The sequence below is a fragment of the Ornithodoros turicata genome, chromosome 4 (assembly GCF_037126465.1).
Source record: "Ornithodoros turicata isolate Travis chromosome 4, ASM3712646v1, whole genome shotgun sequence".
Lineage (NCBI taxonomy): Eukaryota > Metazoa > Arthropoda > Arachnida > Ixodida > Argasidae > Ornithodoros > Ornithodoros turicata.
The window spans coordinates 38,503,557-38,647,735 of NC_088204.1; the positions used below are offsets into that span (position 1 = coordinate 38,503,557).

At 45.9% G+C, this 144,179-nt stretch overlaps 2 protein-coding genes and 1 long non-coding RNA gene across 3 annotated transcripts; 1 reads left to right on the forward strand and 2 right to left on the reverse strand.

The window, feature by feature from the left end:
• Positions 1 to 11,862: 11,862 nt before the first annotated feature.
• Positions 11,863 to 15,528, reverse strand: LOC135392351 (uncharacterized). The gene has a single exon (XM_064623067.1). The coding sequence runs from the start codon at positions 15,526 to 15,528 to the stop codon at positions 11,863 to 11,865; it is 3,666 nt and encodes a 1,221-aa protein (XP_064479137.1).
• Positions 15,529 to 33,514: 17,986 nt separating this feature from the next.
• LOC135391448 (uncharacterized) lies at positions 33,515 to 48,341 on the forward strand. The gene is made up of 4 exons (XR_010421951.1): positions 33,515 to 33,542; positions 47,579 to 47,726; positions 47,912 to 48,025; positions 48,267 to 48,341. It is a non-coding gene; the product is annotated as an uncharacterized LOC135391448 (long non-coding RNA).
• LOC135391447 (ubiquitin carboxyl-terminal hydrolase 22-like) lies at positions 33,891 to 83,104 on the reverse strand. The gene is given in 14 exon segments (XM_064621702.1): positions 33,891 to 34,128; positions 45,737 to 45,886; positions 49,934 to 50,218; positions 60,706 to 60,757; positions 61,110 to 61,195; positions 66,949 to 67,051; positions 77,673 to 77,723; positions 77,726 to 77,819; positions 78,533 to 78,705; positions 79,202 to 79,303; positions 79,363 to 79,476; positions 81,947 to 82,079; positions 82,683 to 82,726; positions 82,729 to 83,104. Coding segments are annotated over 14 exon segments (1,503 nt in total). The 5' UTR covers positions 82,802 to 83,104; the 3' UTR covers positions 33,891 to 34,085.
• Between the last annotated feature and the right edge of the window lie 61,075 nt (positions 83,105 to 144,179).

A 144,179-nucleotide genomic window follows, 5' to 3' on the forward strand; every position in this document is an offset into this window, starting at 1 on the left:
TGTTTTGAGCATCTAGACGAGCGAGAGGTTGTCTACACATTGAGCACGCGACCATTAGGATATCCCGCGAAACGTTCGTCCTGAGTGACTGCTTGGAGGGGACCTTGCCCCAGCATGATAAAGTTCCGAGGGGCAGTGGGGCAGACACTCAAGCCCCCACGTAGTTGTGTTAGTGTATATCACACAAACAAATATCGTTGACTAACAACGCAGTGTGGGGTTGGTATGACATTTCAGACGGAGCTACGGCAGACGAGGACAATACGGAAAAGGGCGGTGTGGTGCCTTTCTGTCCTTTCCGTACTGTCCTCGTCTGCTATAGCTCCGTCGTGTCTAAATACCGTTGATCACACATTTTCCGCGGCACCCTTTTTTTTTTCTTGTCTTGATGGGAAAGTTATGCATCAACTTGTACAACTTCAGGAAGGTGAATTGCATTGTTGCATTTTTGGTGATACGATATGCCATGTAAAACAGTTGACATGGTTACAGAAATACCATGTTTTTATTTTTATTTTACTAAGTTATTTAACTGACTAACTACTAACTACCACGTTTTTGTGGCTTCATAAAAAGAGCTATTAGCTGGGAAGCCACATATGTAAGGACGCGTACATGTTCACTTGCAAGAGTCAAGGACGTCGGCAGATGGAAGGAACGTTATGCGGAAGGTTTTCGAGATCGTGCAATGCGAAAGACAAGAATACATAACACAGAAGTAGTCCCACAGCATATGCCTAATGTAATTTTATGAATCCCCCCCCCCCCCCAAAAAAAGGTAAATTTTATCACGATTTGCTGTTTCTTGTTCTATCTCTTTCTTCTGTTTCTCTTTTTGCCATAAAAACAGGATTTGACCGACAAAATCCCCTTGCCTACATAACGAATGTTTATCATGGTGCAGACGGTACCTGAATTCTGTCATACGCGTTACATTACAACACACACGTGCGTGATTCGGGGACGGTTTTTTCTTTTGTGTGTTTGCGTGTGTGACTGGACACGTTTCCTTGTCGACAGACAGTGCTGTGCGTAGCGGTGCTACTAACAGAGCAGCTCTTTTCGCTACTTTTTCAGTAGCGGAAGAGCGCTCGCGCTAAATTTCGAACTAATAGCGGAAAAATAATTCCCGCTACAAATGTTTGTAACGTGTCCGATGCTGCTACCGCTACTTTAGTGGGCAAGACAAAGAAGTAACTCGTATTCCACGCCATTTCACTTCGACAAGGCAGTATCCGTGTCACAATCCGGCATGAACAAAGTGATATTTTCTAATTTCTGTACGCTCTTATTCTGCCTAGAATAAAGTTCATAGCTGGTATAGACATTTTTCGTGCTTATTGTTCCTGCATAAAACAGTATTTTATTGCCTAAGCGTTGTGTGGGCCCCACTCATCATTGTTACATGTTCGTCATAAAAAAATATCTTACGAGGCAGCTTGGCAGTAGCGCCGGTACATATTTCCTTCCGGTAGCGGTACCGCGCTACGTTTCGGAGCGGCGTTTCAGAGGAGTAGCGAATAGCGGTACTCCGCTACCTAACCAGACTTGTGCCCGTTACCGAAAAAAAGGAACTAAATACCGTTACCCGTTACTTCAGAAAAAAGTAACTAAATACGTTACTCGTTACCAACTTACAAAAGTAACGAGTTCTCGTTACTCACAGGTAACGAGTTACTTTTACGTTACCGCAGCATAGTTAAAGGAGCCAACAAACATGCCGTCACTTGCCTTCAACTCTTTAGTAATGAGGAATTGCACTTCAGAAGACGTTGATACTTGTCGTCCGTCCTTCGTGTTCCGTGTCTCTCGGTCCGTTACCATGAATCTATATCAGTTTGCCTAGACCTTCTCCCTTATTTCCAAAGTGGGGGGGGGGGGGATCGGAGATTACGAAAACACAAGAAAAAACACTGGTTTTCGGCCACCGATCACCAACGGTTCCCAAAAACAGACGAGGGGCTGCGTCATAATTTAGAGCGCTCTGAAGCTTAGCAAAGACCAGAAAAGGCTAGAAGTCGTTTTTTCTAGCCATAGCACAATTGGGAAGGAGTGATGGTCGGAGATTACGGAAATAAGAGAAAGGACAACAACACATCCAGTGAGGGACTGCAATAATACTTTGACTCACACGTCACGCAGGTCAAATCTGCACGCATTGCGCCACACGGAGTGCCGAAATGTGCTCCCCCGCGCTCAAGAAAAGGAACGAGTAACGTCAGTAGCCAGTTACCAATTTTTGTAACTGATTCCGTTACTATTACCAGTTTTTAAAAAGTAACTGAATCGTTACTTCGTTACCAAAAAAAGTAACCGTTACCAAGTAACGAGTTACTTGTAACGAGTTAGGCACAACTCTGTACCTAACTGCCGACCGAAGGGACAGGACGCAGGCAAGCTGGTGCATAACCCGGTTCCTTCCGTTCGACTAGAAACAATGAAGCAAAAAATAAAAAAATAAATAAAGGAACAACACGAAGAAGCGTGTGAGAGACGGAAGAGAATTAGCTTGTAGCCTTTTCTGTGTTCACATTCATTGCCTAGCAGTGACAATTCTTTTGTAGGAGCCGGCTTGTTGCCCCTAACAGCTTTATCTAACACGCAGGATGTCAGTGACACTTGCAGTAACTGAATATGATTCAGCATGCGCGGCGAGGTGTGCAACTGTTCAAACATATTGCGATAATTAGGTTCATTACGATAATTATGTTGGTGATACCGATTACAGTTTTATATTCCCTTGACACCATGGCTGCTTGCGCACCGAAGATAGTGCTGCACGAAATGCTACAGTCGTTCATTGTACCTTTAGATTTGGTCCACAGGCACACTACACACACGTATTGCTCTCTACGCGCAAACATAGGGTTCTATGATTTTTAGTTCGTTCACAACAACGATTATGAGACAAGGCCAATATGTTAGGCCGAGGACACATTGCGAGAATGCGAGAAAGACAAACAAGGAAGCACACAAGAGACACGTTTCGAATAACAGCCTTATGCGTTCCCCCACGATTTTCTTTTACAATTAGACAGGTGGTACAACAACCGAAGGAATGTGAACGGGCGCGCTTTCCCATTATTTGTCTCGGTCATCTGTCATCCTCCGCTTCCGGTCAAGAGATCCAACGAGTCAAGAGATCCATCAAGTCAGGAGATCCAATCGGTCACGTGACAGGCGAGTCAAGAGATCCAAACAGTCATAGCGTCATACTGGTCAGGATTCCCGACAAAAAGGAAAGTCTATCCCTTACCATGTTCATTGTCGAAGTAGTATTAGTAGTAGGAAGTAATATGCCCGGTAACAGTGAAGACTTTTCGGTGTTTTCTCTCTTCTTACCACACACGCACAAAAAGAAAAAGTAAGCGAGAAAATCCTGAGGCTGTGGTGTAGGTTACGGCGGCGAGTCCCACTTTTGCCTTTGCACTTTTATGTTCATTGCCCCTAGCGCCGTAACACGCTATGCCAGAACGGATGCTTGTTACCAAGAATATTGAGCTCAACTTACAAGGCATCGTAGGCCGCAGGGCTTAAAACTTATCCTTGTCGCGTTCTTTTCATTGGCCCCCACCCTTATCACGTTATTCTATTCTTTTACTGATCTTTCGGGAAAATACTGTCTGACTGTGCGTTCCAATCAACATTGACCTGTCACGTTCATTGACCTCAACACCAAAATGCAGGTTATACTGCTGGACGCAGAGTTGTCTTCGTACGTTTGTGTCCATTGGCGCAGTCGTCCCCACGTTATGCCAGAACTGAAGTTTGTTACCAATAATAATGGGCCCAGCCGCAAAGTGCTCTGTCTTTGTCCTTTTGTGGACGGCGGGGAAAACTTGATACAGAAAAACGCACACACACACACACAAAAAGAGAAACAGATGTTCGGGCAATAGAAGCTGCCTTTCTTTGAGTCCATGATCTGACGGATCAGACGGTTCCGCCATGTAGAACGTCTGTCCAGAACAGCAACTTGGCTCTTCGACTACGAGCCTGCTGTGATACGAGAAGTGTTTGAGTAATGAACGGGCTTGAAGCAGTGGCTGGCCCACCCAACTTGAGTGTACGTAGCCCACGCTAACTCTAGAAATAATCTCTAACACGAAGCGCTGTCAAAAAAAAAAAAAAAAAGAGACAACACTTCCATAAATCTTGTGTTACAAACATGTTGATCTTACAATGCAGACACCTGTTTTTAACAGAAATTACATAAGAGAACTGTCGGCTTTTCTTGGACTGCGGTATGTGTTACAAAGTAACTAAGCCAATAAAAATAACATGTTGATTTGCCACCTGCATTTGTATTATATTTATACCGCACGTAAAACGATCCCCTCGTATTCCGATACGAGTAATTTCTGCTTAGCGATGTTAGAGTTAACGACGTAACACAAAGGGGTCAAAAGATCCAAGCCCGGCGAACCTTCAGACGAGTCAAGAGATCCAACCGGGTCAAGAGATCCAACAGGTCAAGAGATCCATCGGTGGATCTCTTGACTCGATTGATCTCTTGACCCGTTGGATCTCTTGACGTGGAATCGTCCTCCTCTGGCCGTGTGCCATGCTAACCCGATTGCAGCAGGTCAGTGGTCGGAAATCTCGCGCAAGTTGGTCTATTACCTGCTCTTGCATGACGTACTCAAACTGTTAGAAGACTTTTGTGGGAGAAGAATCTATACGATAACTTTTCACGAGACCGCAGGACGTTGGAGAAGGGGAAAAAAAGAAGACGAGAACATATGGTGAGACTAAAGGAACGTACGGGTCAAATTTCAGGTATGTTAGTACGGGCATTGTGATATTGCTATGAACATGCCCATGCTGAGTTCATCGTACTGCGGAAGCGGCCATTCGCTTGGCGAGGGTAAAACAACGGGATGAGGCAGTGAGGCAACTGTAGCAAACATAGAAAAAGAGGAGATGGAACACAGCCATTAGAAATTGGTAAATGCATATATTGTTTATGATAACATCCGGGTCGACCTGAACCGCATCACATCGTACGCTCTTGGATAGCCGCAAGTGAAAGTTGGCACCGCTATGGTAATCTGAAAAAGTCAAAATGCACAAAAACTTGGCAATGCTCTCATGGGCAGAAATGAAATATCGAAGTGAGATACACAACAGAAGACAGTTCCAAACCTGGAGAACGCTGTCCATCCTCACCCTTTTACTTCTGTGCTGTACCTCAGACTATCAAAAAAAAATCATTGGGGGGGGGGGGGAGAGTCGTAATACAGGTGCTTCTCAGTCCTGCCCCCAGAGTCAAGGCAATGACACTAGACTAAGACCACTGATGCCTAAGACCATACAAGGGGGGCAAAGGCCACAGTTTGGATTGCCTACGGGGAATAACAAATAAATAAGAGCAAGCGCACTGCACCAGCACAAAGTTACAATCACTCCGGTTACAACTTACCGTTTCTCTCTCGCAGGCCGCCGACGCAGCTTGCGGACTGATTTCCGACCGCAACTCCGCGGTTTCCGAGGATTCTTGCACAGCCGTGTAATTGCCGCGCGTTTCCAGTTTGTGCGAAGCGGCAGCAGCAACGATGCTATGAACGTGCAGCCTACCTCAGTATCAACGGTTCAAATTAGAACACGACAGTCAGCACCTGTCAACACGGCGTGAATGAATGCGTCCCGCAGCACAGCGGCGGCACAGCCAGAGCAGTACGCAACCAACGTGACGTAACGAACACTATTGACGCATGCGCCACCTTTCGCAGAATACTGGAGTTGATCACACGATGTGGCCACCGAAAATCCTGTATAGTTTCGGTTTAGTCGGAATGTTTTGGAATGGCTTGGGAACGTAATAACCTGCGCTGTGCTCTTCCAATCATGCTGAAATTTTCAGCAATTGTTTTGCGCACAATTGCCCATCCACTGCCACTTCTAGGCTGGTGTGGTGTCATTAGAACACCTCGAAACAGGAAGCCAAAGAAAGGCATTTTTTCATGTTTTTCTGAAGGCGCTTCCGGATTATCGGCGTCATATATGAATAAGAGCGAGACCGTCCACCCTCCACGTATTACAGAACAACACAACGCAACAAATTGTGCGCCGCTATCTGCTTTCCCTTGTGCGCCAGTTTCGTACAAAGACCACCCATAATCGGAGATATTGGCATGTTCCAGGCCTTATGGCGCCGCAACCGCATGCCTGGCCGAAAATCGGAAGACGGTCCCCCCAAGTCAAGAATCATAGCTTCCGAATGGCACCAGTTTCACCCCCAACAGACGAAAATGAGAGCTACAGGTCTGGTACAAAGTTGCCTCTTTTTAAGAGGGGAGTGAGACCATAGCCTTAAAAGTGGACGCAAAATCCATTATGTTGCTAGGTCGTCAGGGAATATCCTATTCAATCTAATCCAATCCAGCTTCCCGAAAATGTCGGCACCCAGTTAATACATATAATATAAAGCTTGGATAGCCTGGGGTTAATAGCGAACTGTATTTTGGCTCGTGATTAGCCAGAGAGCTCAAAAAGTGGGTGGAGCTGAAGGTATAGGCAGGTGCCATTAATGGCCAGACCCCCTTTGGCATACACGGCACTGTGTGAACCTAGGGACGCGCGTTCCTTGGGACCGCGAAAATGGTCAGCGATAAGTACTGAGTCATGATCCCATTTCTGTCTCTCTCTCTTTTTTTTTTTCTTTTTCTGTTTTCGTGGAATGAATTGACGGATTTTGACGGCTTCTGTGTTCGCTTGTTTTTGCTTTTAATAAACGTTTCATGATCGGCGTCCTTGAGCGATGACCACGTTTGTTTGTTTGTTTGTTTTTGCTTTTAATGAACGTTTTATGATGGCTTGATTCAGTGCCTGTTAGGCGCGGACTCCGAATGGCGCGTTGGGCGATGACCGCGTTTGTTTGTTTTATTAAATATATGGAACACGCGTTGTTAGAGTGATCTTGATAAGACGTCCGCGGAGTCGTTGCGCCCGTGTTTGGGTGATAGTAGGGCGTTCTTTGGCGTGTGTGTGTGTGCCTTCCCTTTTATTGAGCATTTCATGCGATTCGTGTGCGATGCGCTGTGGACCGGGACACGGGCGGTGAGAGGTATACCCCGTTTTTCTTTCTTTGTCGTTTCGCGGACAATGCGTCATTATGGACTGTTTCCCTCTGCGTTTCCTTTTTTTTCTCTGTTTGATACCCCCTTTTTGTCTTCACTGCGTCATGCGACACGTGTTGTTACGAAAGGAATTTGATGAGATGCCATGCCTGTGCCGTTTTTGTGCGTATGTTTAGATAATGCCGACAGAAAGGATTTGGTTCTTTTCCTCCTTTTACTGAACATGATGCCACACATGTTGTTACAGAAGGACTTTGACGAGACTCCCAGGCCGTTTTTGTGCGTACGTTTCGTAACGCTGGCTAATGACGAAAGAATACTACTTTTTTGGTGGCACCGTACCGCTGTCAATCGACTGGGCGCACATCATCTTTCTATGTGAAACCAGGAGACGCATGCAACTGACCACAGCAGGCTGCGAAATTAATGCAGATGACATTTGTTGCAAGGAACTGCATGGACAGGCTTTTGTTGGCGATGACAACAGTGGGTGGCAATCATAAGGCGGAATTATCAGAAGGCCGAAAATCAAAACACCGAACAATCACAAGGCCGAAAACCAGAAGACCAAAAAATCAAAACACCGAACAATCGAAGGCCGAAAAGTCAGAAAACCGAATTATCGAAAGGCCGAAATATAAGGAACCCAGGATACGAAAACTTTTATTCCAACTGCGATAAAAGATTAGAACCACCGAAAGCGGGATACTTCAAAGGACACGCGTCCAGTTTTAACAGGGAGAGGAGGAAGGGTGAGCGGTTCCCAAGTATGCGGGAATCCGATGGACATCTCAAGGCAGAGTTAACTGGAACGCCACTTCGACTGGCGGAGCTAAACTCGGGGAGAGAGCAACCCTAGCGGCTCTTACGAGAAATAAAGGCAAATAGTGTTCCGACTGTCCCACTGTGGCTGTGTTGCTGTGGAGGTGTTGGAGGTGAGGAGGTTTGTTAGTGTTTGCGGCGATTGTGTGAAGGTATGCCGGCTGATATCGCACGGATACGATGCCTTTATCTCATTGATACACGCGAAGGTGGTCGCGTTCGCTCAGTGGGGCATTTTCAGAGTTGTGATAAAACAAATGAGGATGCACGAGGTCTAGTGGAAAATTTATTGGAGTTGCTGTCCACCTTTGCGCGTATCAATGAGATCACAGCATCGTATCCGCGTGATATCGGTCAGCATACACCTTTACATAATCGTCTCAAACCCAAACAAACATCGTGATGATAACCACCGTTGAGAGTAATGTTATGGTGAGCTAGAATGACTGGTGTGCTTACCGGCCTATCCAATGCGTGGGAGCGCTTGGTCGCGGCCCTGGCACCCGACCACGTGCGATTGTTTACATGGATGCGCTGAAGCTCGCTGCGCGCCTTGCGGAAGGATTTTTGTGGGGATCCGAGGTACTCTTCTGTTTCGTATCACATGCCCTTTCCGTGAAATGCAAAGGTTCGCACCGCGCCGGCCGAGAAACGGAACAGTGTCGATGGGTGGTTTATCAAGGGCATCACGAGCTCAGTGCAAGCTCGTTGCTTGCTGAGGTTATCTGTCACTCTCTTGCAATTGTTAATTTGTTGCTTACAACAATGATCAGAAGCGATGCAACAGTGGTCGGTCTGTGCATATCGCCGTATTCTCACTCAGACTTGATCTTTGCGCTTCGGGGAACCCTTCCGGTAGCATTGGCAATGCGTTGGGCGTTCCCTCGCTGCGCGTGCACAATCTATAAGCAACTTGTACAACTTATACCCAGCCGAAAAGCTGGTAGCCTCCTCAGCCGGAATCGAATCGACGCCAAACAATTGAGGGTTTTAGCAAGGGGGCCTCCATAAATCACTGATTGTAAAGTACGCGTAGACTTAGTTAGACGATGTGCAATGGCTATTCCTTGCGATTTAACTGTGCTTGTTTTCTCGCATTCGAAATCGGCTATCGCGTAAGGACCGCGTCCAGGCACAAGTATGCCAGGATTGTGTATCGAAGACAAGGAAAGGGCCACTACAGGACCTCACAGTATGACCCGAGACAGCATGGTTTCGATAGAGAAATCAGCAGCAACAAATCGTTGGATGTTATATTTTCTAATTTCACACAGTTTTCAGAAACCGTTTCTCTCAGTGATTCACAGGTTAGAGCACAGCGTCGGACTCGTGCGCACTGCAAGAATTATCGAACCTGGGGCTTAATCGCTTCATCGTCGTTACGGTCGTTACAAGCTAACGAGTGGCGGGAAATTCAAAAAGGTGGGCACGTGACACATTGCGCGTGACGTGTACCACGGCCTTCACGTATCGCGCGAAGAGCGGCGTGCACGTGTTTTATCACGTGCCCACCTTTTTAAATTTCTCGCCCGCCTTTTTGAATTTCCCGCCACTCGTTAGCTTGTAACGACCGTAACGACGATGAAGCCATTAAATCAGAGTTTGTGATGCGTATTGTTTCGCGTTTTATTAGGCCGGTAAGTGGCCGGGATAAGTAGGGAAGCGCACCAAGAGTGCGGATAAACAGTTTTCGACAGTTTAATCAGGGGTCAGATAAACCCTCGTCGCTTCGGACACTGACCGGGCGACAAACGTAGGACCGCGCAGTGCTTTACAGACGATTGCCTAATCAAATACCGCGATCATATGTACTGCCGCATTGTATTTGATGCGATATAAATTACATCTAAGCATGCGACATTGTCTTCACTTGTTATCCCTTAACGATAAGCCACCCGACGTTTCGTTTGCTTTTCTCTTCATCCTGTTCTGAACCCCTTAGCTGGTGTACGTACAAGTGGAAAGAACTTCGGCGATAATGTGTCTGCTGTTCACAGTCACATCATAACTACTGCTTGTTGCTCGCTATTTTCAAGAAATGAGACTCTATGTAAGAGCTGAAGGAAGTGTGTTTGGGGAACCCACTCATTGTTTTAGCCCGTACAGCCTGTATGTGTACATCTCGCGCTTTTTTTTTTATTGTACACACCATCAAACAAGGCCAATAAAATTTCTTTATATATAACTAGTTTGTTGAATGCCAGTATTCAAAAGCAAGCAATGGACGAGCGTCGCTAAAGTTGGAAGTAAGAACGACAAGATAAAAATTGTAATAAAATAAACACTACAGCGTCCTTGTTCCCCGAATATTCACCAGCTGAACGCGTGAAAGTGCGGGTAGTCAGACAACAATACTGGTGGTCGAATTTCTGAAGAAAAAGACTAGCAGCTTCGTTTGCGGCGGACACACAAAACTTTTCCTTAAGAACGAAGAAGAAAATAGCAGCGGCGCTCGACATCTATCATGATACCTGATAACAGCGAGACGATGTGTTTCTAGAAATGAGAAAGGTTAGTGAGATTACGGGGGGTAACCCTGAATGCTGTATCAAAATAGGACGGTATGCACAGTCTGCGTAGCATAAAAGGTGGTGGATCCTTCCGAGCGATCTGCCTGCTTCTCTGGCGGCACATGCTGCTCGAGCGGGGCGAGGGGAGTTCTGGACAGACTTCATAGGCAACTGTGCTGACATTTGTCTTAAAGTGTACGAGCAAAGCAAAGCCTCAGACAACACAGCTTCCTCCGAGATTCGAACCCGGGTTCTCGGCATGCCATGTCAGCATACAAGGGCACCTCACATTCTAACACATAGTGACCCCCAGCACTAGGAGGGCCGCCGCAGATTTGTTGGCAGAGTGGCCCGGACTTGACCCCGTTTGGGATTGCTGGTTCTGCTGCAGGTATCTTCCAAAATTTGGGCGACAGAACAGCTGGACTAGAAAGCATGGTATGCTCTCTAGTCCAGCTGATTCATTCTGATTATATATCAACTGTGAAATAGAAAGATTGTTGCATCGCGGAAAGCCGGGAAAAGGGGAGAGCAGTGACATAGTGTATAAACCCTGTTCTGAAATCGTACCATTGCCTCTACGAAGAAGGTATAAAAGAGACAGAGTGTTCCTACACGATGTGACTTTCTGTCGAAACAAGATCTCACCGCCCACTACGTCTAGTACGATGTTCGCGACAAATACATAGCACACCCCAACTTTTGCTTGTCAAACGACACGATTACATGTTATGAGGTAAATAAGGAGATGTTCTTCAGCTTGCATAATTTGATGTCAAGAATTGGCTGGCTTAGGTATCTGACTGATTTTCCCAATACTCTGCATCTATTAGTACATGACGCTGTTTTCGGAAATGGTGTCTTAAACAAAAGTTCAGCGTGAGTATGGAAAGATTTGTGTAACTTTCAGAGCGTGTATCACGATGGTCAGTCTGTATAGCGCCCAAAAACTTTATACATTCTGCACCCGTGTATCATTGCATTATACGACAAGCGCATCATGTTGGGTTGTACAACGATGGTGTGTAAAAAAATCCTGGAGTCAAAATTTTAGCAGCCTTCCACCATGTCTGAAAACGGAAGATGAGCTGAGTGACTTTTCTTTGAATGTTTCAAGTGGGTCAGGGCATATACAGACAAGCAGCAAGCAGCAAACGAGTATGTACTCTGCTGTGAATGCAAACTACCTCAAGTATACCTTTATGACTATCAAAGGCACTTCCAAATACATTCATCTATACATAACGTATCTGCCCAAGGAGACTGGAATACATAACGTACATACACGTACCCAAGACATAACGTACCCAAGGAGACTGGTATGGAATGCCTTTGTGCTATCTCACAAAACATGCGAGAGCTTCAGACAGAATTGTACATAACAAAAATATCCTACTCAAGTTATTTTACCTTAAGTGTTTTGGGAGTAACTTGGTATCTTACAAATACTTTTAAAAGGTACCTGCCTCTAACTTGTGTAGCAGTTGAATTGGTCTACAGATAATTTTGCCCCCCGATGTCCTGACCTGGCAAGATCGGATGCGGCCATCGGCGCTCTCTCTTGTACTTTCAACGCGGCCAAGGGGCCAAGACACCCGAGGCGCATTCTCCTTGGCTATGAGAACGATGTCCCCTGTCTTGACGCTGCACGATGAAAGTGGCTTGCGTATGTTCGCAGATCTCAGGTACAGGATATACTCCTTGGTCCATCTAGTCCAAAACGACTCCATCAAGCGCTCGCGGTACTTCCATCGTCGCCTCAGCTGGTTTGACGTCGAACGTACCTCGGCTACAGGCTCGTAGGGAAGGGCTGAAATACGTTTACCAACCAGGAAGTGACCAGGCGTGAGCACGGAGAGATCGTCTGGATCCTCGGAAACATAAGTCAGGGGCCGTGAGTTCAGAACGGCTTCCACCTCCGTGACAACAGTGGCAAGCTCGCTGTACGTTAGGGTGCTTTTTCCCAGTATCTTCCGTAGACACACCTTGGCGCTTTTTATTAGGCGTTCCCAAAAGCCTCCCCACCAGGCAGCGCGCTCAACGATAAACTTCCAGTTGATCCGATGTACCGTAAGGAACCCGTTCACATCTGGATCCTGCGACAGCTGGCCAACGGAACGTTCACGGGACACACTCTTGAAGGTGCGAAAATTATCAGAGTACACTGTTCCTGGCACACCTCTCCTCGATACAAATCTCTTGAAGGCCTTCAAAAAGTCTTCGGCAGTCATAGATTCTGTGAGCTCTAAATGAACTGCCCTAGTTACGGCGCAAGTGAAGATGAGGATGTAACATTTTCTTGAAACATTGCTCTCTTCATAGGCTGGCCTGTAAACGAGTGGCTCAGCATAATCGGTTCCTGTCACATCAAATGGCGCTGCAGCTGATATTCGGTCCCGAGGTAGGGGACCAGCAATCTCAGTACACGCGCGGGCTTTCGCTCGCCTGCAAACGCGACAGCCGTGCACCACCCTCTTTACCACTTGCCGTCCTCGAATGACCCAGTAGGCCTCTCGTAGGTCAGTCAGTGTTCCTTGGACGCCAGCGTGCAACAACCGTAAGTGAGTCTGCCTGATAATCATGGCTGTGATAGGGTGGTTCGAGGGCAAGACTATAGGATGCTTGACTGCATCAGGAAAGACACCGTACTGGAGACGTCCTTGCATGCGGAGGATCCCTTCGTCGTCGTGAAACAAGGAGGCGTTCCGAAGAGAAGTGTGGGTGGTAGGCTGCAACCCAAAAGCCTCACGTTGAGCATTTCTAATCCAATAGTGCTCTGCCGCATTAATCTCTTCTGAACTTGGCATACCCCTGTCCTTGAGAGAAGGGCTCCTGCTGTTGTGGATAAACTGTAGCACCCATGACGTAACCCGGAGCAGTCTGGAGAACGAGCTGTACTTTCGTACTTGCAGGATGGGCTCGTTGATCACTGTCATCACTGCGAGAACGTCGGGGGTCTTAGCCTCGGAGTAGACATCTCCTGGAGCATTGGCTGTAGAGCGCCAACCTGGCGGCCAGGATTCAGGACTGCACAGCCAACTCGGGCCATTCCACCAACACGTAGTGTCCAGAAGGCGTCGGCATGACACACCCCTCGTCAAAAGGTCGGCAGGATTGTCGGGACCAGGGCAGTGTCTCCATTGGCGGGTTTGCGTAGAAGATTGAATCTCCGCAACGCGGTTCCGTACAAAAGGTTTCCACGCCGAGGGAGATCCGTGGATCCAATGCAAAGCAACCTCCGAGTCTGTCCACAAGATGGCTTCCACATCTAAAAGGAATAACGTCTGCCGGACAAACTTAAGCAGTCGTGAGGCTAGAACGGCGCCCATCAACTCGAGGCGTGGGAGGGACATTGCTTTCACCGGGGCGACTCTGGTTTTGGCCAGCAAAAGACATGCTTCCAATCGGCCTTCGCCACGTTGAGAAACCAAGTAAACAGCTGCTCCGTATGCCTTGGTGCTGGCATCGCCGAAAACATGCAGGCTCCTCGCAACCTCCGTCAACGGAGCTGTGGCACCTGTTAGCTTCCGAGGTAGCCGGAAACGAGCCAGCGTAGGCACCTCTTGACACCAATTACTCCATACAGACCTTATGTTGTCAGGAAGGAGATCGTCCCACTGAAGCTTAGCAAGCCAGATGCCTTGCAGTAAGATCTTGGCCGTAACGACGAACGGCGCCACGTAGCCCAGAGGATCAAAAATCCGAGAAACAGCCTGAAGCACGTAACGCTTAGTGGCACCCGGACGTTCCAGAAAATCGGATAATGATTTCATGGAGAGCTGTATCTCATCAGAGTCGATATCCCAATTGAGTCCGAGCACCTTTTTAAGGGAAGTGGTGGATGATGAAGCAGTGCCTTCCGCTTGAAATAACTTCCACAGGGTGCTGTCGTTGCTGGTCCATTTGACGAGCTTCATCCCAGCTTCAATAAGGATGTCACGCGATTCACGGTAGAGCGTATTTCCTTCGTCAACGGAATCCACGCCGACAACCAGGTCATCCACATAAAAGTGACTTGATAGAAGAGAAGCCGTTCGAGGATATCGTGAAACCACAGATTGCAAATGATGTCGGATAGTGGCGGCCAACAAAAACGGGCTGGACTTTGCGCCGAACGGTACCCGCATCATTCTCCAAGTCTCAATAGGAGGCAAAGCCTCGTCTGCCTTCGGCGCAGTGGCGTACCAAAGAAAGCGCAAAGAATCGCGATCCTGTGGATCGAGTACGATCTGTAAAAATGCTTTTTCGACGTCAGCTGTAAGAGCTATTTGATATGCCCTGAACTGAAGGAGCAAGTCTAGAACATCCGGGTTCAAGTTGGGTCCAGCGTGAAGAGCTTCATTTAAAGAGACTGCACCAGATGACTTTGACGAAGCGTCGAATACAATGCGTACTTTAGTCGTCTCCCGATCTCTTCGTATGACAGCATGATGAGGCATGTAATATATAGGCCCTCCACCGGTGTTCTCCGTCTCAAGTACGCGCTCCGCATGTCCATTTAGCAGATATTGACGAATCGTAGAGTCGTACTCTTCCATTAGACTGGGATCCGGTAGCAGCTTCTTGGTGGTGTAACTCAACCGTCGGAACGCGAGCACCTTGTTATCGCCCAGCATGTGACGCTTCTCCAGGTTCCAGGGGAGACGGACCATATATCGCCCGTTCTGTAGGCATGCTGAAGTGCTAAACTCTTGAAGAATGGGGTCAGTGTAGGAACTGGACGTTGAACACTGGTCCGTGATTCCTAGATGCTCGAGGTCCCAAAATGCCTGTAGTTGCGAATATATCCTGTCGGTATCAACCTCGACATCCGTTTCCACGCCAATCTTCATAACTTGAATATCGTGTCGTCCCTTCATGCCATCGGACGAACAGACTCCTTGGATGGTCCACCCGAAAATGGTTTCAGCTACAACAAGATGTTTCGAAAGTCGAACAGTTTGTCCAGTGACGACCTGCCAGTAATAATCTGAACCAATCAGGAGAGAAATCTCGACAGGCGCCGAAAACGGTTCATCAGCTAGCTGAAGGCCCATATCTTTCAGTTGTTTGGACATGTCGAAGGGTAAAGACGGGAGGCTGTCAGTGCAAATCTGGTCGTACTCGATTGCATCCATCACAAGTGTGTGAGAAGCGTCCTGGCTTCGCAATAAAAGTTGTACACAACGGTGTTGTGTTCGAGCGGATGTGACATTCCCAAGGGTGTGGATTCGTAGATCTTCTGACCGTACGTCTTTACATTCCATGCGTTTTGATATGTCGGCGCGAATGAAACTTCTTTGACTTCCCCCGTCAAACAAGACCCTGATGAGCTGTTTTCGTCCACGTGGTCCCACAAGCCAAACTTTAGCTGTTTGCAGAAGGACTTCTGAGCACTTTGGAGTCTTCGAAACTTCTGATGAAGAAAATGAGGTAACTACGTCCTCAACAACCGTTGTAACCGAAGTTTGATTCTGAGCAGGCACTGAAGGACCTGGACATAACTGCGTAAGGTGTCGTCTGTTACACTTTCCACAATGAAGCCTCCAGCAGACCCGGCAATCCTTGGACAAGTGGGACCTCTTTCCACAAAGAAAGCATCTGCCTTCTCGACGAAGGATGATTCTTTTTTCCTCAGGAGTGAGTATGGCCGTACAACTTTCAAGCGCATGATCTTTTGACTTGCACCGGAACACAGCTCTGCTGCGTAACAGTTGCCGCTAAAGATGACGCGGAAAACGAGAGCGATGATTTTCGTTGAACACCACTTCCTCCTTCTGTTTCGGTCGCGATCCAACGTTGTCTAATGCTGCGTCTCTGCGAAGGCGTTCACGGCATTCGATTTCTTTGTTCAAAAAATCCATAAGATCTGACAAGCTTTCAGGAGCGAGGGTCGCGTCTCTTCCGTGCATACGATAGTACTCGAGCTCAAGCTCATGAGGAATCTTGCGCACAATTGCTCGACGAACAGCGACGTCATATTGACTCGTCGGAATGCCTAAAGCTTGCAGATTTCGAACCCGAGCAGTTACAGTCCATGTAAGTCTCGTAACCCTCGGACATCCTGAAAGTCCGTAACGGGCTTAAAGGAGCATGGAAATGATCGGAATAAAATATGACGGGAGAAGTAGAAATTATGATTCTGAGCCCTGTGATACTATTCGCACAAAAGTTTGAGCGTAGCGCGCAATCCTGGAGCGCGAGGGAGCTTTGAATCTCGCGGCAGAAATGCCCCCTCACTCGGCTGTCAGCCGCTGACGTCATGTGACCGCGCCGTCTTTTTCTTTATTTTTGCGATTTCACCGGCGCGCGCTGGCAAGCCGACCGGGAAGGAAGCGTTGTTGCTCATCGGACGCCGTGCGAAGGACAGGTGATGATTGAACACTCTTTAGGCGACACGTCTGCTCTCTTCTCGACGAAACGTTTTATGGAGTTGGAGGCTAAGTTCCTCGAGCTTCGATTTCGCCACACGAATGTACCGGAGGCTGGTAAGTGATGCTGCTAAGTGTGAACGAACATTCGGATTGAAATATAGTGCTTCTTCTTATTTACAAATGCATAGTCATGAAGACGCGGCGCAGTGACCAGTGTTTTCACTTGGAGATGTTGCCGACCATCATGACTTCTCCGTGTTGTGGTCAACACTATGGCTCTGAACCGCAGGGACACTGGCTCTCTGAGGCGAAAGAGCGGACCGATGAACGCATAGCTGTGTAACATTGCGCTTACCATATCTTGTGATACCAGGAGCGTAACGTCTCCACAAACACTACAACATGAATACCAAAATAAAGTTAGTAAAGTTCATCTGCTAGCGATCTGTGGAAACCCCAAAATACATGGTCAAATAATCATTTTCTTTTTTGAATGGTCATACGCAGAATACAACACTGGCACATGGAATAAATCTCCACTGACAGAACGTATTTAGTCGTATCACATATATAGATATGCTGCACACACAGGCACAATACTGTTCACTAATGAACGACACCTCAGCACAATCGGAACAGAAATCACAACCGCGTACGATCCACCTCAACCCGGGCCGTCACTGCAACACAGAGGCCTGGCTACACCTTTTACACTGCCCGCAGTCTTGTTTTATGCAAAACTTACGAGACAAATCATGTAAGAACGCAAGTGAATGTCAAACGCAAATAAATAGCAACAGCGTCTCAGTCGGTAAGTTGCCATGATTCCTGAGCTAGCAGACGATTCTGGCGGGAAGCGGACGCTTCCGGCAGCCAATGAAGTCCTCGGACGCCTGACGTCACCACACGCCAGACTCGGCTTGGGGGAGACTGTCGCCGCAGAGCGCATTCTTCCAAACTAATTTTCTCAGAAATTCGCGCTTTTCGAAGGAAATATTTCCGTAACAGTTTATGAAGGTAGTATGTTCATATCAAGCGGTGAAAAAATATATGTTCCAAATGATTTCCATCTCCTTTAAGATCGAATAATGAGTCCAGATGATCGTGATAAGAAGCTCGTCCTTGCCGAAGCGTGCCTTTAGGATGTCAACAGCAGTGACATAATTTTGATCAGTGATGGTCAAACCTTCGATGGCCGTAGCAGCAGATCCAGACACAAGCGACACGAGATATTTAAGCTTGTTGACTTGCGAAAGCCGTGAGTTGTCGTGTATGCTTGCTCTGAACTGGTCCCAAAACCCTTGCCATTTTGAAAGCTCACCATTGAAAGTGTCGATATGAAGCTTGGTCAAACTGACTCCATCACTAGCACCGTGCCCATGTTGCGGTGAAGCCTGATGACCGTCGCGGTGGTTGTTTGAAACTGGACCTGCAGTTGTCGACAACGCCCTGCGGACCTGTACCGTGATAGTCGTGATAGATTCAAGATATCGATCGCAGGCTGTGCATTCGTCTTCTAAAAGGTTTTCCTCGATGATACCCTGTATTCGGCCATCCAGCTGTGCCAAGGTCGCTGCTTTAGATTCTAGGAATGTCAGCTTTGATGTGAGCTGATCGTGAGGCAAAGGAGTCGTAGCCAAAAGAGCTGTGAGGTCCGAAATGGTGCGTGTCACAGTTCCCCGACAAGCAGTGCGTAGCTTCTTCAACCTCTCCAAGTCCTCCATAACGATTCCGACGATGACGCTCTGCTCCGCCCTATAGTCCAGTCAGTACTTCCTGATCAGGTAAGACCCGCTTCCCGGGTTTCGGCACCAAATTGTAACAAGAAGAGAGGACGTCTGTTCAAGGGTACTGCAAAACGTTTAATGAATATGAAGATGGCGGAAGAATGTCAAGTCACGAGATCCGTGCCATGGTTTTACGCGATATGATGTCATCTTTCTTTACAGCAGTATTCAGTATCTTGACTTGAATAGTTTTTTAGTATCTTGTACAAGCTTGGATCCATGATATATTGCAGCAGAGAAAGTCCACTCCATTCCACCCTTTTATTTATTCCTTGCTTTTTTTTCTTCGAGTTATATGTGGCTAGGCGAACATTCCCTCGAAGAAAGTATGTAACTACAAGGTCACTAATTACCTAAAATTCATTAATTGTCCTCTTTAATTAGGGAATTTCGCGCAGAAGCAATGTAGCAGAACGAGAGGTATTCCTTATGTCCCGAAGAAAATTATCTTCCGATTATACCAAGAAGGAATCGAAAGGCATTGAAACACTGCCTTTACCACAACATTCCAAAACGCGAACTCGTCCGTCCGTCGTAATCATATCTCCGAAGCGTGACGTATCAGCACGCCCACATTTTTTTTCTTTCTCCCCTTGTACTATCTGCTTCAATTTCGGCCATCGCGCTCCCCCTGTGCTCTTTGCGCATGGGTCACATGGCCTTGAGGGCGCAAGAAGCGGCAGCGGGTCGAGCCCTTGGTAGCCACCTATTGGCAGGCCCGTCGTCACGACCCGGTTTCAGTCGCACACCATTCATTCTAGCTCACCATAGTAATGCCGAGTCAACAACTCATGCCAAGGCGGACACCCTCGCAGCATCATGGCGAGTGGTGATCATTTGGTGGCAACTTTTCTTTTTTTTCTCTCTTTTTCTTTTTTTGCCAGATCCCGAGCAGTCAAGCAATCTTGCATGTTCGCGTGGCACTTTCCGTGCGCCCGGAATTTCCCAGCTATTACTTCCGGTCCGGTCTCGAAACGATCGAGCAACGGGTTGCCCAACTATATCCGGTGTCGTCAAGTCCGCACTGCAACGGTGGCGAGTGCTCTGATTGGACCGCACGTCGAAGTTCACGTGATTTAGCAGACGACGGAACCCGAAGACAGGCGACCACGATGGCCCTAGCGTGATCCAAGTGTACGAACTCTGCCCTGATTCAGAAGGGATGAGGCGAGCCTGATCCTGATCCTAAAACCGCCAGATCCCTGGCACTCATTTTCGGGTGGCAGCTGTCACATGATCCAGCTCCGGAGCCGACCTAGCAATTTCCGAGCGCCAGGCAGTGTTGTAATTAAATGACCGCCACAATTCGCCATAAGTAGTGAAAACATTATTTCCCTTTATTTCTCCTAAGTGCCGCTAGGGTGATTCTCTTCCCGATTCAGCGGTCGAAGTGGCGTTCCAGTTAACTCTGCTTCGAGCTGTACTTCCTTCAACTCGCCAGAGAGGGTCACGTGGGTTCCTGACTGCTGCTCATCCGGTGCTCGAAATGTTCTGTAGCACGGGGTATGCGGTCCGTTGATTTGCACAGCTTCCTTTGTTCCCCTGCTTACTAATAATTCTCCTTAGAGATGTAACATATAGGACTAATATAAATATGAGAGCTGATGCACGAGATCTATATTAAAGAAGCTTGATCGTAGTTGGATAGAAATGACACGACACTCGGTGTGTACAAATGAGATCGCGTTCAAGAAGTGATCTGAACGGAGAGGTATCCCGAAAATGAATTTTATTGGTATGCACGTTGCTGACGGGAGAAGCACTATCTTCGGAAGGTCATTGAAGTCCGCATCATGATTCACGGAAAAGGATTGATTGATTGATTGATTATGTGTTTAATGGCACAAAGGCAACAAAGGCCATAGAGCGCCAAAACTATGCTGAGTGTGTCGGAGACGATTATGGGAAAGATGATGTGAGAGAGAGTGTGGTAGTTAAAACCTATCTACAGGTATGAGCGATGATTGATTGACCAGGATAGGAGAGAGGATAGCAAGCGAGCATGGCAGTTAAAAGCTATCTACAAGTGTGACAAGATATTTACATGAGGAGTTCGGTGATAATGGATAAAAGCGGAGCAATGCTTATCATCTACATCTGACTAAGAAACCCACACGTGGTCAAAAATTTGATTACGTTATCAAACGGCACAAGAGGGGTGTCACCCAGTAGAAGGGCTGGGTGGAGTGGGACATGGTATCTGTAGAATGCGGTGAAATACTGTTGGCGTTGGTGTTCGAAGTGAGGGCAGGATGCCAGTACGTGCAAGACAGTCAAGCTGTCACCGCAGTGCGCACAAGCTGGCGGATCCTGACCTCTGAGTAGGTGGTGATGCGTGAGCCATGTGTGTCCAATCCTCAATCTCGCGTAAAGAACTTCGGATGGTCTGTTGATGTGTTCAGTCCGATGCGGGGGAGAAACGTGTGGCTGTGTGAGGTGTAGCTTGTTATTTTCTTCCATGTCCCACTCCTGCTGCCACTGTGTGCAGACAGCTCTCTTTAACACTGGCAGGATGTCTTGGTAGGGTAGTCCTAGAGCTGACTCCTCTTGTGCCAACGCTCGCCGAGCCTCACGGTCGGCTCGTTCATTCCCCGGGATCCCAGTGTGGCTGGGGACCCAGCAGAGACAGATTGAAAAGCCTCGGGAACAAAGTTGGGTCGCAAGCGCTCGTACTCGCTTGACGAGGTGATTCTTGCTGTCATAGCATGGTGGTGGTGGTGGTGGTGGTCATAGCATGAAAGCAGCGCACGCACAGAGCTTAGCGAATCGGAATAAATCACTGAATTTTGAAGGTCGTTTTGTTGAATGTGCCGCAGAGCCAGGAGAATCGCGTAAAGCTCTGCGGTGAAAACTGTGGCGTTCGTGTTCAGGCGTGCCGTCATAATAGAATCACCTTCAAGGGCAACGGCCGCCACACCATTGCTTACTTTAGTCCCATCAGTGTAGATTGCATGGTGGTTCCCGAAGTTATGGTGAAGTTACGGAAAAGGAGCATGGTGGGAGTGGTATGTTCTGTGGCTGGAACATTTAGCGGTGAAAGATTAAAGTCACTGGAAAGAGCCTGTTCTTTCACATTTAGCGGGACGGCGGAAAACAAACAAACCTCAAGCGCCTTCAGAGGACATCGACAGTTCAGACGATATGTTGGTTTCATGCATTCATACTGTTTGCAAGCTTTTTCTAGGGGTTGTTCAGCCGGTCAGCGTGTTTTCTGAACGTCTGAACTGTATTAACAGAACGCATAAAAGAAAAGTAAAGGAGGAGGTCCTTTTTGTAACCTTCTTCGAGACCTGAGAAGTGGGCGCTTTGTTACTATATTTGCTTTCCACTATGATGACCTACACAATGCCTGGAGCCCTGTCACTCACATGGAAAATATCTCTATGTTCGGATCGGATCACTTCTTGAACGCGATCGACATCAATAATACCTTTCCTTGCAAACTTCACTTCTGACTCAGTTGCAGGATTGGATTCCCGCACACCCAAAAACCGCTCAGCCTTCCTCCTCTCCGTGACAAACAGAGGAATCGTGTCCTTTCAAGTATCCCGCTTTCGGTGGTTCTGGGCGCTCGGATGAAAAGAGCTTTTGGGGGATATGGGTCACTGCCACCCGCGTGCCCAGATCAACCGAAAGCTTAGAACTTCCGAACATTTTTTCGGATGAAATGAGCTTTTGGTTGATTTGGGACGTCGGTGGAAATAGGCATTTGGAGGATATGAGACCTAACCTGCGGGATGACATTTCCCATTCTCATCCCATTTTCAACAACGGCTTCAACCTTGGTCATTCCTAAAACCACTTCCCTATCATCAGCTCTGACTCAAAACGGCACCTACTGTAATTTCACGCGTATTAGCCGCACCGCAGATAAGCCGCAGGACGCGTTTTTTGGGACGTTTTCAAAATTTTCTGGCAGATAAGCCGCCCCGCAGATAAGCCGCGGGCAATACAAGACGACTGATTTGTGCGACAAAGGAGACCATAGAGAAGGCCATAAACCCTGTGGTCCATACTCCGGAATCGGCATAGTGTACAACAGAGGAGGTCAGTTCTGGAGTTCTACCAAGATCGGATTGTGCCCTTGCCAGGTGTTTTTCGTGGACTGATGGGTCAGTGATCTTCCAGAAGACGTGAATCACTGTCACCACTTTCCTTAAAGCTGCTTGGGGGAATGCACCAGGAAGATCAATCTACTCGAATGTGGACCCGTCCCTGTTACGCACTGTTCGTCCATAGGCAGGGCAGTGCTGTTCCGGAGACACTGTCGGCCCTATCGTTAAAATCGGCGTATGGGGAAAATACCAGGAAAAAATAGTCATCAGATAAGCCGCACTGGTGGATAAGCCGCAGGGCGCCCGTGAGAAAAAAAAAATCGCGCATAAGCCGCGGCTAATACGCGTGAAAATACGGTAATTGTTCGGCCTTTCGATAAGTAGGGTGAGTAGCCGAGTGAATGACCTGGGACAACTGATGACTATTTTGGAAGAAATCATATACTGTGCTCCTGTGTCAGTGAACAAGCGTGGTCATTATACAGTTCTTGAAATAGAACGGTACAGAAAGTTGCAGGTGAAGCAAAAAGAAAGAAAAGAAAATCCTACAGATCTTGTCATCGATATCCTATGTAGGGGTAAATTCATTTGTCATTAACTGGGTTTAAGTTATTTCTGTATAGCAAACGATTCAGACGGTTGCTTGTTCAAATCACGTTCGGGTCACCAAATGTAGAGAAACACCATCTCCTCTGCAATTCATTCAGTGGGTGGTACAAGTCATTCACTAGTATTCGCCCACGGGGCACTTTCTTTTTTGGTAGTAAACATTCTGTAGATTTTTTTTTTCTCTAGCCAGTCTATTTCTGAGCACCAAATGCTACGCATTCCAATTATTCGATTTCTGATACAAGAGTCAGGAAACTTTTTTTATAATCTTATGAAAAAAAAAAAAAGCCCCATTCAGGGTCTTCTGTCTCTTTGGCCTTTCCATTTTCGGCCTTTTGACTTTCGGCCTTTTGACTTTCGGCCTTATGACAGTACGGCGTGATGATGTTTCGGCCTTTTGGCTTTCGGCCTTATGATAGTTCAACGTTACGATTTTTCGGCCTTTTGGCATTCGGCCTTCTGATAGTTCGGCGTTATGATTTTCGGTCTTCTGATAGGCTTCCCACAACAGTACATGTGGTCGAGGGTGGTCCTCTGAAACCCGTGCCGTAATGCCTCGGTAGTGGAGTACACTGTTGTTTTTATATGCTGTAGCATATCATGGACATTTGGTCGAAAGCCATTTGATCGAACGCCGTTTGATCGAAACGGCAGCGGTCGTTTGATCGATTTTTTTATTGGTTCGCTTGTAGCGTTGATGTAACAAAAAACAAGAAGAAAAACAAAAGAAGCGTCAGTCCTAGATGCTGTTATCCTAGGGAACATTTAACTCTGTGTGATACGCTTGCCCATAAACACATTCATCATCCTAACCCACTTCTTCGCATCCAGAAAGCGGTCCAAGGGCCTGGGTTGTTCACCCTCTCCCGTTAGGTTTTTCCTCTCTGACAGATAGTGACAGACTGCATGCCTTTCACCCCTAGTCCCCCAACACTTTGTCAAATAATAATTGACGTCAATTGTCAAATAACAAACAACTTTGACAAATAAATAAATAAATGCCATTCTTGAATGGTTTATTCGCGTCGAACGTGGACAAAATTTAACAATGTATTATTAATGTTTGTAGTCAATAACTGACATTGTATAGGAGAAAAAACAGTTTTAGTTTATTTACTTTGCGCCTATGTGCAAGTGAATCTAAATTTGGTTCTTGCAACATACATGGAACCGAAGAGGACCCTCGAAACCCAGACAATATAAGCCGGGGAGCTGATCTTTGTACTTTGTCTACTTTTTCCTTCTTCTGCTTCTTCATTTTTTTTTTTTTTTTGCGTGCATGTGTAGGGATTCCAGACTGCAGATGCATACTCTAACCAAGGTTGAACTAAGGTTTTATATGGCTGTTAATTTAATATCATTATTTTGTACCATGACCAAACTTCCTTCAAGTGGCTTTCACGCACATATGGCTATCCCATTTCAGATGGCTCCCTTTAAATTTGTCGCCAGCAATGAAAAGGGTGCCCAGAAGAGGTGGGATTCCGTGCCACTATATCCAACGTGCCATTACATCCAACGCGCCGTTACATCCAAAAACGAGCCGTTACGTCCAACTTGCTGTTACATCCATCGTGCCGTTACATCCAACGAGACGTTACATCCACCGTGCCGTTACATCCAACGAGACGTTACATCCATTTTTGCCCACTACATCCACGGGCCAGTGCATCCGACGAGCCAGTACATCCAACGAGTCATCACATCCATCGTGCCGGTACGTCCAACGAGTCATTACATCCACGGACACGAAACACTCGGTAAATGTTCTTGTGGGCGTTCTGTGCTTGTTACGCAGCGCCTTCCATTGACCATCTCAAACGCGGTTCATTCCAACATCGCTGTTCTGTACTTTTTTGTCGCACCTACGTCAGTGGCCAGCAAGTGCTGAGGTCTTTTCAAACTTAGGAGGAGAGCCTATAGATGAGTGGTCCTTAGGCGAATGTCGCTGTTCTGAGCTTTATTGCCAATGATCTCCTTCACCTATGAGATAGCGTCCTGGGGGCGCGGACAATTGCTCACTGGACAATTGCTCACCGGACAGTTGCTCACCGGACAATTGCTCACCAAAAAAACTGCTGAGGCCGGACAATTGCTCACCCCAGAACCGTTGAATCCGGACAATTACTCGTCGCCTCTTTCACCACACTTATATTGTGATTGTATTTCGCGTTTATGGCGCTTGATTTTTTTTTTATGTTAGCTGAGCTTCTGTTTTAGCTGTCTAAGTTGTTTCAAATAGATCTAGGAAATCCACCAGCGAAGAGGCTGAGGCGAGAGGTCGTCCACTTGCAGGCACGCCTGAAGCGTCTTTGTCAGAACCTGCGTCCATGGGGGTGGACAGCAAAGTGCTTCCAGGGGGCAAAGCATGCATCCATCTCACCTCCTTCCCTGGGGCGGACGCTGGGGACTGTGCGGGTGTTCACAGGTTCATATTATTAGAAAAAAATCATGACCAAAGGGTGCAAAATTTTCACAAGTGACCTTGCTCCCCTCTCGGTACGCCCATGTCTGCGTCACCAGGATCTTCCAAGACACAAGCTGGGGGAGATCTAAGAACATTTGCTGCACCGCTTGTATTGTACAAATTGCGTCTGTTCTTTCTGTTTATTTTGCGGAGTACAGACAACGCGACAAGATCATGAAGCAGTTCTGCAATGTCTGCTACCTTCTCCTAAAAGTGAAATAAATAAATAAAAAGGAAGAGCCGTCTTTCTGCAGAACGAAACTTCAAATCTCAGTTCTTTCTTCTTCTCACTGATCAGGCCATATCTTCTGTTTTGTCGACCAACTCGTGGAGTGGTAAAAGTTGTTTGGATTTCTGTAAAACGCTAACAACTTGGGGCAGCGTCAATGGGAACTTGAACTGGAGAACCGCAGCAAAAATTTCGAAGTAAAAATGGTAGACATCGATGCCAGCGAACTTATAATGGAATATCCTTTTGTGTCATTGAGAAAAAGAGAGGACGCCAAACAAAGAGACGCCAAACAATTTTTGACGTACACATACAAGAAAGCCTCCAGGAGATATATCTGAATCCTTGCATTTGGGTCAGCACTGTATTTTCTGACCACACCAGCTACTGTCGCTGATGCTGAAAGAAGTCTCAGCACAATGAAACTGACCGATCAAGAATATCCTGCGCTCAATTAACCATAAGAGATGTCAGGCTTTCTGAGCTCGTAGTCAACCGAAAACATGATTATCATATCTCTGGACTATGATGCATTGATTAATCAACTTGCGAAGAACAAGGCTCGAAAGAAGGGTTTTGCGCAAATGTTCACTGCAGGCCTATGTATGCATAATACATATATAAATATCGTATTCCAGCTTCTGCACTGTAAGTGAACCCGGACATATGTTCGGAGCGGACCACGCTCTTTGTTGCTAGAGCCCTGGGAGCCGAGTGCCTTTCGAGCTAGAATCAAGTCTTTTGTCCTAGGCTGCCTCCATGTCTATGAAAATAAAGCTCAAATTGAAATCCATAAACGAGAAGGCGCTATTCGTTCTGGCTACATACAAGCAGGACCAAGCTGTTACATAAACTTCAAACTGACACATTAAGCGGTCTTGGTAATCTCCATTCATTCCACCTTTCTCACCCTATGACCTTGTTCCAAATGCGGGAGAGGAAGACCCGGCCTTTGTGGTCGCCCGCCTTTCGGTGCATATGAGCATTCGGATGTTCTGGACGTTTGGTGCTTATGAGTAGCTTCTCCCCTCATGCTCATTTCCACCGAACGCTCAAAACCACCGAACGCTCATATGCACCGAAAAAAAGTTGGTGGTTTTGAGCGTTTGGTGCAAATGAGCAGGAGGGGAGAACCTGCTCATAAGCACCAAACGTCCAGAACCTCCAAACGCTCAAAACCTCCGAACGCTCATATGCACCGAAAAAAAGTTGGTGGTTTTGAGCATTTGGTGCAAATGAGCAGGAGGGGAGAACCTGCTCATAAGCACCAAACGTCCAGAACATCCGAATGCTCGATTGTATCTCATTACGGCCGAAGTCTCATTACGGCCGATGTCTCAATACGGCCGAAAGTCTCAATACGGCCGATAATCCTTTAATCCCCAAGTGTCTCATTACGGCCAAAGTCTCAATACGGCCGAAGGCAGTCTCATTACGGCCGAAGATGTCTCATAACGGCCAAATGTCAAAATGTGTGTTGTAACCTGCATTGATATGCAATGTCGAAGCCAGGTATGGATATAAAGACCCAGCCTTTGTGGTCGCCCGCCTTTCGGTGCATATGAGCATTCGGGTGTTCTGGACGTTTGGTGCTTATGAGCAGGTTCTCCCCTCCTGCTCATTTGCACCAAACGCTCAAAACCACTTTTTTTCGGTGCATATGAGCGTTTGGAGGTTTTGAGCGTTTGGAGGTTATGAGCATTTGGTGCATATGAGGCACAACCGTTAGTTTAGGCTTGTTTTTGACAGTTCACCGTCCACAGTCCATCGCATCTTCCTCATCACATTATAACTGGATATTCTGAAATAGTAAGCTGTTTGGAGATGAGCAGCTTCTCATTTCCACCAAACGCTCAAAACAACCAAATTTTTTTCGGAGCATATGGGAGGAGGAGGGAGGAGGAGGAGTGTCGTTGGGAGGAACCCGAGAGGTCTGCCTGCCTGATTAGGCGGCATGTTTCTCGGGAGGGGAAAGCTGGTGGAGAGGAGGAGAGGAAAGGGTGAAGTGGAAGACCGAGCGGAATCCGCTCGGGGGGAGGATAGCTGCGTCCATGGGCCGACTTCAGGGGAACCGTGCCGGCATACGCCTATTACACATCTGAGGGAAACCCAGGAAAAACCCCAGACGGCACAGCCGGCCCGCGGATTCGAACCGCCGACCTCCCAGTCTCCAAGCGCACGCGTTACCGCTGCGCCACCGGAGCTGGTAGCATATGGGCGTTTGGAGGTTATGAGCATTTGGTGCTTATGAGCTACTGAGCTTATGGTTATGGTTATTTGGTGCTTATGAGCTACCAATTTTTCCTGTCCCACAAGCATTCCAACACGAACAAGGCCTTTATTATTCCCATGACCCAATTATCCCAATGGCAGTGACCTCATGGCCAGAGGTTGCTGGGGGTTTCCCTGCATTCCTTCCAGTTTAGCGTCCATAAGGATGAGTAATGCCATTGCAAGGCCTTTGTCGTATGAAAGAGTACATCCAGTCCAGTCACTTCTGTACATGATTGCACTATGGATAGTCACATGCTTTTGGACGACCCACATTTTATAGTCCACAGTGAACGAAATCAAGACTCTGACACCCTGAGAGGGTTACATCCCATTTCGCCTATTCCCATTTTGCCTAACCCGGATTATCGGATTAAAGAGGCGGGAGGGGTAACAGCCGTTAGGCGAAATGGGACTGCCGTGCAATCTCATTAGGCAAAACCGGACTGTCGGCAAGTGGGCGTTACTTACACGCTCCGACCCGATGATGACGTGTGCAAGAAATGAATGTGCTCGTCGAACAACTACCTTACGTCGTCCGAAACAAAGACCCCTTACATTTGCAAATATAAGGTGTAAATATAATGTACAAATACAACAAAAACATTTTACAAACATTTTACATAGTGACTCCTGATGGACAGCATGACGAATGAAACAAGGCTTCGAGCCATGTTCAGTGTCACCTGAGCGATGTTAAATATGGAAACTGGTGTCACTATAGTCGTGTTTAATTTAACTCTTTTTTTTTTTCTTTCGTGTTAGCGCCGCGAAGCTATGAGCGACGGCGAGGTGGCTATGAGCGAGATGTGGCTATGTGGAGATGAGATGTGGCTATGAGCGACGTACAGATGAGAACAGATGGAGAGAGGACAGCAGGAAGGAATGGGGGGATAGGGGGTTAATATGCGTCTTGGGCAGACTTCAGGGGGAACTGTGCCGGTATTCGTCTCGAAAGTCTTCGGAAAACCCAGGGGAAACCTCAGACAGCACAACCGGTGGTAGGATTCGAACCCACCGCCTCCCAGCTAGCACGACACCACCGAGCGAGACGCCTTAACCCACGTTCAACCTAACTACCGTATTTTCCGGTGTATAAAGCGCGCGTTTTTCGGTAAAAAGGTGCTCTGAAGAGGGCCTGCCCATTATCTAACGGTGGGAGTTATACACGGAAATATTTCCGACAGGAATTCCTTTTCTGGTCAGTGTCGTACAAATTCTAGTCTCCTCCAGGGTGTGCTGTGAATTTCTCCCAAATCACTTAGGGTCAGTTTAAAAAGCCGGCGTAGGGCGTTGGAATTAATAAAAAGTTGTGATGCTACTTAAGAATGTCATTGAGCAGTCAATAATTCAGAATGGCGAACGGGACATGATGTCGTATATCGATGCCTTGGGACATCTAATGCATATTGAGTAGAGCTGCAAATTTGGAAGAATTTTGAAGCGCAGAAAACAAAGCTGCCCTTTTAATTTAAAAAAATGTACATAAAAACTATGTTTTCACTCTTGCACAGTCTATATTTGTGAACCAACAGATGAGGGAAGAAACCCTAGTGTAATATGAATTATAAATACAGACCTCATGCTTCAGTGAAACCAACAAGGTTGCATGTAAAGTTATATGAAGATCCGAAATTGACTTTTGGCAGAGGACCGCCTTCTTTCTTATGTAACACGGATTAGTAGGCGAAGTGGGACTGTCTGCAGCATACATTAGGCCAAATGGGACCCCCTGCAGTTCGAGGTCAGTGAATCTGCTAAGGGATGGCGAGATAATCCGCTAAGAAGCATTAGGCAAAATGGGAATAGGCGAAATGGGAAGACACGCCTGAGAGCAAGCTGTTCACTGTGGTCAAGTTGATCAGCGCTATCTCATCAAATTCGTAAACGCTGTGCACTATAGAGGACTACCCCTTGACAAGTTATGTATCAATGTATTACTAGTATATTACTCGTGTATCACACACGTACTAGTATTGTGTATTATAATACCTAAGAATCAATGTGTTATGTATTTGTATTACGAGTATAATAAAAAAATATGAATATATGTATTACTGCCCATCCCTGGTTCCTTTAACGGTTTTATGATGTACACACTTTGGTGACTATCAATCCCACTTTTTGTCAAAACCTAATACACATACGTTTTCCATCATGTCGTTTGCTTGCCCTGCACTGCAAGAAATAAATGCGAAAGTGCAACTTGAGAGAGCTGGGTTGAGAACCGTGGCTAGCTGGTGGAGATCCATAGCATACACTGAAAAGATATATACGTATATGTACAATATATACAGGGTGTTTGCTCTAACGTGTCCAGAAATTATATTTAAAGCGAGCGATAAAAGAAAAGCAAGTAGCTGAAAAGTAGCGCTCGTTTCTCTTTTATCGCTCACTTTAAATAAAATTTCTGGACACGTTAGAGCAAACACCCTGTATAGGGCCACAATGCAGAATGTAGAACGTACAGTGTAGAATGTGCCTCGTTAATATGGACACTTTTGTCCCCGACCAAAATCGTCTACAAAGCAAATCGTCCAGTTGTCGAATACCAGGAAAATAACAAAAACAATGATGAAGGTTTATTGGAAAAAATTCCCAAAATAGTGCCTGCCTGCAAATATACTTGGCTGCAAATCGATATAAGCTTAGCAAACCATCGGCAACATGTAGAGGCTGCTAAACTCCTCACCATTGTCCTCAAAGGATCAAAGAGCCATTTGTATAGTCCCGTTTGAGCCACGGCAGATGAACCGCTGGCTTAACATTGCTCACATCATCGGCGACGAAGCCTGACAACTTACCTTGACAATTGTATCGCCTCTGTTCTCGTAAGCTGCAGAGCGACTGCACTATGTTGAACTAAAAGCACAGGTCCTTGCACGCGGGTCAGTCCCACGTGAATGGGCGTGTTTGGAACAGTCATGATGTCATACGGGATTTTCCAGGCCATTCATGTCCACAAAACCCCCCTTTCCCTGTGGACAGCTGTGAAGGAGAGGGCATAGCTCCCTATGCAACGGAATGTCCTACTTTCAAAAGTTCTCCTGTAGAATGTAGGGAGAGGGTTGCCCTCCATACCGACACCGTACATAATAACCAGACAAAAATACGTGGACTACATGTGGTTTGTACCTTGCTGGACCGTCCATTGTACGAAAAGCGAGTTTCCATGTTAATGAGACGAAAATGCATTGAAAAACGCCAGGAGAAGTACTGCAGCGCCACCATGCGCCATCAGACCCATCAGAAGGGGAGTGCACTTTCTTGCAGTGTAGTGTCATGCGGCCATCCTAACAGCCAATACGAAAGCAGAGCATGATGGATTACCTTATTCAGGGAGGGTGCAGGGAAGGAGCGTGACCTCTCTTGTCTCGTGACATCCAGTCATTCAGCCATCCTATCTGCATAATGTTTTGAGAGCTGACGGACTAGATTTCTTTTCCTTCTTCAGTTAAACATGACATAGTTCAAATTTATATCTGTGGGAGAAATAGGGCGGTTCCTTTGTCGAAGCGCATAGCAGGTGTGGGGAGGGGCGAAATAATTTGGGTATCCGCGATCTGTTGTTAGTGTAGTTGTTACATTTCTGTAGTATCATTTGTCTTTAAAGGGATTGTGGGTCAATCACACGATGCACACCTTGTACTGCATACTAGAGCATTGAGGAAAAATAATTGTATTTCTACGCAACGTACTTGGTGGGATATAAACTGTAATGTGCCCAGAAATTCCCTTCTGGGGGGTGATGTCATCAGAACAGAATCATGAATATGCAATCCATTTACTTATTAATTGGAATGCAGTCTTTTTCGTGTGGGTGTGGATGAAAACATGGCACGTGCACTGTCCTGACCTCCTATGCACTGGTTTTCCATGAAGGGATTCCGTTTTGAATCATATCCATTTCCAAACACACCTCAACTTTATTACCGCTATGCAAAGTTATTTATCCCTAAATGAATGAAACTGAATTACTATAAAACATCTCACTGGGCCTGCTATAGTGTGCTTTAAAGTGTAATACGCTTGGTTAAAACGTTTTTCAGGTAAATGTAAATGGCTACCTATGTCATTATCTCGGTTGAAAGGGGCGATGAAGTGCTTAACCATTTTCAGGGCAGAAGGGCAAATCTTTCTCATTTTCGATTCCACAGTCCTGAAACTCAAGTTTACGGTCAAAAACAGTTTAAGTTCCTACATCTTTTGTTCATCGACAAGGGTGCGCATCACTGTTAAAAAAACCTGTTCTTCTATTTACATCAGGAAGAGAGCGGCCGATATTTCAAACAGAGGGTGTTGTTCTTTTGGGCACTGTCCTCAGCATTCGCATGGTACTTAAAGGGTTAGAGATGACATGTTAAAGGGTTCATGGGTATTGTAGGTCAGGAGCTCAGTGGAAAGGAAATATCCTGTCCTTTACGACAGAGGTGAACAAACTGCACCCGTGAGGTGCTTTGTTGGGGTGTATGTGGCGTACATCTCTACAACCAGAGCTGATTAGAAAGACTCAAAGTTCGTAATAAAGAGCATGGACAACGGGACAAAACGGAATGACAAGCAGACATGGTCAAACATTTCAAACGATAAGAAGGTTAGCGGTTACGTGGGTGACCTCTGCATGAATGGATTTTCCCGATCCACCGAGCTGTCGATCCACAATACCCTTTAGCACGTCATCTCTAAGCCTTTAAATGCCAGGGCCAATGACGGGGACGGTACCCAGAAGAAGAACAGTCTATGTTTAAAATATTGGCGCCTCTCATCTTGAGCCTCTTTGGTTAACATTTGAACACCGATTCGCTGGGCCTTTCAATGTTCATCCGATCAGTTATTCTCAGTCAAAATTTTTAAAAAGAACCCCACAAAATCTGCATTGAAGGTAGCCTTGTCGGGGATTTGCATGCATGAGATGAATATCAGTTTTCGGTTGCAAGTGTCGAAATTTTGTGAATCAGGTTACCCAGATCAAGTGGTGTGCAGTGTTAGCTTGGCTCTCTTTAGGAAGCTTGGAAGCAGCGTTTGCCCTGCGGCACAATATAAAGGGGCAGTTACTATTCCATATTTGCACAGAGTAAAGACAGTGGCAATTTTGTTTGATGTGCCAGTGGTTTCTGAGGGAAGCGAAAGCTAAAACCCTCGATCCCGGTAACTAAACCTCATGTTGCAGAGTATCCTGCCAGATCAAGTATAAAGTGACTTTAGCGGAGTGTAAAACAGTGTGCATTCTGTTATCACGTGGAAGTTCTCATATCCAACAGACCTCAAGATGTGTCGACCCTTGATAACGAGAGCACTTGTACATCATAGAGGCAAGGCAGCGGACACTTTCCGAACGCATTTTGGCTTATGGCTGCAAGGTAAGTGTTGAACATGCTAAGATGATGGGCAGATACAGGGAGAGGAGGGCAGGGGAAATTTTTCAGTCTTTTTCGATAGGTGAGGAACAGGAAAAGTGAGTTAGCATTGCATTATATAAAAGCACTTATGTGAGTTGACTTAATCTTTGTTGACAGTGTGTGCTGTGTGTGCAGGACTGAAACGATAGTGGATGAGGCAGAAAAACATAGGACAAATGCAACACAGGCCTCACGATGGCCAGTTGCATACTTCAATTGCCATAATTCAATTGAAGTATGTGTTGCTTTTGTGTTGCTGTGCCTTCCTAGCACTTTTTGATATTCAGAAAGTAAATTAAACAAACCAAGTACACCACATTCCATTTTTATTGCATTGTGTTCCTTGAAGCAACAAATAGTCTGCACACATTCATACACAAACACAAAGAGCACGGCACAACCAAGCTTGTTCTTTCACTGTCCCATCCACACAACAATAGCATATAGGGGTCCACAAAATAATTTACTGAGCAATATTCACTGGTGCCACGTCGGTGCAACCTATCACTCATACTCCAAGATTTGCTTGTGATAAAACAGGAGGTAGCTGAAACGGAACGAAAGGAGAAAAAGTGAGAGCAATGTATTTGGAGGACACAACAGCTTTTTGTATTCATATTTTTGATCAAGGATTCAAGTAAAAATGCAGTGCAGTTCTAAATTTGTGCCTGAGATTACACAAAACGGCTGCATACAAAAACCTTTTTCAGGCAGATTTGCTATGGCCTTTGACATGGGCCACTCTTTTAAAAATACACAATATATCCCTGTCCTATTAGGATTTCACGCAGGTTACGGTTTGTTTAGCTGTTTCGTGTAAAAAATTAACTACACATGGCGAGGGTACCATGACTACACGTAAGGTTCAGTTCAGGTTATGTGGTGAAGTGCCAGTGTTTGCTGCATACAGGGAAATACCTTTCTTGCTGAGATGTTGGGATCACAAATAGACGTATTGCTGCCTGAGCAAGAATTGTGGAAGAAAATCAGTAAACTTGCAAAAATGGCAGGTCCAAATACATGCATATCATAAGTAAACAAAACTCAATATTGAAATCCATACTGGCATACGACTCAATGATTCATAACTGTCCTTAGCCTGCTATGTTTAATTAAATCTATACCTAGATGTCACCAAGGACACTTACAGAATGGCATAAATGCAGGCTAGCTGGTGGATAAATTCCATGATAGGCAAGCCTGAGCGATGGGCAAGACACGTAAACAAACACGTTTCTGGTACGTTTCCAGTCTCACGCTGGCATTGCAATAAGTCATCTTTTGGAATTGCTGAATTTGTATTTCGATTCTAATGTAACTTGCATAGATGGCATTTTATACACCCAAAAGGATGGTTTCATAGGTTTGTCTGTTGCACCGTTCTTATCTGAAATCTATTTAGGTTGCCTCGATTCTCATTTAAGTGCTTTTGTAAATTCGTGTTTGCCTGACACTGTTTTGGTGGCTAGATACGTCGATGATCTGATATTTATGTCTCGTTCCCGCTCCTGCTTGGTAGAACTGCAACGTGTGGCTCGTGAATCGGCCCCTGAATTAACATTTACGGAAGAGCATCCTACAGACGGGAAGTTCAAGTTTTGAAGCGTGCACACTGTGCTCTCGACCTTCGAAGCAAGATCGAAGTTATTAACAATTTTGAGAGTGGTTGCTACACAAAAATGGCGCTTGCTATGAAATTAGGGATGCCAAAAAGCATACTAACAAGAACTCTCAGCGAAAAGGAGAAGCTGTGTGATGCCTTTAGTGCTTCATGATTTGGACCGCAAAGAAAAAGACTTGCACTCGTTGACTACAAAGAGCTTGAAAAATGTGTTCTACTGTGGATAGAGCATGCCCAAAATTAGAATATCCCAATGAATGGGCCGATTGTTAGTGTGAAGGTAGAACATCTCAATGAGTAGTAGAATAAAGTTGAAAATTGTGTGCGTATTCCTTGTCTTTGATGCAGTAATGTGCATGAAAGCTGCTTACAGCTTCTGCCACTCATGGAAATTTCACCATTTAAGACCTCACACACAACTCAGTAAACGGAACACCTCATAAACGGAACAGATTTTCCTGTTCCCTTGAGGTTTTGTGTAAAGAGATTCCAATGTACAAGCAAATAGTTCAATATGGTGAGAACTTGAAGGGACAAGACAACAACACAGACAAAGTCGTTCCTTTCGTCTTGCCCCAGTTGTGGACCCGTTTTCGACCATGTCGTTGTTCTAGTTAAACACCCTTCCCTGCTTGGATGGGAGATTGTTGAGACTCCGTTCATCGCATGTTCTCCTGTCATCATACAAGCCCCATCTGAACTCGCTTTTGTATCCAGGGACTCCCCAGACTAGCATTGTGCCTTTCAAAGAAACTCAGTTGCTGGGTGAAAGCTCTCTGTGTCTGTTATCTCATCACTTCGCATTCTCGCCATGTTGAGTTGTAACCAACATCTTCTAATCTCCAAACAAAATAGTGCTACGTAGAGAGCTATTCCACAATATATAGTTTGTAACGCCGTATTTGCATGAGCAAATAACATAACTACTGTCATATTCCAACTGCCAATGAATTCCTCGCTTTCGACGTTTGACTTACTCTATACATAGTATACTCCAATCCCATTACGGACTTGTACAAATATCGATGAACATAGCAGGAGCAGGCAAGCTAGCTGGTGTTGAATTGATATTAACATTGCCTTGAGTTTGAGGGGAAAAACACAGGACGAGATAAACAGATAGACTCACGAGTCTATCTGTTCATCTCGTCCTGTGTTTTTCCCCTCAAACTCAAGGCAATGTTAATACCAATTGTACAAATACTTTGGTGTCTATCTTTCTGCTAACCTAAACTGGAATAACTACACGGAGTATATCATTATAAATGCCAACAAATGACTTGGGTATATCAGACATAACTTAAAGGTGGCCCCATTGCATTTAAAACTGCTAACAAATATTTCTCTGGTACGCCCTAAGTCATTCAAAATCGAGCAGTTCATTTGGTAACTAACAATTCTCATATGCCACATCAGTTACAGCTCTAAAGGTACGCTGTAATCTTGCACTCTTACAACATCGTCGCTACACTGGCAAGTTACCACTTCACCATCGCTTGTTCCACACACTATCGGCTAATCAGTCCCCATCTCTCGTTCAGAAGTCATGCTCCCCCATATCGATCACCCTAACAAGGTCAAGCGGCTTAACTGAAGTACAAATAGAAGTAAACAGTACGCTAGAAAGATTCAAAATATGGACTCAGTACAATTCAGTAAGTATCAATGTAAGAAAAATAAAGGCAATGTTTTTTGACAAAATGGTATAAATGCAGGCTAGCTGGTGGATTAACTCCATAATGTTTTTGCAATAATGGCAATGTTTAATGACAATGTTTATTGGCAATGTTTTTTAGACCCAAGGACAAGGTATTGAAGGAAGGTGCCAATATTCTCTATGCTGGTAGACAAATTAAAAAGGTATCCTCGTTTAAAACATTAGGAGGAACATTTACTGAAAACTTAACTTGAAATATGTATGCAAACTATATTCTTAGGAAACTTGCAGCAGTAATGGGACATTGAGCAAGTATTGACAATTATTTTATGGAAAAAGTGTGGTTACAGATATACAGTCGAACCTCGTTGCAACGAAACGCGATACAACGAAATTCGCGCTAGAACGAAAAAAATTTCGTTCCCCTTCAGACCTTCATAGAAACCAATGTATTTCAAACCTCCTTGCAACGAAACAATTTCTAACCGGCGTCTCGGTACAACGAAAAAAAATTCCTGGAAAACTCGCATTCCAAGCCAATGTACCCACTTTTAGGGGAGACGGAGAAAATGAAAAACCAGTTCGTCGCCAGTGCGACCAAGGGAACGACATGCGTGGATGTAGGTCACAGATGGGTCTGTTTTCTCTGAACAGCATCTCCCCAGCATTTCTACTATGGGGCCCCTAAAAGGGAGAAAAACGGGTTACTGGCTGCAAAAGGCAACGGGGTTTTCCACTCGCGAACCAATCAGAGTGTGTGCCTGTATCGCCGTCTCCAACCTAACGGGAAGCGCAGCGACAAACACGCTGACGCTGTGCACCGCATTCATTAGAGCTGTTCTCGTCGGTCACTTGTTTCCACCCCTGCCGTCATGGACAGAGGACAACAAAAAAGAAAGGTGATCTCACTCAACGAGAAGGTGGACATGATTGAAGCAGTATCGTCGGGAAGGAAGAAGCTTGACGTGGCAAGGGATTTCGGCGTTTCACCGAGCACGCTCTCTACGATCCTAAAGAACAAGGAGAACATCTTGAAGGCGAAGAACTCCGGACCCAGTTCTCAGCGAAAAAGGCTGAAGTGTTCGCCTTATGAAGAAGTAGAGAAGGCTCTCTACATGTGGTTCCTGGACATACGAGCAAGAAACATCCCGGTGAGTGGCGCTACGTTGCAACAGAAAGCAAAAGAATATGCTTCCATCCTCGGATGTGACGATTTTAAAGGCAGTTCCGGATGGCTGCAGAGGTTCAAGAATCGTCATGACGTCGTTGGAAAAACTCTCAGCGGAGAGAGTAGGTCGGTAGACCAAGGCGATGCCAGTGAGTGGATATCGACCCATGCCTCTGACATCTTGGCAAGGTTTGATGTAAAAGACATCTACAATGCGGATGAAACCGGTTTGTTCTATCAGATGCTCCCTAACAAAACTCTGGATGTCAAAGGAGATCGCTGCCATGGCGGCAAACAGAGCAAACAGCGGCTCACCGTCCTGCTGTGTGCAAACATGGATGGGACGGACAAGCGGGTACCGTTGGTCATTGGCAAAAGCGCAAAACCGCGATGCTTCAAAGGACACTCGATTCTTCCTATGAAGTATGCTTCGAACACCAAAGCGTGGATGACGAGGGCCATTTTCAGTGACTGGCTGAAAGAGTTCAATGAGGAAATGCGCAGGAAAGGACGGAAGATCTGCCTCCTCCTTGACAATTGCACAGCACATCACATCGTCGGATTGAACCTGACACATATCGAGCTCAGGTTTTTCCCTGCAAACTCTACTTCTCTGCTGCAGCCCCTTGACCAGGGAGTGATACGCAGTGTGAAGTGTGCGTACCGGGAGCGGCTCATACAAAGGCTGCTGCTGAACCTGCGTCTCCAGGTCGAGACAAAAGTGGACATCTACGTAGCCATGGAGATGCTCTCTGCAGCGTGGACAGCAACTCAACCAAGCACCGTTGCCAACTGCTTTCGTCATGCAGGGTTCAAGCAATGCGAAAGCAGCGAGGCCGCTCAAGAGTGTGACACGCTGAGCAGTGTTGCTGATGCATGGCAGGCCCTGCGCGAGCGGGGCGGTGTGCGGGACGATATTGAACTCGAAGACTTCATTGACATGGATCAGGATGTCGTCGCCACCGAAGAATTAGCGGAACGTGACATCGTCGACAGCGTTCGTGAGGAAGGTGCAGTCGAGTGTTGTGATGACGACGATCACGACGTGGAGCTTTCTGTACCAACACAGCGTGAAGTGCTCGACGCCATTGATGTTCTCAGGCGGTTCGCAGGCGCCCAAGACAACTTGGAAAAGGCCATGGAGGCTGTGTCAGTATACGAAAGGCATGTGATGCCCTGTCTAGTACGCGCAACCCAAAGCAAAATAACAGATTTTTTTGTGTCCAAATAAACTGTTCAGAATATTGTGCCTTGTTATTCTGCTGCATATATTCGCACAAACGGAGCAAGGAATCTGCATGTGCGCCCTAACCAGTAACTTTGCAATGATTCACGCGTGAGGTAGCCAGATTACTATAGTTTTTTTTTTGTCATTTTCGATGCTACGAAATGTTCGATATAACGAAAAAAATGTCGTTCCCCTTCAGTTTCGTTATATCGAGGTTCGACTGTATATTGCATTATTTTACTCGTGGTACAATTACAGTGGAATCTCACTAAACGGAAATCTCTTAAACGGAATTACTGCTTTAACGGAACAACAGCCGCAAGGTTGTTTGTATTCTTATTTATGCAGTGCAAAAATTTTCCAGTTAAATGGAACGAACATTTTTACACCACTGGTTAAACGGGACAGAAAATGCAACTGCCTTAACATTTCAAAGCATCGTTGCTACATCGCAGCTTGCGCTCTCCACTTCCAGTACGGCCATGATTAGGATTATTACGTTAACAGTAGTAAATGCCATTTCCAATGGCATCGCAGAAGGGTGCACATCATGCACATCGAAGTGAACAATTTTGAGAGCGGTTGTTACACAAAAACATCGCTTGCGATGAAGTAAGGGATGCCGAAAAGTATGCTAGTAAGAACTCTTAGCGAAAAGGATAAGCTACGTGATGCCTTTAGTGCTTCCTGATTTGGACTGCAAAGAAAAAAAGCCTTCGACTCGGTGACTACGACGAGCTTCAAAAATGCTTGCTACTGTGGATAACGCGTGCCCAAAGTCAGAATATCCAATGAATGGGCCAACTGTTCGTGTAAAGGTGGAACATCTTAATGAGGACTAGAAGAAAGTTGAAGATTGTGCGTGTATTCCTTGTCTTTGATGCCGTAATGTGCATAAAGACTGCTTCTGCACTCCTGGAAATTACACCATTTAACATCTCACACACAACTCAGTAAATGGAACTCCTGATAAACGGAATAGATATTCCAGGTCCCTTGAGGTTCCATTTAAAGAGATTTCACTGTATTGTTTTTTAGTTTGGGGCACTGTCACAGTTGCAAGTATCAACCAGCAGTGTGTAATGCAAAAAAAAGAAAAGAAGAAAAGAAACACTTCGTGTGGGTGCTGATGTAGATGATCTTTCACATACAAACTTATTTGACAGATACAGAATTATTCCAATTTTGAAGTTTTATGACTACAAATTAGCCTTAAGGGGGTGCAACACCCTCCTGCCCCAATGGCATCCCTCATGCATTTTTAAAACTGCATAACTCTGCAACGAATTGCTCAATAGGCGATTTCAGATATTGCCCTTGTGCTCCGCACGGGGGCCCTCCGTCGCCCAAGTCACGCGCATCGTGCAATGCGTCGTGGGAAATGGTTTACATTCGTGCTCGTCTGCCTGTTGCTCGAAGGTGTGAGAGGTGAAGGAGAGAGAAAACCGAAACCGTTTGCGCTCTTCTTCTTCTCTCTGACTCATGAAAACTAAATCCCAAGGTGCAGCGGGGCTTTCGCAACGCGGCGCTCTCTGGTGGGCCATCCATGCAATTTCTGAAATCGTCTATTTGCATAAATAAGTCTTGAATGGAAGATCTCAATGAGTTCTAGTACTTAATTGTGCAAGAAATTCATCTTTTATTTTGGAAATTTTTCCGCAGACATCAGAAAGTGCATTTCCTGCTTCCTTCAATTTTGTTGGCCGGTCACAAAATAAATGGACCTGAGGTGAGAATTTTAATCCCCTTAATTACTAGAAAAATGTGTCTAAAATCGATGTTTCCAAAAGATTTTGTTTATGTCGAAGCATAGAGTTGCTACACGGATTCTTGTGAGCAGTGGTTAGCCGATGCTGACCCGCTGGGATTTTGGCTGTGCACAGTGGTGCCATCTGTCCGCATGCCAGATATGATGACAGAATACAGTCACAGTGAGAAAAACCGGATATGTTGTCACAATCTGTCTTTTGGAATGTGATAATGAATGGAGCGTAGACACGCAGCTGTTTGCTCATTATCTCAGAATCCTTCGTTCCGTGCTTTTGCTCCTAATCGACAGTCACGGTTTTTCGCAGTGGGTAGCAGGAAACCTGCCGTCTGCGGTGGGTGTTCGCTGTCTGTGGAAAACGGAAGAGACGCAAAGAACAAGCCCTGAACTTCTACAGGAGAAGACAGCTGGATAATATTTCGGTAGTACCAGACTCTTGCGAATCAAACAATCTCTCATCGAGAGCTAGCTCAAGCGTCAGTATGCAAGATGTGTCTCCAGGAACGTCCATAAACGAACCCTGTGTTGTTGAAGGGTGAAGAATTATGGACTATGTGCACTTGTTCAACAGATTTCAAGCACTGGGAATCCGGAGTCTGCTCAGCTGCACACTTGCGGACATGGAGGTAGCGTCAGAGAACAGAAATGGATTGGGGAGCGAAATTACGCTGCAATGCAAAATGTGCTCCCTGAAGGTCGTTGTAGATATTGAGGGCCCACCAGATAGCATGTCAGATCGTATGGAAGTGAACACAGCAGCTGTTTTTTGGGGTGCTATCCATTGGGGTTGGGTATACCTTGAATGGTTCTATAATGACTAGCTCCTTCCAGAGCTCGTTGACCCCCACATACCCCGCAGTATGCCAGTCAGGGGACCCTGACTACAAGAAGAAATACAAAATGCATGAGAAGTCTTTGTAGTGCAACACTTTCGTCAAACTATGTATTAAATACTACAGTGGTACATGTACTACAATTCCCTTTTTTGTGACACAGCTCTCTTTTGCTGTGTTTGCAGTTGACCCCAATGCCCCATTGGGGCATCATCTAATCATCATCTAATCCAAGTTGTCGGACTCTGTGGCAGAAGCCTCTGCTCTGCCTGTGGTGTCATATGAGGAGGAATATGAGCACATTGCCGTGGAGCGTGTACTGCGTCACACACAAGGACACAGTACGCTAGCTGGCTTATCACAAGAAGCCTGATTCCTGTATGTTTGTGTGTCCATGGCGCACCTGGTGTCCACTGGGCACTGGTTATTGCGGAAGCTTATCTCTTGTATTCACCTTTTAGACTTCCAGAACCACCAGAACCCTTGTGCGAACAGACTCAGCTCAGCCACAGCTGTGACACTCTGATTCTCATAATCAGCTGTTTGTTTTTTATACACATATTTGAGCTCTTCTTAGTCGGTATGCCGCTTAACCTAAATATGTGCATCCTGCACGACGCTGTAGTTGGTCAGCTTATTGCCCAATCCCATTTGTGTGCAGCAGTTGTATCCTGTTATAGACAGCCCTTAAACGTTATATTGTCTTGAACTGTCCTGGTAGATTAGGACATGCTGTATGAGGGATGTGTGAGTTTCGGTGAAACAACACAGCGTTCGCATGCCCGCTATGTTTTCTTTTCATGGGATAAAATTCTGCAGGGAACAGTGACATTAATGTGCCACAGTTGACAGTTCTAAAATTTCGATGTTGTTCTGCGTTCTGTGTACTAAAACATCTGGCAGCGAACAGTTGGGCTGACAGTTAAAATATTGGTGTAGAAGATGGCGTAGAACTTGGCATAGAACTTTGCTTACATCAAGTCGCCCTTCTCCAGGTGAGGAAACAAAGGGACTTGTTCCAAGGATGATGGCCGGTGGTCAGCGTCCGTGTCTCATTGGTCACAATTTGTGCACTGAGCTCGTGTGAGAAAATCCAGTGCACAACTGTTGATGCATGGCACCTCGTTGCAAGAGCATGTGGCTATCAAGTTCTCCGGTTTTTACAGCCTGCCTTTGCTGCTCACCGATGGCAACCAGCAACCTCGTGCCCAACGCCCCCGCGCGCTGTACAATCCATCTCAAGCACTGTACCACTGGTACTGTGCTCGTGAAGATAACTGCCGCCGCTGTCATATGCAACTTCATTCCCGTCTTTTTAGACTTTATGTACAAATATGAGTACCGGACTGTGGCGTCGGTGTAAATGAGTTGACAACACCACTGTCAACTATACGGAGACACCCATCACTGTTCAGGTCATCAGATGCCGTCAAGGCATGCCATGAAAGATCGCACTGCCGACTATACAACTTGGCTCATCTTTACCAATCACACTGAACTCAAAATACAGCTTTAGATGTGCCAGTGACAAAGCACCATGATGTCGTAGAACAGACCACAATAATTTTCAGGACAGTGCACTGATGATCTGGGGCTGACGATGGTGCAGTAATTTTCCTGTTCACGAAATGATTCCGACGATTCCGAATACACAGAAGCACATGTGCGCTTGCCACGAATTTGTTCATGAATTCATTGGGACATCCCCAAGCCATACCACTCCATTGCTTTCTCAATAGGCCAGTGACTGTGTTTCAAATTCATGTAGAAGGCAATTAAAAACCCCCAGTGCTGGATAGGAAAAGAACCAACACTGATTTTGATTCTCCGTCCTTGTCCTACCCAGCACTGGGGGCTTTTACCCCCAGTGCTGGGCAGTGCTTTTAAATGAAGAATGATTCTAAGCACGGGGATTCCGTGCACGATAATAAGGTGCGCGACTCCTCCATCATCGTCCTTAACCCCCCCGCATACGTCATGGCTGTGCTTCAAGACGATGTGGAAGCTGGATGGGTCGTTTGATGAACGTGCTTGGAAGATGTCCTAAGTGTACACTAAGTGTACAAAGGAGCTGTGGTATTTACATTGGTGTAGGATGAATTACAGTAGTCAAGTTTTAAAATATATAGTGCCATCTATATTTAACCAATTTATCAATGTCTACTTTGATCCCATTTTACGTAACCAAAACAGAACTCTTCATTTTTCATGCGATAAACAGCTGGACGGGTCCACGCAAAACAATCCAACAGCCCTGCTCGGCCCTCTCAAAACCATCACAAGCTTTTGCTATCTTTTTCTTTTTTGCAGTTCGTAATAGTATGATACGACATACCACAAAACATTTCTTCACAGACCTCAATGTGTGGGTGCCAGACATGTACAAAGGTCTCAGTAGTGGGAAAAACCATGCCCTGCGTGAACGGCAGCTGTGGCCCATAGAAAGCACCCAGAAATGTGCTGTTTTCTTTCATGTACAGAGGAAACCATGCTCTACATAGTGTCACAAATCACAATTGTAAAGCTGTAATCGGTTCTGGTGTACATAGGACGGAAGTGTGCATAGGCAGGAAGTATGCACAGGCTGGAAGGTGTACACCTCCTATTTCAGGATTTTTTGTGGAAAATCAAACCATTACATTTTAACGAATATTTTTTTGCTAAAAGATCTCATGGAATACTTCAACAGGAAAAATTGCAAGACACATAACTTTCGTAGTCATTGCAGGAAAAACGGGGGAAGTATGCGATTTTTCCAAAATTTGCTACAATCAAGCGTAAAACACGCAATGAAAAGGTCGGAAGAGACGTCTGAAACCAATGCACTTTTACACAACGCATTTTCCTGTACAACATATAAAAAAAATCTTGAGGGTGTTTTTCCGTATAGGACAAAAAATATTGTTTTGGTAGCAGGAGTTATTACGGCCACAGTGACTTTCGTTGCATATATTAGGTGGGGTATTCTATCTTTGTTTCCTTGGATACTGGTTTAATTCTTTTTATTTCCAATTTTTTCTGGTCTGGTTGAGTTTCAATGTGCAAGCAGTATCCTGTGGCACAGACTTCTGAAAGGACATGTCGCTACAATGCAGCACTCAGACGGGACGTAGGACGGTTAAAACAAGGAGACAAACGTATCTGCAGATTCTCAACTGACAGGAATTTATCTGCGCTGTTTTAACCACCCTTCGTCCCGTCTGAGTGCTGCATTGTAGCGACATGAACTATCACCAACTCCCCCTCTTCCTCCCTTCGTTCTGAAAGGACCACAGTGCTCTTTTTCTTTTCTTTTTGTAGCATATCGCGCATATTGCAATCCTGTAGGAAGGGAGTTGCCTCAGGCAACCTCCTGAGGCAACTCCCTTCCTACATCTCTACTGGTTCGCTGGATTTCAACCCATCTATATTGCAATCCTGGGTGGTTAAGTTTATGGCCTTGTTTCCGGTGTGCAGGGTGCTGGCGAAGGAGATTGGGGATTAGCGCTGATGGCCAGGTCTAAGTAATACTTGTTGTCGTGTGAGTTAAAGCCCTCTGCTAATGAGCTTTCTGACATCCGCATCCAACACGCATCCACATACAACGCATCCGCATCCGATTTGCATCCGCTATGGTGACTAACTTCTACACCACGCCCGAATTAAGAAAAAACTGCACCCGAATCGAAGAAAGAGTAAACTCTTTCTTTGATGCACTTTTGCCGTTTGCAGTGGGAGCATTAGGAGCGTGGTCTTGGTATGATGAACAATCAACGTGACACTGACGATAGTAACGAAACTGATCTGCAAGTTTAGCAAGTAGTTCAAAACCAGAGTTTCCCTTTACATCCGCTCCTATGAAGACATTGTAAAGAAGATAATTCTAGTGCCCATGACTTACCCTTCAGAATCTAGAACATCCTGCACAGTTGCTCTTGTGATAAGGTGGTCATCACACTTGAACCACCGGTCACGGTGTTGACGAACGTACGCTGTGTAGTGTCCTGTTTCTATTGTACCACTGTGGTTGACTACAGCAAAGAGGCAGTACCTGAAAGCGACATCAGAAACACTAATAAAAAATGCTTATTTTGTAGGGAACAAAATGAAATAAACTGGTATCCTGGGAGGTCACACAACACAAATGAGGAAGACAATGGAAGTACACATCAGCTCAACCATTGCAAGAAGGAATTTACTAACCCACTGCACATTGTCTGGAAAATTGGAAGCAAGCATTCTTTTTTGCCATATCAAAGAAAGCAAACTTTAGAATCCGCAGTGTATGGTGAACACATATATAAATCCCGAAAAGTGGCAGACTGGTGGAAAAAGCATCATACTAGATATCACGTGCCTGCCCTGTATAATGTGACAAGGTCCATACGTATTAAATGGGAATCTCACTGAATGAAACATTACAACATAAATGAAGCATGGCTGTCAAGAATAACAGTAGCTTGTGTCAGCACACTGCATGCTCATGCAACATTTAAATGGGCCAGATGGTAGTGACCGCGCACATGGATGGCACGAAGCACACAGGATAAGAGAGTGATTCTCTGCTGTGTATGTACTTCTCTCATATGCTGCATGCTCCAAATGTGCTTGTAATTTTGCCCTTCGACTGAACTACAGTGATCCAGGCCCAATTGGCACATCCCTGGACCACAATCAGGGTAGTCAGGTTTTCTGCGTCTACCATTTTAATACAGTAATGCTCGCCCTTGACATTTCTACGTATTCTATGGACTGTTAAGTGGTACCTCTCTGCATGGATACTCACTCATGACTGACGTGTTAATTTTCTTACTGCAATGTTTTCTTTGATGCACAACATACAGGGTGCTTCACCTAGCATGTTATTAATTCCTCTAAAAACTGAGAAAGGGGTGGGCAACGGTATTTATCGTCAGTGAACTTTTGCCACAACTTGCATTGGTTTTAATTATCTTTTTTTTTTTTGTGTGCAAAATTCAATTTTCAGCATTAAACTCGAAATTTTGCTAAGTTAAGGCAACCTTCTTTTGCCATAAATACACAGCCCATGTAAGAAATGCCAACCCAAACGCACAACGTGCTGGCCGCCCTCATTTCGCAGTCATGAATTGCGCTGAGAGGAACCGCCCCTCTCAGGATCACACCTCACCCAAAATGCAAGAAGCATGTTTTATTTATTTATTTTCCACCCAAAAATATGCTTTGGCACCCAACATTGCTCAACTTGATGGTATTTCGCAGCTCCTGAAACAAAACCAATTTTGTCCTTCCATTTTCAAAAAACATATGACCTAAAAACACGAGGGTCTAGGTATTATGCTCACAATTATCAGTCGATAGTCAAATATATGGTGAACCTTTATGCAACTTCCACAATGCTTATTATATTGTAATACGGCTTTCGCGATCCTCGTATACCTCGGATATATCTTGCTTCTCGAAAGAATTGCTACCATTAGAGTAAAAAAGCTTGAGGAGTGGCCTCAGTGCAGAGCAGCTGTGTGGAATATTCTTTGAATGCACTCAGTGTATAGATAGCAGCACCCATTAACTAGTCAGACACAGCAAGTGGTTGACTCACGATAGTTCAATGCAAGTACAATAGACTTGTGTGTAAGGTGGCCAAGTGCTAGCAGCAAAGCGCGTCATGTTGCAGCGGGAGCAGTGAATGAACATAAAGTTTTGGCAGATGATTAAACGGGTGTACGGTAATGAAGCTATGACTCGTCTGTGCATCTTCTAGTGGTGCTTCCAATCATCTGAGGAAGTCTTCATCACATCGACACAGTTCCTCTGCATGCTTCCAGCAAACACCTTCCAGGAGCATTTGCAGCGGTTGTTGTGATGCTGGCATAAGTACACATCATGCACGAGGGACATTGATGGACAAGGTACTTTGAGAATAGATGCATAAAATTCCACAAATAATAAGATGCATGCATTGACAATCAGTTTTGTCCTTGAACTTTTGGACCGCAGTAGTATATTGCATGTGTAATGTAAAAATAATCCCTGTCCATAGGTAAACACAGGGTATCTACTAAACTGTAGCCTTCAAATTCCCTGACTTTTCCAGGTTTTCGCCGACTATCTCAAGTGAATTCCCTGACCAAAACAAAAGAGAACTTGCTGCTTACTGCTACATTCTGATGCTGATCCTTCATAAAGGAAACCAGTTATCGAAAAATTAGTAAGACTGCCCCACTTTTCAGCCTCTGAGCTTGTTGTGTTGGCGTACTGCTACTCGCAGCAACGTTGCTGCATCGTGGCTGCTCACAGCCACTCATCAACACTTGCGCGATTCACTCTGCATCATGACGGCACTTGTCTGCAATATTCCCTGACTTCATGTGCCTCCTTGGCAAATTCTCTGACAACCTCCTGACCTTTTCAGTCACATCAAAATTCCTTGATAATTCCCTGTTTTTCAGGTTGGCACCCAGTGCACCAGTTCAAAATCTTGTTCAAAGTCTTACAGTTAAGAAACTGCAGCCTTTGACCCGAAGGTAAGAGATGCTTACTTTCATCCTTTGGTTTATACGAGGAATGTTCAATAATTTATCTACCTCAGTATAACAGAAAATAACGAGCAGTTTCAAGTCTGTGCATGCTGGGACATGCCTTTGGACGTTACATCGACGTCCCCAGGACAGGAAAATTGAGTCTATCACAGAGTTCCTGAGTCCAGAATGGAGTCCATGCAGTGGATACACAAGGTTCCCCCAACCCTAAAAAATTTCAAAGTTGAAAAATATGCTGCTCACAGTAACTGCTTGTTGTGACAATAAAGGACTTTTGCTGTTAGAATTCGCACTAGAGAAGAGACTGCCATAACAGGAGAAGCTTATGCTCATACAGGGTGTCTATGAAGTAGCAGCCTTCAAATTCCCTCACTTTTCCAAGTATTCACTGAATATTTCCAGTGCATTCCCTGCCCAAAACAAAAGGTAACTTGGTGCCTGCTGCTACATTTTGATGCAGATCCTTAATAGAACAGATCATTCATCGAGTATTAGTGAGGCTGCCCTACTATTCTGCCTCTGAGCTTGTCGTACTGGCAGAGTGCTACTTCCAGCAATGTTGCTGCGATGTGGCCGCTCAACAACTGATCGGCACTGAAGATTTGCTGTGCATCGAAATGCCTCTTGTCTGCGATTTTCCCTGACTTGAGCTGCTTTTTGGCAAATTCCCTGACAATCACCTGACTTTTCCAAATGAATCAACATTTCTTCAAAATTCCTGGTTTTCCAGGTTGGTTGGTTGGTTGGTTCCTTGTCATACAATTGCTCCTTTGTGAGGGGTCATCAAAGATAAAAAGTGAGGAAGCCTATCAAAAGGTGTGCTGCTCCTGCATGACAAAGTGCCAGCACACATCTGCCAATGGTCACACTCTCATTCAACAATGTGGGTTCCAACAACTACACCAACCACCCTCTGGTCCAGACCTAGCTCCCTCTGATCATATTTTACTCAAATATTTACGAGCGTTCCCAAGTGGGAGGTGTTTGTGTCCAAGCGGAGGAACAATGAAAAAGTGAAGAAAGTTGCAAGGGCCTGGTTTGGCGCAGCAACCAGAGTATCTTTTTCTGTAATGTTTAGGTGGATAAGAGAAAAGTGGGAGAAGTTGTAGGAAAATAATTATTTGGATAGGTCATTTCTTTTCTATTTAGGTAGATAAATTATGAAGTAAACATTCTTTGTAGAAGCGTGTAACAGGATCAATAAATCCTCTCTGGCACTTGTCAAGCAAAGTCTGTGTCGTTCTGCGTCGTCCCACACGTCCGCTTCCTGTTTCCTATATTACCTGAGGCATAACTACCCATTCATTTCAGCAAGGTGTGCTTTTATATAGAATAGCTTGCAAACAATTTACTGGCATTATGTCTGGATGCCATCACTCTCATGTTCCCCCTCCACAGTCATCGTTAGGACAGTCACGTCATCACACCGAACCATGTTATCACAGATGATCACTAGGAAGAAACGTGAAAATTATTCGAAATTGTGCACATTATGTACACAGCCATTATTTCACTTAAGTTTGAGACCTTGAAGGATTCGCATACCCTCACTGAAAATGATTATAACCATAACACACTTATTGTCGTGGCATGGAGAAGGAGAGTGCGAGAGCAACGTCCCTGGCGCGCTTGATGCACCCCGACCGGCAGACATGAAAGGGCTCATGTCCAGGTATTGTGGGAAGGAGACAAGGGAAGAGATCTTCTTGTGGAAGCGTGTTGAATGCTCAAAACGTTTCAGGTGGAAGCTGCACACCACTGGTAGCTTCTTCATGGTCAGCTGCTTGGTAGATTCCTGGTAGCTTTGACATCGGCCACATCGGATCTTTGCCGAGCTTCCCAGGTGTTCTGGGCGGGTGAACCTGCAAGTACATTATGCCCATGTATTTGCGTCCTGCTAATGTGCTCTTGTTACAGACACTACTACTATTTTCAGGTGCTACACTCCAAAGTGCTAATTAACACTTTTCTGCCACCTCAAATACTTTAAGGAAATTTTAATGGCACATCAATTCTACTATCAGCATGAGGGTAACAGTTATATAGGTGAGCGTGAATAGCATTGACACTATTTGCATCCATAGAGCAGCACGGTTGTAGATGTCATCGTGGATCTTGCAAGATCCACGATGGCACGTGCAACCGTGCTGCTTGAACTAGGTGTATCTGCATCCACAAGGATATTGGAGGAGCCAGGAATATTCCTCAGGACAGTGCCGTTATTCAATAAAAGTCTAAGGATGTTGCGTGCTCGCTTGGATGTGACGACTTCAAGGTAAGTACCGGATGGTGGCAAAAATTCAAGATACCGCACAGGATCATTGGCAAAACCAACAGCTGGGAGTCTGTTTCTGCTGATACTGACCAGCATGTCACCTGTCACCACTTGTCAACATGGTTCCACCATCATTTGCCTGGGATTTTGCCAAATTACCAGCCAGGAGACACTTACAACGGCGACAAAACAGACTCGTTTTTCGAATGTTACGAATGATGACGCTGGCACTTAAAGGTGAGCACTGACAGGGCGGAAACCAAAGTAAGGCATGGTTCACCATTTTCTCTCGCCCAGATATGGGTGGCAGTGACAAGTGCATCCCACTTGTGATTGGAAAGAGTGTAAAGCCACAGCAGTTTTCTCCACCGTAACATCGGTTAGGCATCGCCGCATCGGGAACGTAACAACGGTAGTGGCGGAGTTCGGCAGCAGTAATGAGCTGACTTATGCTGATATAAACGCGTCAAAGTGACACTGTGAACATACAACATGACTCGAAGTGCGTCGCAACACATCTGCACATACTCCCTGTGCCAAAGCCCCCTTGTAGGAGAGCGTCTCCCTTTAGTTTGAACTCCGCTTTATTCGAACGTATATCCCAGCCCCCTCATTTAATTAACGAGTCCACTGTACAAAAATATATCAAAATTGGATACTCAAGCTTTGAAACACTCTCCTCAAAAAACCAAGGGACTTATGCAGAAACCTTCCTGGAGCAGAAAAGCAAAAATCTTTCTAGAGCATTTTAATACCAGGATCATCCACATCCGATTATCCTTTCTACCGATATAAAATAAAATATTAGGGTATGTAATGCGCTTCTTGATGGAAGTATTTTGCGCCTCCCTGTGGCACCATATCGGTGGTTAAAGGTGAGAAAAGACACAGCAGCGTAAATCCAACACCCTATCCTAGATCCCATTTCCTGCCAGGTTCCCTTCCCCCTGTTGAATCGGAAGCACTTGAAACACAACTTTTTCTGGGAGACTAGAAAAGGGAATGACAAAAGCAATAAAAGTTGCTGCTGTGTTTGAGATAATGAGTGTGTCATACTCTCTGTTCCCTGCTTCGGATTTTTCCAACCTGATTGGTATGCCTATGCACGCTTTACAGTAGACAAGCCTGCAGCTGTGTTGCATCAGCCTTGTTTGTTTTCTGTGCACAGTGGCCGCTAACATTTTGGTGAAGGGACCCTATTTATATGTTGCTGACGTTGTAAGCATAGGAGTCGTTAGCTGCAATAAATATGAAAATGAGCACTGTTTTTCTTATCAGTTGTTCCGGTGCCGGGGCCCAGGAAAGAGTTATCGGAAAAAATGACCCCGGGCAGAAATGTCCCCAGGAAACATGTCCTCTGAGGAATGTCCACTTGTGACATGCGTGGACCTGTAGACTTTGGACGTCAACTTTTTACTACAGTGTGAATATGTATACGGATTTTTCCAACACCTCAGCAAGTATTTGATTTTCGAATCAAACATGGAATTATGGAAATATCAGAATTTGATCTAATGAAATAAAATAGAACACAAAACCGACGCACAGGGACGAAGTTTGGAGCAGTGTTCTCTGTGCACCTGTTTTCATCGTCCCTAACTGAGTGTTTTACTTTCACGAACTATGCGCACCAGTACACTTTTTCTTAAAATAAATCTTTCATTTTTGTCATAATCGGCATATTGCGCAGAGAGATTCGGAAGCGTTGTCCTACTACCACCGGTTGTGTCCATATATGAAATAAAATAAATAAAGAAGAAAGCAAAAATTATGAACTTTTGATCGAATGCTGTGGGCATACGAGAGCAGATTCCAAACAGGTATAATAAATACAATGGAAGTAATAAAATAATCACCACGATGGAGTTCGCTCACAGCTGGACTAATGTGCCTGAAAATGTTTCGGAATCGTCGGTGCTACATCGCTGAGTGGTCGTTTTTTCTGTGTCCATGATAGGGTTGCGGGCATTCCACACATGGAGGTCTTAATCAGAGGTTCCAGGAGAGAGCAATAATTCTGGTAACCAATTTATGCTGGACGTGTGAGCCATTTGCCATTTCTTTTAGATGTCCATTTATTACTGTTCACTCATTTCCGCAACAAGGGCTATTTGCCAAACCACTGGCTTACTTTCAGTTGTGATGGGTCTGTGGGTATTATCTCAACACTGACAACGTAGAGTCAAGTCTGAACATTGAGGCAGTCAATGAACGAATGTTTATTCAAACGCCAAAGCGCGAGTGGGTGAGATCATCTGACCAGATCTCAACTTTATCGTTGTTACCCAACATTTTCGTTTGTGGTGAGCCAGTTTTCTTTCAGAATGTACTGCACCAGGGCGCAGACAATTGCTCACATTTTATTTGACTGTGACTGCCTGTACCTTCTTTAACATGTTTTTTTTTGGGGGGAGGGAGGGTGGGGCGTGCTTTTTTCTTTTCTCATATACTGCGGAACCATTTATTCCAGCACCCGTATGCCAGACATTAGGACAGGTTGAGTGACCTGGGATAATTGAACGACCATTCTGGAAGATATCATATATGTGCTCCTGTGTCATGGGACAAGCGTGGTCATTATACAGTTCTTGAAACACAACAGTACAGAAAGTTTCAGGCGAAGCAAAACTTTTTCATAATCTTACGAAAAGAACAAGCCCATTCCGTGGTCATTCACTAGGGTGTTCATCAGAGGTCTTCTGTCTCTTTGGCATTTCCACTTTCGGCCTTCTGATAGTTCGGCGTTATTTTTCGGTCATTTGGCTTCCTGGTTCGTTGAAATTGGGAGACATACGGCTTTTTAATTAACGTGGATGTTAATGTACAATAAAAGCTGCATGTCATTCAATGAGGAACATAAAAGCAGTTACATTTGCTGCACCACTTATATTATGCAGATTGAGTCTGTTTTTTCTGTTCCTCTCTCTCTTCTTTTAGTTTTACTTTTTACTAAGTACAAACAACGCGACAAGATTCCGAAGTGATTCCCGAAGGTTCTGCTAGCTTCTGCGTATTTCTGGTAGATAGACTGGAAACGCGGTACCCGCGTTCTGTTATAAAAGGAAGTATTACAGAGCAGTCAGCAAAATGGCACGTTACCTTCTGTATTTGTACAAATGAAATAAAATCAATATAAATTCTTTATACGATCCTGAGGCTCAGACTTCACTCTTGCTGCATGTGGCTGTTGTCAGATCTAGTCTGGTGTAGTACTCAACTCAACCTGGATGCTAATATTTTACTATTGCTGGTCAGACAAAGATTTTACGGTTGTTCTCTTGTACTTTCTATGTTGATGAACCGTATCTTCGGCAGAAGCGGAGTTATAAGTGCAATGAAACAATGAACGAGTCGGTGTACAGCTTTTATTGCACATAAACATCGACACAGAAAAGATGCAGGGGACAACTGTAAAACCCGTTCCTGACCAACAGTAGAAAAATACTAGCATCCCGCGAATGATATTGCTAGCAAACTAGTGCAGCGAATGACATCGCTTTTATGTTACTCACTGAATGGCGTGTAGATTTCATTCTCGCACACTCGCACGCACGCACACAAACAAACAAACAAACAAAAAGTATATCTCCCCATTTCAACAAATCAGGAGATTGAGTGATAACACTCGGTCGGCTGTGATGTGTTTCATCAGCTATCTGCAACAACGCCTTGTAGTTTTGGCTCTGCAGGCGCCTGCAGGACCATTTTTTCCGCCCGCACAGCCAGGGACGATTTTTTCCGGGACATCATTTCCTACACCCCACAGCTGTGACACTGTAGTCCGTCCGCCTGTTCTGCTCATACTGTACTTGTGTTTCTCTTCCATTTCCATTTTTATTCTCGTAGACGAGACATCGCAACGGCCTGATGTCTGGGTTCCTCGAGGCCTCTTCGGGCGCAACACGCGTGTGACCTTTTGCCTGTAAACACGGGACCCGAAAGATGGAACCTGCGGGGAAGACTTGCTCTTGGTCTCTGAATGCTCACTATTCTCGCCTCCCGTTCCCTCTTTGCTTTTGGTTCCCAACCTGTGCACATCTTATGTAATCCCAGTCCATGTAATAAAGCATCGCTTTTCATCTCTCTCTTTTTAACCATTTGAAGAGGTTTAACTGGCTGACAAGTCTCTTTATTCGCTACCTACGGAGTATTGTGATGAGGTTAGCATACGCCCATTTGGTCAAAGGCATTTGATCGAACGCTGCTTGGTCGAAAGTAGTTTGTTTGAAAGCAGTTTGATCGCCGCCGTTTGTTTGAAGGGAGTTCAAAGCTCCATGGAGTGTGTCCTTCGCACCTCTTTTTCTGTAACTTTTAACTCGAGCATACGCAGCAGGCAATCAGTGCTCCTCTGCTTTTTTATTTTTTTGCTTTGTTTTTCAGCCTAACAGGGAAGACCACTTGTTATTTGCAGATCTTTATCATTTAGAAACATCACAGCTGAATTCAACAGTGGGAAATAATCCGGAGAATCAGTAGGACATATACTGAAGGAAGTAGCCTCAGGTTGGGAGCAGTCGAGGGAGCCCCTCAATATTCCTAGCTGCGATGTCCCTGATCTAGACGTTCTCGAAATAAGGAAAATCAACGAGAATGCTCGATTGCTTCGTAAGATGATATGCCATGTTTAAAAGTCAGCCGTCACTATTTAAACACAAAAATCCATGAACTTTCTGTGCCTGTCCAAGTCATCCGGCACCCTTCCCATTTTGCTGGCGACATATTTAAAGGGAACCATCCGAAATGAGATAGCCATATGTGCGTGAAAGCCACTCGAAGCCTGTGAAATTTCGCCATCATACAATGAAAGATATTAAATTCGCAGCACATAAAACCTTGTTTAGAGTATTCATCTGCAGTCTGGGGTTCCTACACATGCACGCTATCTGAGAAAAAATAGAGAAAGTATGAAGATCTGCTGCCCGGCTTATCTTGTATAAGTTTCAAAGGACTTCTTTGGTTATATGTATGTTGCAAGAACTAAATTTAAATTCACTTGCACATAGGCAAGTAAATGAACTAAAATTGATATTTCTACTACACAATGGTCAGTTAATACAAACATTAATAATACACAGTTAAAATCTGTCCACGTTCCATGCGGATAAATCATTAAAAATGTCATTTATTCAGTTGATTTATTTATTTGTCAAAAATGTTTATTACCTGACATCAATTATTCTTTGACAAAGAGTTGGGGGATTAGGGGTGAAAGAGATGTATAACATGTTCAGTCACTATGTCTGTGTGGTGCCATCTCCACGCAAGAAAGTCGTGAATCGGAGATGGCTCGTCGGTGGTCTTAATGTGACAACAGTGGGAGCATTAAGCAGTGACTCTCTGACACCAAAAGGAGTGACTGTCTAACCCCACAAGAAGCCTCTGCTTGACACTCCAAATCCTCGCATGCATGGCGAAAATACACACTTCTGCTCACAGCTATATTTCCACTTCGGGATTTTGACAGACACTGCAGACACACGATTTTTAAAAGCTGAGCATCGAATAAATTGATGTTGTTAAACGCTCAGTTGCTGCGTTCTGCAATGTCGCTCACACCAGCGCTAACGTAGACGACCAGTGAAGGTAAGCTTCGCTGACATGGGCCGATCACACATACCTGTAGTGCAGCACAAAAGACATGGACGAAGACAAGGTCACTACCAACACAGCTGCAACTAAACAGCATTTACCAACTGTCCCACCTTTATCCTTTAATGAATCGATCAACTGATTCTTAATTGATTCTTTTGAGCATCGTTCATCGTTGCAAATACCTATGTGCAGGTCAAACAAGCATCCATGCGGCAACATACGTCTCGTCTGCTAGCTGGCAGAACTACGTCATTTCCCTCCCGCCCCTGTCTTTTTGGCTCCGTGACACTGCTTCTGAGATGTGTCAAATTTTGACTTGAGTTATGAGTACCAGAAGTGCACTTGGCTGTTCAGTAGATCGAGTCATGACTATTTTGACTCTTGACTCGCCACCTAAAGGGGCACTGAAATGCAAAAACAACTTACTCTTCAAGCGAAAGCCGTGTTCCAATTAGTATAATGTACGTAAAATTAGTTCACACAGCACTGTTTGGAAGAAAACGCAATGAAAACAGAGCCGTCTTTGGCAGCAATGAATGATATCCCCAGGAGGCAAAGATTGGCATCATCCAATGAGACAGCAGGGGAAGCACGCGAATACTTATCGTGGGCATGTGGATTTGGAACGGGTCTTATAGTAGTGTTCCAAATATGCGCGGCATGATGCGCACTGCTACATTTTTCAATACCGATTCACTGAATTGTAGCCCACAGCAGTTCTCGCGAATGTTCCACTGACAGCATTTATCTTCACGTCCTTCGGACAGCGACGCCAGTCCGTTTCGCAACGCGCACTATGTTTTTCGACGGGACTGCTCCATGGCGTGGCACGCGCAGTATAAACTAAAAACACAGATGCATGACCTGAAATGACGTTCACTGCTTCGCGCCGAAGCAAGAAAGAGTCCAGCATAATTTCGATTGTAGCTCCGTAACGGAATCAAAGTTTTGAATTATGATAACAAGTACGAAATTAACAGAGCATGTAACATAATTTGAAGTGAACTTATATTTGCATTTTAGTGTCCCTTTAACGTGCCCAGTGTACTTCAGTAGAGTTTGTTGTTGGGCTTCGTTCGAACATAGTATCAGTAAAGTAGTTAGTGCAAAACACTAAAGAATGACTACACTGACTAATGAGAGACTAAAGGGAGAGGACATTGAAGAAAAGACTGGGTCCCAAATAGACTGAAGGAAAACAGCAAAGGACCGCACTAGGCAAGAAGTTGTGCAAGAAGTTCGAGCAAATCGATAAGTAAGAGCAAATAAAATCCCATGGTCTTCTCAGCTCCTTGAAAACTTGCAAGCCTATGTCACCTCATAAACAAGGAAGAAAGAGGACAACACAGCAGTGGAAAGAAGCACACCAGATAGTATGTGAATTGTGTGGTGGGTGTGGTATATGTCATTCCACTCACCAGGTCTATATAGGACAAACGGAACGCTGCATTAATAAATGACTTAGGGAGCACGAACTACATACGATAAACAAGGCTGATGAACACATGCCAGCACATAGCAAGGTGTGCACATAGCAAGGTGTGTGGTTCAAGGGCACTGAGATAGTTTGTAAAAATAGGGATAAAACGGCAACAGAAATAGTAGAAGCATACCATACCATACCAAAAGACTCGATAAACAATGTGTGAGCCAAGAATCTTGTTTCTGCATGGCAATGAAGCGAATTTTCTTAAAAAGATGAGTCACCATGACAACAACCTTTTTGTTGTTAACCAGATCCAGTCTCGATCTAGATTGTGTTCTGGCTTATCACTGTCTCCCACTTTTTCCTGGCAAAGGCCAAATAAAGACAGTTGCCACCATTATGCGAGCACGTAGGAGAATCAAGAAAAAGCAGTGGAAGCTAAATATGCAATTATGAACGCACCATGCTTCCAACACTAGAGAGGACAATCCAAGTGAAACTGATTGACCTGCACCTGGTGCATCCGGCACCATAAGTACGGTGATGACATCACTGTTGAATAGAACTTGTGTGATAATTCTTGGCAAATGACGTATAATAGAGGATGCATTTTGCGGAACGGTCTGGGCGATTTTGTTCTTGATACGTATGATTTGACAAATCTTATCTATCTAAATACCTAAAACATGATCATTTACGACTTAGCTATATAGAAGTTTGACTGCATTGTCTATGGTTACGTATTTCGATAACCCCCACTCTTCTTTAAGTGAAAGGAGGTCCACTTCGTGCCCTTTAGAAAGTCCTTGCACACCTCACCATTCATAAAGCATCACCTAGAACACATAGCTGCTGCAAGCATTTGAAGGATGACGATGTGCAGTCAGTCAATGTGATAAGGAAATAAGGCAACAAATCAAGAAGAGGGAAGATGCCAGTGGGGCCCCTTGAACTCGTAACGAGAAGGGAAATTAAGGTCCAACAGGTGCCTGCATGAAGGTACCAAAGTTGTCCATTCACAGAAACAGGTTGGAGTCACATTATACTTAAATGCCAGACAACGCCTTGAGGTTCCCTTGATCGTGTATTCATTATGGCTGTGCAAATATGTAGTAAAAATGTTGAATACGAATATTGCAAATATTTGACTTTGAATATCGAATCGAACAATGATTTCAAGCAACCCATTTTCTGCAATGTGCACATACAACCACATTTTGAAAACCACAGAAATATGTAGGGACGTCAACTATGAAAGGATGAAGAAAAGGTTGCCACACCCATATGACACAGTTTACACTGCTACAACTTCAGGTGTGCCCCACTCAAGGGCAGACTGTGTATGTCGTGCAGTGTGACTCTTCTGCTTGTCATTGTAGTGCAGAAAAAGCAGAATTCACCGTAAGAGAATGGCACAGGCTCATGCTCTTCACATTATGGACTGAGTCTAAGTCCTGTACAACATGCTTAGTGCTGAACAACATCTTGAGCTCGATGGTGGATGAAAGAAGGTCGCAGGTCAGACTCAAAAGGCTATGGCTTGCTCGCGGCGTCTGCACATCGCCCGTGATGACATTGCACTGATCCCGTCGGGCTTAGAACAGACGCAGCACAACATTTCTCGAAGATGACATCCTTGTTGGCTAATTGCAACGAGGCACCGTTCACATGTTCACCATTCGCACGTTCACAACTACCGCGTTTAAGGAACCTGCTCGATATACCGCGGCGTAGTGCAATATGGTTGTGCAACGGATACATGGTACTTTGTTGGTAAAGTTTGAGAGTTTGATGGCAAGCATTACACTTTGCTGTCACCAGTAGTGATTTCCTTGCACCACCCCTTTTGCCTCTGCCTTCTCTAACTGGCAGTCTGGATGTTTACATGCAGCCCTCGGTGGGCATGTCGCTGGACTGTCCTCACACTGATTCCTTGTTCAGATGCAGCATTCCAATATCCCAACCAGACTAGGAGGGGCAGAGCGCAACACAAACTCACACAAAAGAATGGCGAAATGAAACAAGATATTAAAAGCTTTCGAAGCATCCCATTCCAAAAACCAGAGGAGTGATCATAGGGGCACTCATCCTAAACTTGAGGAAGCCCTAGTAATACGGCTAAATGGAGCCGTCAATAAGAAGACGCCAGTCTCTGGCGACATACTCAAGCAGAAGGCAGAACCTCTCGCACTCCGCTTGGACATCAGAGGTTTAATATTCTCTGATTGGTGGATGTGAGGGTTTAAGAAAAGACACTGTCTTTCATTTAAGAAAGTTTGTAGTGAAAGTGGTGCAGTGGTGCAGTGCCACCTACAATGAGGATCGCCCTGCAGACCTGCTATCTTCGTACGACGCAAAAGACATTTTTAACTGAGACGAAACTGGACTTTTTTACAAACTGCTGCACGACCGCACTCTTAGTTTTAGTGGACGATCGTGCACTAACGGTAAGCACAGTAAAGACTGTGCTCGTGGGGGCAAACGTGTCAGGATCGGAAATATTTCCTCCCCTGGTCATCGGGAAAACAAAAGCCATTAACACCTTCAGGGGCGTAAAGTCCCTGCCGGTGTGGTACCAGGCAAATAAAAAGGCCTGGGTCACACAGGCTATATTTGATGATTATATCCGAAAGCTGGACAGAAAGTTCATGCACGAGAGGAGAAGTGTTATCATGTTCGTCGATAACTGTGCAGCACATGGCGCAGTACAGAACCTCCAGGCGATACGTTTAGAGTTCTTGCCTCCAAATACAACAAGTGTCCTGCAGCCCATGGACCAAGGTACTGGGAATGCACGTCCATTTACCTTTGCACAGATTGCTTCCCAAAATTCCTAATAATTGTAAAAGGCTTCAAATTCACACAGAATAGTTGCTTATCTGAAGTCACGTAAAATGGTTGACAAGTGTCCTAGGACATACACGAGGACAAGTGGAGTGATATTTATGTAGAAACTGTTGAGCACAGGTCCCAAAGCAAGTCGACAGTGCCATGTCAACGGTGCACATTTTCACGGTTATGTTAAAAGGGAATAAGAATATCTTAAAAGAAAATACCTCTCCAGGCAGTCAAGCAAGGATGTGGGCTCAGTGTCATCAGATTCACCTTCTGGAGTTGAGAGAAAAATAAATGTTTTAAGGTTTCTTATCATAGTAACAATATACAGCGAAACAGTATATAACTAACCAAATATTTTAATATATGCACACTTGCATCTTTCTGAGCCAGAAACACTATTATAAGAAATTTGTAGAGACTATCATGCAGGAAAAATACTGAATACTGAATCGAATATCCAACAGTTGTGCAAAGTGCCTTTCGCACTAAAACATTGCTATTTCTCATCTTATCTTTCTTAAGCTCTTATCCAACGTACAGTTCATTCAACATACTTTCTCTCCGCCTGTTTAAGCAATCCCATAAAGACAAAAAGCTGTCAGTCTTTAATAAGCCAACTCACCTGGTACTGCTACTTGCTGTAAGCACGAGTTTGGCCCTAAGTCGAGAGATATATCCCAGAAAGGGTCAATTGTGGTAGATACACCCCTGAAACACATAACATATGATTTTTTTGACTTGTATTTAGGATGCTAGAACTGTAGAGCAGAGACATCCTCTGAAGACTTTGTGCCTATCGTTGAAAATATCGTTCAGTGAACAGAGGCTCCGCCTGGCTATGATTAAATCCTGAAATTTTAGGGTTTAACCCCTCTATTCCCCTAATTTACACCCCGAATTGAAGGCTGCCTCTTTGGGGTCAAACTAGATTTTTTCCCCCAGCAAATTGACCTCTCTGGAACACCTGTAGGAGTGCACACTAGCTTCTTTGGCAGCAAATACAATTACGTCACCGTTTGTACGAAAGCAGTACAGTTTGTGTGAGTAATAGGGTCAGACTTCTCCCAAAATTTAGCATATTGGAAGTTTTCGCACCCGAATTCGCATGAAGTGAGAGCACGTGTTGATTTCCCCTATTTTTACCCCCCCAAATTGAGGAAAAAATACTTCAGGCTCTAGCTATGCCCAGCGTCTGGGTGAAGTTGTCGCTCCAAGGGAAACACTCACTCGTAAGCGCCCTGCCTCACCTGCTGAGAAGGGTTCATGTCGGAATCAAGTGCAGTTTGTAGAAGGTAATGCCATGCTTCCAGCTGCACTTGTTAATAACAGAAGCACTGCAATGGGGTTGAGCAGTGGACTGCTGTATATGTTTGGCGAGATCAAGATTTGAATCTGAACTTACACTATACAGTTGCCGACCGATTTTCGGACCCCGGATTTTTCGGACGTGCTCAATTATTCGAACTTGTTCGCGGAACGGCCGCAGGTCCCAGAGAGTTAATGTACAAGAACGTCTAAAATTTCGGATGTCGCGCAGCCGCGTCGCTCGATATTTCGGACTCTATTTGCCCAAACAGCAAATTTCTCTCTTGGGGTGACGACAGCAGAGGAAGGTGAAGAAAACAACCAGCGTCCAGAATAGCAATGATATGCAGGAAATCCAGCAGTGAAGCCTTCTTTATATTCACAAGCTTTCATGTATAGTCTACATTTCTTCAGGTGTCCTGAAGAAATGTAGACTACTGCATGAAAGCTTGTGAATATTAAAGAAGGCTTCACTGTTCGATTTCCTGCATATCTTGGGGTGACGGAAAATAGTGATATCATCTGGAATTCGTATGAAACGAAATCAACCAACTAAAATATTCAGGCAAAAAAAAAATAGGCAATGATTGTTCATTTTTGATTCCTCTGAGTAGAAGAGGTCTGTCGTAACGCTTTTGTGTCTTCATTTTTGGCCACCGGCTTTATTCAAAAGGCCCAGCACGTGCTGTCCGCCCGCGGGTCGCGCGACAGCGCTGTAAAGCGAGCTTCACCTAAAACACTTATGCGTTAGGTGAAGCCGACTTGCAGACTTGCAAGTTTTTTTTTTTCATCTACTTTTTTTTTCATCCTACTAGTGCTTAGTAAAGTTTATTTTGAAGCGAAATTCGTTTTTTCGGACTGCTCGATTATCAGGACTCCTGCGCGATCCCCGAAGAGTCCGAAAAATCGGACGGCGACTGTATTTTGAATTGGGAAGTCCGTTTCGTGAACACGGAGTGGGCAAGCCAAAGTTTCCAATGTGAAACAGTTTGATTTACTAAGCAATAAGTCCGAACTGAATAATAATAATTGGGGGTTTACGTCACGAGACAACTGAGCATTCCTAATTGAGATGCCAGTTTTATTAACTGCAGCATAATTTTTGCGACAACATCGGTACTCTGCCTTCATCCTTTGATTTTTCATGCTTGTGCAACAAGGCAGAGTAGTACGTTGCAAAAATTTGATTGCTTGATTGCCTGATTTGATTGCTACAACTGTCACAAATTCTACTATCGCAACAGTGATGGTAAAGTTCACATTCCATGCAGAAGGTTGGGCTTGTGCTTTGTGATCTTCCGGTGCCTCGATGACTTCATAATAACGAATGCACAAGCAGAGTAAACTTCCATCAAATCAATCCTGATGGTAGTACAAAGTCTGACCAAATTATACGAAAGCTGAATTAATTTTTTTTTAAATCCCGTGTTAGCGCCGCGAAGCAGCTGTGGCTATGAGCGGCGTACAGATGTGGACAGATGGAGGGAGGACAGCAGGAAGGAAAGTGGGACAGGGGGGTTAGTATGCGTCCTGGGCCGGCTTTAGGAGGAACTGTGCCTACATTCGTTTGGAATGTCTTCGGAAAAACCCAGGGAGAACCTCAGACAGCACAGACGGTGACAGGATTCGAACCAGTGTCACCTCCCAGTCTCCGCGCGGAAAGTGATCATCCTCACCACTATGCCACGGAAGCTGGTGGCTGAATTAAAGAATAGGCAAAAAAAAATGAATGAAGTCAATGCTGCTTTAAAAAGCAAAAATCTGTAATCCTCTGCTGTGGTTTGCGCTTCAAACACACATCTGAAAACATGCTACATAGAGCATTGATATGATGGAACACCTCTTCAGTGTTATCTTCATACGACAAATGGGAGTTACAGGCTGTTGATTCTGCCTTCAACGTCTTGGTCACTCATGCTGTGCACTATCGGCAAAATAGTCTTCACCATCTTCCATGTGGCAGCATACATTGTTCACCTTTGCTCACATTATATCAACATCCATAAGTTACCCACACGCTTCAATGTTGTTGTGCACTTCCATGAAGTCATCGAACCTGAGGTGTCCTTTCTCAGCATCTTCGGGAATGTCTACCTTGATGCCAATCGACAGTGTCTTGTACCTACCACGCGTTGCCATAGCTAGCCAGAGTGGCTGGCTCAATCCACAAAGCTGAAAGTACAGACAGATTCCGCACGAAGGACTGGGGAACAGTGAAACAAAAACCAGAGAAAAACGAGAAAGAAGATGTTTCCTCCTTTTCCGGAACGATTACCACGATCAAATGAATTTTATCGGTACTGCTCCGTAGCCACCAGCCACTGGGGCTTTAGGGCCAACTTTTCTGTTGCTATGTGTGGTCGTAGCCTCCTATACACTACATACCTGCAAAACGTGACAAAATAGGCCGTTCATGGGGGCGCCACTTTCCTAGCAGTGTTTCCTAGCAGTTAGCAGTGGCAACCTTCGCCTGCCCAGTAAGTGTACGCTGCCGTATGCTCAGTGCATACGCTGCTCTGAAGCGCAGTAAAGAGATAAATGTCCTGGATGGGTATGCACTGCTCAAGCCTCTGTCATCGCTCGATAAGCCAGTGGTTATCGAAAAATGTCACACCAATTAGCGTTGATCCAGTCTCTTTAGGGTGTCATGTCATGTCTCCGACAGTTAGACACCACCGATTGTAAACTACGCTCTGTATGTAGGAGGACAGCGTCATGACCGATACTGCTGATATCGCATCGAGGTAACTATCACCAACCTAGGAGACTAGCGCCACTATTGTGGCCGACTGGCGCCTGTGTATTTCAGAATCATTGGTCAGGCATGTAGTATATAGGAGGCTATGGTGTGGTGCAATGTAGGTGCTTCGGACACATTGGTCTAATTTCAATGTGGACTGCTTTCATGTTCCAAATAACCAGCTTTCTATCAACAGAAACATTAGGGCGTTAGGCAGTACCATCAAACTGAATGAAATTAAGTGAAAAAAAAAAGAATTATCGAAAGTCATATTAACAGAAGTCTGCTGTATAACCTTTTAATGCTGTGTTGCCTGATCAGTCCTTTCATTGCTGGTACACTATGGTACACAAAAGTAGTAACACGAGAGAAATCAAAATTTTCTTTTAATGCGCGCAACTGCAGCAAACTTATTATAGCAGAAAGTGCAATGTCGCAATATTACTGTTGTTAAGTTGCGGTACTTCCGTAAAACTCACTATTGGCGAGTTTTAGCCAATAGGAAACACTCTTTGAAAATGATGCAATAAAAGAAGTCAAATCCAAGCTCAGGAACGTAATGTCAGCAACTTCAATGAAGGAGCGCTGGACGCGCACGAAAAACAAAATGATGAAGACACATTATCGGCGTCGTTTTCAAGTTATGCCATGGTAATAAAACTGATACCTCAGTCGAAAGTTATTGCTCGGTAAATGAAGCAACTTCACAATCAAACCTTCGGCTTGCCCGGTCCTAATTCATGAAAATAATGTTTCAATTGAGAATTATCCATGAGTAGCGAGTAGTAGATTGGAAGGTTTTCATGGTAGCGAATTCAAAACCACGATAAGCTGATTGCCTTGCTAATCTTTGATTTGACGGCCCTTGTTATTACGTCGTTCTCGTTAAGTGCTTCCAATCTGTGCTCCTGCTGTCTGGGAACACAGCCTGAACCACCGTGCTGCCTCTAGCAAACTGCACTTCATTCCAGTGTGAGCCCCCTGAGTGGTGAGCAAGGCACCTCGAAGCGAGCATTTCCCTTGGAGCCGTAACATCATGCTGATCCTAGGATACCCATCGTAGCTGGTTGGAGTCCCCATGTCGAGCAATACAGTCAAACTCCTTTACAACGAAACTCAGGGGACAGCAAAAAAAATTTGCAGTAAAGGTATTTTCGTTAAAAAGGATGTCCATTATTGGACCTATAGGGCTCTAGCGGGACCGCAAAAAAATTAGCTGTAGTGGTATTTTTGTTAAAAAGGTGTTCGCTATAAAGGAGTTTGCTGTATTCAAGAGATGAGCCGATTTTGTGACATCATAGCAGAGAAGCTTAAAGGGCACTAAACCGATATAAGAGCAATGATGCAGAGGTGGGCAAAACTGCTCACGGTCTTTGTCCTCACCTCAATTTTCCTGGACGGAGCTTTGTCCTCACCTCACCTCAACTACTTTTCGGAGAAGTTCCCTCACCTCACCTCAAAAAAAATTCAGATAATTTTCCTCGCCTGCCCTCACCTCAAATAATTTTTCAGAAAATTTTCCTCGCCCTCACCTCACCTCAAAACATTATGAGAAAAATTTCCTAACCTCACCTCAAAACCTTTTCAGAGAATTTCCCTCACCTCACCTCACCTCAGCCTTGCATAAACATTTTTCCCTCACCTCACCTCAAATTCCGTGAGGTGAGGGGGTTCAAGGCACCCTCACCTCACTTGCAGTGAGGAGGGTGTCCCTCCCTGCTCAAGGTCGACGCTTCTCACTTTTTTAAATGATGAAAGTACGCAGCGTTAAGCAAGTATCGAGACTAAAGCATCAGGTCCCGACTCTCTGCTTCAGCGGTAGATTGTGACTGTAGGTGTTTGCGGCGCAAGCGCAACAGAGGCCAGAAAGCGCCACAACTGCGGTGAGTACCTGATGAATGGCAATGATAGCTAAAATTATTTACGGATCATGTCCTTATATCATGGCCGCTCGCCATCAGCTAGTGGGATGGCAGGTGCATTGCTAATTGTCTCGTTCACCGCCTTCGCATGGCATCTGCTAGGTTGAGCGCTACAGTGGTGGTCGAATGGAAGCGCAGCTTTGTGAATCATAATCGTATGAGTGTCACGTCATCAGTGCACCCAATGTCGTGCCCATATTGCCCACTACTTTTTGTGGGATGTGCAGCCAGAGTCTAGACCCATCGTCAGGACTCAGGACCAGCCAATAAGCAGCGATTATTGATAGTGAAGTGCAACGACTCGCGTCGTCCGGTTTACAACAGTCACTGAAAAAACAAATACTATTTAGGTACAGTGTCACCCCTGCTTTCACTCTGCGCTGTTTTTTAGACAAAGTACGACCATCAGTTTAGTGCCCTTTTAAGTACGGACGTATGCCATCAGTGGCACGCCTGCTTCTATCTCATTCTATCTATAGGGAACACATTCTCACTTGCAGGACTGGCAGACCACATCAGACTGTAGCCCTCCGGTGAATATTTGGTCAATAATGCAATTGCAGTGATGAGGGTTACTGTTTGACAACCCATTTGTGCCTGAAAAAAAGAAGAACCAATAATTTTATCGCTCATTTTCGTAGATGCAACCAATAGTTGTAGATACAACCGTACAAGTACAGTAGATGCAACCAATGTTGTAGTGTCAGCAGTCTAAGGGGTGACAATCTACCAGATAAGTTGTTTACACACAGTTGTTGCAAACTAGTTGTAGTTAAGGTTCAGAGGGGTAAAGCGTGAACCGCATGGCCCGAAAAGCGTCCAAATTCTTTCCGAACCGAATTCGGGACCAAACTTTTTTCAGAGGGGTAGTTTCATTTTAAATCGAACAATGTGTGAAAGTCGTATTTTTTAATTCGCAGAGAAAAAATATATGTTAGATGACAGCTCAAACGACGCAAATCGCGCCACGTGCGACGCTCGTGCGTGGAGTAGTTTCCGCGTGGGAGAGGAGGAAAGTCTGAGGCTGCTTGAGCGCGCTTTCTTCTGGACCGACTTTGACGGGATCTAGCACGGCTGATTTTATGCCTAGGAACTGGAGGTTTTTTGTGATTATAGGCTGCACCATAGATACTGTCGACAGCCACCCGCAGAACTCTAAGGGCCACAGATTTTCTGTTAAAAAATGCCAAACTTGGCATAAACGTTCAAAAAGGCCAAACTTTGTTACCAATTTGCTTCATGACAGAACGTCTGAGGACATCAAGCTTAGTGCCATTCGATATGACGTTGAAAGAGCTTTCGTGCTGTATAAAGTTCATTTTTCTCAGTTCAGTGCTTTCCGTGTTATTAGCTTGAGAATCGCACATGGTAGGCGAAAATTACCAATGTTGCATCTCAATTTTCTCAAAAATGCCATCTTCGATTTCCTTGGTTATTTTTGAAAAGGTGGCGTCATGTCTCTACTTTAGACTCCAAGTGAGACAATCTTTTATTTTTTCTTGAGAGACGCGCAGCGATTTTTTTGGTCAGACATGGTCCGCGAGACTGCAGCCTAGCGCGCCCCATCCACGAGGACGCGACCTTCAACCTCTTCTTTGCTACAGGTCTCCCGCTGACGGAGTAATCAATGACCACACTGCATGAGCTTGCTGTAGTATACCCAGAGCATTACTTTACGTTTACCCAATGGTCTCCCAGTTCCGTCAGGCTCATTCAAACCGTGGGAGAGTACATGAGTTGCATGTGCGCCCTTGACGAGAAGCCCCAGTCCGCGAACATACCGACAAAGTAGTGAGAAGAAACGAAGCGCTTCGTAAAGATCTTTATCCAGTGGTAACATCGTAGGTTTTGTTTCAGGTGGCCGCCAGTCCCGCAGGCAGTGTGAAAGTCACATCCTTTTCATTGGTAAAAGAACGTTGTGAAAGTTTCGAAAAACGTAAAATGTGCCAATTGCGAGACCCCTGCAGATCATGGCTGCCACCATTGGATTAGCATCAGCCGAAAGCTTTACAGGACCTTTCACATGATATAAAGTGACTGGGTTCAAGCGCATCTTTCGTCCGCCTAGTATCGCAAAACCACGAGTGGTACGCGAAAATTTTGCATGTTCGATCTTAATTGTTTCTAAAACCCCAGAATATTTTTCACGATTTATTCCACAAGGGCAGAATTATGCCTGTACTTTGCCCTGCTGGTAAGGTAGGTACCTTTTCTCTTTTTGATTGAGACTCTGGGCTACTTTTCCGTGGAGCGATTTTTCCACACAAAGGCGCTCCTCGTATGTCTACGAGCGCGCTTTGCTTCTTAGCCTTTGCTTTGTAATTTATTGCCCAGATGTTGCATTCTGTACTTATTTTGCACTTATGGTACGTATGTTGATTTTTTCTTTTGGAGACGCAGGGCAATACTTTCGTGGGCTCCTTGAACTTGCTATTACGCACTTTCATGGGAGTCGCACGCACGACTTGTGCGTATACGCACGTGCGTATATTCACTATTCTCCCGCACATGTGCTTGAGGCAATGCACATACGCACGCTATGAGGCTGTCGTGCGAGTTAATATTAGGAAGGCCGAACTACGGCCACAGGGGACAGAAAGTTACAACACGTGAGAATACACATTTGTGGCCGCCTCTTAGCTTGGGCGCAATAAGTGATAGTTCCGAAGCTGTGCATCCTACCTTCAATTAGTTTTATGCCCCGTAGCGTTATTTCGGAACCACGACGAGTACTATATACAAAGCCCGTAAGACCCCTGTGATGACAGTATGTTGCTGCTCTCAAGTATAACACGCTCGCCCTCCACGAGCTGTGTCAGTGCCACCGTGGGAATCAAAATTTCCGACAGAACAACGCACAACTAAAATCCCTCGTTTCCGGTAGCCGTAGGTACCTTAAACCCTCGGTGTGGTCTTCAGTAATCCTTTTAGCATCCATGCGCTTGAACCCAGTCACTTCATATCACGTGAAAGGTCATATCTAAACATATCGGATGATGCAAATCCAATGGTTGCATCCATCATCTGCAGGGGTCTCGCAATGGGCACATTTTACGTTTTGCGAAACTTCCACAACGTTCTTTTACCAATGAAAAGGATGTGACTTCCACACTGCCTGGGGGACCGGTGGCAACCTGAAACAAAAGCTACGATGTTACCACTGGATAAATATCTTTACGAAGCGCTTTGTTTCTTCTCACTACTTTGTCGGTATGTTCGAGGACTGGGGCTTCTCGTCATGGGCGCGCAGGCAACTCATGTACTCTCCCACGGTTTGAATGAGCCTGGGGGAACTGGGAGACCATTGGGTAAACGTAAAGTGATGCTCTGGGGACGCTACAACAAGCTCACGCAGTGTGGTCATTCATTTCTCCGTCAGCGGGAGACCTGTAGCAAAGAAGAGGTTGAAGGTCGCGTGCTGTAGATGGGCCCTGCCTCGTGGACCCTGCCAGACAAAAAAAAAATCGCTGCGCGTCCTCGGGTAAAAATAAAAGATTGTCTCACTTGGCGTCTAAAGTAGAGGCATGACGCCACCTTTTCAAAAATAATCAAGGATATCGAAGATGGCATTTTTGAGAAAATTGAGATGCAACATTGTCAATTTTCGCCTACCATGCGCGATTCTCAAGCTAATACCACAGAAAGCATTGAACTGACAAAAATGAACTTTATACAGCACGAAAGGTCTTTTAACGTCCTATCGAATGACGCTAAGCTCGATGTCCTCAGACGTTCCGTCATGAAGCAAATTGGTAACAAAGTTTGGCCTTTTTGAACGTTTACGCCAAGTTTGGCATTTTTTAACAGAAAATCTGTGGCCCTCAGAGTTCTGTCGGTGGCTGTCGACAGTGTCTATGGTGCAGCCTATAATCACAAAAAACCTCCAGTTCCTAGGCATAAAATCAGCGGTGCTAGATCCCGTCAAAGTCGGCCCAGAAGAAAGCGCACTCAAGCAGCCTCAGACTTTCCTCCTCTTCCTCGCGGAAACTACCCCACGCACGAGCTTCGCACGTGGTGCGATTTGCTTCGTTTGAGCTATCCTCTAACATATATTTTTTCTGGGCGAATAAAAAAATACGACTTTCATCCGTTGTTCGATTTAAAATGAAACTACCCAGAGACAGAATGCTGGGCCGAATTCAGCCCGATCTCGGCAAGCCAGATTTATCCTCCGAAATGGGAAGTGACGCCAACCGAAATAGTAGAAGCATCCAATGGCTATTCAGCCGGAAGGAGAACCATAGCACCGATGACAGAGCAATCGGGTCGACTGTTGCCGTGTGTGGTACTTCTACCCCTATGAATACAGGATAATATCATTGAGCTGGATGGTTGAAAGGCGATGTTTGTCAAGGCCAGAAGTCTTTGGCCGAAATTCGGGGTGCATTTCAGTAGCATGCGTTTATGCACAGAAAAAAAGTTTGGTCCTGATTTCAGTTTGGACAATTTTCGGACAGTTTGTCATGCCATGTGGTTCAGCCTTTAGACGGAACACTTTTACAAAGTTTGTTAAAATAATAAATATTCAATGGAGGTTTTATCAGTTTTGCACATGCACGACTTTCACATGGGCATTTTCTAGTTTTGACAAATTTCAGCTACCAGCATAAACCGGCACCCGAATACCTGTTTATAACACATAGAATAGCCCATATTCCTGCCAACATTCATGTTCCAACCACTACAACTATGGAGAAGTGCACACCAGCTACAAACAGTGACATAATCCGTTACCAGTCAGGGCAGCCATTCATTATCATGCTGGTCATCAAGACCTCTGCTACCATTCAGATAGCATAGGACAGTTCCCCAGACTCAACTAGCCTTACTCCAATCACCTGCTACATGTGACCATTTCCAAGAAAGTTGTCACACAGAGGGAAGTGCACTTCTTTACCCTATATGTTGCTATAAACCACACTGCTCTTAATTGCTCATTATATTATACAGTAAGTTCAGTAAGTAAAGTATATTATTATAGTTTGTAAGGCTTGAAGGTAATTACATTGTGGTTAGCTGCTCTAATAATACATGGAACAGGACATGTGCCATATAAAGAAAAAAGAAAGAAAAAAAAAGATGAAAATAAGAGCATTATAGAAAACACTGCCACACCTGTTTCATTGCCAACTTATCGGACTGATCGCATAAGCTAATCCAACTCAAATATCTAATCCCTATTCATATCCAGTGATAATAGCTGTATGAATCCAAAACCAGTGAGGACAGGACCTCGAGCCGGTCATGTATTGTGGAGTGTCAGGCCCTAATTATAACCCACAGACAAGTGATAGTGCTGGCCTCCTCAGTCGGCCCGCGGGTGTGAATTCGTGCTCTTCCTCAGTCACTCAGTAGTTGTAATGGCCTCGGAGGCAGTCCTCAAATGGTTTATTAAGGCACACGTCAAGTGGCTGAAGCCGAGACGTCATGCCCCCGGGAATAACAACAAGTTCTGTGCTCTTGTCTCGCAACAGCCTCTTAACTGCCGGTGTCAGATGCCCGTGGAACGCATCGAAGACCAGCATACCCAGCAAAAGTGCGCCAGGCCACTTCAGCCACACACATTTAATCCAGTCTAGCACGAGGGACTCATCCATCCAACCCTTGGGATAAGCACATACAACAACGTTCCTCTGAAACTTCTCCTTAGGCATGGTCTTTCATTTCAGAATTACAAATGGTGGAAGTTTGCGTCCATCACCTGTGCAGAATAACATCACAGTCAATCCTGTCTTTGCATTACCGGACGGGACGATGCACACTTCTTTGCTGCCTTTTTCGCAAATAGTAGTTGCACATGGCATATCTATAAACACTAGCATTTTATCCACATCCCGATGTGGCTGAGCGGGTAGTTGTATGCCGTCCTCACATTCATCACATGCCTTCGGAAGTCAATCAGGTTTTGTTCATAACATAGAGGAAGCTTCTCGAAGATGCTCGTCCAGCGTCTGGGACAGAAGCCTGCCCGTTACATGAAACGCAGGTGCCACCTGTTACTCCCCTTGAAAGAAGCTCCGCTGCCGTCTGTTGTGACACCTTCATTTTTAGCAAGCTGTATCGCTTTCAGACCCAGACCCAGACTGCTTGTGCAGTTACACGTCGTTTGATTCGCCGTGCAGTTACATGCCCAAAGGGGTTTGATGTACACGATGAGCTGCTCCTCAATCGTCGCGTAATGTCCACTCTTTGGCTCACGACGATGCCAAACATGAATGCCGGCCTCGTTCACCCTCAACTTTTGTGCTCAGTCCCTCAGCGTCAGGTCCCTTTCGTCGTTGGTGTTTTCGTCCCAAAGTTCCCAGGTCGTTGCCCCTCAGCCATGTTACCGGAAGCCTCCGCTACCAGTATAACTTGCAGTTTAAATTTAGTGGTGTACAAGGCCTGCCGTGAAGGCATGCTCGTGTGAACGTGATCACTTTCGGTTAGCTCGGCGGGAAAGACAGATCACGTGGGTGCGTGCACACAGCCAGGAGAGTCAAGTGGAGAGGGAAACTTTTCACTCCCTCAGAAGCAGAGAGTACACCCGCAGAAACATTGTGGCGGTGGCACTGGCATCGCGGTCAGGCTCGTACACCTCGCAAATAATACGCGCCTGCATTTTGGGGGTCCATTTTCCAGAAAGAAACCTTGTATTATGTGCAAGAAAATACGGTATATGGCCTAAGATACAGTGAAAACCGCGTATAATGATAGAGGGGGTTATCACTGACTTAATCATTATGTGAGGGATATCGCAACAGGAGGGCTGACCTATGGAAGTCTAGCGCTGCGCGTTATCCCGCAAGTCACCCTAACGACGGATGCTACAAAAGACGGTGGCAATGCAGTAGAATCTCGATGTATTAGAGTTTGGATATTACGAATGTGTTGCCCTGCCTTTACAGATGATACGAACGAGCCGAAGATGCAACAGAGGTCGTTCCCCCGTGGCGCGCTAGTCATGCTGATCCTTCTTTCGAAAAGGGAGGCAGATCCTCACCACACTCCCCGCGAACTGCCTTACATCAAGTTGCACAATGTAGGTAATTACTCTCCCTTCGGCGGTGGGGATAAGATGAAAGGGATTACACGGCCTCAGAGCTCTTCCCGGCCCGGAACGTTATTTTATCTCTGTTTTGACCTTTTTACCCCCCCTCGTAACAAAACCACGAACCTTCGTGGCATAGCACCTGGTTTAGGAAAACAGCGACCAGAACACGTGGAAGGAACATATCAGGACAACTTCTGGCAACATTATGCATCACCATTCCGCAGGTCGGCTTAACCTAATGCCTGTGTGCCTCAGGAGCTCGCTTTAGAACACTGTCGCGCGACTCTCGGGTGGAAAGTACGTGCTGGGCCTTTTGAATCATCTCACAAATTTGGGCAGCTTTGGCCAAAAACAGAGACACAAAAGTGTTACGACCGATCTCTTTCACTGACAGTGTTGGAAAATGAACAGTCACTATCAATTTTCTTGCCTCAATTTTTAATTTGGTAATTTCTTTGGATGCAAATTTGGGATGATATGAATATTTTTCTGCTACCCCGTGAGGAAAAGTGTGAGGGTACATCCTCCTGATGTTCCCTTTTTTCACACTACTACAATTTGCAGAATGGTGCGATGCCGGACGGCACGCTGCCAAAGTTGGTCGACGACCGTGAGGGCTTCAGATATCGCTGTACGAGTACTCAGAACAGCAAACTTTATCGTTATGTGCAGGTTCATTTTCCATAGAGACAATGCTATATTTGCCATAGAGACAATGAGTACATTTAGGGCCCTCAGTTTTCGGGTTTTATTTTTTGTGAAAATCGGGTTGAAAATCTGGACCTGCCAAACAGGGTAAAATCGGGTGATATACTAAGAAGTGATGTATTTTCGGGGGGGAAAAAAAACAATATACTTTTATGTGTTGAAATTAATTAATAATTGGGGGTTTACGTCGCGAGACAACTGAGATCATGAGCGACACCACAGCGGTCGGTCTGTGGAGTGTTGAAATTAAGTGAAAGAATATTTATTAAGAGACTGGTTGATAATTCACTGTATAACCACTAAGGCTTGCACTGGCCCCTATTTATAAAAAAAATAAGTTGCATGTTCAGTAAAGCATCATCCAGCGATGAGTATTGAGAGCATGCTCGCGTTGGTATGCCTCGTATATCGTTGGCTGTTGCTGCATCCTCTTTACTACTCCGCGTACTTTGCTGATACAAGATACTCCCTACAAGATTTGAAAATTGGCTTCACCTAACACTGTCTATTGCGGGCAAACCCACCTCAAGGAACGCAGAGTTTCTTCGCTGTTTAGCGTGATTTTTCCTGATTCCTTTGCTATTTTTGGTAATAGCACAAGAAAGGGTCTAGTCGACGTCCACGGAAAGCACTAACAGTACAAAAATCCAATATTGAAGTTTTTATTTTACTTATTGACACAAGCTTTCATGTAGCAGACTACATTTCTTCTGCTTTGGTTGGCTTTGCCATTCTGCAAGGCGGCTTCATCTCATTATTGAAACTGATTTTGAGGGACAAGGGAAGCTGTCACGGCCCCATTAATCTAACTTATCACTAAACTAACCAAGTTGATAATGTCTTAGGTTAGTTTAGTGAAGTTAGGTTAGATTAATAGGGCCATGTCCGCTTCGATCATGAAGCTGGGAGTGTGAGGCAAGCTGCCACAGCCGCACTAATCTAGCCTAATATATCACTAAACAAAGTTAATGATGTCATAGGTTAAAGATGGCTTTCCCGTAACACAAATAAATGAATCGAAAAGTTCTGCTAAACCTACAAACGTACAACACTAAGCATTCATTGAAGTGGGCTTGACCGCAATACACGTAAGTGTTAGGTGAAGCCAACTTTCAAATGGTGACGCCTACCAAAGGAACATTTTTCACGCTAGAAATCGGACCTGCATGCAAGCGGCCACAAATCCAAACCCGACATGTTCTGTTTACTTCACCAGCAAGACGCAGCGCGGTTGCCGTAGTTCGCGCGTGTGCGAATCAAGTCCTTGGTTTGCACTTTCGCAAGCCCGGTTTACGGGTTTTATCGGGTTTTTACCGGTTTACGGGTTTTTACCCCCTGATTTACATCAAAATAGTTCGGGTTAAACCCGAACTATTTTGATGTAAATCAGGGGGTAAAAACGGGCTTTATCGGGTTTTACCCGAAAACTGAGGGCCCTAAGTATATTTGACGGTAAAAGCAAAAACGATCGTTCTATGGGGTATATCGTTACACAATCAAAAAGCAACACTAAAGCTTCCTTAGTTTAATACGTACAAGCTTTCGCTTGGGGGACCACGCTTCATCAGGTACAAGGTGTGAAGCTCGCTTATACAAGTATATATAGAGTTTACAATATGTCTCATGGGCACAGACACGACAAAAAGTGGGGGGGAGGGTACACATTGAAAAAGAATACAAAACAGAAACAACTGGAAAGCTACCAGTTTTATCACTATTATTTGGCCGTTGGGGGTCAAAGCTGTGGGAAAGGAGAAAGGCAGAACCTCTCATAATGGACAGCAAGGTCATGGTGACGCATCTTTGCGGGAGCTGCTACATGAATGAATATGCTGCATTTCATATCGGACTTGATTTCCCCTGTTGCACAGAGATTTTGCTATCGGTATATTGTTACGTGAGGGATCACTGTGCGCAGGTTTTACTGTAACTCCAAAGTGATAGGAAAGCTCTTGTGTATGTAAAGGAAAGTTCAGTTCAAATGTTCTTGGGCTCCTTGTGGCCACTGAAGGAAAGCTAAGGAGTAGAAGACCTTTACTGCCTTTGTGCTATCATATGCGTGTGGCATCTCCCCATCTTGATGGACCAAGTCCAACTGACGACCCGCTCTGTCAGACTAGATGAATCACCGTGCCATATGTGGACGGAATCAGTGAGTCCTTGGCACGTATACTGGCGAAGGAAGGAATACGTATGTCTCACAAACCTATCTCAACAATCGGACACTATATACCGCAGCCAAAAGATTGCCCACGGAAGGAAAAAGCACAAGGTGCGGCCTATAAAATTCCATGTACCAAATGCAGCGCATCATATATTGGCGAGAGAACGAACTCCCCCGAAAGGCTACAGCAACATAAGAATGATGTACGGAAGTCGAACATCGAATGAACTCTCGCTGAACACTGTAGAGTTCAAGACCATCCTATCGACTTTCGAAATGCCTGCATCGTTGACCTTGGGGTAATCAGATCAAAAGAATGTTTGCAGAGTCCTGGCATCTACAGTCCACACCTTGGAACATTATCTCATCTGTCAGAGCGTTATTCAGCGTATACATCAGCGGCCTCCGTCATGTGACTGAAAAACAATCCGACGAATCACGAAATTCAATTATTCCGGCAGTCTTGGAGTAGTCAAAGTAGTTCCATATGGCACTATCTTTTTGCCGGTGGCTCGTCATGCATCCCCTCATCCTCCATGGGAACCACACTGCAGCAGTGCAAGACTTTCGTATCAAATGCACGCACACACCCATGATGATGATGGCGAAGGCAATCTCACCGAAGCGCACCTACGGAGTCGCGGAGGTGCTGCAACATATTCCGGAGCTATTCGAAAACTATTCAAAAACACTGAATAGACAAAATTCGTTACGAATACTGTTCAAATAGAGTACACTACTTAATTTGAATTCGAAGGTTCGAATATTTGCCCAGCTCTAATTCTAGGATACCTCCCGACTTTTACGCTTCAAATTTCGAAGAAAAGTATTTCCTAAATCTACCGATAATCTACTCATTCAGTGAAACAGCCTGACGTTGCTCAATGTTTGTGTGCAATTCCACCTAGCTTAATCTTTATGTGCACTCGAAACAGTTTCTGGTCATTTTGTAACCCGTACAGAGAGGGTGTCAAAGTGTGCATCTCCACACTACTATCCCCTTTGTGACCCAATACATAACAATATTGTTGCGAGAAATGTCGGAGTTTGGTAACATTTGCAACCGTCAGTTTTCTGGTGATTCCAGCTAAGCCAACACAAAGGAGTCCTGCGGACAAGTGATGTGTTTTCGAGCCAACATTAGCCACATCCATTACACATTCCACCTCCATTTATCACCATTCATGTGACGAGCATGCAACAGACAAAGCCAAAACATTTTCCAAAAAGGAAAGAAAATCTTAAGATAATCTAACCCAAGTCTCCCCCACAAAGATCCCAAATATCAAAAGAGAGCATCTTAGCTACACCACCTTTGCAATGTCGATGCAAGACATCCAAAGTAGCTATAAAGAATTCGTGGCGTCTTGCTGCTCGTACCCTGCTAAGTGCCGTGCGTGTGTCCACACTAGGTGAAGCAGGCGATACGGAATATGTGGTGCAGATTTCCCAGAGTAGAACTGTTGCGAGATAAGACAGTAAAAAGAGGATCAGTCTGATGGAGCACAATAGTAGGCATAGCTTCACAACTGCCAAAGACCACGTGCACTTCAAACTCCCAATGGAGGACAGAAACTTGGAGAGCAATCTTTTTCCCAGACAAAACATACTTTGAAAATGCACATTTTCAGTGTGATGCACCACACCTGATGGAGGCATTCATTGACGCCATTTGTTGGGAAACAAAGACATGTCATACTGGATTGGGTGTCTCATTCGAACAAACCGTCGTGCACGTTCATATTACCGGCCATGTTCCCCCATTGAAATACAAATTACTTTGATGGAAGCCCAGCATCTGTTCCAATTATCTGAAAGTTTGAATAAAGAAATTTTGAATTAACAGGATTGCACTGTATTTCCCTCTCGTGCCTACAGCACCAGCATCCAAATACATCTTTTCTGCGTCATCACTTCCCCTCCCCCCAAATGCTTCTTATACTTGCATAACCAACGTATAAATCTAAATCTTAAAAAAAAAAAAAAAATGAAAACACGGCACAACACTGTTTAACAACAATTTTAGAACCTGCTTTGGAGGGCACGCAAGGCTTACATATTCAGGTATTGAAAATCACCAAAAACTAAAAAGAAGGGATATTAAAAAACCTGCTGCTGCAGCTTGACAGCACCTAAAATAATGGAAACAAAAGTGGACAAAACTGATGGGTACCTCCTGAAATAGCCGTGCCATCTCACACACTAGGCACATTGCAGGATCATCACGGAACTGACACACGTGACGATCGGCCAGGAAGTAGTCTCGCAGCAGAGGTGTGTGTGTCAGAGCTTGTACGATGCAGTTCATGAAGCAGGTGTTTCCTAGGTTGATGAGTCCACGAAGCCCTGCATGCATGGCATGTAACATTTACTTGAAATGAGTTGGAAACCTGAACCTGAGATCTTGTTACATTACATGTTCTAAAATATTTACCTTGAATGTACTAAAGACAAAAGATGTATACCTAGTGAAATGTTGTATATCAGCTTCGCTTTATAGATTCAACACAAAGGTAACATGACAAGGAAAAATCAGCATGCCCTGCCACTCAAATTAATTTCACACTCTGCACCTGAATGGTCTTGTTCACCCAGCATTGTCAACAAGTACTCTTCATATGCACACCAGCAAAAAATCTGTATGCATCCTAACACATGGACTTGTCATTCATTACTTGTTAGATGTCATAAACAAGATGAACAAAATGATGAGCACGCGAGGGTGACATACTGTAATGCATACTTGTCAGCAAGAATAAGAAACACAAGCAAGGTTTCTGTTGTAGTAAAGTCCAGTTCGAAAACTGTTGTTAGACGCATGAAAACCAAAAGGAATAATTACCTATGTAGGAGTTGTCCGCTATTCTTTTTCGCCTAGGATTTCTTCGTAAGAGGTCAAGCTCAAAGCTAGTGGGCTCCCAATGTTGGTAGCATTCCTTGAGACCTGAATTGAACAATGATTACTCTACTGAATACCATTCATTATGAATCTCTGTGCCTTACCTAGTAGTCTGGCACATTTCCGCCGGTGCTTGCGTGCCAAGACTTCGAGTTCACGGTCGTAAACGTAGTCCGCACACGTGAAGCAGTACACCACACCGTATGAGATGTCCACAGCTGTACAGAGACAACAGCACAGTGACAACCTGCTGTATAGCTTTTGGCTTTCGTTTTGTAATGCTAAAAAGACATCCTCTCAAAACAAGGTTTTAGTTCTCAATTTCCTTCAAGTGTCATGGTCGACCATTATATTCTTTGGGATTCAAAATAAAAATCGCTAATACAAGGTAATGCAAAATTATATCACATAATAATGTACTGCAGCCTGCATCCCACATTTTCCTTGCGCTTTGCTGATGGTCAGTGAACCAGGTTAGCCAGTACCCAGACACTCAAGTTCCTCTACATGAGTGAAGATTCACATTTGTAATCAACAGTGTGCTGCAAACAAGTCTGAATTTAATTCAGGATTGGCTTAAAGAGGGTCTGAATGGTTTGCATCAACATCTGGAAATTCTGTTGCGCAAAAAGGATGTATACACACAGTATACAAAATTCTAATTACGAAGGGTTTGTACCAAGGATTTAAGAAAACACACATTCGCAGATAACACTTGCGGTTAAAAGTAAATGTAGAACTGGGGTAGCGATTCTTTCAGGAGTGACTGTTTTCTGTCAGGTGTGCACTAATGCCATTGTCTATCTGGATCAAGAACTGGTGTACTGATGAGAGATTACACAAGCATGGCATGACAGTTCTCTCACTGCTTATCATAAAGGTGTGAGTTAGATACCCACTTCACAGGGCTTCAGTCTCTGCCACCTCCATAGGCAATATAACCCTTTTAAATCTCTAACATAATGATTTGTTACCTGCAGTATTTCCAATGGCATCCATGAATGTTGGAGCCATGAAAACTGGGCATACCTGAGGCCTCATAATAGATAAAATCTGCAGCATACAAGACAAAGTACCTCACCCAAGCATACGATAAGGCATTATGTTACGAGGGGTGTTCAAGTCAAACCGGGACTTTCTGTCTCCTGAGTGTACAGATGGCTCGTGTTACTTCTTTTTCGTCGTTTGCACACGCGACAGGCCTCCGCGTTCACCACGTAGTGGTCCAAAGTTTGTGCAAAACAGAAGACACGTGCTGGACAAGATGGCCGACAACGAGGTGAGCGCGCACATCGAACAGCAAATTGTCATGAAGTTTCTCGTGAATGAAGGTGTAAAGTCATCTGAAATTCACAGAAGACTTCAGGCTCAGTATGGCCACGATATACTTAGCCACAGCAAACGGTTCTGAGACAGCCGTACATCAGTGCAGGCCGATCCCAGCCGGGGCAGCTCGAAGCCCAGTTTCGGAGTTCCTAGAACATCCAGCTTGTGGAGCGCCTGATCCTCAAATACAGACGGATAACATGTCTCGAACTGGCTTGAAAGATGGACCTTTCTGTGGGAACGTTGAACACTATTATTCATGAACACCTCCAGTTTCGGAAAGTTAGTGCCCGTTGGGTCCCGAGGTATAGCTCCGTGTTTGACAGGGAGAGAAGACTGGAAATCTCCCAAGAGCTAAGGTACGGTTTGGACACTGACGGACAGCCGTTCCTTGATCGGATCATCACGTGCGATGAAACGTGGGTGCACCATTTCACTCCTGAGTCTGAACGCGCATCAAAACAGTGGAAGCATCCGGGGTCGCAGACTCCCAAGAAGTTCCGAAGCACCCCGTCTGCGGGTAAGGTCGGCCACGGTTTTCTGGGACAAGGTTGGCGTTGTTCATGTTGATTTTTTGCCCAGTGGTATCACCATCAATAGTGCATATTACTGCCAGGTTCTCAGGGATGTGCATAAGGCGCTGAAGCAAAAGCGGCCGGGCCTCATCACCAAAGGAGTCCTCCTTCTACAGGACAATGCAAGACCACATATCGCGCATCTCACGACACGCACCTTACAGGAACTTGGCTGGGAGTTGCTGCCACATCTCCCTTACAGTCCAGACCTCGCCCCCAGCGATTTCCATCCCTTCGGGCCACTGAAGGCGTACCTTGGGGGCCGCGACTTCAGCTGCGACGACGTGGTCAAGAATGCGGTCCTATCATGGCTGCTACGTGTCGGTAAGGATTTCTACACTGCTGGCATCCAAGCCCTCGTGAAACGCTGGGACAAATGCATCCGTGTAGCTGGAGATTACGTTGAGAAATAAAACTAATTTCTCGCCTGTAAGTTTATTTTACTTTTGCAAAAAATGAAAAGTCCCGGATTGACTTGAACACCCCTCGTACTTTATGTTACCCACTTGTTAGAACTTCAAAAAAGAAGCACAGTTCTACACTATTTTTGAGTTGCAGATTTGTAATGCCTTTGTTATAGTGAGGAATGGTAAAGCTCACACAGGTGACCCAATAGAATAAACTCTGTGGTGCTTTGGCCTTGCAATATTCTTTTGTAAATTTTAGCACGATGTGATGTATCTACATATTTAGTTATTATATTTGCACTCAGGCCCAAAGGGGTGAGACATATGTGAATGACATCATGTGCGAAATTGAATACATAGGTTAATCTGTCTGAGATTACCAAAAAGGTGCTTCTTTGCACGAGCATGTTCATGGATGTGCCTGCTGTTGTAGCATCCAAAATAGACACACTGAAGACACGCATGAAGACGGGGCCCTGTGACATGGCATGTGTGACACATGCACAACTGGGCCTGCAGAGAAGTAAAGTAAGTTTCAGTGTCATGCAGTACAATAACAGTTGGTGCAGTCTGCACCATACAATTGTAAGGCTGCTCAGGAGACGCCCATTTCTTCCATATGGATGGATTGCTACATGTCAGCAATCTCATGGCCTATGCAACAGAAGTCCAACTTAATTACATAATGCAGCAAACGTCCATCACCGTAAAAGCGTTTCCCGGCAAACGGGATTAAATGAGTAATCTATCTCTCTGTCTCGGTCGTCGTTCTAAGAAGACCATGCGACAACGCGAGACACGTGAGTTATGCATCGTCAAGAGCCGCAACGTCAACTGGGGTGATTCTTCTGTGGCACGCACGATTCAACTCAATTGTCAATCACAGCCTAGCAACTTCCCGCACGTAGCTGTGCTACAAATAGCTAACACTATCCGTATTAACAAACTTCATTAACACGACTTTTGAATTCGTACACAAGACAGTTTGTGAGCGCTCAGAATTCAGGACAAATACAGCAAGTTCGGAGTACAAAGGGTAGAACCTGCTATAAAGTGCACAAAAACAGACAATTAATCCCTTGCACAAGACGAAAAGTTGGAAATGAAGTGTCTCACCTTCTTCATCCTAGCATCTTTGGAAACACAGCAAACGAAGTAAGATGGATAAGCCGGTAGGCTTGAGTGCCCTTCGCCTCTTTGAGATGTGTCAAATGTGTGCATCCGTGCGCACTCATCTTCGGAACTTACACGTTCTGCGAGCTTTAATTCACTGTCATACTTGCTTGTCAGAACAATATGCTGGCTAGAGTGCCCAGCATTATCATCCAGCTAAGTTTCCTCGCTCCTGAATGGGAATGCATCAAATGAAAAGAAAGACACAGAAGCAGTTCAACAAAAGTGCATCCGAAGCCCGTCGCTCTTCTTTTTCATTCGTTTCTAACCTCTCACTATCCTCTCTTCCTCTCGTATCGTTCTGTCGTTCTCCTCCTCCTCCATTTTGTGGATTTTTAGCGATTTTGAGTTGAGTCGGCGGCGGCGGCGGAGGAGGACGAGCGACGAACTGTGGGAGCCGCCATACTTGTACACATTGTTGCCAGGAGCCCGATCTTCAACTTGTCGTTATCTGATAACGCGCGCTAAGTGCATCACTTTGGACCGTGAATCGCCATTCGCCACGAGCTCTTGCGCGAACTTACCACAGCTGAAAAAATTGCTAGGAAGCAAGCGAGCTGGTGAAGATGATGCATCTCGGGGTTTTACATCATGCCTTACCACAGCTTGCATGAGGGACCACAGCTGCATTACCACAGCTGTTTTGGAGCAACGACCGCTATGTGAAAAGTTGAAGATCGGGGCCCAGCACAATGTGTGGTTTCCTGTGCGAATGTCTGAGTGTGTGATTGTGAAGTAAATGCTTCTAGGCGGGGTGCGCGGGCGTGCGCCGGTTCTCCAGAAAGAGGGAAAAAGCACGCGGGTAAGGTGGTGTGACGTCACGTGCACGTCACATGTTTACTTTCGATCAGTGAGATAGACCTCTCCCTGTTTGTAAACAAATTACGTCATAGTGTACAGCGCCACCAATAGACCTCTACTAGAGAAACGTCATGGAGTAACGTCGGAGACAGACTGAAACCGAAACTACAGTGTCCTAGAAGATGTAGTGGGAAATGTGTGGACCTCTCCGTGAGGCTGTTGAGGCGGTACCGCTATGGGGGCGCTCGTGCAGTCACCTGCACCTCGAGCCATGCCTCGAGCAGAAACCGGTGCGGTGGTTATGCGGAGACGCTGGCTTATCGCAATTCGCAAGCTCGATATAATTATTGGTGTATGAAGCGCTGTGCTTCGTTTGTACTTTGGTTCTTTCACGAAAATTTTGCCACGCGACAAATGAGAGTAAACAGAAGAGTTGCTGTAAAAACGGCTCTTTTCTGGTCACCCGTGGAACCGCACTAGCTTGCCCTTCAGTTCACAGATATGCCACATAAAGCACGGAGCACACGCTCTAAGGAAGACAAGTTTATGCTTTCCGGTATGATTTCAGACCCGAACGCTGTAAAACTGGCTAACAAGAAATACAAAAGGCACAATAAATCGTGCTCACACAGTATAAATAACAAAGAGCACAATATAAAAATGCAATATCCACATAACGTCAAACCCAAAATGCAATAAAAATTAGGAGCAAGTTATGTGCAGCGACTGAGCTTTAGATATTTTGGGCAGTCACGTTTCAGTGCTTTGGCACAATTTAGTGACTTCACAAAAAAATGCAACCTAGTTGTCACATACAATCAATTAGTTTAATAATGGTCACGCTTTGCAGTGTTCATACAGTGCTGTGAAGAAGTGCAATGACATCCATAATACGTCCTGAAGCAGCTCGTAAACAGATTTTGCAAGTCTTGCACAAATCTAAGCAGCTTGATGGATACCATAGGCGCCGACTGCGGGGGCGGGGGGGGGGGCCTTGCCCCCCCCCCGGAACATGAACTAGGGGCGCCGCCTCCCCCGGGAAGTCCCGCTAAGAGACTGACACCAACCTTTGGAGCCCGGCGCGCCCGGGTCAAAAGAGCGAAGAGGCACCAACCCCCAAAATGCATCTTGCAATTTGTAAAATATGTATCAGCCCACCATACTTATTATCACAGTAGAAGGTGAGGCGAAGAAACACAGAGGATGACACAACACATAGCCTGAATTTCGCCGAAAGCAATCAGATCAATGAAAACGGCCGAAAAGGCACCAGCAGCTGGCAGTGAGGTGTAACGGTAAGATCTTCGGAACGCATATCCGTTGGGAGCGAGTTCAACTTGCGCTGCTCCATTTCATTGACCATATTCATTATATTGCGCGCATTTCGGGTCAAACACCGAGGATTCAACGCATTTTGTTCCTTTTGCACTCAGTTTTCAAAGGCATAATGCCTTCAGTTGTGCACATGTTCACTGTTTACGTCCTCTCGGTTTTTTCTTTTTTTTTCTATTCTTCCTTCCTCTTATTTCTATACCAGTTCTGCATACATCATAGGATCCCGCCAGAGTGTGTGATTCTTCAGCTTTAGTTTTGTGTTCTTCATTTTACTTATCCTTTTCTTTCCTTCTTTTTGTTATCTTTTGCTTTCTTTTTCTATGCTTTTTTGTCTTCCCCTTTCACTTTTTTTGGTATAACAAGCCTACATCCATCTGGCTTACCTTTCCTTTCTTTTTTTTTCTTAATAAACATATCCCCGCCGCCAGAGTACTTACTTCGCGGTGCGCCCTTGCCCCCCCCCCCCCCTCTGGGAAAATGAAAACTCTCCGCCTCTGATGGATACAATAGGCCCCCTTTATACTATAGCTATGTCAATCGGGCTGCTGCAGGTTCTGTATGTCTTCCTTGTCGTGTGGCAATCATAAGGCCGAAACTCGAAAGGTCGAAAAATTTAAACACTCAGCAATCAGAAGGCTGAAAAGTCAGAAAACCGAATTACCAAAAGGCCGAAAAGTAAGGATCTCAAGGTACGAAAACTGTTATCCCAGCTGCAATAAAAAACATAAGGCCATCCCCTGCCTCTGGTAGGATACAGATCGATTGGGAATTAATACAGCAAATAAATAGTTTCACCGAACTTCGTGCTAACAACGTACTTTGGATCACATAGGGGAAAAACAAAAAGGAAAAGTAGACATACGAACCATATTACAATTGTACATATGAACCACTGTGAGTAGTAAGAGGGCTGGTCGTAGGAAAAGCGGACCCACTGGTAGGAGCTTTATTGACCCCTGGGCCGACTTCGCTCGCGTATTTTTTCCTGCGCCCGGCGCGAGGGTGGAGGGCTGCGTGCGCGCTTACCCTCTCACATTTTTCAGCCTGGGCCGACTTCATTCTTATTTTTACCCGCTACAACAACTGCGCGGTGGGCGGCTTACATGCAAGTATAGACATGCAAAGGATAGCCATACACAAAAGTACAAGTGAAAATATATTTATTAAAGTCATTAGTGTCGTGAATTATGTTATGACTCTGTGTGAAAGAGAAAAACCAAGCAAAAAATTTGATGCAGAAGAAACACAATACGATACACGTAACAAAGGTTATACTTATTACAGTTATGATGCTATAGCATTGAAGGGGTATCACACATCATACACAATATTTTTATTAATGGTAATCACACAAGTTTTCAATTAATCAGAACTAAAATGGGGTAGCACATTTTAATCAAAGAAGATATTTTAATCAATACGATTACAATCAAAATTACGAGTTTTATTATAAAAAGTCTAACATTATTATATGTGAGCACCATAGAGGAGTTTTAATTACAAAGTTCTGATAGATGTACGTAACTTCAAGCACAATCGCTAAGTTGAATATTCCGACACGACACAATTAATCAGATTCTTACGAAGTGATCGGTGGAGTTGGTGGAGGGCCTTCGTTTACCGTCGTGCATTTTTCAACCTGGGCCGACTTCACTCACTGCGCGCTCAGGTGGAGGGCTCCTCGTGCGCTTGCCAGCGGGCCGAAGGGCTGGGCGTGCCCTTATCGTTGTACATTTTTCACCCTGGAACAACTTCTTTGGCGATTTTTCCGCCTGGGCCGACTTCTCTCGCGATTTTTTTTTCCAGCGCGCGGTGGGTGGTGCGCGAGTGAGGGGCTGTCCGTGTGCTTACCAGCGGGCCGAAGGGCTGGGCGTGCCCTTATCGTTGCAATCCCAAAATTCGCGGTCACCCCCCCGCCGGCGCACTCCGTCACTATACTCAACCGCTATGCGGGAAGCGGCCTTACAGGATGTGAATTCAATGGGAAACAGCATTTATGCCAATTAACAGCAAAACAGAATAAAAATTCTAAGATGTCATCGTCTAATAGAGAAGAACACCATGTAAAGAACTTCTGGAGACATGAAAGGCGCCAGCAGAATTTAAGCCTAGTGCACCCTGGCCGAATGAACTTTAATGCATTGTGCCTATGGGGATTCCGTCGATTTTTGCACATCGCTCATGTCTAGACTACGATTTTTCGACAAAGGCAGTCAAATTTTGGAAATGTCATCGCCTATTTTCGTTCAGTACGTCCTCCAGGCCACATACCAACCACGGCGCGATGTGTGAGTGTTAATCCTAATGCACCCAGGGCCTTCAAAGTTGCGACTCAGACAGGGTTCCCCTCCTAGGCGCTCGACGGACTAAGTCCCAGTATTGTCGTAATACGCATGCGCTGAGACTGTACGGCCGGTCTGAAGGAGTTCGAAACGAGAACGGTCATTTTTTCCAGAACTCGAAGGGGCTGCCAGAACAGACAACTTTATTTTGAGTGAGTAATACAGTCGGACCTCGTTTTATGAACCCTCGATATACGAATTCCCTCAACTTACGAACGGCTCCACAGGGAACCAAACTTTTTCCGTGTATTTTGACCTCGTTTTACGAACCCTTGATATCCGAACTATGAACGGATTATTAGAGAACGGACCCAAAGTAGCCAAGCCATTCTGACCTCGATATACGAACGGGCGTTATGAACGTACAGAGGACAGGCCAATGGACCGCAGGATAATGAAAGTTCCTCAGTACATGCTGCCAAGGTCAAACATACAATGCCCCAACGCCACTACGTTCCACAAACATGATTCACCATTTCCTGAAAAATAATTCAGGCGTTTACAGCCGAATGGTTGTGAGTTTGGACAAGGTCTCGGAGATGGAAACATCTTGCTATTCCAAGAGGAGGCATTCAGTCCTGACAGCCGGTGACAACCGTGATATCTGCCGTTGGAAACAGTCTCATCCGCGCGCGATACGGTACTTTGAGGACCGGGTGGATGAGTCAAGTGTCAGACTTCTGTCATCTCTTCTAAACAGGATAGACCCCGCAGAAAGTATGGTGCAAAGCACAATTACGCAGTATTTTCAAAAATAAAACTTATTCAAATCAATGTCCCGTGGTTTTGTGAGGTATTTGTGCACTGCACACCTCGGACCTCGATTTAGAATACCTTGACTTACGAACGATTTTCTGAGAAACGAAGGGTGTTCGTAAAGCGAGGTTTGACTGCATACGAATGATACCGTTTTGTATTTTATATCGCTTTTATATTAAACTATACAACTTGATAAAACTGTCCATTTCGAGTGCCGTTTTGGAAGTGATTTTGTCAAACGCGACCTTTCAGGGTGCAACAGGAGAACAAGATACGGGATTCAAACTCTGTGATCTTACTTTCACATATACATATTACATAGTCAGCTTAAGATATCTTTATTATCATCGTTATATCAAATGATATTAAGCCCCGAAGTTGACGAAATTGGCCATTTCGAGTGCCGGTTTGGAAGCCATTTTGTCAAACGCGACCTCTCAGGGTGCAACAGGGGAACAAGATACAGGGTTCAAACCCTGTGATCTTACTTTCACATATACATATTACAAAATCAGCTTAGGACATCTTTAATATTACTTTTATATCAAATGACATTAAGCCCCGAAGTTGACGAAATTGGCCATTTGGCCACTTCCAGTGCCGGTTTGGAAGCCATTTTGTCAAACCCGACCTCTCAGGGTGCAACAGGAGAACAAGATACGGGGTTCGAGCCCCGTGATCTTACTTTCACATATACATACTACAAAATCAGCTTAGGACATCTTTAATATTATTGTTATATCAAATGATATTAAGCAACGAAGTCGACGAAATTCGCCACTTGGCCATTTCAAGTGCCGTTTTGGAAGCAATTTTGTCAAACGCGCCCTCTCAGGGTGCAACAGGGGAACAAGATACGGGGTTCAAACCCCGTGATCTTACTTCCACATATACATACTACAGAACCAGCTTAGGACATCCTTAATATTATTTTTATATCAAATGATATTAAGCCCCGAAATTGACTAAATTGGCCATTTGGCCATTTCGAGTGCCGGTTTGGAAGCGATTTTGTCAAACGCGACCTCTCAGGGTGCAACAGGGGAACAAGATACGGGGTTCAAACCCCGTGATCTTACTTTCACATATACATACTACAAAATCGGCTTAGGACATCTTTAATATTATTTTTATATCAAATGATATTAAGCCCCGAAGTTGACGAAATTCGCCAATTGGCCATTTCGAGTGCCGTTTTGGAAGCGATTTTGTCAAACGCGACCTCTCAGGGTGCAACAGGGGAACAAGGTACGGGGTTCAAACCCCGTGATCTTACGTTCACATATACATATTACAAAATCAGCTTAGAACATATTTATTATTATTTTTATATCAAATGATATTAAGCCCCAAAGTTGACTAATTTGGCCATTTGGCCATTTCGAGTGCCGGTTTGGAAGTGATTTTGTCAAACGCGACCTCTCAGGGTGCAACAGGGGAACAAGATACAGGGTTCAAACCCTGTGATCTTACTTTCACATATACATATTACAAAATCAGCTTAGGACATCTTTAATATTACTTTTATATCAAATGACATTAAGCCCCGAAGTTGACGAAATTGGCCATTTGGCCACTTCCAGTGCCGGTTTGGAAGCCATTTTGTCAAACCCGACCTCTCAGGGTGCAACAGGAGAACAAGATACGGGGTTCAAACCCCGTGATCTTACTTTCACATATACATACTACAAAATCAGCTTAGGACATCTTTAATATTATTGTTATATCCAATGATACTAAGCCCCGAAGGCGATGAAATTGGCCATTTCGAGTGCCGGTTTGGAAGCGGTTTTGTCAAACGCGACCTCTTAGGGTGCACAGAGGAACAAGATACGGGGTTTAAAACCCAGTGATCTTACTTTCACATATACATACTACAAAATCAGCTTAGAACATCTTTAATATTATTTTTATATCAAATGATATTAAGCCCCAAAGTTGACTAATTTGGCCATTTGGCCATTTCGAGTGCCGGTTTGGAAGCGATTTTGTCAAACGCGACCTCTCAGGGTGCAACAGAAGAACAAGATACGGGATTCGAGCCCCGTGATCTTACTTTCACATATACATACTACAAAATCAGCTTAGGACATCTTTAATATTATTGTTATATCAAATGATATTAAGCAACGAAGTTGACGAAATTCGCCACTTGGCCATTTCAAGTGCCGTTTTGGAAGCAATTTTGTCAAACGCGCCCTCTCAGGGTGCAACAGGGGAACAAGATACGGGGTTCAAACCCCGTGATCTTACTTCCACATATACATACTACAGAACCAGCTTAGGACATCCTTAATATTATTTTTATATCAAATGATATTAAGCCCCGAAATTGACTAAATTGGCCATTTGGCCATTTCGAGTGCCGGTTTGGAAGCGATTTTGTCAAACGCGACCTCTCAGGGTGCAACAGGGGAACAAGATACGGGGTTCAAACCCCGTGATCTTACTTTCACATATACATACTACAAAATCAGCTTAGGACATCTTTAATATTATTTTTATATCAAATGATATTAAGCCCCGAAGTTGACGAAATTCGCCACTTGGCCATTTCGAGTGCCGTTTTGGAAGCGATTTTGTCAAACGCGACCTCTCAGGGTGCAACAGGGGAACAAGGTACGGGGTTCAAACCCCGTGATCTTACGTTCACATATACATATTACAAAATCAGCTTAGAACATATTTATTATTATTTTTATATCAAATGATATTAAGCCCCAAAGTTGACTAATTTGGCCATTTGGCCATTTCGAGTGCCGGTTTGGAAGCGATTTTGTCAAACACGACCTCTCAGGGTGCAACAGGTGAACAAGATACGGGGTTTAAACCCCGTGATCCTACTTTCTCATATACATACTAGAAAATCAGCTTAGGACATCTTTAATATTAATTTTATATCAAATGATATTAAGCCTCGAAGTTGACAAAATTGGCAATTTGGCCATTTCGAGTGCCGGTTTGGAAGCGATTTTGTCAAACGCGACCTCTCAGGGTGCAACAGGGGAACAAGGTACGGGGTTTAAGCCCCGTGATCCTACTTTCTCATATACATACTAGAAAATCAGCTTAGGACATCTTTAATATTAATTTTATATCAAATGATATTAAGCCTCGAAGTTGACAAAATTGGCAATTTGGCCATTTCGAGTGCCGGTTTGGAAGCGATTTTGTCAAACACGACCTCTCAGGGTGCAACAGGTGAACAAGATACGGGGTTTAAACCCCGTGATCCTACTTTCTCATATACATACTAGAAAATCAGCTTAGGACATCTTTAATATTAATTTTATATCAAATGATATTAAGCCTCGAAGTTGACAAAATTGGCAATTTGGCCATTTCGAGTGCCGGTTTGGAAGCGATTTTGTCAAACGCGACCTCTCAGGGTGCAACAGGGAAACAAGATACGGGATTAAAACCCTGTGATCTTACTTTCACATATACATGCTACAAAATCAGCTTAGGACATGTTTAATATTATTTTTATATCAAATGATATTAAGCCCCGAAGTTGACGAAACTGACAGTTTGGCCATTTCGAGTGCCGGTTTGGAAGTCATTTTGTCAAACGCGACCTCTCAGGGTGCAACAGGGGAACAAGATACGGGGTTTAAACCCCGTGATCTTACTTTCTCATATACATACCAGAAAATCAGCTTAGGACATCTTTAATATTAATTTTATATCAAATGATATTAAGCCTCAAAGTTGACAAAATTGGCAATTTGGCCATTTCGAGTGCTGGTTTGGAAGCGATTTTGTCAAACGCGACGTCTCAGGGTGCAACAGGGGAACAAGATACGGGATTAAAACCCTGTGATCTTACTTTCACATATACATACTACAAAATCAGCTTAGGATATCTTTAATATTATTTTTATATCAAATGATATTAAGCCCTGAAGTTGACGAAATTGGCAATTTGGCCATTTCGAGTGCCGGTATGGAAGTCATTTTGTCAAACGCGACCTCTCAGGGTGCAACAGAAGAACAAGATACGGGATTCGAACCCCGTGATCTTACTTTCACATATACATACTACAAAATCAGCTTAGGATATCTTTAATATTATTGTTATATCCAATGATATTAAGCCCCGAAGTTGACGAAATTGACAGTTTGGCCATTTCGAGTGCCGGTTTGGAAGTCATTTTGTCAAACGCGACCTCTCAGGGTGCAACAGGGGAACAAGATACGGGGTTTAAACCCCGTGATCTTACTTTCTCATATACATACCAGAAAATCAGCTTAGGACATCTTTAATATTAATTTTATATCAAATGATATTAAGCCTCGAAGTTGACAAAATTGGCAATTTGGCCATTTCGAGTGCTGGTTTGGAAGCGATTTTGTCAAAGGCGACGTCTCAGGGTGCAACAGGGGAACAAGATACGGGATTAAAACCCTGTGATCTTATTTTCACATATACATACTACAAAATCAGCTTAGGATATCTTTAATATTATTTTTATATCAAATGATATTAAGCCCTGAAGTTGACGAAATTGGCAATTTGGCCGTTTCGAGTGCCGGTATGGAAGTCATTTTGTCAAACGCGACCTCTCAGGGTGCAACAGAAGAACAAGATACGGGATTCGAACCCGTGATCTTACTTTCACATATACATACTACAAAATCAGCTTAGGATATCTTTAATATTATTGTTATATCAAATGATATTAAGCAACGAAGTTGACGAAATTCGCCACTTGGCCATTTCAAGTGCCGGTTTGGAAGCCATTTTGTCAAACCCGACCTCTCAGGGTGCAACAGGAGAACAAGATACGGGGTTCAAACCCCGTGATCTTACTTTCACATATACATACTACAAAATCAGCTTAGGACATCTTTAATATTATTGTTATATCCAATGATACTAAGCCCTGAAGGCGATGAAATTGGCCATTTCGAGTGCCGGTTTGGAAGCGGTTTTGTCAAACGCGACCTCTTAGGGTGCACAGAGGAACAAGATACGGGGTTTAAACCCAGTGATTTTATTTTCACATATACATACTACAAAATCAGCTTAGAACATCTTTAATATTATTTTTATATCAAATGATATTAAGCCCCAAAGTTGACTAATTTGGCCATTTGGCCATTTCGAGTGCCGGTTTGGAAGCGATTTTGTCAAACGCGACCTCTCAGGGTGCAACAGGTGAACAAGATACGGGGTTTAAACCCCGTGATCCTACTTTCTCATATACATACTACAAAATCAGCTTAGGATATCTTTAATATTATTGTTATATCAAATGATATTAAGCAACGAAGTGGACGAAATTCGCCACTTGGCCATTTCAAGTGCCGTTTTGGAAACAATTTTGTCAAACGCGCCCTCTCAGGGTGCAACAGGGGAAAGATACGGGGTTCAAACCCCGTGATCTTACTTCCACATATACATACTACAGAACCAGCTTAGGACATCCTTAATATTATTTTTATATCAAATGATATTAAGCCCCGAAATTGACTAAATTGGCCATTTGGCCATTTCGAGTGCCGGTTTGGAAGCGATTTTGTCAAACGCGACCTCTCAGGGTGCAACAGGGGAACAAGATACGGGGTTCAAACCCCGTGATCTTACTTTCACATATACATACTACAAAATCAGCTTAGGACATCTTTAATATTATTTTTATATCAAATGATATTAAGCCCCGAAGTTGACGAAATTCGCCACTTGGCCATTTCGAGTGCCGTTTTGGAAGCGATTTTGTCAAACGCGACCTCTCAGGGTGCAACAGGGGAACAAGGTACGGGGTTCAAACCCCGTGATCTTACGTTCACATATACATATTACAAAATCAGCTTAGAACATATTTATTATTATTTTTATATCAAATGATATTAAGCCCCAAAGTTGACTAATTTGGCCATTTGGCCATTTCGAGTGCCGGTTTGGAAGCGATTTTGTCAAACGCGACCTCTCAGGGTGCAACAGGTGAACAAGATACGGGGTTTAAACCCCGTGATCCTACTTTCTCATATACATACTAGAAAATCAGCTTAGGACATCTTTAATATTAATTTTATATCAAATGATATTAAGCCTCGAAGTTGACAAAATTGGCAATTTGGCCATTTCGAGTGCCGGTTTGGAAGCGATTTTGTCAAACGCGACCTCTCAGGGTGCAACAGGGGAACAAGATACGGATTAAAACCCTGTGATCTTACTTTCTCATATACATACTACAAAATCAGCTTAGGACATCTTTAATATTAATTTTATATCAAATGATATTAAGCCTCGAAGTTGACAAAATTGGCAATTTGGCCATTTCGAGTGCCGGTTTGGAAGCGATTTTGTCAAACGCGACCTCTCAGGGTGCAACAGGGGAACAAGATACGGGATTAAAACCCTGTGATCTTACTTTCACATATACATGCTACAAAATCAGCTTAGGACATGTTTAATATTATTTTTATATCAAATGATATTAAGCCCCGAAGTTGACGAAACTGACAGTTTGGCCATTTCGAGTGCCGGTTTGGAAGTCATTTTGTCAAACGCGACCTCTCAGGGTGCAACAGGGGAACAAGATACGGGGTTTAAACCCCGTGATCTTACTTTCTCATATACATACCAGAAAATCAGCTTAGGACATCTTTAATATTAATTTTATATCAAATGATATTAAGCCTCGAAGTTGACAAAATTGGCAATTTGGCCATTTCGAGTGCTGGTTTGGAAGCGATTTTGTCAAACGCGACGTCTCAGGGTGCAACAGGGGAACAAGATACGGGATTAAAACCCTGTGATCTTACTTTCACATATACATACTACAAAATCAGCTTAGGATATCTTTAATATTATTTTTATATCAAATGATATTAAGCCCTGAAGTTGACGAAATTGGCAATTTGGCCATTTCGAGTGCCGGTATGGAAGTCATTTTGTCAAACGCGACCTCTCAGGGTGCAACAGAAGAACAAGATACGGGATTCGAACCCCGTGATCTTACTTTCACATATACATACTACAAAATCAGCTTAGGATATCTTTAATATTATTGTTATATCAAATGATATTAAGCAACGAAGTTGACGAAATTCGCCACTTGGCCATTTCAAGTGCCGTTTTGGAAGCAATTTTGTCAAACGCGCCCTCTCAGGGTGCAACAGGGGAAAGATACGGGGTTCAAACCCCGTGATCTTACTTCCAGATATACATACTACAGAACCAGCTTAGGACATCCTTAATATTATTTTTATATCAAATGATATTAAGCCCCGAAATTGACTAAATTGGCCATTTGGCCATTTCGAGTGCCGGTTTGGAAGCGATTTTGTCAAACGCGACCTCTCAGGGTGCAACAGGGGAACAAGATACGGGGTTCAAACCCCGTGATCTTACTTTCACATATACATACTACAAAATCAGCTTAGGACATCTTTAATATTATTTTTATATCAAATGATATTAAGCCCCGAAGTTGACGAAATTCGCCACTTGGCCATTTCGAGTGCCGTTTTGGAAGCGATTTTGTCAAACGCGACCTCTCAGGGTGCAACAGGGGAACAAGGTACGGGGTTCAAACCCCGTGATCTTACGTTCACATATACATATTACAAAATCAGCTTAGAACATATTTATTATTATTTTTATATCAAATGATATTAAGCCCCAAAGTTGACTAATTTGGCCATTTGGCCATTTCGAGTGCCGGTTTGGAAGCGATTTTGTCAAACGCGACCTCTCAGGGTGCAACAGGTGAACAAGATACGGGGTTTAAACCCCGTGATCCTACTTTCTCATATACATACTACAAAATCAGCTTAGGATATCTTTAATATTAATTTTATATCAAATGATATTAAGCCTCGAAGTTGACAAAATTGGCAATTTGGCCATTTCGAGTGCCGGTTTGGAAGCGATTTTGTCAAACGCGACCTCTCAGGGTGCAACAGGGGAACAAGATACGGGATTAAAACCCTGTGATCTTACTTTCACATATACATGCTACAAAATCAGCTTAGGACATGTTTAATATTATTTTTATATCAAATGATATTAAGCCCCGAAGTTGACGAAACTGACAGTTTGGCCATTTCGAGTGCCGGTTTGGAAGTCATTTTGTCAAACGCGACCTCTCAGGGTGCAACAGGGGAACAAGATACGGGGTTTAAACCCCGTGATCTTACTTTCTCATATACATACCAGAAAATCAGCTTAGGACATCTTTAATATTAATTTTATATCAAATGATATTAAGCCTCGAAGTTGACAAAATTGGCAATTTGGCCATTTCGAGTGCTGGTTTGGAAGCGATTTTGTCAAACGCGACGTCTCAGGGTGCAACAGGGGAACAAGATACGGGATTAAAACCCTGTGATCTTACTTTCACATATACATACTACAAAATCAGCTTAGGATATCTTTAATATTATTGTTATATCCAATGATATTAAGCCCCGAAGTTGACGAAATTGACAGTTTGGCCATTTCGAGTGCCGGTTTGGAAGTCATTTTGTCAAACGCGACCTCTCAGGGTGCAACAGGGGAACAAGATACGGGGTTTAAACCCCGTGATCTTACTTTCTCATATACATACCAGAAAATCAGCTTAGGACATCTTTAATATTAATTTTATATCAAATGATATTAAGCCTCGAAGTTGACAAAATTGGCAATTTGGCCATTTCGAGTGCTGGTTTGGAAGCGATTTTGTCAAAGGCGACGTCTCAGGGTGCAACAGGGGAACAAGATACGGGATTAAAACCCTGTGATCTTATTTTCACATATACATACTACAAAATCAGCTTGGGATATCTTTAATATTATTTTTATATCAAATGATATTAAGCCCTGAAGTTGACGAAATTGGCAATTTGGCCATTTCGAGTGCCGGTATGGAAGTCATTTTGTCAAACGCCACCTCTCAGGGTGCAACAGAAGAACAAGATACGGGATTCGAACCCCGTGATCTTACTTTCACATATACATACTACAAAATCAGCTTAGGATATCTTTAATATTATTGTTATATCAAATGATATTAAGCAACGAAGTTGACGAAATTCGCCACTTGGCCATTTCAAGTGCCGTTTTGGAAGCGATTTTGTCAAACGCGACCTCTCAGGGTGCAACAGGGGAACAAGATACGGGGTTCAAACCCCGTGATCTTACTTCCACATATACATACTACAGAACCAGCTTAGGACATCCTTAATATTATTTTTATATCAAATGATATTAAGCCCCGAAATGGACTAAATTGGCCATTTGGCCATTTCGAGTGCCGGTTTGGAAGCGATTTTGTCAAACGCGACCTCTAAGGGTGCAACAGGGGAACAGGATACGGGGTTCAAACCCCGTGATCTTAGTTTCACATTTACATACTACAAAATCAGCTTAGGACATCTTTAATATTATTGTTATATCCAATGATATTAAGCCCCGAAGGTGATGAAATTGGCCATTTGGCCATTTCGAGTGCCGGTTTGGAAGCGATTTTGTCAAACGCGACCTCTCAGGGTGCAACAGGGGAACAAGATACGGGGTTTCAACCCCATGATCTTACTTTCGCATATACATACTACAAAATCAGCTTAGGACGCTTTTTGCTTAGCGAGTGTCGTTTTGGAAGCAGTTTCTTCAATCGCGACCTCTCCATGTACGCCCTTGCACCAGGATTAAAGGGGCTTCGCACGTTTTAAAGGGTTCGATCTGCTGCCGAACGTTGCGGTAGCCTCTGTTACAATCCCAGTACAAGTCGTTCATAGTATCTTTTTGGCACCATGATACATATCATTTGAGTCATTGTAAAGGGCCCTGCATCCGCCCTTTTCCAAATTTTGCTGTGGTTTTCGATGCAACCACAGGAGAGGGGCATAACATAAGTCTTTATATGTGTGAAAAATGTCTGCCACCATGATTAAAGGGGTTTTTTGTCCGTTTTAAAGGGCTCTGCTGTAGCCTTTTATGGAGTTTGCGGCCGCATCCGTTAGAATTCCCGTAGAATGGCAATAGCATAAGCCGTTGCGTATACTTATATTGTCACGAAGCGAAATGGGTCGGCGAGTCGTCGAATAAACAGCGAACGGTTTATTAGACTACTCGGTAGCAAAACACAAGAGTGATAGCTCTCTGAACACAACTGAGTCCAAAGAATGAATGCTCCAGCTTGGAGCGCACAAGCATTTAAGCGTCGCGCCGAAAAGTCTAGAAACAGCACGTGCGTTTGCCAGAGAGCAGGCGATGTGTCTGGAAGCTTCTTGCTTGTTCTTCAGCATGCGCCGGGATGAGATGTACCGTTTCGTGCCTGCCCTGGAAGGTTCGCGATGATGATTCGTGGCATTGCCCCCTCCGTAGACGGGGCATCGTCTCGATGCCGCTTGTTCTCCTTTTTTTTTCATGTTGTTTCCTTCCAGCCAGTCTTCAGCGCTACCTGCTGTAGTACGGCTTGAGTCGAACGACGTGAACTATTTCCGTCCTCGGGGGTCGTCGAGAGGGAACGCTGCCCTCAGGTACCACTTCGTAATCCAGGTCTCCAATGCGTCGAAGTACTTTGTAGGGACCGAAGTACCGCTTCAGTAGCTTCTCGCTCAGGCCTCGTCATCGAATCGGCGTCCAAACCCATACCAAGTCGCAAATTGTATATTCTTTCATCGACGCGTTGTTGTTGACCAATCCGTAGTCTGGCCAGCTGGCGGGCTTCTTCTGCTCGCTGTGTGAAGTCCAGAGCGTCGTTTTCCACATCACTGGGTTCGTGGGGCAGCATCGCGTTCAGCATAGTCGATGCGTCATGGCCGTGTGCAAGGCGGAACGGTGTGAATCCCGTTGTTTCCTGGACAGCCGTGTTATAGGCGAACGTGACGTAAGGCAGTATTTCGTCCCATGTCTTGTGCTCGACGTCGACGTACATCGAAATCATGTCGGCAAGGGTTTTGTGTTCGGTGAGCCCGTTCGTCTGAGGATGGTACGCCGTTGTCCTCCGGTGAGCGATGTGGCTGAGTCGAAGGATTTCTTGTGTTAGCCTTGTAAATGCCGTTCCCCTATCGGTGATTAAGGCGGTCGGAGCTCCGTGCCGTAGTACGATGTTCTCGATGAAGAGCTTCGCCACTTCTGTTGCTGTGCCCTGTGGAAGCGCCTTAGTCTCAGCATAGCGTGTCAGGTAGTCGGTGGCGACGATTATCCAACGATTTCCGGAAGACGAACGTGGGAAGGGCCCGAGTTGATCCACCCCAATCAGCTAGAACGGCGCCGACGGCGGTGCGATTGGCTGAAGGTACCCAGAAGGTCGTACCGGCGGCGTTTTTCGTCGTTGGCATTCCCGGCACGTCCTTACGTAGTGGTGTACGGTCTTGGCCAGTTTTGGCCAGTAGTACTTTTCCCTTATACGGGCCAGTGTCCGGCTGTATCCCAAATGACCTGATGACGGTTCGTCGTGGCAGGATTCAAGAATCTCGATGCGCATGTCCCCAGGCACAACGAGAAGCCACGTAGCGCCTTGTGGTGCGTGGTTTTCTTTGTAGAGAACACCATTACGTAGGGAAAAACTTGGGAGTGGTCTTCTGAAGATGGGAGGAACATTGTCGGCGCGGCCCTGCACATAGTCGACGAGTGTCTTCAATTCGGGGTCGTTATACTGCTTGGTAGACATGGTAGTCGCGCTCATTAGACCGAGGAAGGCGTCGTCGTCCTCGAGGCTGTTGTCCTGTCGCTAGAGTGGTGCTCGGGACAGGCAGTCGGCGTCGTTGTGTTTTCTTCCCGACTTGTAAGTGACGGTTACGTCATACTCCTGTAATCGGAGGCTCCATCTCGCTAGGCGTCCTGAGGGGTCCCTTAAACCAGCCAGCCAGCACAGAGAATGGTGGTCTGTTACCACCTTGAACGGCCGTCCGTACAGGTAGGGGCGCAACTTTGTGATGGCCCATATGAGTGCAAGGCACTCTTTTTAGGTCGTCGAATAGTTCTTCTCTGTCTTGGTTAGCGTTCTGCTTGCGTAAGCGATGACACGTTCGACGCCGTCGTGAAGTTGAACGAGCACGGCTCCTAGACCATCGTTGCTTGCGTCGGTGTGTATTTCTGTTTCGGCGTTTGGATCGAAGTGGGCAAGCACGGGTGCGGTCTGTAGACGCGTCTTCAATTCATCAAACGCCTGTTGCTGGGCTTCACTCCAGATAAACGTGGATCCGTCCTTCGTGAGGGCATTCAGGGGTGACGCAATTCTTAAAAAGTTCGGAATGAACCGTCGGTAGTAGGCGCAAAGGCCAAGAAAGCTTCGAACGTCTTTCACGTTAGAAGGAACACGGTAATTTGCGATGGCCGCCGTCTTCTCGGGGTCGGGGCGTACGCCGTCGCTGCTCACGAGATGGCCGAGAAATCTGAGTTCCTCGTAGCCGAATCGACACTTCTGAGGCTTCAACGTCATCCCTGCAGTTCTGATAGCCTCGAGGACTTGCTTAGCCGTTCAATATGTTCTTCGAATGTTCTTGCGAAGACGACAACATCGTCGAGGTACACCAGGCAGGTTTGCCACTTCAACCCGGCGAGAACTGTATCCATAACACGCTGGAACGTCGCTGGTGCTGTGCAAAGGCCGAAAGGCATAACCTTGAATTCGTAAAGTCCATCCGGAGTGACGAAGGCAGTCTTCTCACGGTCCCGTTCGTCGACTTCAATTTGCCAGTACCCCGTCCTGAGGTCCAAGGAAGAGAAATATTTTGCGTTTCGAAGGCGATCGAGCGTGTCGTCGATGCGCGGTATCGGGTAGACGTCCTTCTTCGTTATCTCATTGAGTTTCCGGTACTCGACGCAGAACCTGAGTGTTCCGTCCTTCTTCTTCACTAGTACCACCGGCGATGCCCACGGACTGGTCGACCGCTGGATAATGTCATCTCGTAGCATCTCTTCTACTTGCGTTCGGATCGTCTCTCGCTCTTTGCAGGAGACCCGGTACGGCATGCGGTGAATTGGACGGGCCTTTTCGTCGACGATGATGCGGTGCTTCGCAATGGGCGTTTGTCTTACTTTCTACGATGCAGCGAAGCAGTCACTGAAATCGTTGAGCATCTGGAGAAGGGTTTGCTTTTGAGTTGTATTGAGTTGAGGGTTTACGTAGAAATGTTCGGCCTCGTGTTCCGTGGTGACCGCGATACGAGCAGTGTCCATCAGGCAAACATCGGTGGTGGAGTATTGGTCTCTACGATGACGGCTATCTTCGTGCCGTTCGCCAGGTGTTGTGGCTCCGGGCGAAAATTTGTGACCAGGAGTTCGAATATTCCGTTTCTTACGGGCACAGTTCCTCTTGCTATCCCAATTCCTCGTTCGAGGAGAAGTTGCGTGTTGCCTTCAGCCAACAAACAGTCAGTCGGTGCTCTCTCGCACGTAGCGGTCACAAGGACTGACGACAAGGGAGGCAGGTTGACGTGCTGAGTCGTCACGGCGGTTACGTCCGTGTTTGCGCGTTTCTCCGGGGTTATTCGCGCCCATCACTTGTCTTCTGCTGTTTCCAGCGTTTTAAAAGAGATAACTCCATTTGTGAAGTCGATGATTGCTTCGTTTTTGACTAGAAAGTCCATTCCGAGTATTACATCCCGTGGGCAGTTCGGCAAGACGGCAAAGCTGACGACGTACTGGATGTCACGCACTTGTATGACTGCCGTGCATCGGCCAGTCGATGTTACGACGTGTCCACCAGCAGTGCCGATGTTAGGCTCATCCCACTTCGTTTGCACCTTGCGAAGCTTCTTAGCCAACCTACCACTTATAACAGAGTCGTCGGCTCCGGTATCGATTAACGCAATCATCTCATGGCCGTCGATGAGTATTTTCAGGTTATTGGTAATTTTTCGAGCGCCGTGTTGGTGCTGCGTTGCTGTTCGTCGAGTTGGAGGAATTGTAACTTGTCGTCGGTCCGCAGCTTCACCTTCCCGGAGCTGCAGTCTTCAGTTTTCCCTGTTAGGGCTGCGCCACACAGGTCCTCTTGCCGGTGACGGTGAACGTGCTCTTCCTGGCGAGCTGCTGCGGTGGGGGACGCTCGGGGACAGGTCGCGTCGCGAGCCAGCAGAAGCATTCTGCTGCCGTAGATAGTCTTCAATTGCGGCGGGACGACTACCGCGCTGGGGGCGGGGGGCGTCGGGTGAAAAACCGGGAAGGCCAAGTCGTCAGTAGGGACATCGGCGATAGACGTGGTTGGCCTCTTCGCAATGGTAGCAGAGCGGTCTGAAGTCGGGAGTCCGCCAAACGTCCGTTTTGCGAAACGGCTGAGAGTGTGGCGGGACGCTCGGAGTAGGTTGGACAGGCCGAGGAGGCGTCCAACGGTTTCCGTAGTACGACGGACGAGTAGGTGGTACCTGTCTCACAGCGGCGGCGTAGGTTGGTCTCGGTACTTCGGCGTCGGGGTTGGCGGTTGACGATGTCTGGATTGCCTGCTGAACCTCGTCCTTGATGATCGCACCGATCGAAGACAAAGGGTCTTGAGCCTTCTCAGGACAGAGGAGAGCTCGTACTTCTTCGCGTACCACCTCTCGAATCAGATGTCTGAGCGATCCGACGTCGAGGCCTGCGGTCGTGGAGAAAGCCTCGTAGCCCTGGTGTCGTTCGTTGACGGTAGCGCGAGAGAGCAGGTTCCTCTCAACGCGGACGGCTTCGTCCAGAAAAGTGAAATTCAAACAGCTTCGTAACGTATATGTATTTTCATCTATGATGTCTTTTCCTCAGACTTTAGCACCAGTGCTCGTTGATGTCTGTTGCCGTGTAAATGTTCGGACTGCCGGCGATTTGCCGTGCAAGTTCACTTTTGTGCCCCGTAGCTTGGCAAGTTTTTGTCCTTGCCATATCGTCGAGGCTCTCTCATGCTGAATTCAAACGCAAGGTATCAGCTTTTAGTCCGTTGCGCAACTCGTATCAGCAGCGAAGAGGAACGACAAATTCTTCTTTGTCATTGTTGGTGCGGCTGGCACTATCATCAATGCGCATAGAAGCCAAGATGCGGTACCCGACGTGATAAGATGTCTGCGTGATTTCGAGTGGAGCGAACCATAGGGTGGTATATCTATATGGATACATATCTATGGGTAGATGCACTGGTGGCCAAGCTGTATCTGGAAATCTCATGAATTACAGGGGAGTGGTTGGAAAAATTCAGGGGGAGTGTACACCTCTCTGGGGGATGGGGGTAATGACCCTGGAAAGGACCGCAATTATAGCAAAGTACCTTAGCGTAAACAGCTGAGCGGTATCGTTATTAGGCATTCGCATATACAATTCGTCAATGAAAAACTTCACTTGACACACCAACAGAAACAAATGAGCTTGAAAGGCGTTGCAAGTTCTTCGTACATAGTTCTTCACGAACGATTATCCCAACGTTCAGGAGCAATGAAATTGTGGATTTACACACTGTATTGTTGGTTTTGCTTGCATTTTCAACGTGAAAAAGAAAAAGAATCAGGGAAAGAGAAATAATTAAAATTTTTCACACAATGACCCTCGTACATAACTACTCCATCTATTTTTTTTCTTTTTTTCTCTGCGCCTCTCTGTGCTCCGTATATATAGTTTTTCGCGCATGATACTTATCCGGAGAGGCTGCTGCTAAGCTGGAAGCCCATAAACTTAGTGTAATAATTAAGATGATGTCATTCTCTGCACTTGTCTCCACTATTACTTCTCAGTTACCATATTACTTACAGTGTAGTTTATCAAAATGCACGTTGAGACCAGATCGCTATAACTACTTGTTGAGGTTCATGAGTCACAAGAACTGCTTGAATGTGAATTTACTTCCTAACGTCGACAGGAGCAGCACTAGATCGAGCAAGGGTAAAAACAATGCCTGAAAACCTGGTTTCATTCCAAATTCTTCATTATTGGTGTGTGCGTGTGTGTGTGGGGGGGGGGGGGCATTTATTCTATTTAGTGGTCAAGAGCCCTCGGGACACAGAATAGCTGACTGCAAGCCATACACATGCGGCCCGCGTGTGTGAGAGCCCTGATTGCCCTGATCTAAGCATTGCTTCATCTTAAGCGAGAAATAAATACTGTACTCGCGAGCGCGTAGCACTTGTTTAGCGTTATCTCTGTAGGAGCATCTCCAAGTCTGGTATTTAGTTCTGCTCCAAAATCTCTGTTCCAAAGAAGTCGCGTTTGATCAAATTATTGCCACTCGCAGACGCCACCACTCGCATCGCCACAGCACTCGCAGACGCCAAATTGTCCATATCTTCCATTTCATTTACTAATAACTCTGGATATAAACGTGATATCGAAGATGTCATCACTTAATTACGTAGTCTGTATATTCATGCTTAATAGCTATGAGTCCGCTGCCCATACCTGTTTCCCTTGCTAGAGCCTGCGAAGTACCGTTTGGTTAAATCATTCATTTTCAAGCGACCAAAGAACAAACAGGAGACAAGATCACACACAAGTGGCTCTGTTGTTGTTGTTTCGTGTTTGTTCTTTGGTCGCTTGTAGATTCACAACAACCAGCCCAATCTATATACTTCAGACATTTTGCCAAATCGTCGCCCAAGTGGCACTCACTGGCGTCACGTTTCCTCTATTTTAGCTCGTACTAATTCTTGATACCAATTTGATACTGACGGTATCATCATAAAATAACGTAGTCTGTGTGTCGTCTGCGGACCGTAGCTGCTGTGCTTGCTGCACTCTTAGAACTCGCATTTAGTCAATTTTTCGTCCAGAAGGCTGTCACAGACGCCAACCTGCCAATTTCATCCGGCAATCTCCCGATATCTAGAAAGTCTCATGCTCGTTCCCACAGTTATACACCACTTCTTATTCTTTATCTTACGCGAATGCTCCCGGGCGTGTTATCGGTGTTGTCATCAGGTCGGAGCGCGAAAAGGGAATTGTTCGCCTCAGATATGTCCTCCTCTCCCTGCCCAGATCTGTTCCTCCTCACGTACTCACGCACCACCCTGTAAACTTAGCTTCCTTGCGTAGTCCTCTGCTACCAGGTCAAGCCGGGTTTCAGAGGGGGTGTCCCTGAATGCTGCTCTTGATCACGAGCGACTTGCAGAAGAAGCGGATCCGTCGAATATGGGCCGTCATCAAACATGTATATTCGTCACGGGAGCTATTACTAAAGGGATTTGAACAGCACGATTCGCCAGTTCCGCGTTCCGAGTCCGCCATCTCCGTATGTGCCTTCGCCTTCGTCTCCCTGACCTTGCTCATGCAAGCTGCAAGCCGCGGGGACTCCTCTGGCTCGCCGCGTTCTTATTGGTCAGATTCCTTGTGACGTTGCTAAAGATTCTCAGCAGGGAGTTCCGCTTGACGACCGCATCCGTCGTCTGCTGTAGCGCCGCTTACACACGAATTATGCAAAGAGTATTCCGTCGATCGGAATGGGACTTTCGGAGTCATAGTCAGTGAAGGACGGGGAATCTCATTTCACTCTGGTTTCGGAATCGATCTGTGGTCGATGCGACTGTCCCTTTAAGAGTAAGTGTGGGTTCAGAGGTCAGAGGTTTTCTGCCGTTCCACACACGATGTCACAGGCTGCTGAGGAGACTGGTATCACGGTAGTGAAGAAACACTGCGGTTGCGCCACTGCTCCGTATGCCAAGTAGTGTCGCGAGAGAGACGGAGTATCTGAGGCTGGTCAGGTGAGACTTGAACTTGTCGCAGAAGGACGTGGAACGGCAGCAATCGAGAAGAGGCTGTCGATTGTCTGCCTAAACATTCCAGGTAGAACATCAGGTGGACGGAAAGTATATCACTCTTGCTAAACGACTCAACGGAGCTAAATGGAGTGCGTTCACCAAACAACCATTTTCAGAGAGAAGAATCTTTCCCATTTTCAATGATTGCGGTCTTTGAACCTGGCACACTTGACAAAAACTTGGCATGCAACTTGGTAATACTCTAGGTAACCTAACATCATCATATAAGTGAAATGAGTATTAGAATTTATAAATATTTTTCTTTTACAGGACACATGATCACCCGCGTATGCTCGCATCACCTGAAGGTCGCAGCATCGTAACGCCGTCCGTGATCGTACAGTGAGCGGCGTTACGATGCTGTGATCTTCGGGCGATGTCAGCAGCGTGCCCCTAATGTTCTCTCCTTCTCCATCACTCATGTTCTTGTTTTTGATATATATTTATTAATGCGTTAGCATTAGGAGTGTCAAAATGGAAAAAGCTGTATTTATGTGCATGTGTGTATCCGTGTGTGAGATGGTGAAGCCTTGGTGTGGTGGTGGGTGGTGATAGGGCTTGCCCTTGTCGGCCTCACGTATGTGGGCAGCGTCACGACTGACGCCCTGGGGGAATGTGCGTCCTGGGCCGACTTCTAAGGGAACTGTGCCGACATATGTCTGAAAGCGTCTGAGGAAAACCCAGGAAAAACCCCAGACAGCACAGCCGGCACCGTGATTCGAACCCGGGTACCTCCCAGTCTCGACGTGACATGACCAGCACGCTAACCACTGAGCCACGGGAGCTGGTGGTGGAGCCTTACTGAGGCAGAGATATAAGTGGACATGTAAAGGGGATAAAAGAGGGTAAATGTAAACGGAGGGGAATGGAAATTGAAGTAGTCGAGGGTAATTACCAGTGAGTGGTAAGAGTAACTGAAAGTAATTAGAGGTAAACGCAACTTAAGCAAGAAAGTTGAGTCTAAAGATAATGAATGCAAGATGTATGTAATTAAGGAGGACTCACTTCTTAAGAAGGCCTATGGGGAATTTTTGTTCGTAGTGGGTTAAACCATGCTAAAGTTCCACACGAAACAGGTACGTGCGTGTTCCTCTCGAGTTTATCTAGGGAATGACACATATTTGGAGGCCTGAAACGAACCACTGAATTTTTGCGAATTAAAAATTGTCAGATTACCTATACATGGCAGTCTATGGGAGATGCAACGAAATCGCTTCTCACGGCACCCACGACTGCGATACCTGGCCCAAAATGTGTCATTTCCTAGAGTAAAGGCGCAGATATAGTCCAACGTTTTTGGCGTCGCAGTCAGCGACAGGCGAGGTCAGACACGCCAAGCAAAGCGATCCAGGAAATATGCGTTTATAGTCAGACGCGCGTCAGCAGTGGCCTGCGGCCGTTGCGCATGCGCAAAGTCGCTGTGACTGCAGCAGTGCGACTGCGACTGCGCTGATCTGACGGCGCGAGCGCGGTCGGCAAAAAATAGAACATGTTATATTCTGCGCGGACGACGTCCTAGCCCGTTGAATTCCGCCGGCCGCGCTAGCCACTAGACTATAGAGGGTGTGATTTCCCACGACGTAGCGTAACTGTGCAGCGCGCGTACGCGCGGCACAGTTACGTCGGACTGTATCTGCGCCGTAACAGTCTAGGAACCGATTGCAATCAACAAATTTGACAAACTTACAGTAGTTTTCCAGATCCCTACGCATACAAATAGTGGTTTTGTCGTCTACTAGCATTCTCTGCACTTTGGTGCCATCCCATGGTTTCTCTCCAAAGGAAAGCGCGCTCTTCCGGTTACCTCTTTCTTGTTCTGTATCTCATTTCTCCGTCGCGGATGCGGGGACCGCTGGGGCTCGTACGTGCGGTTTTGGCCGTGCGCATGCGCCTGAGAGCCATTGCTTTGCATGCTTGCTAGCCTCATAGGCCGCTTGTAGGTGCATCGTTTCGCCGATCATTTGAGTAGTATAGAAATGTGTCCTATAGCCTAGAGTTTTCTCTAATCCAAGAGAATTCAATTCTAATCCAATTCTAAGCCATTGAAGGAAACAGGCGGAAAGGGAGACCAGACCCGATACCAGCAGCTGACTTTACTGACCGTCCACTGAACCGTAGCTCAGCCTAGAAAACCAAAATTCGACCAAGCGCGAGCCCCCCGCGCCCCCATTCTCCTCTTCGTTCTCAATCTTTAACATCGTCCCCGGGGCCAGGATCCGCGCTGGCTTCGAGCAAGTAGAGCCACTGCGCAGGGCGCACGATATGTCGTTTGTTCAGTAGTCTTAGCGTGAATGCTCTTGCGACGCCGTCTCGACCTGGGTGGCTGGCGGTTATGATTGCCGTTTTCCAGAGGAGCCGTGGTGTTGAGTCATCCTCCACGATGACTACATCACCCACTCTCAATGCCGTTGGGTCACTGTGGGAACTTTCGTGGGCAGAGCGCAGCTGGAGGAGGTACTGTCTCTTCCATCACTGCCAAAACGTCGTGATAGCTTGCAACTGTTCTTCCCTGAGCTTGTGCAGCATCGTTGTCCCAACCCACTCCTCTGGAGCTGGATTGATCTGCCACCGGTTAAGAAATGTGAAGGCGTAATTGGTGGCCCTTCGTTGGGGTCAGAACTCACTCTGGTTTGCGCACTACTATTTGTCACTGCTTCAATTTCGTGGAGCAATGTGGTGAGCCCTTCAAAGGTTTGACGCGTGGAGTGCCGCGAGTCTTGAGGAGCGGGGCAGTGGATCAGCACGACGAAGAACTGCGAGGGTTTCATGAAAGTCATCCTCTTGAACTTGCCGAATCCAGTATAGCTCCGCCTCGGCAATCTCGAATGCCGTTAATGGGCCACAGTTGTGTGATTTTCTGGAATGGGCGTTCTTGGTGAACCTGGTAACCCATGCAGTGACTCGAAGCATTCGGCTGAGAGTGCCGTAGCGATCTATGCCGAATACAGGTGGAGGACGTAGTGCTGACGCAGCATTACACATCGATGGCAGGGGAACGCCGTCAGTGCACGGTAGTGGTGATGGAGGACGACCGGACCACTTGGAATGCCAGTTATGGCGGGGCTGAGATTACCATGGAGGTCTGTGCCACGAGAGAGACTCGTTCTGTAGGCGATGAGCAGTAATCCCGCGAGTTAGAAAATCTTCTGGGTTGTCCCGGCTCTTACAATGCTGCCATGCGGAGTCTGTTGTCAGCCGGTGAATTTCGGTCACACGGTTTTGAACGAAGACAGGTGTCTGGGTCTGTGTGCTTGTGATCCAGTGGAGTGAGATGGTAGCGTCTGTCCAGAACTCTGTACGCAGCGGAGAGAGGATTGGCATCCTTTGTGCATGCGCTGCCAGCCGCGCAGCGATGAGGCACGCGAAGAGTTCCAGGCGCGGAAGAGAGGCACTCTTGACGGGTGCTACACGTGCCTTGGTAAGGAGAAGGGATGCGGTCCATTGCTCCTGTTGATCGAACGTGTGAAGATAGATTGCAGCTTGTGGAACTTTCGCCTTTTCGAAGATGTGGAACTTTCGCCTTTTCGCGATAAAGATTGTTTCCGAGCTTCTGATTTCGCGTACATCTGTGCGTTGATATCTGCGCTCCTTATCTGTGTCCCTTACCTGTTTTGTTGACCGTTTCCCTTCTAGAGAGAGCTGTGGGCGGGGTTTGTTGGTTTAAAAGGAGCGCTCGGTTTCCGAGCGGGTGCTTCAGATTGTTCTGTTCAAGGCTGGGGCTGCCTTTTGGTGTTCGCCGGGCTGTTGGGTGAAGATACCTGGCTTCTGTTCAAAGGTATGAGAATAAACTGAGTCTGGCCGACTTGGTCTGTGCGGTGCATTTGGTACTCCGGTAGCGAGCGGGTAGTGCGGTCCTGGGAGTGGAAATTGCCGGCCCTGGGCGGGCCGTGAGGCGTTTCCCACAATTAGCGCCCGAATGGGGACCCGTAGCCACCAACCTCGCTCGAGTGTGCACCAGCATGAGCCATGTCGGTTTGAGGCAGGACAGTTTTATTGTGCCACCATCCCACCTCACGTCTAGGCCGAGCACAAGGCGTTTTTGTAATGGCAGTTTTTACCGCCCTATCCCGCCGTCACGCATGACTGGCTTGCTTTTTAGGTTGCCTAAACTGCCGCAACCACGTTTACTCCTAGGTCTCCGCCTCAGCGCAGCAGGCTGCGTAGGATTACCTAGAGAGACTGCAGACCAACCCACGTCGTCTTTGTCTGGGAATCCGTTCCGGGACTCCCATTTATATCGTTCGGATCCTAGTGGTCTTTGAGCGTACAGGTCAGTCCCGTTTCCGCCGGAGCAGGCGTAAGAGCTGCATGACGCATGTTCGACCGGGAGAAGCCTAAATCATTATTTGTCCAGTGTCCTTTCCGACACTCTAAACGCCTCAGCCCCGTCGGTTACTAGCAGCAGCCAGGAACGTTTCAAAACATGCTTAATCAGCTGTTTTCGGAGCAGGCAACTCTTTCGCACCCTTTGTTTTATCTGACCTGAGTTATCTGTAAATGTATCGCCACCGTCCAAATTATCGGCAGAGTGCCTCTGCCCCGGTTGGTGTTCAGGAGACTTGCATTCTCGGGTTATCGCTTACAGTCATTCATCGCGCCAGATCGCCTTCCGGCCGGTCTCGGTGCTGTTGTGTGCTACATTTTTCCTGTACCTTACGGACCGTGCTCTGTGAGTGACGCATGTAAGTTATTACAGCGGCCACTATTCCATAGTGCTCACGCGTGTAACAGTAAAGCCACAGTCGCTAGTTCCTAGTGCACTCGACCGGCTTGCCTATGTACCCCTGTCGTGTGCTTCCCGTTTCCACTTCTGCTTATCACGATCGCTGGAGGGCTGGACAGATCCTCCCGGCCATAAGATATATACCTTCTGACTACTATCTGTTTTTTGTTTCTTTTTAGAAATGTCCCGTTCAGGTCGTTCCAGGCATCAAGGGCGCCGTGCAAGCTGCCGTCCCGAGTCCTCTCTTCGACCCAGCACCTCCCGACCAACAGATGTCTTTCGACAGCCTGCCTGTTGTCGCTCTATCGCGACTTGGACGGTCGTGCATCTCGGCCAGCCACTTTCTTGGGCATCACGTTTTAGGTGGACCTCTCAACCCAAACCACTCCGTGGCGCACAACCACCTTTGGTGCCGGCACCGTTCCGTGGTGTAACATTAGAAGACCGACACCCCTCGGATCCTCTGCAGCCGTACATGGAGGAAGAGCGTCAAGCCCTCTGCCCACGATGTGGTGTCCCCATGATTCATCGTAGTGCTCACCTGCGAGGCCCTCTGCACCGGGCCAGGGTGGAGGTAGCGCGGACGGCGAGGGTAACAGAGTCCGATCTGGCAGCACCCCTTCTAGTTATCCAGCGCCAATGGCCGGAGCTCCTTCGTGGTGGGGAATCACGATCTTTGCCGCCCGCATCGTCTCGCGACGACTTCTTCCGAAGAGCGGAGTCTCCTCCCCCACCGCCATCAACATCGCAGGACAGCCTCATCGACCTCAATGACGACGAAATGCTTTAAGTTTGTGAATCTACAAGCCTACGACTGCCACTCGAACTGTGTCCCGAGCGTTTAGTTTTGTGCCCGATGTTTCGGGCGTTTTTTTCTCTCGCCTTGCAGAGGTGTAACGTTACGGTTTTGGTGCCTTTTTTTTTGTGAGGGCGGAAGATGTGAAACTTTCGCCTTTTCGAAGATGTGGAACTTTCGCCTTTTCGCGATAAAGATTGTTTCCGAGCTTCTGATTTCGCGTTGATATCTGCGCTCCTTATCTGTGTCCCTTACCTGTTTTGTTGACTGTTTCCCTTCTAGAGAGAGCTGTGGCCGGGGTTTGTTGGTTTAAAAGGAGTGCTCAGTTTCCGAGCAGATTGTTCCGTTCAAGGCTGGGGCTGCCTTTTAGTGTTCGCCGGGCTGTTGGGTGTGGATACCTGGCTTCTGTTCAAAGGTATGAGAATAAGCTGAGTCTGGCCGACTTGGTCTGTGAGGTGCATTTGGTACTCCGGTAGCGAGCGGGTGGTGCGGTCCTGGGAGTGGAAATTGCCGGCCCTGGGCGGGCCGTGAGGCGATTTCCACAAGCTCCATACGCGCGCGGGCTGGCGTCAGCGAACACGTGTATCTCGTTGTTGCCGTCCAGTGAAGTCAACTACGAAGGCAGAAGGCGCGGCAGACGTATCGAGTTTAAAAGCGGTAGCTCGGAACACCAGCCCGCCCACTGCATGAGGTGCTGCAGGTGCCTCGCCGTATGTGGGGATGGGATAGCCGTTGGCAGCTTCGAGGGTGGATGCGAGGCATCGTTTCTTGTCGCCGGGTGCAGGAGGAACGACGCTAACTTCGGCGTACTGTATCTCGCCGATAGCAGCGCCGAAGTTGGCGTCGTTCCTCCTGCACCCGGCGACAAGAAACGATGCCTCGCATCCACCCTCGAAGCCGCCAACGGCTGTCCCATCCCCACATACGGCGAGCGCTTGGGTACCCTTGACCTTGGTCTCCGTCAAAATTTTCTATGGGTGTTTCTTGTTGCCCAGGTTAAGCATCCCATCATTGGCGCCGATTTTTTGGCACATTTTTGCCTTCTCGTCAACATGAGCCGACGCCGCCTTTTGGACACTCAGACGAACTCTACAGTGTATGGCATTCCGTCTTCTCCATCTCTGCTAAGTCCCGTACTGGTCCGCCCAGCTCCCAAATCTAGATTTGAAGCTATCGTCCGAAGTTTCCCAAACCTCGCACCGTCCCCCAACACCGAACGCCCAGTCAAGCAGGACGTCGAGCATTACATTGCCACGACAAGGCCTCCGGTATATGCTCGAGCTCGCTGCCTCTCTCCTGAGAAGCTTCGCGTCGCTCGGCAGGAATTGCAACATATGATGGACTGCAGACTCATTCGACCGTCATCCAGCACTTGTGCATCTCCACTCCACCTTGTTCCGAAAAAGACCGGAGATTGGCGCCCGTGTGGCGATTATAGAGCCCTGAACAAAGTAACCATCCCAGACCGTTACCCGCTGTCCAATCTCCGAGACTTTGCAGCCAACCTACATGGTGCAACCTGCTTCTCAAAAATCGAACTTGTGCGCGCGTATCATCAAATCCCTGTAGCTCCCGAAGACATCCCAAAAACGGCGATCATCACCCCATTTGGGCTATTTGAGTTTGTTCGCATGCCATTCGGACTCCGCAACACCGCCCAATCATTTTAACGTTTTGTCGACCAAGTACTCCGTGGCCTGGGTTTCTGCTTCGCATATTTGGACGATGTTCTCATCGCGAGCACATCCGAAGCAGAGCATGAACAGCACCTCCGGTTGCTCTGCGAACGACTCGACGCTCATGGCATTGTCATTAACATGGCCAAGAGTGAATTTGCAGTCTCACAACTCGACTTTCTCAGCCACCACGTCAACAGGCACGGTATCACCCCTCTCCAGTGCAAAGTGGAAGCCATCCAGAAGTTCCCCGACCCAACCAACCTTCGGCACCTGCGGGAATTTCTAGGGCTGGTGAATTTTTACCGCCGGTTTATCCCTGGATGTGTGCAGATTTTACAGCCATTGCATGACGTTCTTCATCACAAACGCGCGGCAGCCCCTACTTTCACCTGGACAGACTCTGCCGCCGCTGCATTCGCTGAACTAAAGGACAAGCTATCTCGCACCACGCTTCTCATCCACGCGAAACCAGACGCTCCCACAAGCATCATGGTTGATGAGTCGAACACCGCTGTAGGCGCTGTCCTGCAACAACACCTAGAAGGTCAATGGTCCCCGCTCGAGTTCTTCTCTAAATCACTATCACCACGAGAAGTCCGCTACAGTACCTTCGACAGGGAACTGCTCGCTATCTACCTCGCCATCAAGAGCAGTTCAGATTCTTCGTTGAAGGCCGCCCATTTTTCGTGCTCACAGATCACAAACCGCTCATCTTTGCTCTGTCAACGAATGCCGTTGGTTACTCTCCTCGTGAACTCCGACAACTCGCCTTTATTTCCGAGATCACTTCACACATCCGTCACGTTCATGGACGGGACAATGCTGTCGCCGACGCTCTCTCTTGCGTCTACATCAACAGCCTCCACGTTCTTGGCCTCCTCCGAGTCGATTTTGCTGTCATGGCTACCCATCAGGAATGTCAGGAGCTCGCTGACCTACGTTTGTCATCCTCCTTACGTTTCGAAGAACGTTCTGTTCCATATTCAGACAGCCGTCTCGTCTACGACACGTCCACCAGCTCTCCACGACCATTTGTCCCGCAGAATTTTCGTCGTCTCATTTTCGACACCCTTCATGGTCTGTCTCAGCCAGGAGTTCGGGCCACTCAAAAGCTCATCACCGCAAGATTTGTTTGGTCCAAGATGAACGCCGACATCAGAGCCTAGACACGAGCATGCATTTCCTGTCAGCAAACGAAAATTCAACGCCACACCATCACACCTGTGTCAAGCATACCGCTTCCCACACGTCGTTTCGACCACATTCATCTGGACCTTGTGGGCCCCCTACCACCATCCAACGAGTTCACGTACCTCCTTACTTGCGTAGACAGGTTCACCCGTTGGCCCGAAGCGTTCCCCATACAGGACATCACTGCAGCAGTCGTCGCTCAAGCTTTCGTCGCCGGTGGGTAGCGCGTTTTGGCGTCCCCACCACCATCACTACAGATCGCGGACGTCAGTTCGAGTCTCGCCTATTCGCCGACCTCATGAAGACCCTAGGAATAACTTGAGTACGCACGACTGCCTACCACCCTGCAGCCAACGGGTTGGTGGAACGTTTTCATCGTCAGTTCAAAACCTCTCTCCACGCACACCACCCAAATCGCTGGACCGAGACCTTGCCAATGGTCCTCCTTGGTATTTGGTCTGCATTGAAGACTGACCTCCAATGCTCGTCGGCCGAATTAGTGTACGGTGACACCCTACATTTACCCGGCGAATTCATCCAAAGCTCTTCACCGCGACTCTGCACCGGCCTTCCCGACGCGCAGCAGTACGCCGAGGCCCTCCGTGACACCATGGCGAAACTGCGCCCTGTACCCCCCGGACACCACCTGCCACCCACGTTTTCGTCAGTCAAGACCTGAAGACGTGCACCCATGTCTTTGTGTGCTGCGATGCTCTCCGGAAGCCCCTCGATCCTCGCTATGATGGCCCTTACCTCGTTGTCAAGCGTAACATCAAGACATACGTCGTCGAAGTCGGACGACGTCACGACGTCATCGCTATCGACAGGCTGAAGCCGGCTTATATCGCAGACCCACCACCTCTGGCTACTGTGACCTCGTCAGCCCCTTTGCACCACCCAGTTTCCCCTGCCGCTCCCACCCTACCATGCAAATCCAGGCGACACAGCGCCATCGCTATTCTCTCGTGTCGAGCCGTTGCCGGCGCGAGAGAATAGCGATGGCGCTGTATGGCGATAACGCTATACCATAATCCAGTTCTAATCCAACACAAGCCAATTCTAAGCCATCTGATTGGCCGCCATTAGCTCCGCCCACTTCACGTTGATTGGCCCACGCTAAGCCTACTGATCGTTGATTGGTTGACCGTAGCTCCGCCCCTTTATGCTAATTAGTTGGCTTGCTCTGCCCACTTCATACTGAATGGCCCGTGCTAAGCCTACTGATCATTGATTGGTTGACCGAAGCTCCGCCCCTTTATGCTAATTAACCGGCTCCGCTGATTGGTCCATTCTAAGCCTACTGATCACTCTCCACATTTTCCAGACTTTCTAAGCCTTCTGATTGGCCGTGCCCAATCTAAGCCTACCGACTGGCCCGTTCTAAGCCCACTGATTGGCTGATTAAGCCTGCTGAACATAGCCTGCGTTAGCGGCAGCCAGATGGCGCGCTCGGCAGCGACCCCGCTGCGGCTTTATCTCAGATGGACAGGAACAAAATACACTTCAGCGTTTATTGAGTACATTTTTGAGGAAAAGCATGGCAGTCTTAGACAGACTGATTCCTTTAATGCTGGGAGTGGTTCCGCGGAAGTGACGGATCACGTAGACATCTACGGGACAGCGGCTGAGATAACTTTCGTCCTCCGTGAGTTGACATTTTCACGTGCACTGGATATTTTTGTAGCTGTCGCTCACGTCTAGCGAGTGAAGGCACGTATGCAGCGATCCAGTAGCGTTGCTGTTCAGGTTAATGCCGGATCGCGTAGGTACCACGTGCCACTCTCGGATTGCCAAGATGTCGCCTGGGCATTCGTGCGCGTACGTGTCCTTATCCTTCTCCAGTTTGATGCTCGCTGTACAGTTGCCGGAGTCGAGCGCCAGCGCGCACGAGACGAACGAGAAGAGAACGAGGTACCACATCCTTACAGTGACGCAGTCCAAATGACGCTACTCCTTCTCATCCACTGCATTATCTGTGCGGGGGAAAGAACGCCAGGTGAAATCTTCCTATCTACGTCATCCACTCGAGCTTACCATCTTCACAGCTTCCGTACGGGTAGGAGTCCACGTCATTGTAGAGGTATCGTTTGTCGTCGTACGCCATCAGATTTCTTTTCACATTTCTGATGGTGTACATGCACTGTTTCTTTCTCACTATTGACACCTGTTCGTGCGATACGCTAGTGTGCTTGAATAGGGTATCGTGGCCGTATCATGGAGGAGGTGTTTGCGCACAATGTTCTTTTTGACCCCTTTAGCTCTTGCTATCTGTTTTCCCCCGGCTAATGTGATGGAATACCCATTTTGACTTTCAAGCATATCACTTCCTCTATGGGTATGCTACCCGTTTCACTTTTGAACGCGTGAAGCCTACCGCAATTCCTCTCGCTGTACAGCAAATGATCCCAATCGAAGGAAGACAAGTCTAAATGTTCGTCGGCGATCCCTCGTAACTGATCTTCGTAGTCCTTGCAGAATAGGCCGAGGATCAGAGAATCCGTGTCAAAGTATCAGGTAATCACCGGACAAGTGAGCTTACTCAGCAGAGTTTCATAGTAGAAGGAGTACATGGTTAACTTACTCAGTTCTAAAATCGTGAAGCCAATCTGCAGGGGGAATACTATCGCACTTTTCTTTTGCGCATTTCGTACATGACGCAATCGGGCGACAAAATTTCCATTCGCACACATTCCGCCCGACTCCCGAGGCGATATGTACGATATGCACGAATCTATGTACGATATGTACACCTCCTCTTTATCAGGATCGTAGCCACTGCACAGAGGGTTGTTAGCCCGTAAATGACGCCTGCTCGCCTGACAGAGCCCGCCTCTAACACCCGATTCGATGGTCCGGTACATGTCCTCTTCGTAGATCAGTTCCAATTTTGCCTGCGGGTAATTTAGAGCGCATTGCCACGAATAGGATGCCAGAGAAATGCAATGAAGCAATTCCAATCCGCGCGCGTCATAGCACAGGCGTCGGAAGTGCTGCATTACGTCTGCATCTAACAGGGCATCCGTTTCCAGGTACAATCCATTATAATCCCTCAGATTCGAGCATCCAAAACGTTCAAATATGTGCAGCGCGTACTGATAGTCTTCGTCGCTGATATCCTCCCCCGTCAGATCGTTTCGGAATGCGGATTTTGCCGGTAGAGCCAATTCGTCGTACACTGCGAAAGAGCTAACGTGGCTGTATGGGAATACACCTTTACGAAGCAAAATTTCGTAGTCGTCTCCAAATACCTGCTGCAGGCATTGGAACGCCTGTGCGCCCCCCATGAATTTGACGGCTTCCACGAGCTCTCCCAGCGACGAATTTAGGTACTGCATGGTACCTCTGAATAGGAAGGTGCCAATTTTGAACGATCGAATTTTTTACATGGAACTGGCCACGATGAAGGGAGCTCGCTTCCACCCGAGAAGGTGAAATTCCCGCAGCAGTCCGGCCAAATCGTAGGCCAGATTGTGCACCATGATGGGCAGTTTTTCTCTCGTTCTGCACGCCACGTTACAGGAGTTGCACAGCGTCGCAATGTAATTTGTTTGACCGGCAGTACAACGCTTGGAATGGTCGTGATGCCGGACACGGAGTAGATCTTGCGCGAACTCCGTTTACAGTACGCGCAGTGAGTGGCAGCTCTGCGCTGGTCCCATTGCTCATCATTCAGCACCATTGCGGCGGGCAGGCGTTCAGGGCGATCATCTCGTCCCGCATTTCCATCAAAGCTTTCACGCACTGCCTCGCGGAATCTTCACCATGGTACGTCTTGATGCGCATCACTTTCGAATCATGGGTGCGCACGAGCACGGCACAGAAGCTAGAGGTGACGTGACGCTGCATGCCAACACCACTGGGTACGAGTACGCTCTCCGCGTCCAATGCGACGACGTACTTGTACTGCTGCATGTGCTGTATTTTAGTAAATTCTACAAAATTTTTTGCCCGGTTCGCAAAATTCCAATATGATTTTGTTTACGTCCACGCACAGGCGACGATGTTTCGCCAAGCTCTCTTCCTTCAGGAAAGAGCGCATGCAACGCTCGCATACGAAACGCCTGTCTTTCCTAATCAGTAACCGCTCGAGGGAGTTGATTCCAAAAAAAATGCCGCTCTATAGCCAATAAGTGAATTTTCTTTTCATACTCGAGTTTTGGGGGTCGCGACACGTGCACTACCTGATCGATGTACTCATACACGTACACAGATAGCTTGTTTTTGTCTTCGAATTCGTCCAGGTCAGAGTAGGAAACGGGGAAGCGACCAGGCCACCAATACTCCGACGCATAATTGTCATATTGTTTTGACCATGTATTCCAACCCTGTGGATGCAGGGGAGCGAGCGTATTGTATTTAAAACACTCACCCTCCTTACGTGCCGGTTTAGGTTACGTGCCGGTTTAGCCAAATGAGCGGGAAGTACCCCATTGCATCCGAATTTTTTAGTGTTCACCGCGGAAATGCACATTTGAACGTTTTGGCCATCGGTGGACACGAACCCACTCCCTTCCCGCTAATAATTGTCTACGCGCCCTGTGGACTTCTGAATCACGTCTATTACGTTATTCGCGATGGCTCCGTCGCTGTGGACTTCGCGAGGAAACGCCATAAAGTGGGCGATGTGCGCGATTATCTCCCCCCGAATTTCCCTTATCATTAAAACATCAGAAGAAATGCAAAACCTAAAGGGTATTCTTTGTGCTCTCAACCCAGTAAACCAGATATGTCTCGGAAACATCCACACGATATCCCACTTGGGATTTTGGGATACCCCAGGGACTAGGCTGAATAGCCCGTTGATGTCTCTGGGGTGGACAGAGGACCCGCATTTCTTCAACATTTGCTGATCCAGGGAAGGTTCCAGGAATGTCTCTCAGAGATATTTGGACATATAGAGGACATATAAAAGACGTATTATTATTGTTGTATTTTGCTGCATTTTAATTTTTATTTAGCTTTTATTTATATTATTATTATTTGCTTATTATTTTTATTCAGTTATGATTGTTATTTTGCTGGTTTTGCAATTCGCTACGACGACACGCCTCGCCTGTTAGATGAAACGGCGGTTGGAGAATGTCGATGACGATGGCGAATTCCCGTGGAAAAGGTAAAATATGTTTTTTCCTTTGTTTATTGACTGCGGTACGATACGTGATGAGTCGTTACAGATATGATTAAAAAGGGTATCGCTATGAAGGTATAAAATAAATATTATTAATGGAGGAATGCGTGAGATAAATACCACGTCATACAGGACTTACTCTACATATACGAACGGCACATTAGAATGTAAAAACAAAATACAGTGAGAACAAATTGGGTGTGCAGTATGTTGACTAAAGACGCGAGGACTTTTCCATTCGTGATAAAGGTTGACAATATGTTGAAGGTACAATGTGGAATCCACGCAAATATTTGCTGTGTAAATTCTCAGTTGAGTGACTCGTGGAAAATCAACGTTGTTCTTTATGCTCACAATCCACCACTGACCAGGTACAGTTGAAACAGTGTTGATTCAGCACTTCTGTTTACATACAACATTAGACAACGTAGATTCTACATTACACCAACAGTCGGTGTTGACTGTCAGCTTATTCTGCGAGAGCTTTTTTATTTGCTCTGTTGGACATGTCTCAAGTGAGAAGTTATTTATTTAAAGATAGTTTATAACATCTTGATTCAACGAATGTAATTGTCACGCATTCTGAGAATGCTGGAAATGGCTGCTATTGTCACAAGAAATATTTATTTTAATGTATTGAAACGTCATTGTAGTGATATTCGTAGTATATCCACAGAATATTCACTGTGGGATATTTGTGACGTTTCATGATGGATATACAGCGGACGTAGTGAGGATACACGTGACATCTGTGACGTATGAGACCAATTTGGGAGGTATTTCAAATGTGACAAATAAACGAGATCGTAAATTCAAATTCTGTTCATTCCTGCGAGATCGTAAATTCAACGAGATCGTAAATTCAAATTCTCTTCATTCCTGCTTTATATTGTCCAACAAACCTCGTAAGGCCTGCCATTCGGCGCCCACTCTGGCGGGGGCGCCCGGGGCGGCTTACAGTTACTTTCCATCATGGTTATGTGTTGAGAAGTGCGACTAATAAAAATATACGAGCCATCGATGTTTTTATTAGAAAATGGCTCGTCCAAGCAATCCGGTGGAGGTTATACCTCAGATGGGGAAGGGGACAGTGCGTTCTTCATTACCGTGATGCATAGGTGGAGAAGTTACTTTTATTTTGTAGTGCACTACCGTTACTCACTAGGGGGGGGTGATATGTTTATTGAGAAAAAGCAAGGAAAGGTTAGTCAGGCAAATGCCGACTTGCTATTCCTTTCGTAACGAGGAACGAAAAAAGAAAGGGGACGAAAAGATAGGTAGAAAACGAAAAAAGGAAAGAAGGCGACAAGAAAGAAAACGAAAAAAGAAAGCGAAAGAAAGAAAGCGAAAAAAAGAGAGAAAACGAAAAAAGGAAACAAAACGAAAAAATAAGGAAAGAAAACGAAAAAAGGAAAGAAATCGAAAAAAAAGGAAAGAAAAATGAACGATAACGAAAAAGAGGAAAGAAAACGAAAAAAGGAAAGAAATCGAAAAAAGGAAAGAAAACGAAATACAGTCAAACTCCTTTACAACGAAACTCAGGGGACAGCAAAAAAAATTCGCAGTAAAGGTTTTTTCGTTAAAAAGGATGTCTCTTATTGGACCTATAGGCTCCGGCGGGACCGCAAAAGAAATTTGCTGTAGTGGTATTTTCGCTAAAAAGGTGTTCGCTATAAAGGAGTTTGACTGTACACACACACATACACACAGACAGATACACAAAAGGGCCTTAGAGGCTGGTCGAGAGACCGGTTCCACGGAGAAAGTTCAAGAGAGCAGTCATAACTGCCCCCTGGTTGTGCAGGACCGGGCCGAGCAGGGTGGCGAAAGAGACGTTAGGGTAGCCAAGTTGTTGCAAGTGGCGTTGGAGGACGAGTCTTTCTGGGAGGTACCGGTTACAGTATAGGAGGTAGTGCTCGATGTCGGCTTCCACATAACAAGTTGTGCAATCGGGGGAGTTCGTCTGGCGCATTTTATGCAGGAGTGAGGGTGTCCGTGCAACATTCATTCGGAGGCGGTGGAGGAGTGATGCTTATTGCAGCGGCAGGCAATAGTGAAGTCCTGCATGGGGTCAATGTGACGTACGAAATGATGATATGAGGTAGAGTCTGCTCGGAACTGCCGTGTACGGACACAACGCCACCGACGAATGTGCAGGGAGCAGACAGAGATCGTTAGGGGCAGAGGGGTGGCAGGAAGAGCTCTGTTAGATGTTGCGTCTCTTGCTATTGTGTCTGCGCGGGTGTTACCCAGAAGGCCTGCGTGTCCCGGGATCCATTGAAGCGTCACAGAATGGCCAGTTGCCGCAAGTTGTGTCAGAGCTTGTAGTATGAGCGTGTGGAGAGTGCATATGGTGCTGGGGCAAAACGAGAGCAGCAAATCCAGGGAAGCCTTGCTGTCAGTCAGAACAACCCACTGTGCAGCCGGCAGACCGAGCAGGTGCTGTAGAGCGGAGAGGATGCCGAGAAGTTCCACTTCCATAGAAGACATTGGGTATGGGAGGGCAACGGCTTGCTGAAAATCACTATCAGGGATATAAAATGCAGCACCCGAGCTGTCTGCCGTGACTGAGCCGTCCGTGTATACCTGGCGATGATTCTGATACGTGGAGTGCAGACAATAGAGAGCGAGTTGGAGGGCTACCGGTGCGGGAGTGTCACGCTTGCTCTGAAGACCAGGGATGGTGGTGCAGATATCAGGAGGCTAGTTCCATCTCAAATCGAACAATCCGGTACACTTGATGTCTCGAATGAACGGGAAAAAAATATATGTTGAAGCCATCGGGGAGTTAGGAGAAATAAACGCTTTTCGAATTCTCTGCGCTGCGCGGTTCGGGAAATAGGAGAGGAGGAAAAAACTGCCTCTCATAAGGCGACGTCGGCGAGAGCGTGTTTGAGCGTTCGCTACAAGGCCATTTCTTCTCGCATTATAGTAATTTCTTAATCTGGCTTTAGACCACATAGGGCACAATAGGATCCTTCGTTGGCAGTGCTGTACCGGTTTTTGTTTGTCTGCAAAAAAATATCGAAGTTGACACAAAGTGCCGAAAAACACCATATTCACTGCAGCTTGGCGGACGATGTACAAAACGGATAAGACTGAGCTTCATGCCGTTTAATTTGCCATTCATAGGGCTATCGAATGATGTATAATTTGTTGCTCTACTCTGTAAGGAACGTAAGCGATACCTCTTTTAGTAGCACCATACCACCGAAAAATGACGAATTTCGGAAGCCTTTATCAAAAAAACCCCACCAAAAACTTACCTCGAAAATTTTATATGTTGCAGGTAGTTCCTCAGACTATGCACAGAAGCAAAATCAAAATTCGGACTTGATCGGTAGGTGCACTGTGAATTTTTTGCAAGCCCTGTACGCAGAGCGCATTCAAGCGGAGGCACCGTGTCCCGCGTGTTGCAAAATCGAATTTTCCAAAGGGACTTTCAACTTCTGTCTTCATATAAAAAATAATTGCTGTCATTTGAAACCATTCTGAGGTTTCAAGGTTTCCTTTTCAAGGTTCTGAGCGTTTGCGTTCATAACAATGGTGTAATCGCTGAATCTAGATTGTGGAGCAACCAGATGTGCTCGCATTTTTTGCGGGATGTCACACATGTATTGCAAGTGCTGGGAGCAAGGGAAGAACATAATGATTTTACATCTTTGTAAGAGGCATATCTGTTCAGGGTTATTCTAAACAAGCATATTTACTGTACGCATTATGGCAGGAGGGACGCAGTGACTTCCAGTATTCTTTGAAACATTTCCTTTCCTACGGCCTCATGACCTCGGAGGGGGGAAATTGCACTGAGGAAAATGTTGTAGTGTCATACGCACACACTCAAGGCTAATTCATGGTGCCTTTTGTGAACCTTGCCGAAACAGCCCGACCGGCGCCGCTGTCCAATATGTCATTCGGTTCGACATGCTGCGACCATGGGAAGGTCCTGATCGCATTTACTCCCTGAAGACACCTTGCGCAAAGACGCTTCACTCACTTCTCGACTACAGAAGTGCATGGAGTGTCCTTATACAGAGTGTGCGACGACATCTGCATTACTGTAGTGTGTCGTCCTGGTATCACACCTACCTCAATGACCTCTTCGTTGTACAGTGCTGATCGTGTGGATTTCGCTGACTACCGCCTCATACACAAGAAAAAAGTGCTATAGACAAAGGATTTCCGCTTTGCTTCGGAGATCGGCGTAGCTGCCATAAAGACTGTGGTTCCAGCAGATCAAGCCGAAGGCGTAACAGAAGTGGGTCAGCTATGCAGAAGCTGCTTCAAGTACTTCACAGCAAAGGTGGCTGAATCACAACACGCAGCAATGTTGCCCACATTTGAAAGACAATCTAACAAGAACCTGCCATCAAAAGTAACATAAAGGAAAGTGGCTTCCACAACGGCCTAAAGCAGTTCATGACACGAGCACTCTCATCCACCCAGAATGCTCTGCATAACTTACATTACCTTTTTACCTTCGTCACCTTGTCTTCTTCGCTGTAAGGTTCTTGTTATTCTGTGTACTGTAAATATGCTTCGATATGATCACCGTGGACAAATATACCGCTTATAAAGACGCAAAAGTATTCTAAAGCAATCTGTTCTTGACGGGCTCCCAGCACTTGCAATGCATGTGTGTCATCCCGCAAAAAATGTGAGCACATATGGTTGCTCCACAATCTACATTCAGCGATTATAACACTATTATGAACGCAAGCGCTCAGAACTGTTTCAAATGATAGCAATTACTTTTTATGTGAAGACAGAAGTTAAAAGTCCCTTTGAAGAATTCGATTTTGCAACACGCGGGACACGGTGCCAAGGCTTGAATGCGCTCTGCGTATAGGGCTGGCAAAAAATTCACAGTGCGCCTACCGATAAAGTCCGACTTTTGATTTTTCTTCTGTGCATAGTCTAAGGAACTACCTACAACATATAAAATTTTCGAGGCAAGTTTTTGGTGGGGTTTTTTAGATAAAGGCTTTCGAAATTCGTCATTTTTCGGTGGTATGGTGTTACTGAAAGAGGTATCGCTTACGTTCCTGACAGAATTAGACCAAATTATACATCATTCGATAGCCACATGAATGACAAATTAAACGGCATAAAGCTCAATCTTATCCGTTTTGTACATCGTCCGCAAAGTTGCAGTGAATATGGTGCTTTTCGGCACTTTGAGTCAACTTTGATATTTTTTTGTAGACAAACAAAAACGGAGACAGCACTGCCAACGCAGGATCCTATTGTGCCCTAAGTGGTCTAAAGCTAGATCAAGAAATTTCTATAATGCGACAAGAAATAGCCTTGTAGCGAACGCTGAAACCCGCGCGCGAGGACATCGTCTTATGAGAGGCAGTTTTTTCCTCCTCTCCTACGTCCCGAACCGCGCAGCGCAGAGAATTCGGAAACCGTTTATTTCTCCTAACTCACCGATGGCTTCAACATATATTTTTTTCCCGTTCATTCGAGACATCAAGTGTACCGGATTGTTCGATTTGAGATGGAACTAGCCAGGACGCGCAAGGGTCCACATTGCTGGCGCATATGTGGGAGTGGTTGGGGAGGGAGGAAGATGATCCTTCAGGCGGGCGATGGTCTTGCCGAAAGCTGAGTCAGGGCATTCGTCGTCAACATGGCAAAGATGGTGGAGAGGGTGACTGGTGAGATAGCGAGAATATACTCGAAGTGTATCAGTATCCCGCAGAAGAGGGACAGGAGTCTCCCGTGCTTCAGCAAGAGTGCCGTAAGTCTCTGATGTTCGTGGTATTCCCAGACAAATGCGAAGGCCGCGGGATTGGATGTTAAGGAGCTAGCGCTCCTGTGTTTGGCTGAGGGCATGCAAGATAGGGAGGCTGTAGCGTAGTGTCCCCAACACGAGGGCCTGATGGACGCGATTCAGATCAGAGCAGGACGGGCCCCAGGACGCACCAGCGATACGTCTGAGGACGTGAACTAAGGCAGCCGCCTTTGTGGTAATCATCTTCACATGGCGGGACCAAGTTAGGTCACGATCAAGTATAACACCTAGGTATCGGCATGAAGTGGCGAAAGTCAGAGCGGAGCCGTCAAGGTAGAGCAGATACCTGCGGAAGCACTTGCGCGAGAACGCCATTGCAACAGTCTTCGCCGGCGACACTGTTAGGCCACGGGAGGCAAGATAGGTGGTAATCACATGTAGAGAGCTTTGCAGTCGGCGCTGGATCGTATCTCGACGGGTTGCAGAACTCCAGATGCAGATGTCGTCGGCGTATATTGTGACGGATGTATGAGCAGGGATCAACAGGGCAAGGGAAGCCATGATAAGATTAAAGAGGAGGGGGCTAAGGACACTGCCCTGCGGGACCCCACGGGTCACGTAGTGCTTGGTGGTGTCACCACCAGCGGTGCGCACGAAGAGACAGCGGCCTGATAAGAAGTCTTGTATCCATCGCAGGGGGCAGCCGCCAACTTGAGCCGCAGTAAGAGCGTTAAGGATGGCAGCATGGTAAACACTATCGTAGGCTTTCTTTACGTCGAGGAACACAGCAGCAGTCAATAATCCCTCTGCTTTGGCTTGTTGGACCTGACTGACTAGGTTGATGACACAGTCCAGCGCTGATCGGCCCGGGCGGAATCCCACCATCACTTCCGGGAAGCGTATTTCCAAACCCGCTCCTGTACAACAGATCGGCCGCCGCCGCCTCCAGTTAGCGCGCATGCGGCGGCAGAAAACCCTGAACATGGCGGCTGCTGTGCTATGTTGCTATGTTTGTGGTCGGAGCGTGTAGACGGCTGGACGGTTAATGAGTGAAAAGTGAATGATAGATGTGTTTAGGTGTCTTTGGATGACGATAAGGAACGTACAAGTTCTCCGAACATTTATGTGCCTTGCTTTTGAGAACGTGAGACCATGGATAGTCAACGTTTTCAGTGAAGGTGACGATGTGCTGCTGCTTCGTGTCTCTAGTTTGCGATGGCATGAATGCCCATTGTCGTTCAAATCATTGTGATAAACAAAGCGCGAAGACTGAAAAACCAAATATCGGCTAAAGCTTTGTTGTGTGTCACCTTCGATGGAGTGTATCAATATGAAAAATGACACTTTCCAATCCAGCCGTAACGTTATTTACTGCGATTCTTCATAGCAACCACTCTCTCTGAAGCTGTTTACGAGGAACATTGGAATTAAGCCATTAAAGAAATAAACCGTCGTCGAATTATGTCATGGTCATGGCGCATCTTCAAAAATGGCAAGACTGTATGTACTGAAGTCTGTGCATAGTACATGCACAAAAGATAACACTTCTGTGTGTTTGGACACCTGTGCGTCCTAACTTTTCGGGTTCGGGGGAATGTGTGATTCGGGTTGTATTTTCCAACTTCTAATTCGCTGTGAGATGGAGTCCTGTTAATACATTCAGATGATGTCCTTTTCTTTCTGCTTAGACTTCTTTGCTGATACTTCATGGTCTCTTTCATGTTGACATAAAAATCATGTCGACTAGTTATAAGTAGAGACACTGCACTATCTTTACGTAACTAATAGTTTTGACAACCGTACAGTGTACTACAACAAAGAATCTACTGAGCTTTTCTCCTGATCAGTGTTTTTATTCAGTACTTGTGACTACAAGCAGGTAATTGTGGCAACGAACAGGAGAAATAGCATGCATAATATACACGAACATTGGTATGTTCAAATACAGCAAGTGTACCAAATAGCAACAAAATAAAACAGAATGAAAGTATACAGCAAAGACAAAAACCATTGAAAGAGGTAACATTTCCTCAAGTTTGAGGAACAAACCATACGAAGAGGACAACACATACTATAGGTACATATCATGATGACATTATGAAGCATGCTGCATTACTCACCTCACAGTGAGGAATGCCATTCACACTTTTTGTTGTTTCAAGAGATATGTTCATTGTTGTTGTTTTTTTATCAATTCATTATTGTGTAGTTAGATAAGACCTTACTTGATATTCTGTCTTAGCACAAGCCCCCACTGCACATTCCGCAAGGAATATTCAAAGCTAAATTTAATGGCCATCTCTGATGTAAACTACAGTCTGTCAATTAGATTTTCGCCTTGTATCTCATGTGTCAGATCAATTGTCATGGTCATGTGTCAATTTCAGATCTGCCTGTATATCTTCGCAGCGTGATTTCCACTGCACTCCACACTCACTCCACAGTCAGCCCTTTGTCACTCGCCATGTGAACCTGCATGCTCCTTTGCATGCATTTCACGTAAATTAATTCTGCTGAGCTTCCCTCTTGATTTTCCTTCTGATATCCCACTCTCAATAGCAATGAATTCATCAAACACTGAGGAGTGCCTGCGTTTAGTGCATTACGTCATGTTGTACTTTGTCTTGCTGGTTGTTTTGGTCAAATTATCAGCATCCCTTCTGCTGTCAGTTCTGAATCATGTAGGAAATACAATACAAGACTGGGATTTGCTGGGATTTTCTTCTTGTGGGAATGTTGGGGCTCAAAAGGAGCTTGGAACTTACCCCAAGTTACTTTGACAAAATAACCTAAAAAAGGAACAAGTTCTTCAAGAAGTTACCAGAACTCACAATCAACGAATTAGGTTTAAAAGTATACAGGGGGACCCGCAATGTAGTCAGCTTCTGGTCAGCTCTCTGAACAAAGAAAGGTAGCTTTACAGTAATGAGTTACACCCAACACTGATCCTTGTTATTATTATTAGAGCATGAATCAATGTGCACTAAACACTGCCAAAATAAGCATGCAACTATGCAATGCAAATCTTCGAAATATGCAGTAAAAATCCTTAATATGTGCACTGTTTTGCATTGTTTGTGGTACAAAAGTAATGCACCAAAATCCTATTTTTTTGAAAAGAAAAGTGAGTATTTTGTTAGGGATAATAAGGTAAAATAAAGCCGCATTCATTCTGCAGAACACAGCAACGGATACTTGCGCCACAGGTATAAATCATGGAGCTAAGACGTTTGTGATTGATAAACTAGCATAAAGCAGTTACGCAAAAGTTCAGTACATAAACGCAGTCTAGGTACTGGACGAAACCCCTGACGAAACAAGCTTGAGTATGAGCAAAACGAACATACGTGTATGTTCGTGTAAATCCCTGCTCAGGTTATTATCCAGGAAAGAAGTGATACAGTGGGCAAACAAACCTCTAGGTCTACATGCTTACTGGTCAAGGCCGTAGGGGGAGGGGGCGTATCTTTATTATGATATTGATACGAAAAGTTAGCCAGTCAAAGAGACGGCTTGCTATTCCAAAAAAGAAAAAAAACTGAAAAGAAAAAGAAGGAAAAGGTAAAAAGAAAGAAGGAAAGAGACACGAGAACAACGGCACATGCAGTTCGCGAGTCCTGAGATTCTGAGAAAAACCGAGGAGAGCGGCAGTGACAGTCCACTTGTTGGGGTGCAAGACAAGGCCAAGGAGAGCAGCCAATGAAAAGTTGTTACAGCCAATCTGGAGTGATGGCAACGAAGGGTGTTCCTATGGTGAAAGCGTTGCAGACAATGTAGTCATAGTCAATGTGCATGTGGTAGTTTCGGCCCGGAACTGCAGAGCACATATGGCGCACCGACAGCGAATATGTAGACGGCGTAGGGGTTAAATAAAAAAGAATATTAAAAATCCAGTACCTATGTTCACACTCACTTGACCTTATCTTGGTCATACTCAAACCATTATGTCGCTCCTTCCTTACATCACGTACATGTATGCATGTAAATTGAGGTTTAAGTGCCACAGGATGCTGTGTTTGCAATCCCAAGAGCACTGCAGTCCTGTAAAAAAACAGCATGCGCTACCGTGCTATGAAAAAAATGCGTAACTTATTCATGTCAGATAAGTAATGTGTCATCTTTGTCTTCGTCACTTCACCATGTTTCCTAACGTATGTCAGCTTCCACAATCTAAAGTGCTGACAGACTGATATTGCAATGTTGCACAGCTGTGTCTTTTCCATAAAATCACTGTATGTTGCAGAGTGAATTACTTGCTTGGTCTACATGCATATCATAGTAACTGAAATAAAGTCGTGTTAGTAACTGAACATTTGCTTTGGTACCGAAACCTTATTGCACACACCCTCCAAAGCTTGAACAGCCTTCTCCCTATCTTGCCACTACAGAATCTTTTTATTATCTCAGTCTGATGGGCAGAACACGGCACATTAATGATGGTAGTATCGCATGACTAGGGATACGGCTTTGGTTTTATCCGATAAGCTCTGAAAACACCACCAGTAATTTTTAAAGTGAAATTTTGTACAAAATATTGAGACTATTCTGATCCACAATGCCAAACTTCCCATGCCAAAAGTCATGTATTGGTTTGTTGTAAAGGGCTACAAAGGGACCGTGATGAGCATTATGGCTTTCAGCCCTTTCAATTGTCCTGCCAGGGAGATTCAGGACATCTAATGAGAGTAGGCCATTGTTGCACGAGCAAGCGTGAATATGAAAGGATGTCCAGTGTCCGATGCTAATATTAGGCATTTACCAAGTTGAGATAATCAAACAGAAGCGGTCCCAGATTACCAACACTGACTTCTAACTTGTATAGTACATACCTCACTTCAGTATAACTGGGTATTTTACATATTGTGCTGCCAACGCGCAATGTCAATGTGCAAACAAAAAAGTTGCACGCTGCATTATAAGTGTGGTGCACACGCTCATTTTGTTGTTTAATACTTGCTTCTGATTTATATGAACAATTGTGACCATTTGCCCCGCTTCCTGGAACCTCTGAACAAGTGAGTTTTCTAATGTCAGCCACTGCCATGTAACCAAACCATTGTGTTTTGTGTATCAGGGCACTAAAGGTAATCTGCAGGCTGTTCGAAACGTATCCGTACACACTTAACTGTTGTGTTTACGTCACCACGGTACAGACTTCAGTACGTGCACGACGTCTTGCTGTTTTTGCAAGTACGCCATGACCACGTCATATTTCAACGACGGTTTATTTCCTTAATAATTGAATTCCAACGTTCCTCATCAACAACTCCACAGACACTGGTCACTATGAATAACCGCTGTAAAGAACATTACGACGCGATTGACAAGACAAGGGTTATTTCTCTTACTGCTACACAGTCCATCGAAGGTGCTTAAACACAACAAAGCTTTAACCTAAATTCGGTTTTTCACTGTTCGCGCTATGTTTCTCAAAATAATTTGAACGACAATGGGCATTCATGCCATCGCAAACCAGAGGCACGAAGCAGCAGCACGTCGTCACTTTCACTGAAAACGTTGACTATCCGTGGTCCCACGTTCTCAAAAGCAAGGCACATAAATGTCCGAAGGACTTGTACATTGATTAATGCCATCCAAATGTTGTTGCGTGAATGACGAGCAGCCGTCTCGTACAAAACCAAAACAGGAAGAACCTTTATTTCCGTAGCCAGTGTCTTTAAATACTATTATCGCTAGTGTGGCGATAACAACGCCACCGGGGATAGAACACAGCAGGTAAGTAGAAAGATACAGGACGCGCGTAACAACATGAGATAAGGGAACAGTCCCCCATTATCTATTGCACGATCTATAACCAAGACCGCTACACCTCCTCCCTGAGACTGAAGTCACCTCGTAATGTCACATCACCGTATCAACCCAGAAAACCATCGACATCTGCTAAACGTCCATAAGACGTTTGAATTTGGACAATGAGATGTCTCAAAGACATCTTTTATAATCCGGATAACATCTATGGGACATTCTGGGGATCGTCCCAGTAGCATCTTTGGACATCCAGAGGATAACCGTGTGGCATCTCAACTGTCACTTAATAGACATTTTGTGGACAACTGGCAGCCGTTGCTTACTGACATTTTTAGGATCACTTATCGCATTCCTCCGCATTAGCCCGCATGCCACATGATTCAAGGGAGTCCAGTTTCGTTTCCAGGTCTTCCTGCTGTTCATTTGGGACTCATAAGCGGCAATGTACTAGACTTTGCCACCGTGTTGGACTCCCTCGCTCTTTTCCGTCATGCCGGCTAATATGGAGGAGTACGATATATAGGCGTCGACGCCTATTTTTTTTTTCTAAATATCTTGATGTGATCCTTTTATCACCGTAATCCATTTGAAGTTATTTCATTTTTCATGCATTTTCTGAAATGTATACCTCAAAATGTATGTCAACACGTCAAAAATAATAACGCATAATTTGAGCAAATTCGAAAAATTTAAATCTTTTAAAATTTCAAGCTCCTCGTGATTCCAGCAAAATTATGCCAGTTTTTAAAGAACATTAACGTTAGTGTTTAAAGTAGCACTGAAGTCATTTTTAACGCCCTGTTTTCTTCCTATAAAACTGTTAAGTAGGCCGCTAAGACGCACCATCAGAAGCAAGTCACACCACAGTCATAATTTTCGCAGAAATTGGGTATAACGTACGCTGATTAGGCTGATTACCTCAGGATAACGGGAATAATAGTCGACCAAGAGAAGATGTTCTTTTCCCTTGAAGTGAAAAAGGTCGGCTCCAAGACGTTGCCATGGTCTAGTTGGCGTAGGTGTCACAAGTAGGGGCTCTCGATGTTGACTTTTAGTCTCTGCACAATTCCGGCAACCCGCGATGAAATGCTTGAGCTCCATTACACACTGAGGCCACCAGACTGATTCTCTGGCCTTTTCTCTGCATCGACGTAATCCGAGATGACCCTCGTGTAGGAGACTCAGGATGTCTCTGTGAAGTGATACCGGAATCACCAGTTGTTGGTTGTGGATCAGTAAACCATTGTAGACGCTCAGATGTGCTCTCTCGCTCCAATACGATAGGAGACCTAGTGGCACTTTTCGCCGGTCAGGCCATCCCTTTTTACAGAACGAAATGACCGTCGAGCATTCCGAGTCCTGGAGCTGATGCTGACGAACAACATCGACGGTTATTGCAGAGGGCAAGTGAACGCTGCTCATCACCCCGCTTATAAAAAGTTCGATAGAATCTGCAGCCGGCTTGTCCGCAGAATCGCATGGTGCCCGCGATAAAGTGTCAGCCGTTGCGAGAAGTTTGCCGGCAACATGCTTTACGTCAAACTGATAGCGCATTATCTTTATGCGCATTCTTTGAATGCGAGGCGGGAGCATTTCCAAATCCTTAGACCCAAGAAGTGGTATCAGGGGTAAATGATCTGTTTCAACCAAAAAAGAAAGTCCTCGTAGATACTGATCGAAGCGTTGGATGGCCCACACGATTGCTAGGCATTCTTTTTCTGTTTGACTGTATCTTTCTTCAGTTTGAGTTAGGGAGCGAGACGCAAAAGACACCGCTCTCAGTTCACCTTCTGGTTGCCGCTGAAGTAAAACGGAACCAAGACCAAAGGAGCTGGCGTCTGCCGATACGATAGTGGGGTATTCTGGATGGTATTTGGCCATACAAGTGTCCGAGCTGAGGACGTCTTTCAGGCGGTTGAACGCTATCATTTGATCTGGTCCCCACATCCAGGTAGTGTTCTTGCGTAGAAGTAAACGGATTGGAGCGGTGATGGTCGACAAGTCGGGAAGGAAACGTCCTATGTGATTAAGCATGCCTAACAAACGGCGAATTCCGCTGACATCCTGTGGGGGTGGTAAAGCTCTGATGGCCTTGATCTTCTCAGGATCTGGCATTATCCCGGTGCTACTGACGATAATCCCAAGAAAATGCACGGACGGCACGCCAAACGTGCATTTGTTGAAGTTTAACTTGACGCCTGCGTCGTTTAGTCTCTTGATGACACCCTTCAGACGAGCGTCATGCTCCGCTTTATCGACGCCAAAGACCAAGACATCATCGATCATGCACACGACTCCTGGAAGTCCTTCGACGATTCGTGACATTGCACGCTGAAAAAATTCAGGGGCTGAAGCTATCCCGAAAGGAAGACGCCGATAACAATAACGCCCAAACGGCGTAATGAATGTTGTGAATTCTTCGCTTTCAGGTGCCAGTCTTACTTGGTGGAAACTTAGCGTAGCGTCGAGTTTCGAGAAGACCTTTGCACCGCTCAGTTGTCCCAAAATTTGTTCCACGGTCGGGAGCGTGTACCTCTCACGCTGCACCGCCTTGTTTAGTTTGGTTAGGTCGACGCACAAACGGTAGCCTCCAGTTTTCTTCGGGACCACGACTAAGCCAGAACACCATTCAGTTGGGTTGTCGACTTTCCTGATGACTCCCTGCTGCTCCAAGTTGAGGAGTTCTTGCTTCACAGTACTGAACAGAGGCAAAGGCAAACGTCGCAAGGTACTCAAACAGAATGGCTGCGCGTCAGAACGTAGTCTGATGCGATACTGTTCTTGCAGCTCACCTAGACCCTTAAATAGGCTGTCTTCCGGCGTGAGGCGGAGTCCTTGAGCTGTCGACGTCGTACAATTTGTTGGCGCAACATCGACGACAAGACTTTCGATCGCCGTAAATCCTAGCAATGGCGCTAGTTGATTTTGTACCACGTAGACAGTTTCTGTAACGGAGCGACCCCTCCAAGATAACGTCGCACGAAATATTCCTTTCACGTTCAGTAAGTAACTTCCGACTGCTGTGAGTTCACTTTTCGGCGCGTCGAGGACGTCCGGGCAACCAGGAAAAGAAGGAGGAACTACTGTGACCTCGGCACCGCTGTCTACTTTGAAGTGCACGGAGTATCCATTCACGTCGACATCGATGAACCATGCTTTACGGGTGCTGACTGTAGATAACTCGACAGAGTCCGACTTCTGTCCTCGGCGCCGGGAAAGTCTTTTGCGGCACACCTCGGCAAAATGTCCTTGTTTGCCACAAAAGTCACATGTTGCTTTGCGTGCTGGACAATCCTTTCGCTGATGCTTGGCCCGTCCACAAAACGCGCATGAAGGACTATCTTCACGTTCGACGGTGGCTCGACGACCCTGGGCACTTTTGTCGCGACGTCGCATCCGAAATTTATCTCGGCGCTTCAGAAGCGTACCACTGACGTCGAATGTAGGCGCAGCACATGAACGTTCTTTTTCAGCATCCTCGTGCAGACGTGCCTGGAGCAAGGCTTCTTCTGAAGTCAGCTTCGCTGAACGGCACAGCATGTCGGATAGACGATCGTCCCGTAGTCCCACGACAAATCTGTCCCTAACTAGGCGGTCTTCCATAGCGTCGCTTCCATATCCGCAACGCTTCACCATAGTTCGCAATCTGGTGTAGAATGCATCGACCGACTCACCAGGCTGTTGCACTTCACGGTGGAACCGTCGGCTCTCGTAGATTTCGTTTGCCGGGTGGACGAGGTGACCCTCTAGTTTATTTATTACGTCGTCATACTTGCTCTCTTCGGGTTTCTCGGCGCCCAGTGACGAGAGGAGCGGGCGAGCTTGAGGCCCCATGCAGTAGAGGAGTGTTCGCACGCGTGTTTCATCTTGCGTGCGGACGATACCTGAAGCGAAGGCATATAGTCTTCGAAGACTGCTCGCCACGACGGCCACTCTGCCCTATTCGCAAAGTCGAACTTAGAAGGCACTGGCAGACTAACGCCACTGACACCGCTGAATTGTAGCGGCTGAGGCTTCGTTAACGCTGACGCTCCACTTGCCGCGGTTTCTGCAGCTTGCGGGGGATCCGGCATGATGGAATGAAGGGGGCGTTTCCCGCATTACCCCACTTCTGACACCATGTTGTTGCGTGAATGACGAGCAGCCGTCTCGTACAAAACCAAAACAGGAAGAACCTTTATTTCCGTAGCCAGTGTCTTTAAATACTATTATCGCTAGTGTGGCGATAACAACGCCACCGGGGATAGAACACAGCAGGTAAGATACGGGACGCGCGTAACAACATGAGATAAGGGAACAGTCCCCCATTATCTATCGCACGATCTATAACCAAGACCGCTACACCAAAGACACCTAAACACGTCTATCATTTACTTCTCACTCATTAGGTGTCCAGTAACACGCTCCTAACCACCGAACACAAATATGGCGGCCGCCATGACATTTTCTGCCGCCGCCGGCGCGCTAACTGGAGGCGGCGGCGGCGATCCGTTGTACAGGAGCGGGTTTGGAAATACACTTCCGGGAAATACTCAGCAGTCTCAAGGAACCGGCTGAGACGTGTGAAAATCATGCGTTCAAGTGTCTTCCCTATACAGCTGGTGAGGGCAATGGGACGAAAAGAGTCAATGTGATGCAGCGATTGGCCCGGTTTCAGTATAGGAACCACCATGGCCGTCTTCCAATTTTCTGGAACTTGTCCGGTACAGCAACTCTCATTGAGAAGCCGCAGGAGGTGCAAGCGGCCCGATAGGGGAAGGTGCCAAAGGGCCTTATAGGTAACCTGATCTGCCCCAGGTGAGGTGTGCAGGGGAGCGGCTGCAAGTGCAGTTTCGAGTTCAGAGGGTGAAGAGCGTGTCCAGGACAGGATGACTTGGCGCATGGACTGGGACTGCAGGCGTTACTGAGCTAGGGGTGCTGGTGGTAAGTCTTACGCAAAAATCTTCGGCAGTTTGTAGTTCAGGCTGTGATGTACAAAGGGACAGGGAGCGGAACGGCTTCCGCTGAGATACAGGGGAGGAGAGGCTTCGTAGTACTCCACATATCCGGGAGAGTAGTGTACGAGGGGATAAAGAGAACGTGAACCTGCGCCAATGGTCCCGCGCAAGCTGACGCAGATGGCGCCCAATAGCTTTCTGAACCCGCCGGGCTTCGAGGCGGTCAGGAGCGTGACCAGTGCGTCGGGCACGGCGTTCCGCGCGACGACGAAGAGCACGAAGCCGCTCGTACTTAGCATCGACGGCAGAGAAGCACACCGGGACACAGGAGCAGTTAGTAGCAGCCTGCGCAGCACCTGCTACAGTACGAGCAAAATCCTGCTGGTTTCCCAGTGCATCGTTTGACGAAGCTGACTCCAGTGTGGCCTGATAGAGCAGCCAATTGGTTCGCTTGACAGAACGTGATGTAACCGGCTGACGCGATCGTCGGATGCCGATAAGAACGGGCAAATGATCGCTTCCAAGGTTGTCGGCATCTACTCCCCATGCGAAAAGACGAGCCACTGATGTTGACACAGCGGTAAGATCAAGACATGAGGAGAGGTATGTGCCTTGAAGAAATGTTGTGGAACCGTCGTTTAATATACTTAGAGCTCTGTCGGCGAAGAGGTCCGCAAGGCGCTGTCCTCTTGCGTCGGTGCGTCTGCTACCCCAGACGGCATTATGCGCGTTGAAATCGCCACAAAGCACAAGCGGCGACGGGAGGCTGGCAATAAGTGTATCCAATTCAGCAATGTCATAGGGAACACCAGGGGGCAAGTAAAGGGAGACAACCGTGTGGTCAAGGGAGCCTAGACGAACGGAGCAGGCCACGTAGTCACCAGTCCCCTGCGTGCGCACTGTCCGGCGGACTACGGGGATGTCAGACCGGGCGAAAAGCGCGACACGACTTGTTCGTCCTCGGGGTTCAGAAAGGAACGTAAGGTAATTCGAGAGCCGAAAATCTTCTGTGATACCGCATTCGGAGACGCAGAGCAAGGGGAATTTGTGCCGCCATGTGAACTGGCGAAAATCAGGCGTCTTCGACTGGAGACTTCGAGCATTCCATTGAAAAATAGTCGTGTGGCGATAAGGGGCTGTTTGAGGAAGTGGCGGGTGATTAGCCATTCACAGGTGGAGAGGGAAGATGACGCTGACGCAGAAGAGGGTCAAGTGCCAGTACTGCTTGAACAGCCGGTAGATCTCCCGAAGCAGGTATTTGTTGGACAATGGCGCCCAGTGCAGTGAACATCATAGCGATTATTGCGCCAAAGGAGTGATCCTCTTTCTCCGGTCGAGCTTGGGACGCCTTAAGTGATCGCGGGAGGCTGTCTTGAGGCGCCGGTTTTCCAGCTGGCTCTTGAATCTTGACAGCAGATGCAAAGGCCTTTAACGGTCTCGGGGGACGGTGCGTCGGCTGCTCGGCGCTACACGGAAGCCGTGGGAAGTGGACTTCTCAAGGGGGAGGACGCCGCGAAGGTAAGGTTGCTGCACTCAGGACACGCCGTTGGTTCGCAGCGACTGCGGCCTTCAAGCACGGTAAGTCGCGGTATGCTGTCCACCACAGTTGGCGCACTTCGGCTCTCGTCGGGCCAGACATTGTTTGAAATCATGCGGTCCCGAATACACTTTACAACGCGTTACGTTATTCGTTACTGTTGCGGTAGTAGGTAACGCGTTACTATAACGCCGTTACTTCTGGTAAGTAATGCCGTTACTCTTGCATAACTTCACAAGTTGTCCTTATAATATGTACCATTTTTGGTTGATTCACATAAGTGCATTCCGCAAATCAATACAAGCAATGTTGGGCACAAACAAGGGTCACGCATGAACACAACTTACATGTACGATTTATTGCAACGCAGAAGTAGTTGATGTTCAAAATTTTCATCTGTGAGCTTCGCCCGTTTGACTGAGAGGACGCCTAATGACCAGTGAGTGCTCCTTGTCAAGGTTGATAGAGACGGTGACCTTTTATCTCATATAGTACAAATCCAAACAGCCAATCCCTTGGTACTTTGTTACTTGTTCAGACGGTAGAGGCTATTTTTCTGTCGCTTTCGCCCCATTCGTCGAAAAATACCAGAGAGAGTGAAAAATAGAGGTGGTAAATAAAGGTGACAGACCTCAACCAGGGTAGGTCAATAATCCTTCTTTTGCGTTCTTCGTGGGTGCGAATGTGACCTTCTTGTCATTGTTGAAGACGAATAGAAAAAAATCGGGAATTTTCCCGGATTCTGCAGGCTCGGTCCTCGCTCAAGCTTTCAAGTTTAGACGATGAAGCAGTGTTTCCGAACACGCAGTAACGCATAACGCCGTTACGCGTTAGTTAGTAAAAATGTAATGACGTTACGTTACTCATTACTTTTCCTCCAAATGTAATGCGTTACCATATTTCACTACTCGAATGTAACGCGTTACCGGTAACGCACTACTTTGTAACGCGTTACCGGTAACGCACTACTTTGTAACGCGTTACCGGTAACGCACTACTTTGTAACGCGTTACTCCCCACCTATGCCGTGAGGCGAAAAAAAAAAGAACAGCACAAACTGACATATTTTTTATAATGCCATTACGTGCGGTAAGACGAATTTATAGAATAGCGAGTATTAGTAAGGTGTAGTAGTAAGCGGAACGTGTTTGCGGGGGAGATTTCATCTCAATTCAGGCAAGGCTCGCACCTAGGGCTCTCCGATATGCGTAATTTTTTTATATGAAAGCACACCGGGTGTGATGAACAAGTTCAACGGTCCTTGAGAAAATAATGAAACGTCCCCGCGTGAACAACAGCGCGTGCCCAAACTGTGCTCTCCTTGCAATTTGAGGGCACCTCAGTCGCCCCGCAAAGAAGCCACACAGTCACTTTTTTTTTTCATATATTCTATGGACAACAGAGTGTCGTTGCATGCAAAAACTTATAAAAACTTTTGCGTACTTTGTTTTACAAATTACAGTATCGCCAAAAAAGCTACCTAGTGTGATTTGTCTCAGTATTTGCCGTCGGTTTACAAATAAAGTATACATCTCGAACATAAAAATTTTGTATCAAAAGGATAACTTTATTTTTTGCTCTTTCGGGCGATGTATTTTATTTACTTATTAACCCTACTGGAAAGGTGGAATATGCGTTAGTAAAGACCATGCATCGGCAAGATGCACTGTATTCGTAAACCTGTTCTTCAAAAACACCACATCCGACCTTGACTAAAAAATATCAGCCATGCAGTAACATGTCACCTTTGTAGTGGTATACCACTTTTATTCAGGAAACGATTGTAGAACCGTATATACAAAAAGAAAAAAAAGGAGAAAAAGACTGCCAGAACGGCGGGTAATTCCGTTCTTCACACAGCTGGATCGCTCCGGTGCAAAACACGCGGTGTGCGTTTCGCAACAAGGTATTCGCATTCTGCTTGGCATGGCAAAGAAGGGACTTCTAAATTATGTATTTTTTAGCAGTTTTTCCGACCCGCTTTTATGTTCGAAGGATTCCACAACAGTCGTACAAGACACATAACAATAATTATTAATTAATGTCACAGAAGAAGAGCGCGCCTTTGTTCGCTGAACGACGGTTCCGTGAAAGAAGCATACGCGTATACACGCATTAAACACGTGAAACTCTATATGAAACATGCGCATAAAGAAACAAGTAGAGATACGCGCGGACAAGTGAGGTGCATTCAGGTGCAGTTCGGGTGCCTATGGGGGAAGTGCATAACAAAGTTTTTTTTTTCGATTGCGTGTTAGCGCCGCGAAGCGACTGTGGCTATGAGCGGCGTACAGACGTGGACAGACGGAGAGAGGACAGCAGGAAGGAGTGGGAGACAGGGGGATTAGTATGCGTCCTGGGCCGACTTCAGGGGGAACTGTGCCGACATTCGTCTGGAAAGTCTTGGGAAAATCCAGGGAAAACCTCAGACAGCACACCCGGCGGTAGGATTCGAACTCACCACCTCCCAGTCTACAGCACGACCTTGGTTATTACCAACGAGCGGACGCCTTAGCCCACTCGGCCATGACAAAGTATTTCGTATAAAGTGTGGTACATGCAAACGGGAAGAACACACGTCAATGTGATGTAGTAATGTCCACAGCAGTTTTTGTCATCAGAACTGTGGGGCCGGATTCATTGTCGAATTTCCTGTAATAGACGTGCGATGAACGAATTTCCTGAACCGCCCTTTTACATTATTCCATTCCTCTTGATTGGCTTCCCCACCACGGCGGTGAAATACCCCATCTCATCGTCATCATCTATTGTTGTTGTCCCGGAACTCCTTGACTTCACTGGTCGGGAGGCGCAGACGAACAGTCGAATTGCCTTTTTCTGTTAATACCCGGACGGAGGTGACGCTGATATGACCCATTGAAAAATAAACTTGGCAAAATGAACGCGTCGAAATAAATCCTTCAAAATCCATCCCCTCTAGTTGGTGGACAGGCCAAGCTTTCTACGGCCACGTTGGAAAATAGCAAGCTCTTCACTCTTGGAATGAGCATTCGTCCGAGAACGACAGTTTCGCCCTACTGGAAGTGTGTTGTGTGCACATTATCCGTGGCTACGTACGTCGTATATTTGTATTTTTACTCTAAAGGAGAATAAAGAAGGGGACGGATTCCAAGTGTCAGCTAGCTTGAACCCACGTGTAGCCGTCAATGCCTCTACCACTTCCAGTTGCCATGACTACGTAGGCAGCATATATCTGAGTTTGGGAAGAAACAAGCGAACGGACAAAGAAACGTACAAATTATCCCTTTATTTCATAAGGCCATCCAGCGTATATAGGAACGGCATTGTTCCACCAGCTCAACTCGGGAATGTGTGTGTTATTCTTGTTGCCAAGGTCGCGCTGAAGACTAGGAGGTGGTTGGTTCCAATCCTACCAGCGACGTTGCTGTCTGAGGTTTTCCCTGGGTGTTCCGAAGACTTTCGAGACTAATGTTGGCACAGTTCCCCCCGAAGTCGGCCCAGCACGCATACTATCCCCCCTGCCCCAACCCTTTCCTATTGCCCTCTCTCATCTGTACGCCACTCATGGCCGCAGTTGCTTCGCGGCGCTAACATTCTTGTATTCATGCGCCTCGTCGTCTCACTCTAACTGGATATTTCGATTTCTCCAGCTATTATCGGCATAGTTAATTGTGGAACACACGTGAATTGAGGATGCCAATATTGTGGATTTGTACAGATGTGAATAGAGAACGTCAGTTGAACAGAACATCGTAGTGGCCATAAAATAACGTACGGCAGACTTTGCTGCTAGGCCTGACTACGATTTTGACAGTGTCGATTTTAAGGGCGAGGAACCTTTAATTGTTTATTTCAGCAGATGGGCGGCTGAAATTTTAAGCGTAGATTTTTTTATGTTTTATTTTTAAGTGTCTATTTCGGTGTGCACCCGTTCTGGCCATGGCTTATGCAAGAACGGCAGATATGCCACACGAGAGTATAATAGTGCATTATCCCAGGAAGACGTTCCTCGGAACGTCCTTGGGACACAGGCTCACCTGAAGGTGATGGGAACTGTGTCGTGTTTCAAGGTTTCACTCATATCGAACAGAATCACTAAATCGACTAACGGGTCGCTTTCACCTCAAGTTCACTTGGAAGGCGCCGCAAAGAAAGACAGTAAAATTTACGATAATACATATTTTTTTTTACTGAACCAGACGGTGCATGCATAATTCGGCTTGCATAGCTGGTGCAAAATGAGAGCAAAAGTGATCTCGAAAGTAGTGAAAATCAAGTTAAACGAAAAGAGATATACCCACTTACTTACATTCAAACTTTGTGTGTATAGCAAAGAATGTCCTCCAAAAAAGTCCCAGAACAAAATGTCTCCGAAAGAAGAGTCCCCCAAAATGTCCCCATTGGCAGCGCTATTTGAGCTGCCGGCGGTATGCAGGCGGCGGTATTTTCTTCTGCTCCAGAGCTAGATATTTCCTAAAATGCGAACGCCGGAAGGAATGTGCGATTGTAGAATTTAGGACATGGTAGAAAGCGCACAAAAACACGGACTAGAAGAAGACGATTAGAAGAAGAATAAAATTGAGTTGTGAGTAGCGCTGGTGTTGTAGTCTTCTTCTAGTCAGTGTAGGCTTACCAACTAGCCCAACGTTGTTTGTTATTGTAGAATTTAGGATTTTATGAATTTATGGTTTTCAGAATTTATGTAGGAATTTGTGATTGTAAAAATTCCTCGTGCATGTCAGCATCCATTCTACCGAAATAGAATACGCACTAAACAAAAACTTTCATCAGATATACTTTTCAGTTTTCTTGCATTTGCGTTCACACTTTTCTCCTTTTTATATTAAAAACGGATTGTGTAGCCAGTACACGGGAGAATTGCCTTTTCGTGACAGTAAAATCCCGAGTCTAGAGACGTCGAAAACCGGCACACACAACCGAAGTTTGGAGACTTTTTCTGTGCGTACCTGTTTTCGTCTACTCTTGTCTCGGTATCTTACTGCACCCTGCCTGTTTTTTTTTTTTTTTGCTTTCTTAGCTGATTTTTTTCCTGTCTTTATTTCTTTATGTATTTTTCATGGTCAGCATATAGCACAGAGAGATTGCGTAGCGTTGTCTGTACGAGCCGCCGGTTTCGTCCATATACAGGGTGTCCCAGAAAACGTGTCATTGAATGGACCATTTCCGACGACGCGTATGCGCATGCCCAGCCCTTGCGTCCGCCATCTTTGAGTGGAAAACATCACTATGGACCCACCTGCAGGCGACTCTCATGTTCATTGAGGGGAGATAATCGGTTTTAAGGTTACGCGGACGTCTGAGGTCTACATTTGACAACTCTTTGTACTGGTAATGAGTACAATGCGCTTTCACTCTCTTCCGCATTCTTCTTCCAATCTTCTCTTGCTACTTTCCCACGCAACCCCACTCCCCACTTCATCATCACAATATATACGTTGTTGTTCCCACGCAACGTGCCAGTACGAAAAGCGTCACCATGTTTATTGGGGGGAAAGACACGACGGTCGACATTCCAACGCCAGGGGCAACGCGAATATGGAAATGGTTCATTATAATAAAATAAAATAAACTACGCCACCTAGAATTATGCGGTCAGCGACATTTGTCCTTACTAGGTTTTTGCCACCTCCTGATGTGCATATCACATAACCTAAGTTTAATTGTGTAAATTTTTGCGAATTGAACTCAGAAATTTGCCACATAAAGGTCACTTTTTTACGCCACCAATGTGAAGAGCGTCCCGAATTTACTCAAATTCACGATAACTGACAGTGATATTCAGGATCTATCCTATCGGGAAAAATAACCGAATATCATGCTTCTCGGAGCACTTGAGTATAACGCGCGAGGACTTTTTGAGCGCAATCGCTGTCAGTCCGACGAAAAGAGGTTGGAAAACCAGCCCACAGAGGGTGCGTTCCAAAACCTACTCGTAGGGAGCCTCCATGTGCGTCCCCTTTTCAGGGAGGCGACAACTCCGTCGTCTGCTACGAGCGCCGGCATCTTGACTCCCACATCGCATTGGGCGTCAGCGGCGGGGTTGCCTTTTTCTCGATTTTTCGTGACAGGAAGGGGGTAAACGCAAAATGAAGGATACTAGCGTAGCAAAACTGTCATATATGCTAGTAGAACTGGTCATGGGTTGTAAAATATGTTGTTAATGCTTTGTAACGTTTGTCTAAACTCGTCACGGCACCTGGACACGCGGTCACGTGTCGACCAGCGAATTACAAGTAAACATGGGAATGTGTATAGACAACAGAAATGTGTTAATTGCAAGCAGATTTTATTATAACATCTCATTCAAGTGCAACGCCAGCTACCGTTGTGCTTGAAAACGACGTTGTTTTACCGACATATGCTCCTGTCGCAACTGCACCCTTAATCGCAGTTGTACAAATTTGCCCACGATTACATGACATAGTTATTATATTATTGCCCACATTACTACGAATAAAAGACGAATGCCTCTTCACATTTGTACGAAGAAACGTGTAGCACATTTCCCACGCTGCACGAAATATACCGAAGATTCATTGCACCACGTACGTGTTCACGAAGCTCAATCAGCTTGTTGTGGCTTTGCGGAGATTTAACGCAGTTGGCACAGGGCACACAGCACCCTGGCATTTCGCTGCGCTTGTGGCCGCCTCATCCAACGCGCCATCTCATCCACCGTGCCGCCTCATCCAATTTCGTGCCACCTCATCCACCGTGTCATGTCATCCATCGTGTCGTTTTGTCCATCGAGCTGCCTCATCCATTCTGAGCTGATTAGATGACATGCCAGGTCATCCAACGTGCCGCCTCATCCACCGTGCAAGGTCATCCATCGTGCCATGTCATCCATCGAGCTGGATTATCCACAGACCGTGCCACCTTATCCATCGTGCCATGTCATCCATCGGGCTTGGTCATTCACTTATCACGTTTATTTGCTATGCTGTCTTTATAGTCCATAAGAAATTTGAAATGCGGGGGTGGCGCTTGGAGTGAGATTGTGACAGTGGATAAGAAGTCGTCATTGCATTAAAAATAACATAGGGCTCGGGACTTT

Coding starts and splice junctions, on each gene's coding strand:
- LOC135392351 (XM_064623067.1), bottom strand. CDS start 15,528: ATGGATGCAATCGAGTACGACCAGATTTGCACTGACAGCCTCCCGTCT.